This window comes from Lytechinus variegatus, chromosome 18, assembly GCF_018143015.1.
Source record: "Lytechinus variegatus isolate NC3 chromosome 18, Lvar_3.0, whole genome shotgun sequence".
Classification (NCBI taxonomy): Eukaryota; Metazoa; Echinodermata; class Echinoidea; order Temnopleuroida; family Toxopneustidae; genus Lytechinus; species Lytechinus variegatus.
The window spans coordinates 11416327-11528119 of record NC_054757.1 but is presented as its reverse complement, the minus strand read 5'-3'; the positions used below and the strand labels follow the sequence as shown (position 1 = coordinate 11528119).

The 111793-nt window shown below is 37.0% G+C and overlaps 5 protein-coding genes across 5 annotated transcripts in view; 3 read left to right on the top strand and 2 right to left on the bottom strand.

The window, feature by feature from the left end:
* The window catches only part of LOC121431958 (long-chain-fatty-acid--CoA ligase 5-like), a 26436-nt gene extending 667 nt beyond the window's left edge, over positions 1 to 25769 (top strand). The window contains exons 2-19 of the mRNA XM_041629753.1: positions 1112 to 1244; positions 3911 to 3978; positions 4479 to 4580; positions 8804 to 8903; positions 9457 to 9665; positions 9938 to 9989; positions 10218 to 10291; positions 12998 to 13075; positions 13664 to 13798; positions 17370 to 17452; positions 18423 to 18477; positions 19507 to 19602; positions 20227 to 20388; positions 21623 to 21739; positions 22551 to 22694; positions 23361 to 23462; positions 24791 to 24862; positions 25388 to 25769. Of these exons, the coding sequence (XP_041485687.1) occupies positions 1112 to 1244; positions 3911 to 3978; positions 4479 to 4580; positions 8804 to 8903; positions 9457 to 9665; positions 9938 to 9989; positions 10218 to 10291; positions 12998 to 13075; positions 13664 to 13798; positions 17370 to 17452; positions 18423 to 18477; positions 19507 to 19602; positions 20227 to 20388; positions 21623 to 21739; positions 22551 to 22694; positions 23361 to 23462; positions 24791 to 24862; positions 25388 to 25522 (1917 nt within the window). The 3' untranslated portion in view covers positions 25523 to 25769. The remainder of the gene's footprint in view (positions 1 to 1111; positions 1245 to 3910; positions 3979 to 4478; positions 4581 to 8803; positions 8904 to 9456; positions 9666 to 9937; positions 9990 to 10217; positions 10292 to 12997; positions 13076 to 13663; positions 13799 to 17369; positions 17453 to 18422; positions 18478 to 19506; positions 19603 to 20226; positions 20389 to 21622; positions 21740 to 22550; positions 22695 to 23360; positions 23463 to 24790; positions 24863 to 25387) is intronic.
* Positions 25770 to 37564: 11795 nt separating this feature from the next.
* On the bottom strand, positions 37565 to 41567 carry LOC121432119. Its single transcript, XM_041629976.1, has 2 exons — positions 40797 to 41567; positions 37565 to 38970 (listed from the first exon to the last, which is right to left on the bottom strand). The coding sequence occupies exons 1-2, from the start codon at positions 41442 to 41444 to the stop codon at positions 37693 to 37695; spliced, it is 1926 nt and encodes a 641-aa protein (XP_041485910.1). The 5' UTR covers positions 41445 to 41567; the 3' UTR covers positions 37565 to 37692.
* Positions 41568 to 48747: 7180 nt separating this feature from the next.
* Positions 48748 to 70812, top strand: LOC121431796 (inorganic pyrophosphatase-like). The gene is made up of 13 exons (XM_041629500.1): positions 48748 to 49066; positions 53854 to 53915; positions 55680 to 55736; positions 60107 to 60226; positions 61196 to 61282; positions 62650 to 62713; positions 63985 to 64047; positions 64438 to 64478; positions 65365 to 65451; positions 66342 to 66427; positions 67987 to 68056; positions 69374 to 69413; positions 70461 to 70812. The coding sequence occupies exons 1-13, from the start codon at positions 48868 to 48870 to the stop codon at positions 70496 to 70498; spliced, it is 1014 nt and encodes a 337-aa protein (XP_041485434.1). The 5' UTR covers positions 48748 to 48867; the 3' UTR covers positions 70499 to 70812.
* A 9921-nt stretch (positions 70813 to 80733) lies between these two features.
* Positions 80734 to 94151, top strand: LOC121431599 (RNA-binding protein 45-like). The gene is made up of 9 exons (XM_041629159.1): positions 80734 to 81093; positions 88189 to 88315; positions 88748 to 88873; positions 89839 to 90165; positions 91224 to 91367; positions 91856 to 91994; positions 92882 to 92980; positions 93507 to 93646; positions 94021 to 94151. Exons 1-9 carry the CDS (start codon positions 80791 to 80793, stop codon positions 94140 to 94142), a joined length of 1527 nt encoding a protein of 508 aa, XP_041485093.1. The 5' UTR covers positions 80734 to 80790; the 3' UTR covers positions 94143 to 94151.
* Positions 94152 to 105815: 11664 nt separating this feature from the next.
* Positions 105816 to 110099, bottom strand: LOC121432186. Its single transcript, XM_041630041.1, has one exon. The coding sequence runs from the start codon at positions 110097 to 110099 to the stop codon at positions 105816 to 105818; it is 4284 nt and encodes a 1427-aa protein (XP_041485975.1).
* Between the last annotated feature and the right edge of the window lie 1694 nt (positions 110100 to 111793).

The window sequence follows — 111793 nt, the reverse complement described above, 5'->3', positions numbered from 1 at the left end:
TTTTTTTTGCGGTACGCCACTGGTCATGACCCATCTATTCATGCTCATAACACTCTGTGTAGTACTGAAATCATCGCATAATACCGCATTGAATCCTCTATTGTTAATTCCATTGGAGATCATAATTATATCAGTTTTGTGCAGGAGCGTAAAATAATGGAGAGGGCAAGTGCGAGTATGTTCCATCTCTTTTTTCTTTCTGTGTATAAATGCATATATGAATAAGTCGATTATATTTTCTTCATTTCCAAGGGGGATCCACACTTTACAAGTTCTGCTTTTTATTGGACCCCCTCATTTCCATTTATGCTCAATATTATACTGTTTTTTTTTTTGTTTTACGAAGAATGCTCGTCTGTAAAAAAAAAAATGCCCGTCTGTAGATTTGTATTTGATTTGTATTACTCTATATTACTTTGTATTATGTTTTGAATGGAAATGGAATAAAGAATTGAATGATATATTCCATTTGAAAGAGAGAGAGAACATTTACTGTTTGAATATCCTTCATTAAACAAATAAAACATTATGAGAGAGTGGGTTAATCGGAGGAATGTGTAGAAGTTCGAAATCTCACAAAGAATCAAATATTGGTTACTTCACATTTGAAGATCGCAATGAGATAATAACATTTGATAATTCATGATAAATGTATTGCTTTAATGTATTCCAATACATTGTGTATAAAAAGTCTAGTCAAGTAAATATTATTACGAAATATCTGATAGAGTTTATAAGTGATACAATCTCAACAAAATATTGAAAATAATAAAAGTCACAATGGAAGTGCTAATTTCCTCCTTAGTTTTAATCATTATCAACACTGGCCTACGGATACAGAGGAGGGCGGGAAGAGGGATGGACCCTAAACATTTTCACGACTAAGAAATGTGGGAGAAAAAGACAGAAATGGAAAGGAAAAGAGGGGGAATATGATGTTACTTTCTGAATATCATGTCAAAATATATAGCACAAAAGTAGATTTTGTATTGAAAGGTCGAAATTCTGGTGGGTTTCTTTAAAAAAAAATCCCGTTAAATCGTGTTTGGCTCATTACGCTAATTATTAATATCGATAGCATTGAATAATCCTCATGATTTCTTATTGAAAGGGAAAAGGGGGCATTCGTGTATCCCCCAAGATCAGCTGCACGTCAGAGAAGGACTTCAACTGTGACGAACTTACACTAGATGGTCATGCGAAAACGGTATACGAAGGATTCTTACGGGGAGAAAGAGTTTCAAGCAAGTATAATTTTCCTAAATTATTGACGGTGATCATAAAAATGATGATGAAAATCACGATTATACAACCACCACTACTACTTTTACTACTACTACGACGACGACTACGATTACTACTACTACTACTACTACTACTACTACTACTACTACTACTACTACTACTACTACTACTACTACTACTACTACTACTACTACTACTACTACTATACTACTTCTACTACCACTGCTACCACTGTTACTACTACTACGGCTACTACTACTACTACTACTACTACTACTACTACTACTACTACTACTACTACTTCTACTACTACTACTACTACTACTACTACTACTACTACTACTACTACTACTTCTACTACTACTACTACTACTACTTCTACTACTACTACTACTTCTACTACTACTCCTACTACTAATGCTTTGGGGAAAGTTTATTGTAATCCCAGTGATATATATTAACATAGCAGTATTGATACTGAATCATTTCATGCGTTAGTATTCTAAAATTCTAATCTATTGTGATTATAATTGAACTTTAGCTGATGGAAAATAAGCGAGGAGAAGAATGATTATTCCAAAATGGATATTATTCAAGCGTATAACCACAGTGAGAACAGTTGTATGAAACACCGCCAAGGTGTACAAGGTCAGACTACTTCTGTAACTTTGAGCAGTTGTACACTGATACCAGTACATACCAAAGCTGACTATAAGTCATGTGAACCCGCATGTGAATCAACAAAACTACTTTACATTTTAGCAAAAGTTCGCTGATGTAAATGGACAAAACTATTAAAAGTTACTGGAAAAGTTGCTTTTCCTCTAACCATGGAAGTACTATACTGGCAAACTGAAACCTTCCAATGTTTTACTGAAAATGTGGTCCGTAGGGGAAGGCGGGGTAAGTTGAGCATAGGGGCAAGTTGAGCCACCACCCCCAGGTCAATAATGAATGAGTCAGACATTGTGGTGGTGTCATGTATTGATGACCCATTACACAACCCTTAACCCCACTACATTGTTTTCAACTTTGAAACAAAAAGTAATTTTTTAAAGGGAAAAATAAAAATTTCAGCCAAAAAATGTAAAAAGGGTGTATAGATAAGTGTTCATACTCTCGCTACCCGCACATGTCTTTAAATATAATAGAGAAATAAGAACAATATTGTTAATCCAGGGTTCCGTCTTATAAAGAGTTATGATTGATCCAATCAATCGTAACATTATGGAAATCCATTAGTGTCATAGTTTTTTCTTTAGGAAATTTGCAAAATGTCCATTGTAAACAAAGGAGAATACACCAAATTGTCAAGAAATTGATGAATGTATGGATATACATTCATATGTAGAGAAAAATATTGAGCGAACATGCATTTTATAAATTATGTTGACTTTGCTGGCTTTCCATAGTTGCGATTGATCGGATCAATCGCACCTCTTTGTAATACGGGCCCCAGGTATGGATTCTCATTCTTATCATAGTCTTTAAATGATGGATGCATAAGAATTGTGTGGATGTGAAAATATTGCATGAAGTTCGGACTGGGGTAATTTGAGCCAGCCAACATGGGGCAAGTTGAGCCATAGTAATTGTTATGATAATGTATAATAAAAAAAACCTTAAAAAGCCATTGATATGCAGGCAGAAAGGTGCAAATTCACATGACAATTTTATTTGTTTACTTTCAGAGGATGTTAGTATTTAAATTGAATTAGCAAGTGAAAAGACTTTAAATAAATAAAATAACAGGCTGGTTCTTCCCGCATACATTTTGTACATAGTTTTTGTGGCTCAACTTACCCCAGAAGATGGCACAATTTACCCCACAGATGGGACAAATTGAGCCATTTGACATCGTTTTTTTATTAACGTTCACAATGACTTTCAGTGTGCTATGGGGGAAGAAAGTTATAGACAGGTGAAAAATATTTCCCAAGAATCAAATCTAAATGCTACGTACTTATTTCTACAATATTTTTAGTCATATCAATTCTAACATGCAAAATGCAAAAAGTGTTACAACTTACCCCGCCTTCCCCTACCAACTTATCATTTGTCTTCTTCCAGGCTAATTCAGTCATGCGTGACGTATGATAGGTAGTTGATGCTGTATATATACACCAACGAAACGACTCAAAACTGGCCGATTGTATGTCATTTACAAGTCGGTCTGGTCAGTACCATGATATAGTAACGAGTCGGGTATCGCTAGGAATTCCCTTTTATTCCAAAATATATTCAAAATCACCTTTTTTATACACTTCTGTATCATGAATGAAATTGGGTTCTTTGCACCTCAAAATAGAGCGACGTACTTGTTGCTAATTAACACTGTACACCTAACAATGATTACGTAATATGTATGTAACACTGGTAGAAAGTTTTAATTTTATTTCTAGCTTCCATTACGTGTCCTTTTTTATTTTTGTGTGATGTTTCGGGTTCTTCTTTCTTCTAACTTCTCTCTTTCACATGCACTTCCACCTCCATCCTGTCTTACTCACACCCCCCCCCCCCCCTCTCTCTATGCATGCCCCTCTATTCTCTCTCATTCTCCCTCCTTTCTCCACCCCATCCCCTCTCTTGTTTTCCTTCTTTTCGGTCTCGGTCCCCTTCCCTCTCCTCTATCGGTAACTCATCCTTTCTTCGTTCCATTCTTCAGATGATGGTCCTTGTTTAGGATGGAGGGCCAGCGGATCTCAACCATACCAGTGGATGTCATACAGTGAGGTACATTAAAAAAACAGTATGGACTTGTACTATTGGTTACATGACCTTTGCTCCGGCGACAATTGCTCTGCCCTATTTTTTTTTAAACAAGTGCACACCTAGTTACCAATAATGCATATATCATTTCCATTTATTTGAAAGCAAGATAAGAGAGCTTTGTAGATTAAATGCTTTGCTCACGGTCATAGGTGCCGCGGCCGGGGATCGAACCCCGGACTTTCCATGTATAGCCAGGCGCCTTAGACCACTCGGCCACGGCACCTCTACTAAATTCCACACACTAATCGAATAACCAACATTCAACCCTGGGTTTAACATTAAACACTATATCCCAAACCTCACATAAAACCCTATTGCAACCCTAACCACTACCCAACATCTTAGACGAAATTCATTTTAGACTGTTGTAACAATTTGACACAAATGGCTAGAATTTTTTTAACATATTGAATATCTGATGTAATTTTTCCAAATGAATTTATATCCATATCTATCATCAGGTTCGAAGGAAGGCGCAATATTTTGGGTCTGCGCTAGTTGAGAAGGGGTTAGATCCATCCAACGAAACTAAAGTCGCCATTTACAGCCAAAATAGACCTGAGGTAAGATGACATCTTCAACAATGATTTTTTTTTCAATATGTTTTTATTAAGGTTTTCATTCAAATGAATAACATAAACTCCAGATAAATACAAAAAAATCAAAATGTTCATTTTATATCAACAAGGATATGCAAAAAAATACATATATATTTACCAAAAACTGAAGCAAATAAGGACGGAAAGAAATTCCTTAAAATTATACTTTTATATCTAAAAAACAAACTTACTTAACTGAGCCCCAACCCTCTATGTATTTTAATAATTGATATTAAATGACTATTAAATGACTAAATGATTTGCAGAAAAACAGAAATCAACCTACATGTATTATCATTGCCTCCCATTTTAAATCAAACTTCAACATAACTTTACATAATTATACACACATATTTCTTTTTTTAATAATATTTTATTTTCTTCCTCTTTCAAAACAATAAGTTGACAATCACAATTCATATAAATAAAGATTCTTTGCATGTATACAATCAATTACCAATCACACAAATAAATACACATATTTTTTTTTTTTTTTGAATAATGTTTTTATTCTGATTTCATGAACATAACATTTCAATTTAACATTTCAAATCATATATAATACTTTACACTTCATATTTTCACTTTTTTAACAAAATCATGAGTCATATATATCTTTAAAAAAAAATCAACAATGAAATCAGTTATTATAAAAATGCTTAAAGACCAAACTTCCCCCCCCCCACCACAAAACACACCCAAACACACACACACACACACACCCAACACAACACTGCCCAGAAGATCTGCTCACACTCATTATAAATAAATCATGTTTAAAAGTACAAAACAATTCGATGAAAAATTTTGAATATAACAAGCTCACGGGAGAAGCATTACATATATTGAAAGTAAATAAAGACTTACAACTTAACCTTGTCACAATTTTACTGTTTCCCATTTTTGCAAGTGCCGCCCTAATTTCCCCATTTTAATAGCTATTTTCTTTTCTTGATCCTTATATTCTAAAATAAGTTTATGTATATCGTCAATGGTTGGTAAAACCCCCTCCTTTCTAAATATAAATATTATATATTTTACCATAAAGATAATAGTATTACAACTTTTTATTCTATTTGTATTGCCTGACAAACCAACAAATATATCCCGCCAATTCAAGTCCTTTATTTCATCTAATTCAAATCGCTGTATCAAAGTTTCCCATATCAGTTTGACCTTTAAGCAAGACAAAAATATATGTGAATATGTTTCCGTTTCCAGTTTACAGTACGAACAGAGATTATCTTCAACAAATCCAAATCTAAACAAATTAACTTTAGTGTAAATTGCCCCATGCAGAAGCTTAAATTGAAATTCCCTCTGTCTTCCAATTAATAATGTTATTCTTGGTCTAAAAAAACATTCACTAATTTCTTTCTCTGTATAATTATAATTATTTTGTCCATCTCTTATCTGTAAATCATATGACTTTTGCAATTCTTTAATAAAATATTCATATATTTTTCTTGATAATACCTCCTTAAAGCTAATTTCCCTCCCCAACAGAAGCAAGTTTATATTATAATTAATTAAGTCTATGTCACAAAATTGTATCGAACCTAAATCATTTCTCCAATCACTTGGAATTGCATGATATATTTCACCTATTATAAACAAAAGATCACTTCCCATACCAAGGTTCAAAAAATATGCGACTGGTTTAACATGTCCATTGTCAATGATATGTTCAACCTTAATTAACCCTCGTTCTAATAAATCTTTATCAAATATCATTTTATTTTTTATACAAATATTCTTATTATTGAAAATGATTGGATTTTTAGAACCATTGAAATGTCTTAAATTATCAATCTTTTGCCAAGCATCTAGCATTTCCAAATAATAAGATTGAATATTCAACTTACTTTTTATCTTTTTTATTTCATAATCACATAGAAAAATTAACCTTCCTCCAACTGACCTTAGGGAATAATCAAAAAATAACTTCCACCCCAGATTTCTTTCTCCATACAAAAGTCTTTTTACCCACATTATACGCTGCGTTCTAACAAATATTTCAAAATTTATCATTTTAACCCCACCACAATTATAATTCTGATACAAAATTTTTCGTGTAATACGATCTTTCCCTCCCCATATAAAATCAAATGATAATTTCTCGATTTCTATATACACCCATGAGGGGACAACAAGGATGGATGAAACATAATTTAACTTTGTCAATGCATATGTTTTCAATAAATGTATTTTTCCCATAATAGTCAAGTCTCGTTGTTTCCACCAACCTAAAAGCTTTTTTATTTTACTTAATATTTCTTTATAGGTTAGATCATCTTTTAATCTAAAGTCAACTGAAAATATTACTCCTAAAATTTTAACTTCCCTAACATATTTGCCAAATACATATACAGGGTCATTTGTTTTTCCATTTTCCTTACCCATGTACATAAAATGTGTCTTGTCCATATTTACCTTTAAGCCACTGACTTTTTCAAATTCTTCAAAAATATAATGCAACCTTTTTATTGAATCCATGTCTTTCAAAAAAATTGTCATATACATATACACTCACACACACGCCCACGCACACACACACACCCCATGTGTGAAGAAAATTGAAAAGAAAAATCATGATAATACAAATGATGAAAAAAAAAATCTCCAGTGAACATGAGTGAAACCCTATTGTTGTCAAAATTGCAAAAAAATAATGCAAATAACCCTTTTCATTTTCTATTCAGATGTTATTATTTATGCTTGTTAATATTTGACCCTATCACTCATTTCATTTTTTTAAAACAATTTCTCAGTTGCCCCTTTTTATTCCATTTCGTCAACCACTGGTTTGACTATTAAAAATATGCACACTACAATTACATTTAGACCCCCCCCCCTTTTTTTAAATACATTTCAGGATATAAACAAGCCTTCTGATTATGATCGAAATTTTCATAATTGTGGATTCTTCATCATTGTTTAACTCATTGTGGTGTAGAAAATGAATTCAAATTCTTGGTACAAAACCGAGAATATACAGAACAAAGCACTGGATTCGATTTAAACGGGAAGTTCACCCTGAAGAAAACTTTGTTGTAAAAATAGCAGAAAAAAAGTAGTAAAAAATATTGGTGAAGGTTTGAGGAAAATCCGTTAAAGAGTAAGACAGTTATTAGAGTTCAAAGTTTTGGAGTTGTGACGTCATAAACGAGCAGCTGCCCCATGTGTTATGTAATATAAAATGCATGAATTTCAAATTTTGTATGGTTCCTGATGATTTATTTTTGTTTTCTATTCATGATCGGGTGTGAAGGGATTTGTCTATTGATATACAAAAGGTACAGTAAATTTTTTTTTCAATTTTTTGGGAAAATGACATTTCATTGATTTTTTACCATTCGCTATGTAGGAATGCTGCTCGCATATGACGTCACAAATCAAATAATTGAAATTCTAATAACTTTTTAATCATTTGATGAATTTTTCTTAAACCTTCGGCAATATTTTTTATTATTTCTTCTGCTATTTTTACAATAAACTTTTTGTCAGGGTGAACTTCCCCTTTAAACGGGTATAGGTTTTTCAAATATTGGGGGGGGGGGGTTATTTCCAATTCGTCTAATGCCAATTCGTCCAATTGCCAACTCGTCTACTACCATCTGGTCTATCATCAGTTCGTCTACTCACCATATGATCTACTTTCATTTAGTCTAATGTCATTCTGTCTAATAACTAGTTGGTCCAATAGCCATTTAGTCCACATACCATTTTGTCTAATTAAAGTAAAGTGTTGATTGTGCAAAATGAATGAAAAGAAAATGGGTACAATTGGTTATTAGACGAAATGGTAATAGACGAAATGGTGATTAGACGAAGTGATGATTGGACCAAGTGGTTATTGGGCCAAATGGCTGTTAGGCGAAATGTTGATGGACGGAATGGCTTTCAGACCAATGAAGGTAGACCATGTGGTGAGTGGACGAGTTGGCAATTCACCATGGGGGGGGCTACAATGAAATATGTGGTCTAAGGTAAAATGCGTATTTTCATTTGAATGATTTTTTTTCCTTCATTTTTTTACGAGATACGGTGACAATGCCATGCACCCCAATGCGTGTTTTTTGCATGAACCATATAACTCGCTCACGTTCTCCATAGTCCTGAAACCCGCAATTAAAACTACATAATTATACATGTATTTTAATAGATTCGGTATTTCTCTTTAATAGTGGGTGATCGCCGATTTGGGATGCATTACATACTCAATGGTGACTGTTCCATTGTACAGTACATTAGGACCAGAGGGTTATGAACATATTATCAATCTGAGTAAGTATCCATTAAGGTCATCAACATTTATCTTCTGTAGAAAATTGATATAATCAATAAACAGTAGCAGCGGCTGCAGTAGTCAGGTAGTAATAATAGCAATAGTAGTAGTAGTAGTAGTAGTAGTAGTAGTAGTAGTAGTAGTAGTAGTAGTATTCAATTCAATTCAATTTATTCAACCATGAAAATATGTTTATACTAATCATACAGTGTACATAATTATGCAATAAATAGTACAAAATATGGCTATAGGACCATAAAAAGGCAAACTGCTTGTAGAGAAATTGTGTAGTGTTGTAGCAATAGTAGTAGTAGTAGTAGTAGTACTAGTAGTAGAAGTAGTAGTAGTAGTTGATGTAGTTGTTGTAGTTGTAGTGAGTAATAGTAGTAGTAGTAGTAGTAGTAGCAGTAGTAGTAGTATTAGTAGCTGTTGGATTGTGCATTTCCTTTTTTTACAGTACTCCTCTTAGTGTCTTATCCTGTATGTATATACACGAAGAATTATTGTAAAATGTTTGTGATTTTTTAATATTTTTGTCGATTTCCCACTCAGCTGAAGTGAGGCTCATCGTAGTCGATACTCATGAAAAGGTTACTAGTCTACTAGATCAGTGCTCAAAACTACCAACCCTCAAGCACATGGTTGTCATGGAAACACCAATCACAGACGAGATCACAGAAAAGGCGGTAAAAATGGGCGTTGACCTAATCGCTTATGATGATTTCCTTGCATCAGGCGAGAGGAACTTGAAAGATCCCGTTGTAAGTATCATTAACAGGCATTATCGTTATCAATCTATATATATATATAAGTCCATTTTGACGTCCTGTTGGTCTTATGTGATGAATGAAAAGAGGTGGTTTCAGAGTTGTCGCCCCGATGTCAGCAGTGATTTTGAAATAAGTTCAATTGAATCTTAAATCTCTAAAGATAACAGGGATAGGAATTGTCAACCAAAAGTCTTACCTAATGTTTCATTATAACCCTTTTCTTTTGAATTAATAACATTATCATTATTGATATTTTCCTAAAGCCCTGCAATCCAGATGATGTGGCGGTAATTCGATTTACAAGCGGTACAACAGGTGAGCTTCTATATAATGATATTATCTTTATTGCTTTACACTATATAAAAACCGTACACTCAATGACGATTGTTTAATCTAAATTTTAACAATTAGCCCAATTTTACGGTAAAATACCATTAAAACACAAAAGAAATTAAGCATTTTACGGTAAATGAATAAGTTATTTCCGAAAATTCTTTCAGCAACATTTTTTTGTTTTCCTTCCCTCCCTCCCTATCCATTCAGGTATACCTAAAGGAGCCATGATGACACATGCTAATATTATGGCCAGCGCAACTAACATGTATATATCATCAAGGGTATGACAATTATACTTGCATATCAATGATAATAAGTTTTATTGTCGCCAAGTCATCGTTTCCGTATAGAATGTAAATGTTTATCTATTTTGAACATTATTTTTACCTGTTGGCTCTGGAGAATATAGTCTTCAATCCATGATATAAAATGTTTATTTCCTGTCATTGTGAGTCCGAGGATGATTTTTTTTCTTCTCGAGCCCACTGCCACCCCCCCCCCGAATAAAAAAATCCACATACAACCACAATAATAATAATAATAATAATAATAATAATAATAATAATAATAATAACGATGTGTACATCGTGAATGGTAACCCCCCTGATTGGATGACAAAAGGAAGAACGGTTCTCATCCCAAAGGATCCTACCAAAGGCAACATTCCGTCAAACTACCGTCCAATTACCTGCTTGCCGATTCTCTGGAAGTTACGGACTGGCATAATATCAGAAGAAATATATCAACACCTGGACGATCAAGACATACTACCATGAGAACAGAAGGGATGTAGAAAAGGAAGTAGAGGAACAAAAGAACAACTATACACCGACAAAGGAATTATGAAAGACAGCAAGAAAAGAAAAACGAACCTCGCAATGGCATGGATTGACTACAAGAAAGCATACGACATGGTTCCGCACTCTTGGATCATCGAGTCTATGGAAATGTTGGGGGTAGCAGACAATATCAGAAGGTTCTTCATTACAAGTATGGCGAGATGGAGAACTAATATGTTGAAAAGTAATGTTGAAGTGCTTGGAGAGGTTGGTATCAGAGAGGAATCTTTCAGGGAGATAGTCTATCTCCATTGCTGTTTGTGATAGCAATGACAAAATTACTAAGGTGCTCAGAAGATCCAGGCTAGGATATGAGTTCAAGAGCAAGACAAAAATCAACCATCTATTATACATGGACGATTTGAAGCTGTTTGGTAAGACACAAAGTGACTTGGAGTCTCTCATCAACACTGTGCGGATCTTCAGCGAAGACATCAGTATGCAGTTTGGGTTGGATAAATGTGCAATGATTACTCTCAAGAGAGGTTAGCCAGCCAATGACAACAGCTTCCAAATGCCGAACGGAGAAGAGATCAGATCAATCGAAGACGGTGGTAGCTATAAATATCTCGGAATACTAGAGGCAGATCAGTTGAAACATCAAGAAATGAAAAAGAAGATTGAGGCAGAGTATATAAGGAGAATTCGGAAGGTGCTCAAATCCAAACTAAATGCTGGAAGGCTGTTAACTATTGGGCAGTAGCCCTAGTGAGATATGCTGCTGGCATAGTTGAATGGAACAAGCTTGAACTCGAAAACTTGGACAGGAAGACAAGGAAGTTGCTAACTATGCATGGGATGTTTCACCCAAAGTCTGATGTAGATAGACTTTATGTGTCAAGAGAGAAGGGAGGACGTGGTCTGGCTGGAATAGAGGAGACTGTAAGATATGAGGAACAAAGCCTATACTGCTATATTGAAGGCCAGATGGATACTATCATGACGGCAGTCAAAGAGTCGATGAGGAAAGGAAAGGATATGACAGCGAAACAGATGAAGGCTGATCAAAGGAAAATGAGACTGGAAGGATGGAAAGAGAAGGTGATGCACGGACAGCATTTAAGACAGACAGAGGAGTTTGCTGGACCAGAGAGTTGGCAGTGGCTGAAACGAGGAAGTTTAAAGAAGGAGACGGAAGTATGCTAGTTGCTGCTCAGGACCAAGCAATTAGAACAAATTACCGAAGAGCCAAAGTTGAAAAGGAGCATACATCTCCCTCATGTAGAATGTGTCATGACAAAGACGAAACGGTGTCTCATCTGGTGAGTGAATGCAGCAAAATGACACAGACTGAGTACAAAGGAAGGCACGACAGAGTAGCAGCTGCAGTTCATTGGGGTCTGGCTAAGAAGTACCATTTACCCCATGCAGAAAAATGGTACGAACATCGGGCAGAGCCTGTAGTAGAGAACGACGATATAACAAGGTCATTAAGCAAGACGACCAGACATCGTTCTCTTAAAGAAGAAGGACAAGGAATGTCTCATCATAGATATTGCGATTCCGGGAGACTGCAGAGCTTGGCGTAAAGAGGAGGAAAAGATCCAGAAGTATAACGATCTGGCATGGGAGCTGAGAAGGATATGGAAGGTGAAGACGAAGGTGGTACCAATAGTCATCGGAGCCCTATATAGGAACAGTGACAACAAGACACAGAAGCTTTCTGGCTGTTCTAGGAGTCGAGGTGTCCTTTGAAACGATACAGAAGGCAAGCTTACTTGGAACAGCTCATATCCTACGGAAGGTCTTGAATTAGAAAGACAAGTGAACAATGAGAAGAGGACCCATTTGATAGAATAAAGAACAATAACCCTAGATTTCTGGAAGAAGTCCGGTTGCTGTTTACTATACCAACAGAACATCAAGTTGTGGACAATGGAAATAATAATAATAATGATATATTTGAAATGCGCCATATCCACTCGGCAGAGTGCCCAAGGCGCAGTGAAAGTGAGAAAGAGAAAATTACATATATGATAGTAATAGATTCAGGAACAATTAAGAGTAGGAAGCATTGAAAAGACGAGTCTTAACTGAAAACTATTGATACAGAAGGGCCAGAAAAATGAAATTTATTGTTTACCTAAATTGGTGATAATTTTGTCAAGATTCACGTTTCACTTTGCTCTATTTTTTTTTGTATTTCAGGACTGCTTCTCTTTCGACCCTGGATATCGCTATATATCTTATCTTCCTCTTGCTCATGGTCTCGAACATTCTGCACAGGTTTGTTTTTAAAAATATTATTATTGAAATTGTAATATCAAGGGCTGTGTCGGGGGGGGGGTGGTGACGCCCCCTTTTGGGGTTCAAGTGTTGAAAGGGGAGGATATTTTTTTTAAGACGGAATGGGAAGAAGATAGCGAGGAGAGGTCTTGGTTGTTGTATTTCTATGATATCCCTATTATGAAAAAAATATGACGTTATGTCACGGTCATCTCCTTATCAAAATCTCCTGGCGTCCCTCGGTAACACTTGGCCTTTGTTACACATGCCTCGAAAGTGGACTGAGGCGGCCCCGGAGGCGCGGCTCGACGTATGTGTATCACTCCCCCTTAAAAAAAAAAAGCCTGAGTGACGCCGACTCGAAGCGAGTACACGGTCCATCTTTCAATGTGGTTTGAAGCTGGCGCCTCAGTCCCAGCAATTGGTATGTGCAATGCCAAAATGGAATCGGGACGGCTCAAACGCGGAAGTGCCGAAGTGGCTAGCTTGAATTATATGCCCATAGTCCATTTTCCAAATTTTGAATAGCTCTTTTATAATCTTATTTACTTCTACTTGGCGAATTAATGATTCTTCCCCTCAAAACAGGCTTTGTTATTTCACTCCGGGTGTTCAGTTGGATTCTTCCGCGGTGATCTGAAAGAGTTGGTCAATGACATCCAAGAACTCAAACCGGAACTATTTGCTGTCGTTCCGCGGCTCGCGAACAAGCTTTACGACAAAGTGAGTATATCGGACGATCTCTAATCGTTAGGACAGGACACCTTTTAAAGGAGAATGAGACCCTTGGAACAAGTTAGCTCTTGTGGAAAAAAAAAATCTGTGAAATTTTGAGAAAAATCAAACCATAAGAACAAAGTTATGATCATCTTACTAGAGATCGATGAGCTAGACGTATATAGGAATTAAGAAATGTAATTAGTGACCAACATTATTCTGTTTTCACAGTTTGTGTGGAAAATTGGCTATAAGTCATAGGTGAAGGGGCTTATAGCTTAGGCGGTTGACTGAAAGTGTATACAAGGTATAGAGTTATTACCCTTATATAGTATATATAGAACGTGCACTCTCAGAACAAAAAAAATGTTGTTTAACATATGAACTTACCAACTGTTGGTAGAAAGAATATTGCATGTAAAACGAATTGGGAGTTTAGTAACCAACAGTTCGATGTTCAGTGATGCCACAGAGTGTGAGATACAGTGTGGTCAATTACAGCATGGATCCTACTAGAATACCTTGATGAAATATAACTTATTCAAACAAGCAAAGGCGAGTAGGTCAGGAGAGAGGGAAACCAAGTAACACCATGCATGCTTCAATCTCATACTTAGTGAATTGAACGCAACTATCTCCTTCAGGTTCAGGCCATCTAGATCATAGAGCCTGATCACTGCATTAGAATTCTTACGATCAACACTCGCTACATACACCTTATCATGCTCGTCCACGGCAGCATGCAGGTAGATATCCTTTGGAGCTTGCAGAGAATCACCAGCATTCCCATCCCTGTCATAGACCGTCACCACGCTTGGGTTGGAGTAAAAACATGAACTGGTGACGATCAAACCCGACCTACTAGTAGATACCTGCCTCGTCTGGTGCTTTGTTGGAACAGTGTGTTTGAGAGTGGATCCAGTCGGGTCATAGATGTAGACTTTGTTGGCACCGTTAGCAATGAGGATCTCATTTGATTTATTTCTGTTCAGCGCGATAAAATTTCTACCGTGTCCCACGTCGATTGATGTTGTCAAGAAGCCAGTTGGAGAATACATCTCTGCATCTGTATAACCAATCGATACGCATAGCGACCTGTCTTGTTGAAACACAAGATCGTAACACGCCAGGTCACTTGGTATATTTTTGTACTCCTGCATGCCGCCAGCTGCATCAATGATATCAATACCTCGGACATTACCCCCGTATCCAATAGCCACACTGTCATGAGAGTATTTGGTCATTCCAATCATCCATCCTCGGAGATCGACACAGTGGGTGATTTCCAACTTCGGATCTGATCCTGATATGCTCCCGAGGTCAAACCAAGTAGCATCTGCAGGCTTGAATTTCTTCTTCTTTGATTTCTTCGCGATAGTTGTGGCAGAAGTGTGATCAGTAGATTCTGAGATGTTTCCGAGGTCAAACCTTTTCTCATGAGCTTTCTTCGTGATAGCTACAGCAGATGTTTTATCAGTAGACTCCGGGATGCTTCCGAGGTTAAGACAAGTAGCATCTGCAGGATTGAATCTCTTCTGTGCTTTCTTTGTAATAACTTCCGCAGTAGTGTGATCGGTAACCTCTTTCAGCAAGGCTTCTAGCTCATTACAGAGCAAATTATGAGCTGACATACTATCTGTCTCAAGATGACCCAGTCTGTCATTATCAACGAATGTTATCGAATTACAAATGCTCTTGATCCTCTGTTGATCCTTGGACTTTAAGATGTTGAGATCATCCTCGAAACCTCGCTTCAATTCATTTATTTGCTCGATGAGATCTTGAAGATTTCCTTCAAGCTCTTTAATCTTGATGTTGTAGGCTTCACGGACATCATCCAGTAGTTTCTTCATGGCAGTGTGTACCAGATGACGTTGTACTTCTATATTCTCAATGTTCTTCTCCAGCTCTGTTTTCTTAGCTGCACATCTCTGAGCAAGGACTGTCACCTAGCAATAGAAAATAAATAATGGAAATAGAAATGCAATCCAATATGATGATACAGAAGTAAATATGGCAGCATTGGAGAATGACATATTGTTATTCATTCAAAATTGAAAACCTTGGAAACCTTGTTTTGCTATCATCTAGTTAATTGGTAATCAAAATGTGATCACAATAAATCAAATCATCTTCAGAAGTGGCAGCTCAGTCGCCAGTTTCAACTGCTTCAATATGCTTTTAATACCTATAATACCTCTCGCTCATTACGCCTATTATCTGTTGATGACCGACGGAAATTGATGACTTACCTTTCGCCGCAACTCCTGCTCGAATCCGGCCTGGTTCTTTATTACTTTGTGGTTTTGATGACCAACGACCACGCACCTGAGACAGACACGAACCTTACAGTCATCGCAAAACATATCTTTGTTCTCTTGTTTGTGGATGGAGCATTTCTCGAAGAGATGACCAATGCTGATCTTCCCTTCGATGACATCCTCCATGGAGGCAATCTCGTGACCCTCGAACACACTTAGACGTTGATGACATTGAAGGCACGTATAACACTATTATGACATGTTCTACAGAAAGAGACAGCGTCTTGCTGAAGACTGCAAGCCGTGCACTTTGGACGCATCTCAAGGACAGTATTCATCCCACCTCACTTTGTGTAGTAATCGTCTACGCATCCGTTGATTGAGACATTTAATCGGAGATCGTAGACACGGTTGGCACAACTTGGTGATTTCCTTGCAGAGAGTACAGACCATGTGGTCAATGTCCTGGTGGGTCAAATCATATTTCTTGAGATACTTTCAACAGAAAGTGTGTCCGCACGTCAGGATCTTTGGTTCATCAAAAATATCAAGACATAGCGGACATTTTGTGAAGAGCTATAGAGCTTTTCTGATTGACCCTTCTCGGCCATATTTCCCCGGTTATAACAAGAGCAATCGTTCAAACATTTTAACGAAACCTGCATGACGCGTTTGTAGTATAGCTACCACTGATTCCACACGTTGAACGTCTTATCGAAATGAGTGTCCGTCCCCCTGAAAAGTTGGGTTTTTATATATTGATATAGCACCATTCGTCTATTAAAGAGCTACTCATGGTTAAATTATCCAATATACAGAACTGGTCTTCCACATTTTTTTTTCCGGAAAGAGCTAGCGCTATTATTCCGGTTTCCGTTTGACATTATACACACGAGTGATGTAGTCTGCCATTCAATCACAGTTCATCCAATAATCATAGGAAAATAGCCCGTCCTCTAGTAATGATGTTTTATTCACTGAGAGAAATCACCATTCAAAGTTATCAAAGTGAAGTATAAAACATTGGTTATTTTTTCAACTAGACAACATATTGTTTCATCGACATGATCTATGGCTCAGTGTTTGGAAATGTCAGAAGTGAGGAAGTAAATTGGTTTTATAAATGCAAGTTTAGCAATTCCTTTTTTTTCTTTACAGTAATTCAGGCACGCAGATCAGGAATGGAAGTATCATTGCCGATTGTGATGATGTTGACCTTCCTTTTTTACTTTGTTTTGTTTTTGTTTTTTTTTGCTTGTCAAAAATGCTTGATCCGCTCATGGCCTACACCTTTCTTGTTCCACATCGTAATGCAGATTATGGCGAAAATAAACGCATCATACGTCAAGAGGGCGCTGTTCAGATGGGCTTTCAATGCTAAGAAGAGAGAGGTAGACAGGTATCTCACGACCTTATTGAATTATAAATTTTCTCGCTTACCATTCTCGCTCGCAATAAGATTTTTTTTAATGTGATTTTATGAAAATCAATACATTGTTTTACTATTTATTTATTTATCTATGATAAATATGAATGCTTACTAGAAACTAGGAATTATAGATTTGCCTACCTCGCTCGCTCGCATTTCTCTGATAATATCATACCTTCCGAAATAATAGCACATCCTCTTGTAGATCAAAGGCTTCGGTCTCTGTTCTATTGCTTGTTCCGCTGAACTCCGTTGGCTCCACTCACCAAATACAGAGAAATCAAAAAAGAATAAAAACGTTTTTTTTAACTCCTCAAAACATACGACTGAAAGCTGTCGAATCCTCTTCAAACGTCTTATGTCATAGTATAAATGAATCCTGCAGTCTGAATAAAATTTAGAATTTGGACTACTCTCTCAATTTCAAGCTAAACATCGAGTGATGTATAATCAGTCTTGATGTATCTACCTATTAGCTGATCAGAAATTACCAAGTCAATATTGGTTTAACAAAGACGACCATTCAATTTGATAAGGAAAATGTTTGGTAGTATTCTCTAATCCCGTTGTACCTGGGTAGCACATTTGAGGTATGAATGTTGATAAAATTATTTTTTAAGTTATCATTCTATTGGACCTATTTGGATTCTAGTACTGTAGTCTCTGGGACAGTTGCATGATTCTGGACTACAGAGCTGATGATGTTGTGTGTAGCATACAGTATTGCATTCAACTTGCCATGATAATTATGCTTCTGAAATTTACCAATATGTAGTCTCATTCACCAATCTCTAAGTGTATTTTCGATTTGATGTCTTTTTTTTTTGTTGTTGAAGGGGGTACTCTTATTGGGAAATACTCTTACTATTGCTAGCGTTCTTTGTATTTTTTTTATTTTTTGTAGTAAATTTGCATTCTTTCCTTTTATTTTCATTGTCAGGGGAATATTCAGTAAGAATACCTGGTATGACAAGATCGTGTTTGGGAAGATACAGGTTAGTCACAACCGAGGCAATGGGGTTTCGTTCCACAAATTACGACGGATTCGTGAACACCGTAAATGTATTGAAAATGCCCATAAAATCACAAAGTTCAGCTGGGAGGTCTATAAGTATATATATATTTTTTAAATAATGTTTGTCCAGAGTTCAGGGCCCTGTCTTACAAAGAGTTACGACTGATGCAATCAATCGTATAACTCTATGGGAATCCATCAGTGTCATATTTTTTATACAAAAAAATTGCAAAATGTCCTTCGTAAAAAAGGAAAACAAACATCAAATTGTCAAGAAAACAATTGGTGAATAAACATCATATCTAGAAAAAAAAACAACAACCCGATGATGCATTTTAGATTTGGGCGTTGCTGGCTTTCCATAGTTGAGGTTGATAAGATCAATCGTAATTCTTTGTTAGACGGGGCCCATGACGAAACTGCTGTCTTAATTCACCAATTTTCGACAAAGACTTCCGAAGTTATTTTCATGAAAGGCATTTGAAAATACATTTTCTATGTTCTTGGATCCGTCGTGCATCGTGGAGCGAAAAGTCGTTATTTTGTTCTTTCTTTTAATTTGTTTCCTAATTTATTATGTCTGGGGCAGCGCCAGGGTATTCCGACAGAGCCAGGGGGAAAGGAGGGGGGGGGGGAAGGTGATACAAGGGGAAAACCCTTTTATTCCCGTTGAATAATGGGGGTATTTTAAAGTTTATTTTAACGACCCAAACTCTTTTTATGCTTTGCTCTATTTCTTTCTACCTTTTGTTCTTCCTTCTTTCCCTTGTTTTCACATGGGGGAGGGGCTATCGCTCACTTTCCTCTTTGCGTAACCCTTTCATATTGATTATTATTCGGGGTGTTTTTTTTATTATTAATTTTTCTCATTTGAATAATAAAGATACATATTTTTTCTTTATTTCACTTACTTTCCTCCCTTTCCACCATTTCTCTATCTTTACCTTTCACTACCTGAAAAAAAAAAACAATTGGATTGACCTCAATTAATGAATGCATTGCGTCACAGGCTCTACTAGGTGGCCAACTCCAATGGATCGTCACTGGAAGTGCCCCTATTTCTGACGAGGTTCTGACTTTCTTTAGGGTTGTCTTTGGCTGCCCGGTGAGTTGTTTTGATATCTTAAACTATCTTATCTGTAATTAAGCCTATTTGGTGCTTTCCATATATCAATCATTTTTGTTGTGTATCTTAATATTAACTAATATTATTTGTCATCATTTGTTAATAACTTTATTCTTCTTAAAAGTATTGTCATTGATTTTTGTTGTTTGGAATTGTTATTATTATCATTATTATTGTCATCATTATTATTATTATTGATCTTATTGTTATTTGTATTATTATCATCATTATTGTTATATTAGTAGGATCGAAGTAATAGTAATAGTAGTATTAGTTATTGTTGTAGTGGAAGTAGTCAATTGTCAATTATTGTTGATGATAATGTTCTTATTAAAACAATCATCACTACATCTTTTGTGCGTAAGATATAACCGTATGTTCACACGGGGAATTTTATGAATAATATTTATATATATATATATATATATATTTTGTCGTGTTTTGTTATTCCTTACCCCCCCCTTTATCTCCGTCCCTGTTATATGTGTTTATGTCTGACTCTCTCTCCCTCCCTCCTCCTCTCTCTCTTCTTCCCTCTCTCTCCCTCTCTTCCTCCCCCCTCTCCCTCTGCCCCTTCCCACCCCCCATCCACACCCCTAACAGGTTTCAGAAGCATACGGCCAAACGGAAGCAACTTGTGGAGCGACCTTCACCCTCCCCAATGAGACCTCGAGTGGCCATGTCGGGTCTCCCTTACCCAACGTCATGATCAAGCTGGTCGATGTCGAAGAAATGGGGTATCTTGCATCCCAAGATAAAGGGGAGGTGAGAAGGTCAAAGGTCAAAGTTGGGGAAAGACATCTATAGAAAAAAAAAGACTTAGGGGGTGTTGCAAGAAAATATTTGCCATCAATTGCAATATATTCTGTTTCACTTTTACAACTGATAGATCAAAGTTAGCTGTAGCAAATCAGATTAAAATTCTTGTTTCAAGGAGCAGATTAGCAATCAATCACTAATTTGTAATTAACTACAAGACATATGATTGATTTAGGGACCAAAAATAGACTTGCAATTCAATATCGCAAGTTTCTTGCAATGCCCCCATTAGTCTGTTGTGCAAACCCTTCACTCGTGTTATAATGGTCTTACACGCAGCCTAGTGTACCAAAGGCACTCTCGCTCAACAGCAAGTTTGAAATTGAATGTGCTAGTCTTTTGTGAAGACCCACTTGTTGATAAAAGTTTCAATCTAATAGCAAATAACAAAAGCTACGGTTTAGCAATATTTTGTGAAAACAATGCACGCCATCATCAATATTCAATGTTTGATGGTGCATGTCCCCATGTTTCTATTTCTTGTTATTACATGATACCATAATTATTTCATATTTTCATATATGTGTGCATGATTATGTCTCCCATGTAACAAAATAGGTTTCAGCAGTGATTAGCTTAATTTATTATTATTATTATTGTCATTATTATTTATTTGGCCATAAAAAAAACAAAAAATGTACAATGTAATACATAAATACAATTTGAAATTGAATAATTAAATATAGATAAAGTAGAAATGAAAAAGAAAAGAGTAATAAAACGTTTTTTCCATGGGCCAGGGCTCGCAAAAGTAAAATTCAGTACTATTGCCCAGAGGCATGCGAGCCCTTACACGTTAGATCAGTTGACTAGAGAAAGAGAGATGGAGAGAAAGAAAGAAAAGGTAGAATAATTTTGATAAGATGACAAGTAACTTGCATAATTAGAGAGAAAATAAGTAGACCTAAATGAAAAATTAGTGGGTGAAAAGAAATGTGCATGGAAAACCCGGATGGAAAAGTTTAGTATATGATCAAAAATGGCCTAAAAAGATATACGTTTTATTGAATTAAATCCAATTACAATCTATCTCAGAATATGATCACTTTTGTAATTTCTGTAAGTGTCCATATGAAGGTCTATGTATGAAAGTATATATTCATCCCCATAAATAAGTAATGTCTATAATTTGTCTTCGGGGGAAACACTTTTGTTTTCTTGACGCCATTTTGTTTTTCAGATTTGCATGAAAGGTTCATGTGTGTTCAAGGGATACTTCAAGAATCAAGAGAAGACGGATGAAGCCATTGATTCTGAGGGATGGTTACATTCTGGTGATATAGGGGAATGGCTACCAGTAAGTAGGTTACACTCAGTCAAAATAAATCAGTCAAATTGACTAGACAAGTAGTCATCTGGGTGCAATTGAGTCTTGTCACATTTCTGACGTACATTCTAAGAAATAAGAAATAAATAAATGCGACTAAAAAATAGTTAAATACGACTAGAATAACAGTTGCACTCAGCTGACCCTAAAAACTAGTCATTTTTTACTTATTTGTTTTTAGAGTCTACACTCATCATAATTCACGGTAGATAAAGTTCGAATTGCTCCCCAGACATCAATAATATAGCTCACGATTGATGCCTGATACCTCACGAAATTGAGGCATTGATCAGATTGTGAAAAGTGCTCTTGGTCAGTTTTCATTTCATTACCACCCTTTTCATTATCATCATCATCATCATCAACTTCTTCAATTAATTAATTATCGACGTCGTCATCATCATCTTTATCATCATTGATCATGGTGATGAAGATGAAATGAGATAATGATGATGATTAATAGAGGGTCGTTGGTTCGAATCCCACATTGATCCACATTGTTCTGCACTCAACCCAGGTGAGGTAAATGGCTACCGGCATGAAGTATTCGTCAAAAAACTGTGAGCGCAGGAAATCGGTTGCCGAGTTTAGCCGGGGTAAGCACGTGCGCCATACAAGTATCCTATTTTATTATTAGTGTTATTATTATTACTATTATCATCATCATTATTATTGATATTATTTTTATTACTATTATCATTATCATTATTATTATCATCATTGTTATCATTATTATCATTATTACCTATGATCGTCTCTCTATCTCTCTCCCAAAATATAGAATGGTGCACTGAAGATCACCGACCGCAAGAAGAACATATATAAGTTATCTCAGGGTGAATACGTTGCTCCTGAGAAAATCGAAAATGTCCTCATGAGAAGTCCATTGGTCGGACAGGCTTTCGTTTACGGGGAAAGTCTCCAGGTAAAGATTCCTTTAAAAGGGGTGTTGCACCCCATCATGGGGGGCTTCTCCGGGTTCAAACCCCTCCCCTCTTGCTATTATTTTGACTGGTTTTCAATTTATTTACCAGATTGGAGTCGATTTCCAACACCGATTGAGTGCATGATGCAAATTGAAAGGTGAATAATTTTCTTGAAGTAATTTCACAATATAGTATATTGAAAGTGACAGAACAATTCAATACTCTTTCATTTCGTTTCAATTGTATGTTATAATGAACCTTTAAACTTGGTTGGTCGGCTAATTATGTCCAGATTATGCTGCTTCTAAGCCTGAAATATCATTGTTAAATTGTCAAATAAAATATTGAAATCAAACTCCAATTTCATATTTGTTTCACGTACATGGTAAAAATCCTAAATGTAACAAAATGTTTAGTTGATTTCCTTTCTGGGGAGTAAAAGCTTTAAGCCCACTAACTGGGGCTGATATTTTCATAACAGTTCGGGTATCATTAATTTTTGGTACGAAACAATTGCTTTAATCGGACGAGATTTAATTCGTCAACTTTTCCTCTGTGTAAGGTAGAGGGTTCTCAGAATTACAGGACAGCAACAAGTATACTGTATCAAGATTTTTTTCCTAAAAATTATTTTCACATTGCTTCATTTTATGATATTAATTCAGTCCTACAACATTGCCGTCATTGCTCCGGAAGAGGAAGAGCTCAAGAAATTCGCAGAGAATAACGCCATCAAAGGCAAGGTCGAAGAACTCTGCGAGAATGAGGTATGTGAATCCAAACAAATTATGACATTGAGCTTCCATCATAATTATGTACACCCACATAAAAATCGACCCGATGCCATCATACCAATTACGTAATGAATGGCGCATATTTCAAAGAGAGCACCGCAAATAAAAACAAAAACAAAGTCAACAACATCAACAACAGCCATGAATCAAACTTTGCATGGCATGTGTGAATCTGATAGAAGTGATTTTGCCGAAGTGTGATAATGCATGACAAAAATATCAGTCTTTTGTCGAGGGCTGCCAGTTTGATGTTAAACCGTCATGATATCAGTTTGATGTCAGTCTAATTGATGTTAGTCTGGTATCGGCCTGATTTTGGTCTGATATTTGTCTAAAATGCCTTTCCGAATTCTGATGCGAGTCTAAACGGGCAGTCAGATGTTCATCATATTTTGTCTGATTTCAGGGTGATCATGATGTTGGTGCCTCGATTTTTGTCTGATTTCGGTTCAATCGATGTCTGTTTCATGTCGTTGTAACTTGATCTACTGGATGTCTGTCTACTGTACTGCCTTTCTGATTCCAGCTTGATATGTAATTTTAGTCTGATGTTCATCTCAGGCTGTCCTTGTTTCCGACTCATGTTATGGTGTTGGTCTCTTTTGTACGAATAATGCCCAGTCACGCCATAGAGACAGGGTTCCCAGCCCACCAGGGGAAACTCATGGAAACCTATTTTACTTTTTTCCAGTCGGGGAAAAATCAGGGAATTCGATTTTAAAAAATACTTCAAATCAGGGGAAAATGCCTCAACTGAGGGAAAATTCCGGGAATTTTGATCAGCACGAAAGTCGATAGCACGGTAGTCAGTCAGACTCTGTTATATTTTGTTGCATATCAAAACAACGTCCATTCAATTACTAGATATGGTGGTACCAGATTTTTACATTATTGTTTTTTCTTTTACCGAGAATACATGTAATTCACTGCAACAATTTAGAAAACATGCCAAATTGGGAATTGGTTCAAATTATCATCAGGGAAATATCAGGGAATTTTGTTTTCTTGAAAAGCTGGGAACCCTGCGAAACCAACTCGAAACCGGCCGATGCATTATAGTCATTGGTAATAACGTAATATGTTTGGTCGGTATATCGGTTTCACCGGTGTCACGGTAGTTAATAATTAGTTCATTAATGTTCTAAGTGAAAGGAAAGAATAAATTTTGGTAAACCATCAAAATTTATTACAATTTCTTGAAGACGTACTTTATATATATATCAGCGACGTACATTGATCATGTTGATTGAACACTCAATATGTATAAACTTTTCTCTTCTTAAATTCTATTTTTTGTTCAGACCGTTCGGAGGGCTATCCAGGCGGAGATTGATAAACAATGCACTGCCGCAAAGCTATGTGGCTTCGAGAAGGTAGACATAAATCGTGAATGATTAAATTTAAACTCCTCTCATCAATATTCTTGCAGTCCCTGTAACATTTTGTTTATACTTCATTTTTATATACTCTGTTTTACATATATTAAGTTAATTTCCTACCTCAGTGGATTGCATCTCTTAGTTAATGGCATTTTATTCGACTTCATCTGATTTTATACCAATTGATTGCATCTAAGTTATTCAGTTACAATATGCATAGCGTAAATTTATCGAATTCAATCCAAAACTGAATTAATTCTTATATTATTATGACTATACATTAACTGATTGAACGAATATTGATCACAAACTAGTAAATTGATTGCATTTCGAATGATCACACTTTCCATAATATCATATTGATTTTATTTACGCCCATCACTGCGACTTCTCAAAGGACGCATTGTTACTGATCACTCTTGATTTTGATGGCATTTGATTTGATTTCACTACACCTCATTTGATTGCATTTCATTGAATTCAAACAGGTAATCATGTTTTGATTGATTGCATTTACAGGTGAGAAAATTCATCCTGCACCCAGAGCCATTCTCCGTCGAGAACGGACTTCTAACGCCGACATTCAAAAATAAACGAAACGTCATCAAGGCCATGTTTAAAGAGAAGATAGATCAACTTTACTCAGAAAACTAGAAAATACAATGTCATGTGTTTAAAGAGAAGATAGGCCAACTTTACTCAGAATACTATATAGAATTAGAAAACACATTATCAAGTACTCAATTCGATTTTAGACTGTCAAACTGCTAGTTCGTTGCTGTTTTAAAACCTTGGGCAAGGTATTGTCCACACAATAGTATTTGTTAACAAGTGGAGCGCCTCTGGCAGTAACACCTTGAACATGTGACCTGAAACTCGCACAGGGTGTTCAGAGATACTTGATTACTCTTATGTCCAAGTTTTATGAACTAGACCAATATACAGAGTGTAAAGGATGGTAATTCAACAAATGCCCCCAACATGGCCAAAGTTTATCTACTTTAAATGACATTTGACCTTAATAATGAGACCCGAAACTCGCACAGGATGTTCAGTGATAGTTGATTACACTTATGTCTACGTTTCATGAATAAGATCCATAAACTTTTAAAGTTATGATGGTACTTCAACAGATACCCCCAACTTGGCCAAAGTTCATTCACCCTGGATGACCTTTGACCTTAATCATGTGACTTGAAACTCAGGCAGGATGTTCAGTGATACTTGATCAACCTTATGTCTAAGTTTCATGAACTAGGTTTATATATGTTTTAAGTTATGATGATATTTCAAAAACTTAACCTTAGGTTAAGATTTTGATGTTGATTCCCCCAACATGGTCCAAGTTCATCGACCCTAAATGACCTTTGACGTTAGTCATGTGACCTGAAACTCAGGCAGGATATTTAGTAATACTTGATTAACCTTATGGCCAAGTTTCATGAACTAGGTCTATATACTTTCTAAGTTATACTGTCATTTAAAAAACTTAACCTGTTAAAATTTGGTGTTGACGCCGCCGCCGTCGGAAAAGCGGCACATATAGTCTCACTCTGGTTCGCAGGTGAGATAAAACCAAAACTTTCATCCAACTAGGGTAGTCAAGAACCAACGCCTTACGGTTTTTATCCAACGCAAAAAAACATTAGTTGGGTAGAATTTGACCAATATTTTTTTGTGGAGAGTAATAATGTTACCCAGTATTGGTTAAAAGTTTTGGCCAAGTTTTTAAGAGTGTATCCAGCAAGATGGTCTAATTCGCATATCATTTATATAACACCATCATGCCTTAAAGGGGAAGTTCACCCTGACAAAAAGTTTATTGAAGAAATAGCATTAAAAAATTGCCAAAGGTTAGAAAAAAATCCATCAAAGAATTAAAAAGTTATTAGACTTTTAATTATTGATTTGTGACGTCACATGCGAGCAGCATTCTTACAGAACGAATGGTAAAAAATCAATGAAATGTCATTTTTTTAGAAAATTGAAAATGGTTTTTACTGTACCTTTTGTATATAAATAGACGAATCATTTTACATCCGATCATGAAAGGAAAACGAAAATAAGTCAAAAGGAACCATTTAAAAATGAAATTCATGCATCTTTTTATTTATGGGGCAGCTGCTCGTTTATAACGTCACAAATCCAAAACTTAAAATTCTAATAACTTCCTTAACTTTTAACGGATTTTTATCAAACCTTCACCAATATTTTTTACTATTTTTTGTGCTATTTTTACAGCAAATTTTTCTTCAAGGTGAACTTCCACTTTAACTCATAAACCTGTCAGTATGGTCTGATTATTGTCTGGTCCAACCATTACCTGATTAATATTATTACTTGGTCTTTTGGAGATTGACGTTTGATAGATTTATATGTACTTTATCAACTCCCCACAATTTTAAATGTCTTATGTATTCATGAAATACGTTATAACTGAATTTATTATATTTTGATTGTGTTGTTGTGATGTTTCTGCTTTCTACTCAAGTTTTTTTTAATAAATTCGAATTTAAATTTTCAATTTCATCTAGTCGGGCATTCCTTGTCTAATTTCCAAGTGGTCTTAATTGCTACTTCGCCTATTCATATAGACTAAAAGACTATTCAGTGCGATTAGACCAAGTTAATCATGATAATATCAGACGAACTGGGTTAAGCCTAACTGTTTGATGGACTAATAGACTAAATGGGTAATAGACGAGCATGTTGAAGACAAAATAGGTGTCATTATTTCAGAAATAGTATTAGCAAAAATATTTTGCCGATTATACATCGCGAAGAGATTTTTTTTAAAAACAAACGAGGACATTGAATATAGTTTTAAAAACTAATCCCTTTTTCATTCTTAAGCTTCATAATTCTATTTACCAGAAGGCGGAAGAAGCTTATTTTGCTGGACTAACGGTGTTTTTCATCTACCTTGCAGTATATGCTTAGTAATGAAATTTCGAGGAAACTGTATTTTCCATCAACTTTAAGTAATTTTTTTTAAACAAACTGTACAAGAAAATGAAGAAACAACTCAAAAGTAATACCTGAGATCTTCATATAATAGGAAGCGTGGATGTGCTGTTTCGATTCTTAAAATACTTTTCAGTTATTATTTTTTTGGGGTGATTCTTGTTCCAGGGTGACGGTTTCTCAAAACATATAGCGCAGACAATACAGTAATGCAGGTACAACGGAAGGGTTTTGAAAGTGTGTGTGTGTTCGTGGGGGTGAAACCCCTACCCACCCCCTTCCATGGCCTAAGGAGGAAAATGTATATTTTTGAAATTTTTAGGTGTTCAACTGAATCAATTTCCTGACATGAAAAATACATAAAGACGCAAATAACTTTTTAATTGAGAACTCCACTTGGGGAAAATCTATATTAATTAAGTCTTCCAAAATCTGATGCATGGCATGTTCTGTTACCTGTTGTTAACGTTCTGTAACGTGAGTCATTACAAAGATTTTTCAGGAACTGTGTTCGTGTTACTTTATTCAAAAAAGGGTTTTTACGAATGAGAAGCAGCATTTATGCTTTGTGATGAAAGCAAGATTTTTAATCACCTACTAATACTCTTGAAATTTTAGCCTTCAAATGTAAAGTGACTAGCCATGGGAATGCCTTTAAATGCAATTTATGTGTAACTAATATGTGCTCAATGTCGATTTTCAAATTTAAACAACATGAATCATGATCGAAAGCTCAATTACAAAACACGAACACAAACACGGTCAGCAGTGCACTGTTCATTGTCGAAAATATAAAGCTGATTTTGTTGATCGCGTTTAAATTTCCCGCTTTCGTGAGCGCAGCTTTAGTGCGCAGTTTGACCTATTACCAGAAAGGTCAATTCTGGCACCTGCATAATTGTGTAGGCATCCACTGCGAGAGCATTAAATTTCACTCCGAATCGTGATTTGAAAGACGTTTACTTTTCCGACCGCGAATGGAGGACATTGACCACATCCTTTATTTCTTATTGCATCTGCGTTATGTAATCATGATCCATGTTGCCCTTTTATTTGGAAACCGACACACCTTGAACCTACAGATGCAATAGATTTTAATGATGTCATATTTTCATCAGATCTGTTTAATTACATAATGTTCTTTAAGTATTACATTATTTTCATGAACCCTTTCCAAGGATGCATTTTATTAAGTCTCATGTACTTATCAAAATGATTTTAATGTATAAAAAGGAAGATGTACTTTCTTTTACTTGCTAGGTATGCATTCTAATTTTCAATAAATATTATTAATATGTCCTTATGAAGTCAGTTTTTGCATTTTTAGAATGAAAAATTTGGCAAATTTAAGCACTTTGATGGCATTTAAAAATCGACAGTAGTATTATCTGATGATTAAAAAGAAAAATGTTACTGTCTTGAAAAGTGAGGGATGATTGTACATACCAAACCTCCCCCTCAGGATCCGAAAAATGGGGGAACATATCCCCCACCAAATGGCAATATTGGCTCATAAATTAGTTGTGTTGCATAAAGGGTCGTTAAACAGTGTCGCCTGGGTTTAACCGGCCACTCACCTCCGTGCATGAGTGAACATTACGCACGGCGCGCCCGCAATACCCCCCAAATATGTACCCCGATGACCAATTAAGAGTCAGTCAGTGTCAAGGTTAATCAGTGAGAGCTCTGTGTCTTGAGAGTTAAGGTCAAGTCAAGTACGTGTTCAGCAGCAACAAGCAGGACCTCTAGACCTTCGCTGGACCATGCATGTACCGGATATTAGACACCTTAGAGGTGCATTAATTCAGTAAGTGCCTCACTCTACCTAATTTATACAATAATTGTAATACATCGTGCTTATACATTCATTCTTTGACTCACTCTCAAAAATGGTAGAGAAGAATAAGTTTCTTTTAATCATGGACATTAAACCAATCATACCTATTCGCAAAGTTACCTAGCTTAGGTAAACTAGTACCTAGTTTAATAAATTGAAAATACTTAGAATATTCATACTATACCTTGCCACATCGAATAACTTCAGCTATTAAGTTGAATTGCTCAAACAAATGCTAATCAGTCCTGGAGTCAGCCTAGCTGAAAAGGTAGCCAATTTTCATCTTCATATAGGAATACAATATGTATACCCCCTATTTTTTTTTAAATCGCGTCTGGCTGATCGATAGTGGTGGGTATGTTCAGGAGGGCCATGAAAAAGGACCCCCCCCAAAAAAAAAAAAAAAATTGAATAAGAGGTAGAATTTAAATCCATCTTCTATCTATTGTGATTTTCTTTTACTATCCTTCTCTCCGCCACCCCCCCCCCCTCTCTCTCTCCCTCTTATAGCTAACACACCACGCACCATGTGCACTGCCAATTCTCATGTACACACTATGGTCCGTATTCTGAAGTCGGGTTTAACTTGGACCACGGTCTAACTCTGTGCTAAAATTATGGGGAGCCAAAAATTCTGTTTATATTGTATATTTCTTATGTTTACTATTTTGTTTCATTTTGTTTTCATAACGAAGAAAAATACTTCAGTTATCATTCCCAGACAATGACGAACAATGTGGGTGTCATATGAGTTAATAAATTGAATGTTTATTGTTAGGGATTCGTGCCCCAGTTGGCTATCCATAGGTTAACCACAACTTTAAACCAGGGTTTAATTTAAACCCGAGTTCAGAATACGGGCCTATGTCCCTTTCTCGCACTCACTCTGTTACAATTCTCTTTTCTATTTCTGTCTCACTTTTTCCTTATTTCTTAAATTCTAGTTGTGTTACTCTTCCTCTACACCACACATTCTCTCTTCACCCCCCCCCCCCTCTCTCATCCTCATCCTGTTACCATGGTCACATCATATGAAAACTAACGAAACTTTATCAAATCACGAATTAAATTAAGATGAAATCATTCGTTTCTATGATGATCTAGAAATGTGCAGATTTTATTGCTTTGTTGGATTTACAATATACATTGATTGAAGTATAAGCAAAATTATTTTTCTTTTGTTGCAGACATCTGTGCTATAACCATGATGATACGAATCCATGAATGCAGCATATATTGTGTGATTTGCCTAAATGGTTATGGTTTGTCCATTGAAGAAAGTCTACCAATCATAAACATTTTGTTGATGTACAAAAAGTAATAAACTTGACATAAGTATAACAATCGAATCTCTCAGATTACCACTTAAAAATAGATTACGATCGGGTGAACGCTGTAAATAACTTTCATCTGATTAGTTAAATAAAAAAATAAGTGTTACAACTTGAGTTAATCCTGGAATAACCTAATCTGAAACAGGGGACGATAATCGAGGGGGCTGAAGGTTTTTTTTTTCAATAAATGTCTATAACAGATGGAAATGGCAATCTTACTGATATTTTTTTTTCACGTTCACCCGGGGCCTCCCACACACTTTTCCCTCAGCCCGCTACTATACTTAAAAAACATATGGTCCCTGTAAAACTAACTAATCTTCCTTTTAATGCAAAAAGAGATTTTAAAAAAGTGTACATTCACACTATTTATACATCATACATATATTTTCCCTTTCTACACATATTTTCTATTTACATAATTTCTGTCAGAAGGAATGCATTTATAATGATTTTTTATGTTATATAAAATGCCAATACATGATGAAGTCAATATAATATATAGGCTTATAGACACAACAAAACGATTTAACTGCAATTTTAGACTACACCAAACGAAAGTATAAGAAATAGCTTATCGACAAAGAACAGCGCAAATATCGCATATACACTTCGAAAATTCGATTATTTTTTTTGGTAGATATCAGTGAAGAAGTGCATTATTTCAAATACATTTTCTACCTTGATATATATACAGCTAGAAAAGAGCGATTCAAATCATGATTCAAAATGATTGCCGTATCGATATTCAAAATATTTACGTCTCTCATTGTCAGAGTTAATTGTAAAAAGGATACATTGTAGTTTTAAAATGTAATTTATGATCACTATATCACTTCCCAAAGCTATTAATAAGATTTCTTGTACATGTTTAGGAATAAACAAAACAGAAATAATTGTTTATATCAACTACAATAAACTATAAAGCTATAATAAATAACGATTTTGATTAATAACCAAGGCATGCAGGCCGACATTTTTTTTACTCAATGTAAGTTTTTATTATAGGTCAATCTTTCCCCCTTAAGTTCTAATATCAACATGATTGTTTAGAAAAGAAACTCTCGAAGATATAGGGCGTTCTCATAATCTCGTTGGGCCCTAAGGAATGTAACATAAAAGACATGAAAGCAGTGGCGTAATTAGACACCCCCCCAAAAAAAAAAAATGAGGGGGCTCGATATGGCGTATCGCATAAAATTGATTTAAAAGTTGTAAGCGTGCAAGCAAAATTTTTTATCAAATCACAGTTTGTGATAGATTTTGACATAGTATTCATGAAATAATATCACATTTACCCTTTTCGTTTTCCTTTTCTTTCCTCTTCTCTTTTATTCTCTTGATCGTGACTTTTTTTTATTTTATTTCATTTTATTTACTTATTTATTTTCATTTTATTTTTTTATCCGTACGTCCGTGCATGAAAGCGATGCGCGTAATAATGATACATTTTTGCACATGGTTGGTTACAGGTTTCATTTACGTCTAATTGAACAATAATCTTCATTGTAATACATGCCCGTATTTTAGCAGACTGAATATACATATATGTTCACATTAACATGCAGCCACCAAATAAACACATTAAAAACAAACATTTGCTGTAATGTCTCAGTACATGAGTCTTGACATGAAGAGATTTTTAAGAAACTCACAATGGGATTATATAGAACATCTAGACCTGATATAATATTGGTACATGAAAGAATTTGAAGAGAAATTATGTTCATTCATTCAGTTGTTCATACACTCTTAAACAAATCAGTCAAATTGACTAGGCAAGTAGTCAGCTGGGAGCAACTGATATGCTAGTCACATTTTTGACATTCATTTTAATTAGAAATAACTCTGTTCTAGTAAAATACGACTACAAAATAGTCAAATATGACTAGAATAACAGTTGCACCCAGTAGACCCTATTAACTACTCATTTTTTACTGATTAGTTTTTTAGAGTGTAGCTTCGGGAGATTGCAAATGGAAAACTACCAGTTTGATGTACGAAATAACAGGCAAAGAATTCTTGAAGTGCAAATAATATTCTAGATGTCACAATTAAGTCTTGTCACAACACTCCATTTAAAAGTGTATGATAGCTTTGTTACTTTTGACTGCATAATGAAGCAGCGAAACTACCTCGGTCAGCCGTTTAAAAAAAATGTACCAACTACATAGGTGGTTTGAATAAAAATGAATAAAACGGCTGTTTTCGACTCGCCGTACGGCCACCGTAGAGCAAATGTGACCATGGTATTAATCTCAGTAGACCATGGTGATCACTGGCAGCAAAAAGACAATGTGATAGGTATTGTATAGTATTTATGCTGTTAATTACACGGAAGTCGGGTTAACTTAAAGAAAAATGGACAACGTTCCTATTATATATTGTTATTGGTGTAAGGTCAGTGATATATATTTATTTAGTTAATTCCTCTTTAAGGATATTCATAGCATATAATGATTAAGAACATTCCAGAATGTGTCATTAAAGCTTTGTTAGGCATGCTATTCAATGAGATTATTTTTTGGAATGCGCAAAGAGAGACAATAAACTGCAACACAATAGAGACTCAAAGTGGTAGTGGAAATGGACAATAGGATTAGCTATGTTTACATTGTTAATTTCACTGAGGGGTCATTCAAGAGTCTTCTAGAAGTGGACTATTCTAGAAAGAATGATAATGTTCTTTTTGAAGAACAATACTAGAAGCTTCCAGAATAGTGAAAATTTATGAATATAAACTGGCAGTTTATTCATCACATCAGTTTCACGCCAGACTTTCTGTCAGAGCATAGTTTATTTCCAACAGGAATACAACGTTTATCTTCTGTGGAATTATTTGCATGCCATCGATGAACTGTTTGCAGTTACTTTGGGAGAGGAATACTCTGTTCTCATCGAGATCATCAACCCGTTTTAATGAACGATTTTCAACCCATGGATTGCTGAAATTGACTGTTAATCATCATCAACATCGTCTTCACGGACATGTCAACTCGTTACTCTGACTCTTGTTATTCATCGTTCTTCAACGTCAATTTTATCATCGCCATCATTGTGAACTTTAATCTACGGAATCTTCGCCACCCAACTTGGATTTTATCTGGATTTAGTACAGGACTATCTTTGGAATATAATCAGAACTGACACTTCAAGACATGTAAAATGTTTGGTTTTATTTTGTTTAGTGTATGATCTATTTCCTGTAATAAAAGAAAAGGAAATCAAATTTAAAACTAAATTTTCATTGTTATTTGTTGCAGTATCGTATTAAACATGGGAACCTTGTTCAGCTTTCGCACAGAGGAACAAAGAGACAAAACAGAAGACAATCTACCACATCATTTGTGGTGCACAACAACCTTGATAATATTGGTGTTTGCGAGACATGGTGTTAGTGTTTGCGAGACTGCTGATGATGATGCTGTGATAGCAGGACTTAACCATGGTGGATGCAATCAAGCACATACCAAGAACGGGAAAAGGTGTTAGTGGTGGAGTTGCCTTTCTCTGTCAAAGTTCTCTTAATGTTAAAGTCCATTCGTCTGTCCAGAGTGTCAAGTCCTTTGAAATGATTCAAAATATGAATGTCATAGAGAACTCGAATGCTGTACACCTGGCTGTTTTCTATAGACAGTCAGCGTCATCAGTTTCTTTCAGGTGTTTCCTTGATGAGTTCTCAAACGTACTAGATGATTACCTCTTTAAGCAAGCCAGTTTAATCACCTCGGGAGACTTCAACATTCACGTTGATACAACATGGATCTTCTTAAATCATGACATTGAACAAGACATCCAGAAGCCAACTCATGAATATGGGCATACCCTGGATCTGCTGATATCACGGTCACAGAAGGAGACTTCCAAGAAAGTGCTCTCTGGCATCAAGGCCTTCGATGGTATTTCGGACCACTATGCTATCGCCTGTAATGTTCATATGGCGAGCCCGCAAACTTCCTGGAAGATTGTTGTTTCACGTAACATCCAGCCAATAGAGCCGATTGCTTCTTTGAGAATTTGAAAGAAGCTCCACTGATAGAGAAATGCAAAACGAACAGCTTGGGTATTGCTGTGAGCAATTCAAACTCAATTCTGATAGCTACTCTAGATCAACATGCTCCAGTCAAGAAGGGTGCAGTGACTGTTAGTCCAAACACTCAGTGGTATAGACCGAAAATATCAGAAGGGAGCTTCAATGTAGGCACCTTGAGAGACAGTGGCGCTCATCAGATCTTGAAGTACACAGACAAAATATGTATCGACATCAGTACTCGAAAGTCAAGTCCATGATTCGTGAAGCAAAGAAAGAGTACAATCTACAGCGATTCAAAGACTATTTCGGTGACTCAAAAAGTCATCAGCAAAGTCACACGAATTGGACCCAATTCCTACCTCTCTTCTGAAGAGGTGTATGTCTGCTTTTGTTCCCACTGTCATATTGTCAATACAAGTCTTGACAATGAAGTTGTTCCTGAGAACCTGAAGGCTGCGATTGTTCGTCCAATTTTGAAGAAATCTGGAATGGATGCTGGGTCTCTTCAGAGCCATATCCAATCTGCCATAACCACCAATCATCCCACCAGTCTTATCACAGCATGGAGACACTTCTGACCAATCTGATGATATTCTGCGTCAGACGAACAAAGGCAACATCACACCTCTTGTCCTTCTTGATATGTCGTCAGCGTTTGATACGATCGACCATGGAATACTCCTTGACCAGTTGCAATACCTTAACGTCGATGGTACTGCTTTATGTTGGTTCAGAACTACAGGTCCTCTCTGTGAATCGCTCTCAGTGTATGCAAGCTGGTGAAGCTAAGTCTGAGGCTACTCTTCTGACATACGGCATCCCTCAAGGGTCAGTATCTTTGGCTATGTCACTGGCTGCAATGCAGTTGGAGACTTGCATGAAAGGATATCAACAGATGGATGGACATGTCTGGTCTAAAGCTCAATCATAAAAAAATCAGAGTTTATTATAATACAAAATGCAACAAAATACCCACGGAGGACTTTTGTATCCATGTTGGGAAAAGTGTCATTTACCCATCCACCAAATGGTGTGATCTTTTGACACAAGCATGTCATTCGATGATCATTATCTCAAATATATCAAGATCTGTGAGATATCAACTTCGCAACCTCAGCTTTGTTCGCAAGTTCCTGATTCGAGACGCAACTGAACATGTAGTCCACGCCCTCATCTCTTCTTGTCTCGATTTCTGCAACTCCCTCTTTCCCAGCCTTTTTCAATAACAGCTCTCCAAACTTAAGTGCCTTCAGAATTCTGCAGCTAGACTGGTGACCCTCACCAAGAAAGCCTTTAATATAACCCCTCTCCTACAGTTCCTTCACTGGTCACAAATCGATAAGCACATCATCTTCAAGCTCATGTTGTTGTACCATAGAGCGTGTATACTACACAGTACATGGCTCATCACCTGGGTCAACACCATCTGCAGAACTCAAAACAAGTATACCAACCCTTTCGTGTTCTATGATCATCAGACACTTCTCTACTCAAAGTTCCTAGGTTCAAGTATCCCGCGGGTGACCATAGCTTTTCCAACGCAGCCCCTTCTCTGTGGAACAGTCTTCATCTTCCTCTCCGCCAGGCTTCCTCCAACTCTTCTTTTAAACAATTACCTAAAACACATCTTTTCACATTGTAATTTTATTTTTCACTGCATTAATTGTATTGACTTTAATAAATATAATTGGCCTAGATCATATAGATGTTAATTAATCATTCTTATTTTCATTATTTGATTCAAAAAGAAATGTTTCTGCTAAACTAGGTTATACCTGTATTAAATTTCCTCCAGAATTTAGCTCTGTATCATTTAGTTTGAAAGTTTGTACTCAATTATATGGTGTAAGACAATTTGTATTTATGTCCTTATTTTTATGATTGTAAAGAGTGCCCGGGGGGCCAATTCCATTGACGCGTGGATACCATGCGCCACCATCGGGTCTCGAAAAGCACCCTAAACACGTATTTTCCATATTCCGAAAATGCACCCCTTAACAAGTACTGGCGTGTGAAACCCTACCCTTAACAAGTATTGGAAACAAAACGATACTCTTGGCAAATATTCCCTGAAATGAACCCCTAAACAAGTACAGGAATATTTTATTGTTATGTCACGGGTCCTTCGGTCGTCGGTTTTACCTTTACACATCATTTGTTTTAGTACGACCCCACCTTCCACACCTCGCGCAAAATCAGACTCTAAACACGTAGTCTTGGGCAAAAAGGACATCCTTTATTAAACATTTTAATTTTGTTTTATCATCCCCGCAAATTTGACCCTAAACACGTACCTTTCCTAGCGAAATAGATACCCTATGTTTTCATTATTTTTGTGTTATTGACACCTTATCACGTTACGTAAGTAACGTGCCCTATCTTGAAAAAGACATCCTTTTTACGTATTTTTTGGTCGCGCATGGTATCCACTCGTCAATGTAAGTGGCCCCCGGGAAAGAGTGCCTTAAGCGTCATGCCTGACGGATTTGTGTGCTTTGAAAGGAATCCACCATTATTATCGACATCATAAGTTGAGGTTTTCATGATAATCAGCAGAAATTGGAAATCAGATCTGTGTTCATATAACTCAGACCTTATTTTTGTACTAAACACTAACCACGTAAGGTGTTTACAAAATTTATGATAGGTCCACTCTTCAAAACTGCGATATGTTGATGAAATATAACTCCTCCGAACAAGCAAAGGCGAGTAGGTCCGGAGAGAGGGAAACCAAGTAGCACCAAGGATAGTCACATATGATATCAAGTGCTTTGAACTTAACCCTTTCTTTCAGGTTCAGCCCATCAAGATCATAGAGCCTGATCACAACGTCATAGTTCTCGTGATCAACACTCGCTACATACACCCTGTCCTGCTCATCCACGGCAGCATACAGGTAGACATCCTCCGGAGCTTGCAGAGACTCACCAGCATTCCCATCCCTGTCATAGACCGTCACCACGCTGGGATTGGTGAGATTACATGAACTGGTGACGATCAAACCCGACCTGGTGGATGATACCTGCCATGTCTTGTGCTTTGTTGGAACATTGTCCTTGAGAGTGGATCCCGTTGGGTCGTAGATGGAGACTTGGTGTGCACCATTAGCAACGAGGACCTCATTTGAGCGACTTCTGTTTAATTTGAGATTACAAATCATGTTTCTCACGTGGATTGCTGCTTGCTTGGAGCCATGGGGGGAATACACGTGTACTTCTTCCCTCCCAACTGATACGTATAACTGCCTATTTTGATTAAAGAATAGATCCCAACACTTCATATCATTCGGTATGTTTCTATACGGCTGTTTTCCACCAGCTGAATCAATGATATCAATACCTTGTGCATTATCCCCATATCCGACAGCCACACTCTGGTGAGAGTGCCGGGTCATTCCGCACATCCCTCCCCGTAGATCCACATCCTTGATAATTTTCAGCTTGGGATTTGATCCTGAGATGCACCCGAGGTCAAGAGAAGGTGTATTTGCGGGCTTGAACCTCTTCTCCTGTGCTTTCTTTGTGATAGCTACCGCAGAAGTGCAATCAGTATCCTCTTTCAGCATGGCGTTTAGCTCATCACAGAGCAAGATATGAGCAGACAGACTATCTGTCTCAAGATTACCCAGTTTGTTTTTATCTATCAGTGCAAGCGAACTACAAATACTCTTGATCCTCTGCCGATCCTTGGATTTTAAGATGTTAAGATCATCATCGAAACTCTGCTTTAATGCATTTATTTCTTCAGTGAGACTCTGAAGCTCTTCTTCTAGCCCCGCTTCCAGCGCTTTGACCTTGATGCTGTAAACCTGCCTGACATCATCTAGTAGTTTCTGCATGGCAGTGTGTACCTCATGACGTTGTTCTTCTATATTCTGAATGTTCTTTTCCAGCTCAGCTTTCTTATCTGCACATTTTTTGGTATAGCCCGTTACCTAATAAAATAAAACAATAGTATCCAAATTAAAATAAATTTTCCGTAACGTAAGTAAAAAAAAAAAGTAGGAAACAAATGAAAAGTGTGGATCTTGTAGAATAACTTTCAACTGGTTTGAAAGAAAAACAATTTTCCCTTTCCATTAATCATATCTTTAATTTTGTTTCATGACATAAAATAATGAAATTAACATGATTGTGATTGCCATTCATAAGTAAAATCAAGATTAGATCAGATTTAGACTTGAGTTTAGATTTATATTTACTTATTTTCCATCAACAAAATACAAACATTATACAGAATCAAACATTTTCAAAATTTGTATTCAATCATGAAAGTACAAATATTAACATAATATTCAGTAATCAAAAATCAAATCAAGGACTAAATTGAAAACTTAGGGCATAAAGTAAGAATCGTTGCATTACAGCGCAGGCAAGGACGTTAACCTTAAATAATCACTCAAATTACTGTAGAAATCAAAACAATCTAGGCACACTACTTTGCAGAGCTCTGGGGAAAATATTTTGACCGGGGTTGCTGGTAAATTTAATCAGAATATATTTATATAATCGATTCGTTAATCACGTTGAATGGGGTGGTCACAATCATGCCCAAGCTGCAGTGTGTTGACGATGGATGGCTCCTTAATTATATATACATATTTGCTCCTGAATTCTATTTTTGGTGTTTATTTTTCCTCCCTCGATCGCTGCGCTCGCTCGTATTCATTTGTCATACTGGATACAAAATGGTGTAAGGAGGTATTTTAGTTTGGTAGGCCAGATGACACATCATTGTTAATTTCTTGGTGCCATTATAACAAAACTACACAGTTCTATCACTAATACCTCAGTCACATTTTTCCTACGACGGCCGTACGGCGAGTCGAAAACAGCCGTTTTAACATTTTCTTGTACCAGATAAATTATAGGTGGTTAGAATAAAAATGAAGAAAACGGTTGTTTACGACTCACCTTGCGGCGCGCCGTAGGATAAATGTGACTGAGGAATAAAGAAAGTGTTTACTTTTTTCTCGCCCGCTGTCCCTGCTCGTCTTAGTTTTTTTTTAAGCAACGGGTGCAGGAAGTTAGGTGAAGTTTGATGAGCGAGATGATCGACTTTATTAATTATTCTCATTAAATCGGGCTATGGCCTATTTCATGAAAATATTCTGGCATCTGTTGAGTTAAAAACTCTTAGACTGAGCCCTACGGAATAGTTCGGTTAGTAGTAGTAAACGTTTCCTGACGAAACAAGGTGGCAAATGAGAGTCGTAATTTTTATGTGGTATAAGGTGACCTTACCAAATAATGTTCGTTTGTTATTTCGATTGATTTTATAAAAGTATACAACTTTCTTTTGTTTATACTACAATAATGCGGACATATTCTGGTAGCTCGCCTCGCTCGCAGACAGAAAAAATATAATTTTTCATAAATGCAAGTGACATTAAGTAACAACAACCCACTAGAATATGTTTGAAAATAAGAGAAAACTCTTCCCAGTCCCCTACACTTATCTGGTTATTGTGGACGTCCTTGCGCCCTCATGACAAAAATGCCCCCCCCCCCCATGGGGTGACCCACGGTCGGCCACTGATGTAGACCCGTTCAATGGTATAGATTCTGACAAAGCAGCATGTATTGCTTCATTGAAAATGTATTTGTTCTTCTTTCATCCCCCCAACATTATTATCATCCTCATGTCATATCTTGATCATTAATGATTGCTTCCTAATTAGCAGGATTATTGTTATGGCCATAAAATACGTCTAACGTGTCTAATCATGCTAATGGTGATTGAACTGAATTATCCGCTTACCTTTCGCCTCAACTCCTGCTCGAAGTCGGCCAGGTTCTTAATTTCATGAACCTTATGACCAGCGACCACGCAAAGAAGACAGACACGGACCTTACAACCTTTACAAAACATATCTTTGTTCTCTTGACGGTGGATGGAGCATTTCTCAAATTGATGACCAATGCTGGCCTTCCCTTCGATGACATCCTCCATGGAGACAATCTCGTGACCTTCGAAGATTGTTAGATATTGATGACATTGCAAGCATTTATCACATATGTAGTTATTGCACATTCGGCAGAATGAGACAGCATCTTGCAAAAGCTTGCAACCGGTGCATTTTGGACGCATCTCAACATCGTCAACATGGTCAAAGAGAGCGTTCATCCCTCCAAACTTGGCGTTGTAATCGTCTACGCATCCGTTGATGGAGACACTGAGGCGGAGATCGTCGACACGGTTGGTGGAGAACTCGGTAATCTCTCTGCAAAGAGGGCAGACCATGTGATCAACGTCCTGGTGGGACAGGTCGTATGTTTTAAGACACTTCCTGCAGAAAGTGTGTCCGCACGTCAGAAGTGTTGGTTCTTCAAAAATATCAAGACATAGCGGACATATCAGGTCCTGTGAAGAGCTAGAGGCTTTCTCTATTTCAATCTTTTCAGCCATTGCTAAATAACAACGAAACTGGGTAGTACTGAGAGATAGTTTCAAGTTTCTACCACTACGTTTCCACGTTAAATGAAAATCGAAATGATTGTGTGAGAAACCTGTATTATCATGTGTACATTTATGAAGAAAGAGTGAGCTGGGTATATTAGAATAGTAGACCGTCTGTCAGATAAGTTTTTCCGAACTATAAATAGAACTGGTTTTTCCCAGCTACCTTTGAACTTGATGGAAACATTTCCCATCTAATCGATAGAGGGAGTGTTGTGTTTATCAATTGTTGGATCATTGAGAGGGGGTGTGGCAAAGGCCATCCCCCCCCCCCCACAGTGGCGGATCCAGCCTCCACCAATAGGGGAGCCCGAAATGTTTTTTTTACCCATATTTTCCCCGATCGTGTACTCAAAATTTGATTTTTGTTTGTTTCTTTAAAGAGGTTGTCCCAGTGGCGTAATGAGCCATCAATTTTGAGGGGGGCTCGATACGACGTATCGCACAAAATTAATGAGACGTTGCGAGCGAGCAAAAATTTTGACATTTTTATTTCAAAAATCCAAGTTTGTAATAGAGTTTGATATAATATTTGGAAAGCAATATTATATTTCACCCTTATCCCTTTCCTTTTCTATTTTTTTTCTTATTCGTTTTTTTTTTTGGGGGGGACAAACGCCCATGTCCTAACAGTAATTTCTTAGCTACATTTCTCATAAACGACATAAATGTGTAATAGTCTCATAAGCCCTATGCAAGCAAAAAAATTTGAATTTAAAGTATTTTTTCCTCAAAATTGAACACTGCAATGTTTGTTAACCTGAACAAGATGGGTATGTAACTAGACAATAACTGCTAGCGCGAGCAGAAAATTTTAAAATGCATTCTGGCCTGGTCGAAAAGGAAGCTGTTAAGGACGTTTTGCAGTTAGCCATTAAGGTGATAAATATTTCAACGATTAAATAATGCGAGCGCGAAGCGCCAGTTGAAATCATTGATATTCCAAACTAAAAAAATGACGTTCTAAGCACTTTTTGTAATCATGAACGGTATAGTACACTGTTGGTCATAAAGGTGGAATAAAATTTTTTTGAATAAAAGTCGACAGTTTTGTTGGTATTTGAAAGGCTACGCGTAGACAAATTGGTAATTGAGTGATTACATAATGTTTCCCCATTACACAGGTGACATTATAACAGGAGAAAATTGGATTACGTTATAAATTCTTTTGTTGTAGACTATAAAAGCCTATGCATGTGATATTCTATCCCTTTCCCTGATTTGGCACTGTGTATAAGAATGTTGCATTTTTTCGAGTTCCTTGTACCGTTTGAAATAAAAATCGGTAGAGACGTTCCCTGGACTATGCCTGGTCCAACGGCAACAGCAACACGCGAGAGAGTGGTAGCACTGCGACAGGAGGGCTACAAGCAGACTGATATCGCAGAAGTCCTAGGGATATCACAGAGTGCAGTCTCTAAGATCCTAAAACGTCAACGTGAGGAGGGGAATGTGCGGCCACGGAAATCTCCAGGACGTCCCAGATTGACCACAAGAAGAGATGATCGCCAACTGTTGAATTTCAGCCGCAGAAACCGGAAATTGGCCACGAGCCGTCTTCGTCGATTGTGGAGGAGGTATCATGGGATCAACGTTTCCCGGTCAACCGTTAATCGCAGATTGCTCCAACATGGTTACCGAGCACGACGGTTGACCAAATGTCCACGCCTGTCTGTTCGCCACAGAGTAGCTCGTCTTCTTTGGGCTAGGGAGCACAGAAGGCTTCATCCAGGACATTGGCAACATGTGGTCTTCACGGACGAGAGCCGGTTCATCCTTGACCGAAAGGATGGGAGACAACGAGTTCGTCGATTAGCCGGGGAAAACCTTCGCGATGAATGTATCCACGAGACGACTCAAGGCGGAGGCGGCTCAGTGATGATATGGGCCTGCAGGATGACAACGCTAGACCGCACAGGGCCGCTGCAGTAAGGGAATTCCTGGAGGCAGAGGGCGTCGTACAGTTGCCATGGCCAGCTTGTTCGCCGGATATGAACCCCATAGAGCATGCATGGGATGCCCTAGGCCGAGCCATCAATGACAGAGAGGTCATTCCTCAAAATCTGCAGGAGTTGGCAGATGCTCTGAGGGAAGAATGGGACGCTATATGCCTGTTGACGTCATCAACAAGCTTGTGGACAGCATGCCACGACGTCTGCATGCGCTGGTTCGTGCCAGGGGTGGACATACCCGATACTAGCGACTGAGTAAGAACAATGACTCAAGTTTGATGCAAATTTGTCCATGAAATCACAAAAAAGAAGTCATCTGGAAAACTGAGAGAGATTGAAAATAAATATTCATGATCCTTTAATTTACTGTATATTGTCGTCATTGTTGTTCTATGCTCATGACATCCATCGCTTAATAAACCTGTAAAATATCACTGTCAAACGTGTGTAAAAGGCAGAATAATAAAGTAAAGTGGTTATCATGCACCATAAATGCCATATTCAAATCATGTTGTAATAATTACGCTGTGAAAATTTGGTGAAAAAAAATATTCCACCTTTATGACCAACAGTGTATATAACCAAGCAATTATTGATGCGAGCGCGAAGCGCGAGCACAAAAAAATTTAGATTTCAACCCCCCAAATGGGATTCTCTTTTCATGTTTTGTCAATCATGAAAAAAGAATGGGTAATTTGGTATCTTCTTACATTAATAATGCGAGCGCGAAGCGCGAGCAGAATTGTTTTTATATTCTGATCTGAAACTTGATCATTTTAGCACGTTGTGAATTAGATCAAGCTGTGTATCTCAATAAACATGCGTGCGCGTGTTTTAGAGTTAGACAGAATCTGGGCATTCTGAATACATTTCATTTTTTCATGAAAATCAATAATGCAATCGTGAAGCGCAAGCTGAAAATAATTGATATTCCGATATCAAAAGGATCAATTTAAGTACTAAAGTAATGTGTAGGGAAATTGTGAAGATGATGTGGAAAGCACTTAACAAATGATGAGAGCGCGAAGCGGGAGCTGATTTTTTATTATCATTTTGACCTAGGATCAAGGGCGCCGGAAGCGGCGGGGGCAGGGGGCACTTGCCCTCCCCCCCCAAATAAAATTTTGGGGGGCAAAATCTCGTTTTTACCCCCCCCCCATGTGCCCCCCTAAAAGTAGAAATATGATAAATTATTTAAGGACAAAAGCACTTTTCTGCCTTAAAATTGTCATTTCCATTGTCAAAAATGAAAAAAAATTTGCTCATGACGTGGCAATTACATATAAGCCTCGCGTCTTTTGACGAACATGTCCCTCTGTGAAACATACCTTTGATAAGTCCCTTTTCCATCTTATCACAGTGTGATAACGTTTGACATTTTAATGAATACATTTCAGACTAAAACCGAATGGCAAATTGAAAGTGGTTCACCAATGCATGCTGGCTGTGTCGGCTAACAAACGCGCGGTCGCCCAGAAACGCTCAGACCGGACCAGATATCACTAACGCGCGTGAACGCTAGTTACTCGAGCAACATATGGAATCTATATGTCGTAGCTGTCATGCCATAACATCCCAAGGTCGTCATATATTACTCTGGGACCTACTCTCAATCTTCCGATTTCTCGCCTATCAATTTTAGTTCTTCCGAAGAAGTAAAATTGATAGGCAATTTGGAAGATTGAGAGTAGGTCCTAGACGTGAATGCCAGAAGTGGCAAAGTCCACTTTGTATTTTATGCGACAAAAGTGAACAAAAAGAGAAATGATAACGTTCGGAAGCTTCGACAATATTTTGCAGGGAATACTTCCAAATATTTTAGAGGAGCTTTTCGTTAGATGGGTAGATTTCTTTCTTAACGTCTATTAAGTGGGTATATTTTATACATGAGCCATGTCGCTCTCATTAGTGAATACACAAAGAGAAATTTCCACGATATCGAATTACGACCGTTTACAAAGGCTTACGACTATTCACAATCGGCAGCAACTGCTCGCGGAAAAGGATTCGCAAAGAAATTTTGCAACAGTAAAAACTGTTTGTTTTTTTCCTCAACCATTTACGAATCCTTTGCAACTTCAACATTTGCGTCATAGCTGGCAATACATTCTCAAAACCTCTCGTGCATCTGGGTGGGGGGGGCGGGTTCTCCAGTGTGTATCGCTCCAGCGGGTAATTTGTTTTTTATTTTTTTTGCTAACAAAAATCCTTAGACATGGGTCTTGCTTTTGCAAAAATCATTAACCATGGGTCCTATTTTAAACTGAATAATCCTTTGACATGGGTCCGTTTCTGACAACCCCCCCCCCCCTCAAATACTTATAAGAATCCACAGGTAAAGCCCCTGAAATGTCTATGTTAGTCCAGGTCGAGAGTACGAGTAGGCGGGACCCCGGGACGAGTAGATTCTACCTTAGTATTTCCACATCTTAGTACGATATCAATGGGCACCGGGGTGCATATATTAATCTGGAAAATGTGTCTTTATTCTAAAGAGAATTTTTAGGCATGGGTCTGCATTTTTAGAAATATCCTTAGACATGGGTACCTGTTCACAGTCAAATGACCCTTAGAAATGGGTAAGGGTTTCAAACCCCGAGCCATATAACTACCCCCCCCCCCCTCCCTCCGTGGGGGAGGGCGCTCGTATCAGTTAGATACCTATCCTTTACATGTTTATAGGCATGGTCACACCGCCCGAGCGTTGTTGGAGCAGTCGTGGAGCGGAAGGGAAAGAGTGCATGCCGAATTTCGCTCACAAAATTGGGGAAAAAATCGAAAACATAAATCGAAAAAAAAAATCGAAAGTGGTGAACGGTAGCGAGCGGTGATGATTTTTTTCCCTCCGCTCCACGACCGCTCCAACAACGCTCGGGCGGTGTGACCATGCCTTTAAATGGCAAGTTTTCAGGTTAAAAAAATCCAAAATGTTCAGCTTTTCTGAAGAATTAGTTTTTCTTTAGAAACATTTTTTCAATTAAAGGGGAAGTTCACCCTGAAAAAAAGTTTATTGTAAAAATAGCAGAAAAAATAATAAAAAATATTGCCGAAGGTTTGAGAAGATTTCATCAAATAATTAAAAAGTTATTAGAATTTAAATTATTTGATTTGTGACGTCATATGCGAGCAGCATTCCTACATAGCGAATGGTAAAAAATCAATGAAATGTCATTTTCTCAGAAAATTAAAAATGGTTTTCACTGTAACTTTTGTATGTCATTAGACAAACTATTTCACACCCGATCATGAAAAGAAAACAAAATTAAGTTATCAGGAACCATACAAAATTTGAAATTCATACATTTTACATTACATAACACATGGGGCATCTGCTCGTTTATGACGTCACAAATCCTAAATTTTGAACTCTAATAACTTTCTTACTCTTTAGCGGATTTTCCTCAAACCTTCACCATTATTTTTTATTATTTTTTCTGCTATTTTTACATCAAAGTTTTCTTCGGGGTGAACTTCCCCTTTAAACGAAATAATGAAAACTTGGTATGCGGTCTGAAATAATTTATGTTTGTATAATTTTTCAAAACCGGATATTCTAAGCTTCTTGAGAAAGATATATCTGATTTAACACTCGAAATACGTATGTGGAAATGGTGGATTTTTATTTCATTTATTTTCCAAGTTCTCCCTCCACTTATTTCATCTTCTTGTCTTCCTCTCCTTTCCATTTCCCTCTCCTTTTATCTTGTTTTTCTGTTTTTTCCCCCTCTCCTCTCCTTTCTATCTTTTTTTTAATACTCCCCCTCTTCATATTTTCATTCGGTATTGCGCCCTTCAATGTGTCGCCCGGGGCACGCGACCCTGCTCCTTAAAAAAAAATCCTTCGAACGCTACTGTCTTCTACCCCCCCCCCCCCTAGAAAAGGCATGGCTACAAAAAACACTGTCATTACTACTCTTGATTGACACAGGCCAGATCAAATTTCACTTTTTAGAAAGTCTAATTCTTTTGGGGGTGTATTTAAGTGCTTGCTTGCATTTTTGTCATTTTTTTTATCAAGTGGTAGGCCTACTCTCGGGATGAAAATAATGTGATTTCAACAAAATTAAATGAAAAATGGACAATGAATAACAAAGTTATGACATTTTAAGTAATTTGAAAATTTATGTGAATCAATAAATTTATGCATGTCTTCACGAATATTCAATGAGCGCTCTGATAAGTTCCCACTTGTTCTCTTGTAACATAAGATTTTAATTGCTTCGAATTATAAGAAAAGAAATGGATTGGCAATTGATTTAATGCATTATAGATATTGATTGCTGCAACTTATTTTATCATAATTTATAAGGATGGCATATCATGATAAACACACACACACCCTCACACCCACTCACACCCCAGATAGATAGATAGATAGATAGATAGATAGATAGATAGATAGATAGAGATAGATAGATAGATAGATAGAAAGATAGAAAGAAAGATAGATAGATAGATAACTGGTTTATTGATTAAACATCATTGAGGCATAGCCGAATTGCGACAAGTTTACTTAGGCATGATAGCATTTATACAAACATATAATAATACGAAAGGAAACATAATCAAATATCGTTTCGGTATTGTCTGTTCACATGCACTCAGTGTCATAAAAAGGAAATGCATTTTAATTGTTATAGGGTCTACTGCAATCGAAAAGTATATACAAACTTTTTACAAATTAAAATAAAATATTGTACCATATGAAATCACAGAAGTGGAAAGCACTGCATAAAGAATGAATTACACATGTATGGTCAATCATGATGATGAGTACTTATAAGGGTCCATTTTGAAAGTCCATTTATGAGCATGCTCAGTACTCGATCGATCGGATACCCCTGTTCAAAACTCGCATCGGCTCCTAGCAACTGATTTGAAGGAAAAATATGGTATTTCTCTTTGTATTTTTTGCGGGATGGTGATCATTTATTGGCATGATGCCACGTGTATCAATATCACTGAAAATAATCATATCCAGCTGGGGGCCGCGGACGCAGGGGGGGGGCGGGGCCCCACTTTTCCCCAAAACCGTATACAAAACGGAAAAAATAACCATATGATTGTGATTTTTTTATGGTCAGCCCCCCCCCCCTTTAAAAAACCGTTCCGTGGCCCCTGACATCATCGCAGTAGGGGGCGTGTCCCCATGATTTTTTTTTGTTATGAGCGATGGCAAGCAGATATATCGATTGAAGAAAAAAAAACACCGGTAGTACTTCTTATGAACGCAACGTTAGCCTTTGGACTTTGAACTTGGATCGCAAATCTGTACATGCTGCCAACGGATACATGTGGAAGAACTGCACAGTTGTACTTTGAACAGAAATATAATTATCACAATTAAGATTGTCAATCATCGTTTTTATCTGCAAGGATACCATTAATTAATATCAGCGCATGCGTGTAAATCTGTCCACATGTTGACCCCGATCTTCCGTCGTGTCCTCTCGGCTGCTTTTTCCCAGAGAACTTATTCCAAGATCTCTGTTACTCGCCATTATCGACCTGGAATTGGTTTGTCAAAACTTCAGTTCAGTGACTGTCGAATTTTAGCGATGGCTTATTCAGTTGAACCCAGAGGTGCACCCAATTCGCTCGACTACCGTCTGTTCTTCAGTAAGTACCGTGCCGGTACCTAACCCAGGCCCAGGGAGCTCCGGCTTCGCGGGCCGGAGCCTGGAGCTCCCTGGTCGTGGTCCTGGTGGGTTATATACGTACCCACTCACCACTCATTCAATGAACAAGGTTATAATATAACCTTGTTCTCAGTTATATCTCCATGTGTGGCAAAATAAGGGTGGCAACGTTTGGCTTATTTTCTCTTTTTCTTTGGGGCAAATGCTTGATTTTTTTACACTGACAGTTTCCATTGGCATTAGACCTGTTAATTCATACTGCTTGGCTCTCATTTAAATTTGATTCTTTATATCATTTTTTCTTAATTAAAAAATAGAGATCAAAAAATGAAAATTTTCTTGCCATATTACTTTCCACCAAGGCCAAGTAAAAAAAGATAGTAGTTGATCGTCCGGGTTTTTTGAGAGCGGTGATGAGGGAGGTCCTTGCTATTTGCTATCTTACTATTTTTTTTAAGAACACGGAGGCATTTTCTCGGTCTGAATTTTGACATCAGTGATGAGGGAGGTCCTTACTATTTACTATTTTTTTGCTATTTTTTATTCAAATGATTGTCAGGCCATGTCAAGCTCGAATTATGTGATCGATGTATGCTCAATAGTAATAATAAATGATTAGAAATATATATATACATATTATATATGTATAAATATCTACGATTGATTGGAAATCTATGGAAAATAAAATCTATTGATGTATTATTACTGATGTATACTGGTACTGTATTGTTGTCAAACAGAATGTTCATGTCAAGTGAATAATTTAAACATTTTAATTTATGTAAGGGTAAAAAAAAATGCATGGGGGGTCTTTTTTATTGTCATGGAGTCTTGTTCAATTTTCCAGAGCCAATCTCATTTTTAGCTCTGGGTATGGTTTCGCATCGCAGTTTTCGGGTGCTTGTTCGTTTACATAATGTTTAATACTACTGCTCAATTTTTATTCATTTTTAAAATTGATATTGAATATTAAATCCCTCATTGAATATTCGATGCATTGCCTCCTGACATTAGAAAACTCGCCAGAAAATTCAATGCATTTCACAAATTCACATGTCACGCCAGCACAGTCAATCACATCATCCTAGCACACATGCAGTTCTCCCAACAGAGTCACAAGCACACAATCACCGTAACACACATCTAAGTACAGGCGCTATCACTCACCAAAAAAACCCGCTGAAATACAAATTACGTCATTAGAATTGATTTATCTGCGCCATATTTCAAGAGCATGCGACGGATTAGTTCAGATTCAGTAAGCGGGGTCCCCGAAAATGCACTAAAAATGAAGAAATCCGCGATCTTTTCCGAGTTTGCAAACTTTATTTCCTCGCTAATTTATGATGGTATCTTCAAAATCCAATAAAAAAACGAATCAGAATTTTTTTCTTTCTTGCAATTACGGCGATATTGGACTTTGCAATTGTTTTTGAAGTTGCGAGAGAGATCCCACAGTAATCTTGTGAATTTTTTCGTTATTCAGCAGCCATAAAAATAGTTAATAACAAGAAAATTGATGCTGCAATTAAAAAGGGAAGATGGCGAGGACGAGAAACAACACAATTTTTTTTTTTTTTTTTTTTTTTTTTTTTTAGAAAATAGTAAATAGCAAAAATTTTCATGCGGCGGCCAAAAGTGATGCGCGCGAGGACGATCAACTACTTTCTTATTTTACTTGGCCCAATAGAGGGCATACACAAAAATATGCCCAAAATTCAAGTTTTTGAGCGCTCTGGTGAATACAAAAATTATTCCCACATTACTAATGATAAATAAATTAAAACTGTATGAAAATTAGTAATTTGGGTCACAAAAGTGATATTTTTTAGAGTGTGTGCTTTATACAGCATTGGCATACCATAGTCCTACCTGTAGATTCTCCACAGGCCAGATGGTAGCAGTGAACAAGTGCCACTCACACTGTTTCACACATGCACTGCAACCATCTAACCGCCCTGCCTGTGTGAGACTACAGGCAGAGCACACACTTAAAAAAATTATTAAATATCATTTTTGTGACAAAAATTCCTAATTTCCATATAGTTGCAATTTATTTTTCATTAGTAACTTAGGCTAGCTTGGGAATAGTTTTTGTATTCACCAGATGTCCAGGGGCCCGTTTCTCAACACCTGGACAAGTTAGTCATATCTTTATCCACCAACCACGAAGTTAGTTCCAATCTTACTAAACCCGTTTCTCGAAAGGCTTCCTAACTAAAATACCTTGATATCGAATATTATCGGTAAAAGGAGCAGACGAGACGTAGCCTTAGTCACAAAATAGCATAATTTTCAAAAAGAAAAATTATAACAAAATTGCAAATATTGTGATGAATTGGGAATTTCATCTTTTAAGAATAAAAGCACAGGTATATTATGCACCATACATACTTAGACCATGAAGACTTGAGCATTCAATTGCTGAGAAAATGGAATTATGAATAATTGATCTCGTGACTAAAAAATCACATGTGGACGTTGAGATGGGTACCCCCGGGATATCCAATTTTAATAGTTTACGAAAGTAAAACCATAATGGTTTTCGTTGTAAAATGATGATAATTATACGGTATTTTACGATTCCAAACATCATCAGAATATAGTTTAACAATTTTCTTTTAAATCTTAGATACTGAAACTTACTATTTGACAAATTCTATGCATAGATTAGAGATAGAATTTATCAAAATGTTAGTAGGGGTCTGAAAACGACAAATACGAGACCATTTATGGATGGCCTGACGTGGTAGAATCTTTATCAAATAAATTATTTTACTATTTCAAAGTGAATGGTTTTGTGGAGTATATTACCAACAGTTTTCATAGTTTCATTGTATGACAATTATCATTGCATGCATTAACCAACTTGTTTTTGTGATGTAATTTCAACCTCTATGATTGATTACGTAAGATTATAATTGCAAAATTTCTAGGCACTTTTGCATGTCATAGTCTACCCACGTGATGCCATATCTCATTAAGAAAGAAGTTATGACAGGTTCGGAGGTGTCATAAATATTTAGTGAGGTTGTTGTACCCGATCTTGGTAAAGAGGGCTTCGTGAAACGGTTAGCGGACAAGTAGCTCACTATCTCCGATTTAGTCAAGAAGTTAGACTTATGACTGTGTTGAGAAACGGGCCCCAGAGCGCTAAAAAAACCTTGAATTTTGGGCATATTTTTGTGTACTATTGGTGGAAAGTAATAAATATGGCAAGAAAATTTTCATTTTTCAATCTCTATTTTTAATTAAGAAAAAATAATTTAAAGTTCAGATATACTTAAGAGCCAAATTATACGATAAAAAGCTGTAGTGGAAACTGACAGTTTAAAAAAAAAATCAAGCATTTGTCACAACCAAAATGAGAAAATAAGCCAAACTTATTTTGCCACACATAGACTCCTGGAGATGTAACTGAGAACAAATAACCTTGTTCATTAAATGAGTGGGTTAGCTATACTTACCTCGCACAACGCATGTGATTTGAAGAGGAACTTGACGTTTTCATTCATCACATGAATGTGAGGGAATGAAACACGGCAAAACCTACATTAATTCACTAAACTACTTTCAATCTATTGATTTTCAAATATAGACCCTATTCGAAATTACGAAATGATTTTTTAACGCTTACCTCCAAATCTCAGCCAGGAATCTCTGAAGATTCAATACTGCAGTGATCATCATGCAAACATCAATCCAAATATGAATTTTTCCTATCTAATATAACAGTCTCCATTCAAGTCGTCGGCGCATAATAACTTTTTACTTGACGGTACAATCAAAATTTGGTTCATTTCAAAATTTGAACAAAATGTTTTCTGTTAAAGTATAAAACATTAACATTTCTTCGCTTATTTAAATCCGAAATATGTTGCCTTAAAGGTAAATGCTAGTTTTGGTAACGATATCAAAATGAGTTCATACAGAATCCAATGAAATGACCACTAAAGTGTCTGTTTGTATAAATAAAACGCATGTGCCAAAGGATTCTGGAACAAATTGTGTAATTGCTGAGAAATCAGCAAATAAGCATGGGATTCGGGTAGGGCGTCAGGCCCGACGCCCTAAGCAATAATTATACATTGTCCCACATGCGCTTATCTGTGTTGGGGATTTTCGGTGTGAACATTTTTCAGCGTAGATTTCAAGATTTCTCAAAGTCCAGTTAATGTAACTGTACCAGATCTAGATCCTCGATGATATACTGGCAATTAAGCCTTGTTTTACAGACATTCTCATGAAATCAGTGTTAACTGCAACTACTGGAATTTCTCTTTGAATAGTATGGAAAAATCACAATGACATAAAATGAAAAGGCTACAAAAATGGGAAAATTTAGGTATAATTACATTTTAACTACAAATAATGGTTTAAAAGTACTAATTATAGGAAAAACAAATTCTCTGCCCCTCAAAAAAACATATGATTATGAATAGACACTAAAACCAGAGACATTGACCACTAAATAAGGAAGTGGCCAAAACTGATTTTGGGGGGTTTTGGCAGCCATTTTGGATTTTGGACTGGCACACTTTTTTCGGACCCAAGACAAAAAATATTCTCATTTCATGTTGAGATACATAACAAGGAATAAAAAAACCTGATGTCATATTGAAATTACAAATAAAAGTATTTTTGACCCATGTATAGCCCACTCCTATAAAAGTATCAATCATAAATGTGGACTCTTATTTCCACCCTCTACACTTCAGTCTAGATACCTATTGAGATCTTGGGTTTTCATTTTGTCTGTATTTTCAGGGAACAGCGATGGTCAAGTGATTTCGCCATTCCATGACATTCCACTATATGCTGATAAAGATGTAAGATAATTCATTTTTTTTCTCTCATTTTTTAAAATTTGTATGATGACCTTTTTTTGTGTTCTTTGTTTAAATCATCATAAATTTATATATTTTTTGTGGTTCTCTTTCTTGCATCATGCCCATCTATTTCCCCACAATTTTTTGTAAAAAAAAATATTGATTCTGTGATATTTACAATAATTGTACTCTTGGAATTCTTCATATTTAATAAAAAACAGAAGGTTAACATCAATCAAACTTGCTGTTACAATGAAAAAAAATGTGTCTTCACAATTGTTTTAATATAAGCCTTACTATGTGTATAACTATCTTATAAGGTTGGATGGGCAATTGTAGTCAATATAGCTTTTGCTGAATATTTGCTTAATGGAATTCTAGTGAGTTCTTAGTTCTCCGATATGTTCAAGATTAAAGGACAAGTCCACCCCCAACAAAAAGTTGATTTGAATAAAAAGAGAAAAATCCAACAAGCATAACGCTGACAATTTCATCAAAATCGGATGTAAAATAAGAAAGTTACGACATTTTAAGATTTTGCTTAATTTCACAAACAGTAATATGCACATGTATCCTGGTATGTTTGCAAATGAGGGGACTGATGACATCATTCACTCACTATTTCTTTTGTATTTTTTTATATGAAATATGAATTATTCAAATTTTCCTCTCATTGTCATGTGAAAGACAGATTTATTACTCCATGAACATGAAGAATTTCTATGGTTTGAACATTGTATGGTTCAGTCAAGTTAGTCCTTATTGTAAAAGTGGTATCTTAAAATTGAAATATTGTATAATTCAAACACTAAAGAACATAAATAATGAGTGACATCATCGACTTTCATTTTGCATGTCATTGAATTTGTATATAACTATTTTGTGAAAAAATAGCAAAACTTTAAAATGTCACAACTTTCTTATTTCACATTCGATTTTCATGAAATTCTTAACATTTTGCTGGTTGAATTTTTCTCTATTGATTCAAATCAACATTCTTCTGGGATGGACTTGACCTTTGAAATTTATCAGTAGTCATTAAATTTCTAGAGTGCACATATAGGGCAGTAATTACTATTTGTTAAAGCAAAGCTCAAGTATTCATTAACACATAAATTATCAAGATTAATGTTTGTTGGAGTAATCAAATGGTATATTGATGTTATGAATGGTTCAAACATGGAAAGCTCTGCCAAAGATAGTCAAATTTTTATTACTGCTATTCATAAAGATTTATCGATACTCCAAATTTTACAATGTACAAGTACATGTATCACATTTATTAGAATAAGTGGTTTCTTTTTCTAATAATTATGTGGGATATTTAACAGCATGATCAAATCATAGACCTTAAAATTGAACCCTATTCCTCAAATCACAAGGCAAAACAGTAATTGGATCTAAAAGCAATGTCACCCCCAAAAAAAAAAAATCCCCAAGTGATGGAAAACGAAACAGAGCCACTGAATTAATTGTAAGATGCAATTATCTACTCAGAATTTGTTGGTAGACTGAAATTTTATTGACACCATGGATTTCTTTATGGGCATAGTTACAACAGAGGAAAGCATCATGAAAATAACTGATAAGCTGAATCTGGAAAAATAAAATTTGAAAAATATGCATGCCAAAATATTTTCTGAGACATTAAAAACTTAAGCACTAATTATGACGTACAAGTTAAAGTAAGTTTCTTGTTTTATTTATTCAGTATATTAACAAAAGATATCAGTGATTCCCTATTCTTCTAATTGTAATTTACAGAAGCAGATATTGAACATGGTTGTTGAGGTACCACGATGGACCAATGCCAAGATGGAGGTAAGTTGGAACAAATCTGATTAAGTCACACCTTGGCTCCGTAACACAAAGCTTAGCGATGAAAAGCAAGTATGAGAGAACACTTCTGATTGGTTCCTGGTCAGTATTTTGCATCAAATGCGTGTGTAATGTTGATCTTGATTGGTCGGTTAATATAGCAATTGATAGCTAATCTTTGTGTTACGGAGCCCTGATCAATGTCTTTAATACAAAGAGTTGTGATTGATCCGATCCACCTCAAATTGTACGTAAATCCATCAGCGTCATATTTTTTTCTGTAGGAAATTTGCACAGTGTCCTTTAAATAAAGATGGTCACATTGAATTATATAGCTAGAAGATATTTTGATTAAACATGCATTGTTGATGTTGATTTTGCTGGAATTCCTAGTCGTGGTTGATTGGATCAATCACAACTCTTTGTAAGGTGGTGCCCAGGTATTATTCATCCTTTTAGATTTCCAAGTATTCTTTATTTTGTGACAATTTCAGGCCCCAAGCTTCTACATTTCCAGGGCAATTTCTCTTTTCTGTGATAGGGCACAGAGTGACTTTGAGGTTTATGGGGGAGCATCCAAGGCCATGGATTTTCACCCCCCTCAAAAAAAATTACAGGATGGGTGATGGGTCATAACAGTGTATGCAAAGATCATGTGTTTACCGGTTTCCAGACAAGCCAACTATTAAAAAAAATGTCCTAATTTTTATGATTTTCATGCCAAATTATGCCATTATGCTTTTGACTTTATATTTTTGCTATTGAAGTAGAAGAGATATGTATGCATTTAATGAACTCATTGTAATAAATTGCGCAGTTGTACAATTTACTTGCCTGACGAGGCAAGCTAGTGCTTCACAAAAGTAATGTACATGTAGCATCCTGGATGAATATACCTGACAACCATCAGTTTTTGTCTCACCTGCGAAGCAGAGTGAGACTATAGGCGCCGCTTTTCCGACGGCGACGGCGGCGGCGGCGGCGGCGTCAACATCAAATCTTAACCTGAGGTTAAGTTTTTGAAATGACATCATAACTTAGAAAGTATATGGACCTAGTTCATGAAACTTGGCCATAAGGTTAATCAAGTATCACTGAACATCCTGCATGAGTTTCGCATCACATGACCAAGGTCAAAGGTCATTTAGGGTCAATGAACTTTGGCCGAATTGGGGATATCTGTTGAATTCCCATCATAACTTTGAAAGTTTATGGATCTGATTCATGAAACTTGAACATAATAGTAATCAAGCATCACTGAATATTTTGTGCAAGTTTCAGGTCTCATGATTAAGGTCAAAGGTCATTTAGGGTCAATGAACTTTGGCCAAATCGGGGGTATCTGTTGAATTACCATCATAACTTTGAAAGTTTATTAGTCTAGTTCATTAAACTTGGACATATGAGTAATCAAATATCACTGAACATCCTGTGCGCGTTTCAGGTCACATGACCAAGGTCAAAGGTCAATGAACTTTGGCCGAAGTGGGTGTATCAGTTGAATTACCATCAAAACTGAAAGTTTATGGATCTGATTCATGAAACTTGTACATAAGAGTAATCAAGTATCACTGAACATCCTGTGCGAGTTTCAGGTCACATGATCAAGGTCAAAGGTCATGTAAGGTCAATGAACTTTGGCCATGTTGGGGTTTTTTGTTGAATAACCATCATATCTCTGTAAGTTTATTGGTCTAGTTCATAAAAAGTGGACATAAGAGTAACCATGTATCACTGAACATCTTGTGCGAGTTAGAGTAGTATTCAAAGTCAGCACTGCTGCTATATTGAACCGCGTGATGCAGGTGAGACGGCCAGAGGCATTCCACTTGTTTACATTGTGCATCTGTTCTAGTTTCCAGGGCACTGAACATGTACATATTCCACTTTGATAGTCAAAATGCACAATATTTTACACAGGCTAGCTTCAATTATCTTTACTATTACGGTATGTCAATGATGAAGAGATTGGTTCAATCACAGAGGTGCTATAGCCCCTCACATCAGTTTGTTTCAGAATCCAAAGTCACAAAATGGCAAAGAAAAACCAATGAGAAGTGTTTAAACAAATTATTGTTCATTATGACTCAGTGGAATTTGTGCAGTGTCCTCGTAAAGTTTTATCAGATTCTTTTGGAACCCAATTTACATACTAGTATCACCTCTTCTAAGAAATTTATAGTACTACATGGCGCGTATGAAATTATGACATCTCAAAATTATGAGCTTTGAGCTGCTCGATTAATACTTTTAAAGGTTAGCAGTCCTGCTTAACACAGAGTTTGCAGGTACACAGACACAAATTAACACGTAAATCAAGAAATGAGTCCTTTACACATTTCAACTGGTGTGGAGAAGTCACGGGTACAAAACTCACATTCAGCTCTTGTAGTCTAAAAATGCAGACCACTTTATACTAGTACACATGTTTAAACAAACCAGGGATGTGTGCTTGCAAACAATTTATCTAATCAGGTATGATGTTCAACATGATTTCTCAACAAAGGGAACTATTTTGCTTACCAAATTTGATTAGCATATTTGGTCAGAAGATAAATCTCTCAACTATAAGGTTCTTTACAGTCCTATGTAAAAAGATCTGCTACACAATTTGTTAAGCAGTCTTTAAAGGGGAATGAAACCTTTGAAACAAGTAGGCTTCTGTCGAAACAGAAAAATCAAAGAATAAGAACAAAGAAAGTTTGAGAAAAATCAGACAAATAATCAGAAAGTTATGAGCATTTGAATATTGCAATCACTAATGCTATGGAGATCTTCCCATTGGCAATTCGACAAGGATGTGTGATGTCACATGTGAACAACTTTTCCTTTGATAGACTATAAAATACCAAAAAATGTCTCTCTGCTTTTTCTTTATGGTGATACAAACTCTTTATCCATGATGTATTCTTTGAAAATCTGTATTACATGCCCTCCTATAGAAAGAACACATGATCTACCGATAGATGTGATTAAAGAGGCAGTTTCAGTGAAATATATGAGGAGAGTTGTTCACAAGTGACATCACTTATATTTTTGGCATAGCCAATGTGAGGATCTCCATAGCATTACTGATTGCAATATTCAAAATTTCAAATGCTCATAACTTTCTCATTATTTGTCCAATTTTTCTCAAACTTTCTTTGTTCTTATTCTTTGATTTTTCTGTTTCGACACAAGCCGACTTGTTCCAAAGGTTTCATTCCTATTTAAGAAAATGTGAAGCACATGGCGATGCGCTACATGTACCCTTTCTTGATAAGTTCAGTTTATGGATCCCACCCACACCTTTTCCTACCTGCACAATTCCTGGACATGAGATTTGTGCTGGCTTTCAGTGGGATACGTGGATACATCATATCAAATTTCATTATTTTCAGCATGACTATGTGATTCTCCTTGCAGTGAATTTTTTTCTACATCCAAACATGAATTAACTGATTTATAGAGCTTGAATTTAAATTCCACTCTCCACTCAGATTCATGTCATTTTTTTAATGTTGCCAGCTTTGTTTTTGTTACTCCTTTCAAATTATTTTAAAAAAAGGTCATCACATGTCATCATTGACAATCATCATGACAACAATATTTTTTACATCATCGTCATAATGGTTGTCATTGCAACCATTAATTTTATCATTTCTATCATGGTCTAGTGGGCCTGACTCTCGCCTTTCAAACAGAGGGTCGTGGGTTAGAATCCTAGCCATAGCATGTTTTCCTTCAGCAAGAAATTCATCCACACTGTGCTGCACTCGACCCAGGTGAGATAAATGGGTATCGGCAAGAAGAAATTCCTCAAAAAGCTGTGCGCACCAGAAACGGTAGACTAGCTTAGCCGGGGTAATATAGGAGCGCCTTGAGCACATAGCAAGGTGGATGCGTGCGCTATACAAATCCTATTTATTATAAGCATCATTCATATCTTTAATACCTACCTTAAGTTTTGTTTGTGTTCACTATTATTAATATTATTCATTTTATGAACTTACAACCATTATCTTCACCATCATTATCGCCATCATATTTCCTTTTCCTCCTTCTCCATCACAACCACCATATTGTTAATATATTGATGCAGTGGCGTACCTAGGATTTTCCAAGGGGGGGGGGGCAAATTTTTTGGAGGAGATTTCGTCCTCAGAAAAGTTTGACAAGCAAAAAGAAGAAGGTCTTCAACACCAAAAATTAAACGAAGCAGGTATTTAGGTTCAAAAGAGGGGGCACACATATGTTTTCATTGCATTTTACATTACAAATGGATCAGTTGTGACTTGTCAGGGGGGAGCAGTCTCCCCCCCCCCCTTTGGTACGCTAGTGTATCGATTGATCTCAATATTAACATCATACTTATTATTTTTTTTTACATTAAGATCGACACTTCAGCTCCCATGAACCCCATCAAGCAGGACGTCAAGAAGGGCAAGTTACGATATGTCAGGAACTGCTTCCCTCACCACGGTTACATCTGGAACTATGGCGCCTTCCCTCAAGTAACAAACACCTTTAGCTCATTCTGAACAATTTTAGAGAGTCAAAAGGGGCCTAAGCTTTCGATCCTAGCAGAATCTTCGTCGGAGGCAAAATGACGAACATATAAAGTGGGACAACCATAATATAGACCGCAGACATGCAACAGCAGGAACAATTTTATCAGTTTTTGTTAAAAACATGAAAAACTAATATTTCATTTGTTTTTATATTTTTGTGTTATTTTCAGATTTGATGAAATATTTGTGCAATCTTAATACTTCCCTCCTTATAACACATGATACATTTATTTGAATTATTAAATAAATGAATGATTTGAAATGACATACCATACTGGCCAACATTTTCTTGTATAAATCATTCCTTTTTTTATGAAATCCTCGTATTCACAGGATTTATTTTTTTCACTGTGGCAATGATCTTAAAGAATTGAACACAAAATCACTTAAAACACTTCACCTCTACGAGGTCTTCATACACTTTGATGGAACTAAATTCATGAGAAGTGCTGAGGAAACAAACTATGGTTTGGTTATGATGGCTTGTGGATACAGAGACCAAATTCCATGACCTTTTCTCCCCAAAGGTAGGGGGACCAGGGGCTAAAAATATTTGACAAGCAAAAAAAAATAGAAAGGTTATCACCCCAAATGTAAGGTTATTTCAACCCAAATAAATGTGACAAGCAAAAAAAAACAAGGGTTATCACCCAAAAAAGTAAGATCATCTTGTCCAAAATACATGTTTTATTTTGATTGTGAATGATGTATTTCTTTCCATCATAGAATACCAAAAATAGTAGGGGGATATTTGATATTGTGTCCCCCTAATATTTCGGGTAGGGGGACGCATCCCCCCTTGGATATCCACCCTTATTGACCTTTTATGATCCCCCTTGAGCTCTCATGACCTTTCTTTACCTCATGACCTATCTTGACCCCGTTTGACCTTTCCCCTCTTTTTATTTCCAGACATGGGAGGATCCTAATCATGAAGATGCTAGTACAAATTGCAAAGGAGACAACGATCCTCTGGATGTCTGTGAAATCGGGAGGAAGGTAAGAATCAATATCTTTCTGTACTGCCACTTTTCATTGAATAGTGAATATTGTACAATGCCTACTGAGCTTGTTGTACGCGAGCAAATGAGTGGCTGAATATCAAACATTCGTACCGTTGCACACAAGACGTACCATCCAAAATGTACCGTTGCACGGCTTTATGGGGTGACGTCACAATACGACTTAATTCATTGCGCTCAGTAAAATGAAGGTGTAATACGCGTATAAGCCTGCTGGCTAAATGCGCAATGCAGCCAAGCTCAGTTTCATTTTTTTTTGCTCCCTTTTCATAGATTACTGCAGAGAAAACTTTTTTTTTTATATTTTCGCTAAATTCTGAGGCGTTGTACAACACAAATAGCGAATATTCTTATTCGTGCAATGTGCCAGATTTCGCATTCGGTGAAAGAAAGAGACGCTCTATTCAACTTGGCTAACACCTCGTTGAATAGAGCGTCTTTATTTCACCTCGTGCAAAATCTTGCACCATTGCACTCATGCCTATTCGCTATTTGTATACCATAAGTAGCGGCCTACATGTATTACCACAATTTTTCCTTGGTAAGGAAGACACGAGTCTGGGGGTGCCGTATATCCATGATGATAGGTCTGAGCCAGACTCGGCCTGAAAATGAATCAAGACCAAATCCCCTTGAACTGAATGAAGGTAAAAGGTTACTCACCGAGAAAAATGGTTTTACATGTAGTTTATATAGCTTGCATGATTTTTATGTCTGTTTACATGACCAGACTCAAGAAACTATTAATCATATCGGCTCATCTTTGCCTCTGTTCGGACCGTTACTCTACCAGTTTACATAATGTCGGGTGGCTGGACTTATAGGTCTCGGTCACATTTGCTCTACGGCGAGTCAAAAACAGCCGTTTTATTCATTTTTATTCAAACCACCTATATTTAGCTGGTACAAAAAATGTTCGAACGGCTGTTTTCGACTCATCGTAGAACAAATGTGACCAAAGTATACGCCACATGAGCCAATGTGAGTTAGAGCCGTGGGTAATGGGAAGCGACTATGACTAAATCAGGGAATGTCCAGTTAAGTTTGATTGACAAATGCACCTACCTTCATGAAAGTTAAATCGACTTTGTGTATTGTGTGACTTTATTCTTCGGACAATAATTCAATGTTGCAAAGTTCAAACAGACAGAAAACATAATGCCTTTCTCACCTCCCCCACCCCAGTAAAATCATGGTCTGAAATAGCCTAGATAATATTGGGTTAAACATTCAAACAATGTGTAATTTTGGGTAACCTCTTTGGCTGCGTAATAAATGCAACCTATATGCTGTTGGATTTGGGCGACTTATTTTTACTTTTCTATTTGTTTCCTTACCTCGCAGGTAGCGAAGAGAGGAAGTGTAATTCAGGTGAAAGTTCTCGGAACGCTTGCTATGATTGATGAAGGTAATTGATGTTTCCTGTTTCTTTCATTTTTGTTATTTCAAGTTTCATTTAAAGATAAATTCCAGTATTGGTAACGATCTCAAAATGACATTTTACAGAATCTAATATAATGACCACCCAAGTGTCCGTTTGTATGAATAAAAAATATGTGCCAAAGGATTTTCGGAAGAAATTGTGTAATTGCTGAGAAATAAGCAAAATAAGCGCGGATTCAGTCACTTCCGTCGGGTCTTTATTCCAGCAATAATAATACACTGTCCCACGTGTGCCTTTCTGTGTTGGTTATCTTCAGCGTGAACATTTTTCAGCGTAGATTTCAAGATTTCACAAAGTTCAGTTTATGTAAATGTACCAGATCAAGATCCTCGATGATATACTGACAATTAAGCCTGGTTTACAGACTTTCTCATGAAATCAGTGTTTACTGCAACTACTGGCATTTCTCTTTAAATGGTCAATTACAAATGCTTCTTCGATGTAAATGGTCAATTACAAATGCGAAAAAAAAATCACTCGCCTTGTTTCAGATTTAATAATAAAACAGTGGCGTTGATGGTTCGGAATAGCTGAGTCTTAAATTTCAAGTTTCGTGTGAAGCCTCTGTTTAGCTTGGTTAATTAATTCCCGAGAATGCAATTGTCATTATTTTGAATCATTACTTAGACATATTTATATGTATTCCATGAAGCAGTTATGATGTGGAGGATCTGAAATGAAAATGCAGGGTGCTACATAACTTCTTAGAAACGCTTGCCCAATCGGGCAAGTAGATATTTTAATAGTTGGAATATACTTGCCCAAAAATCTATTTCACTTGCCCGAAAAAATGCTCGAAAAAAAGTTTTACTTCTTCAAAAGAAAATTTTGTAAAACATTTATCTTTTTCTCTCTTTTGACATGAGCTTATCTACCTTTTTATTGCATTTATTTTTCCAAAGTGATTTTATCTTGCTTGCCATGACCAAAATTATGGTCAATATCATATCATTCCGACCCTAGTTTTGGTCATTCTACTGTGAGAATTTTGCTTTATGTGTGAATTTTGCTTGCCCAATTCGGGCAAGTAGTTTTCGTCTTTACTTCAAAACACTTGCCTGATTCTAACTTTTACTTGCCCCAGGCAAGTGCTTATGTAGCACCCTGTGAAAATGTGATTATAAGATTTGAGGATAGGATGGTTGTTTCAATGTTTTAGTAATTCGTTTTCACCCCCTCCCCCCCCAAAAAAAATAATAATAAATAAATAAATTATCACTATATTTTATTTTTAGGTGAAACTGACTGGAAGATATTTGCAATTGATGTGACTGACCCATTGGCGAACGAGATGAACGGTGAGACAATGTCTTTGGCATTTGCATGCCCGTTTCAACTTACTCTTTTAGGGATTCTATAGATTTTTAAAACATGTTTGATTTAGTGCTTTGGAAAAATAGATCTATACCTATTGCAAAAAACAAACATGCATGCATTTTTGCAAGCATGATTTTACTTGGTTGTGCTTCGAATAGAAGTCGATTCAAGGCATTTGAGAAAAGAAGAAAAAAATCAAATCGGTTGGACAGCTCAATATCACTATTCAACAATGATTTTGATACACACAGATGAGTGTATATTCTTAAGAACTTTGTCGTTGTGTGCACTTCTACTAGAAACCTTTGCTTGTTGAAATTATTTTGATTTATTAGCATTATCTCTTTTTATTGCTTATTTTTTTCTTCCAGACCTTGATGATATTCGTCGGTTGATGCCTGGATTTCTGGAGGTGCGTTAATCATGAAGGGCAAAACGTTTCAGGAAGTTTTTTTTTATTTGAAAGAAATTTGATAGGTTCCAATTTAGCCTATGTGTTGAGTCAAGGAGCAATCGTATCTCAGTCACATTTCTGGCCAAAGACCACTTTTTAATATGACTAGCAGGTTAAAGGAAACCCAAAACCCAAGGAGAGAATCTATCTTATTGGAAAAAGTTAAATAAGAGAAGCGATTCAAAACATGTTTCATCAAAATTGTTATAAAATGAGAGAGTTATGAAAGTTTGAAAAGTCTTGTTTTTCTATGGTGATCCTCAAATTGGCAAACATGCTTCAAAATGGCTGATTTTGGGTATACTCTCCATTTGTTTTGTACACAATATTTTTCGATTTCCTCCATTATCTTTCAAAGCACCTAAAACTAGAAACTTGAGTAATCTTGGAGTTTAGTATAAATAGAGTACGATATCAGATAATTTTCATCACTTGATAAAGAGTTGCAGCGGCACTCGAAAGCTCGTGAACTTGTAAGCTAGTGAACACTTTTTGCGAAAGTGATCATGAATTTTCTAGAAAGCCAGTGAACACTTTTTGCGAGAGTGATCATGAATTTCCTTGTTGACCATAGTAGATTGTAGATAGTAGATAGACAAATGAATACCCTCTAGCGATTATTTCAATCCGCAATAATGAACCTATTATTTAGTATTATTGAGTAATCTTGGCAAATCAATCTAATCTCATCCCACTCTTCTAGACTGATGTAATTAGTTAAAGATCTACAAGGTTCTAGATGTCTTGTTGGCTCATCACTTGCCTTTAATGGATTACATTAATAGATTTATAGAAATTTGAGTATTGTAGTAAATTTATCTCCTCTTGTTTTCTATTGTTTTAGGCTAGTGTGAACTGGTTCAAGATCTACAAGGTCCCAGACGGAAAGCCCCTCAACAAATTTGCTTTCAACGATGAGCCAAAGAATAGGGTGAGAAATCTAAGGTGTCTTTCATGGGGGACATAAAATGGATATTTTCGTTCATTGGGGGTCCATTTTCCAACATTTATTCTGTCTGAATTATACTACATAATCATGGGGGATCTCTCAAAAATTGCAAATTCTTTTTTATGACCCCTCCCCCCCAAAAAAAAAAATACAGTGAATTCAAATAGATAAGCATCAATAAATCGTGAATGAAAAGAAGGAAAACTTGCTGAGAAATGAGTCGAAGGGCCTCTTTCTGCTTAATTACTAGTACTAGATATGTCACATATTCTTATGCGTCCATCCTAGATATTATGGTATCACGCTCAGCGTCCGTCCGTCTGTCTGTCCGTCAATTAACTTTTCTTTGTAAATGTGATAACTTCAATTTGGCTTGACCTCGGCTCATATAATTTTGTGTGTATGGTACTAGCATGGATCCCAGGAAGCCTATTGATTTTGATGTCAAAGGTCACAGTGACATGTTTTCATCTTACACTTTTGCAGTCCTTGTGAACACGATAACTTCAATTTAACTTAACCTAGGCTCATATTATTTGGTTTGTGTGATACTAGCAAGGATCCCAGGAAGCCTATTGATTTTGAGGTCAAATGGTCAAAGGTCAAGGTCACACTGACATGTTTTCATCTTACCCTTCTGAAGTCCTTTTCAAAGCGACAACTTCAGTTTAACTTCACCTAGGCTCATAATTTGGTGTGTATGATATCAGCATAGATCTCAGAAATTCTAAAATTCGTTACAGGCACTCGTATTTTGTGCTCTCCTTAGCGACACTCTCGTTGTGTTGATATGTTTTCATGATTTTGCATTTTTTTCGTGAGTTGAGTAATGTGAGTAGCCAAAGATGCATTTATGATCACTATTTTTGCAGGAGTTTGCCATGGGTATCATTCAAGAGACGGCGAAGCAATGGGAAAGTCTCATCAATGGCCAGTCGGATGCTGGCAAATTAAGCTGGTGAGATATTTCTTTTATTTTATTTTTTATAATAGTGATCATGCACATTTATGAGTGTGTTGTGGTGATGCAGTGCATTTAAGGGTATTTCAATAATTAAAGCTTGTGCTTTTGCATAATGTTGTGAATATCTGAAATACCTGCATCATTATTAACATAACAAATTTTAGAATGTGCATAAATTTTCATATAATTGGAGGGCAGAATAATTTTTTTTTTAATGTTCAAATCCCTCCAAATTTTCAAGGCTTGCACAGATGGTGAGGTTGTATCTGCTTTCTAAAAATTCTTTGTACTTGCTTGTACTTGTGATAACTTGGAATCCATTTACTGAACAACTTTGTGCTCTTGTTCTCCATCACGAAATGGCTGGCTATTTGTAAAACCTTTCTCCTATTTTACTTATATCGAAACAAACTTGATGACAGTATGAATGTCCACTGAAAGATCTCTTTTCTGTACATTCCATGCCATTGCTATATCATCTGAAATTGATAGATTATGAATTTGTTAACTTTTTTGTTGTACCTCATGATAATGGGCATTAGTATCGAATCAGCCAAGGTCCGGATTCATATTGTCACTGAGGTGATAAAAGGTCATATCTCAAAATTTGTAAATTTTGATATCGTCCGGTACCGTCACAGCTCAAAAGAAGCTGGATTTTAGGGTTGTGACATAAGGAGCATCCTTTTCTTTTTGTATTTATGTTTTTATTGATAAATCATCAACATACAAATCATTTACATCAAATTTCACTATATAAGTTACATAAACATATGGAGCATCCTTATTTTGAATAGGAGGGGTTCTCAACGGGAATTATAGAAGACTATTTTCAGACAATATTAGATCGCCACCATTGCCCTTTTCCTAAACTATGGCTTTTTTGAGCTACCCTCAATATTTTGAGATAATGTACTGGTTCTGCAGGCACAGACCCTAGGGGATAGTGCAGAAAGGAGAGTCTGAAGTAGTGAGACTAGATTCTCTATTTATAGCCCCTTATTCTGAACTCGGGTTTAACTTAAACTTAGGTTTAAAGTTGTGTAAGTATGGACAGCCAATTGTTACATAAATCACTAACAGTAGAGATATCATGTTTCAGCTCATTTGGCTCTCAAATCATTCATAATTGTCTAGGAAGTATAGAAAGATTATTGTCTTCACCATCGATGAATCAGGAAAGAGCACAGTAATCACAAGAAACTACAACTTAATAAACATATTTGATACTTTTGGCCTCCCATACTTAAACCACAACTTTAAACCTGACTTCAGAATATTGGCCACTATGTCTGGCTCTATTTGACACAGGCAGAGAGTTTGGCATCTTTCTAGACATTGTGTAATTGGTTAAAGTGTCAAATACGAGTCTTTGCTTGCATACAAGTGGCCTGCCAGCAGCAAGATATCAACAAAATGAAATAAGTAAAATTATGGCATATGATTGACTGATAAAATTTGTTACAGAAAATTTTAAAATGAAAGTGATAACCAGTTTTATGCTACCGGATAATTGACCAACTTGCCATTTATCATCTTGATTTTATCTACAGTCAAAATGTTACAGTGGAATCTAGCAAGTACAAGGTGTCTCCCGCAGAAGCACAATCAGCTTTTGACAACGTAAGTCACCGCCTTATACCCCTTTCATATTACATTGCTAAAATTCAGTAAATCTTGTTCAACCACTTTACACTTAATTTAGCGCGCATCGGGCATGTGTATAAAAATTTCCAATGCTGATGCGTGCTTTTGTCACAGTGTGCTATATGGACACCTGTTGCCGTGGTTATCCACACTATTTTATTCATGAGTCCACTCTTCAAACAGTGGACTCATGAATAAAAGTGTATCTAACCATGGTAACTGGCATCAATGTGGCGCAATGTGACAAAAGCACGCATCAGCATTGGATATTTTTTATACACGCGCCCGATACACGCTAAATTGAGCATAATTTATACAGGAAATCTGCATAAACCATGGATTCAACCGTGGGTTTTCAAAACCACCTTTGTGAATTTGGGCCATTATGTTCCAAGTTGTCCATCAGATTATCCGTCTGTTGGTCCTGTTTTATTCTCGTGGTAACTAAAGAACCATTTGACCAATCAATTTCCAACTTGTTTGAAGTATTTATATAGGAGTGACCATCTGATTAGATTTTGAAGTTTGAGGTCAGTCATTCAAACACACTTTATGAGTTGGACGTGTGATAAATTCCTGAGTCCAGTCTTACGAGGTGTTGTGATTGAGACTATTAACCATTCTATGGAAAGCCAACAATGTCAATATCTAAAATGCATGTTCAAGATAAGATTCATACATGCATCGTATTCTGGACAATTCAGTGTTGTGGTCTTTGTTTACAAAAAAACACATACTTCAAATTTCCTGCAGAAAATGTCATGACATTGATAGTTTCCATATAGTTGAGGTTGTTCAGATCAATCGCAACTCTTTGTAAGACGAGGCCCTGATCTAAAAGTCATGAATTTTAATTGTGCTGTTGAGAATCCATCTAGTTCTCATTGAGAGATTTAATTGAAAAGTGGAAAATGAAATAATAATAGCCAATTTTCCCAGAATGGCTCAAAGCGCGTTACAGCATATTATTACCCAGGTCATTTGATTCATTTCAATCCGGCCCAAAAAGTGCACAATATCCACTCCCAGCGGAGCATTCCTTTTATTCATCGCAGCCTCATTATGGCGCTGGCAAATTCAAACATACAATATCTTTCGCATCCTACCGGGTACCCATTTAGCACCTGGGTTGAGAGTGGCAAAGTGTGGATTAACGCCTTGCCAAAGGACGCTAGACCGCGGTGGGATTCGAACACATGACCCTCTTTTTTAAGGCAAGAGGTCAGAACCACTACACCACGGCTCTTCTTATGAAAATAATGTCACTGAAATTTTTCATTGAATTATGAACAGGCGGAACCTGTCGCAGAGGCTTTACCACTGGATCCAGAAGGTAAGCATTCATACATTATTATGTGTCCTTCCATCTCAAAACTGACAATAAGTCACTGGGCAAGGTTTTATGCAAATAGCCAAATAGTATGGTCAAAATTCATCTTGGGTGACTTTGGGGGGTTTTAGGGTGGAGAATCGCATATAATAGTACATGGAGTAAAGGGTTTCTCTGGTATCGAGCTGTTTTGAAGTCTAGTTAAAACCAGTATGCCTGAGGTACTTTGACCTTCACCAGCTCAAGAAGTCAAAGACCTGTATTCTGAAGTCGGGTTTGATTTAAACTTGGGTTTAAAGTTGTGGTTTAAGTATGGGAAGCCAAAAGTATAAAAAATTTTATTAAGTTGTATGTTTCTTATGTTTACTTTGCTCTTTCCGGATTCATCGATTGGGAAAATATAATCTTTTCATACTTCTAGACGATTATGAATGATTTGAGAGCAAAATGAGCTGATATATGATATCTCTACTGTTAGTGATTTATGCAACAATTGGCTATCCATAGTTAAACCACAACTTTAAACCTTAGTTTAATCTAAACCTGTTATCAGAATACGGGCCATAGGGTTTAAGAACCTAACTGAACAATGGCACAATGTTTTGCTTTGGGAAAGCAGTGGCGGAACCAGGGAGGAGGGGGGGGGGTAAAGGGGTCAATGTGCCCCAAACTTTTTAATGCTACAAAGGGTCATGTTCTTGGTTGTCTTGCTATGCTGTGTCATTTTTCCACGTCAGACCACATCATAGAGGTGGCCATTTAATTGAAATTTTAATCATGTAAAAATATGTGATTTAAGTAGGTGATGACACATTTTGGAAAATAGAAAAAAAAATCATGCCTCAGAATTTCTAATGGACATTTGATTCAATGTTGAATCCAGGCTGTTCTGTTGCTGGAACGTAGCCCTATACTAATTTCAATTTACCATATTGGTAAATTTACTTTCAGTTAGCAATGTTTATGGTAATTGGTGTGGCAATTGGTAATGGTGATAATAAATGATAATTAACCGAGGTTTTTTTCTTCCATTTTCTCTCAAAATTCCAGTGAACGACAACAACAATTTTGTGAGCCTAACAGCTTGACTACGTGTCCCTCTTCATCCCAAGAAATGTGCCTCTTCAAACCTCTAATCACATTCTGTGTTGTCTACTAACCTTGGAAGCAAAAGTCTTCTGATATACACCATTAAAGGAATTGATACCACTACATAGCTGCAAGCAACCACCATACCATTCTAATATGGTGTCAGAGATGCCAACAGTTATGGAATATTAATCAGATAAGATTACAATGTGAATAACCAAATGTTTTCTTACGAGACAAGTCATGTTAACAAAAGTTTTTTGCTCAGTCATTCAGTCGGGAAGTAAACACTGAATTTACATTAGAACATATCTCATTAACATTCCGTAAGGGTTGGCAACTCTGTGTGGTGTTGAGAGAATTTGCAAGTCCATTTTAAATCTTGATATCAATCGTAATTTGTTCAATCCATTGTATATTTGCAAGTGATTGCTGGTCACTTTTCTTGCATCTACAGTCATATATTGGTGTGCTTTGGCTGATATTGATCTATCACTTGTAAATTTTGCAAGTGAAATTTGAAAATACTTACAATACTCCCTAAGTACACTTGTATTTGACTGTATTATGGTTATATGCTGAACACACAATCATCTCTATTGGTTTTGTAATGTCATATTTGTTTGGATTCTATTTATTTCATTCCAGAGGTGTATATCTTATAGTATATCATGTCATCTATCCTCTTTTTCTGTGTTTAGATTGGGAATAAAGTTACACCATTGTGGGCCATTCTCGGTCACCTGTGTGACAGAACTTATGACAAATCTTGACTTAAGAAGACTATAATTCTGAATTTTTTAAAAGATCTAGTAATTCGATGGCAACATTAACATGTCTTATAGCCAGCTATGATTTGAAAATATGTTTTGCTGTCTCCAATATGCGAGTTCAAGGTCATAGGTCAAAGAAAGAGGGTCACGTGTGTGACCTCACACAGGAGCATGATTTTTACATTTTAATTTTATTTTGAAATTCCTGTGATTTTAAAAATGAAATTAGGCTTTCAAAGTCACCATAATTATAATTCTCTCTAAAAAATTTATTTATAACTAATTAAAGTCAAGATTTGTCATTACGTTCACACATGTTACCAAGAATGGCCCAAGTGCATAGTATGATGATATATGATTGTGAGATAATTATATTTCAGATATGTCATGAAATTTGAAACCAGTGTACTTAACTCTTAACATGCCACGCACACTACTAAGCCAATGCCACAGTGCTAATCCGATGCTAATCCCCTGTGCCAGCCACAAAACCCCCCTGTGCCACATTGATTTTGGGATCGCGAGTCGTATTCACTCCTTCCAATAGTCATGATTACAATTGCTTGTAACTCTCTAATGATTAGTTTATCCACAAAATATTGTGTAGTAAAGTTGTAGGAAATTTCATACCCCTTATAATGATGTCCTCATTATGTGGATTGGTTATTATCTTTACCGCTAAAATATGAGTTGTATCAAGTAGTTCCATTTTGTGGAGTGTTTTGTATGGATCAAAAACCTAGGTCTCTTCTCTCTCAGAGGCGGAGCCATATCTTGTAAAAATGTAGAAATACTCGAAAAAGTCGAATGTAAACCGCATGAGTAAGTTTATCTGTCAGAAAGCAGAGTTCACACTGCACACAACAGTGCTAATTACGGCGTGCATGCGATGCGCAATACAATGCAAAATGGCGTAACAATGATTGTTATTCCGAATGTGCGCAGTCATGCACGAAGCAGGCGAGGGTAGGAAACAATGCAAGCACAAAGCAATCAATAGTAGGCGTGCGAGCACGAGTGTGGCATGTTATAGTAGGATACGTAGCGTGCACGAAGCACTCAATGAGTTAAATCCTTGAAGGCATTGGTTCGTACTGATTTTCCCCAGATTTTATGAAAAAAAGTTATTCAATATCTTTACCTATACTTGTGATTACTTATGGATGCTCCTGAATGCAAGCTTAACCTTAATAGCATAGGGGGCATGATGCCCCCCCCCCAATACTTGGTGTGATATTTACTAAAAAGATAGCAAAATTCTTTTTTAAGTCTCCCACAACTTTTGAGATCAAATTTGCAACATACGGGTATAGCATCGTGACGCCACATGACTTTTTACAAGACAATGTCATGCCGAAAATGGCTCATAATTATACTTTGTGTACAAAGTCTATGGGAGATGAAATCCATAAAAGGGTGATTATTTTTTGTTCTAATTGGTCTGCTTAATTAATTCAGGGTTTAGTTAAGTTTTTAAATGGTGTGTAGTAATTTCCATTGAAAAAACAAATAACAAAAGATGAAAATACAAAGAAATACGAACAAAATCTAAAAACTAAGAAATACATAAGGAAAAATTGACTTTCACAATTTTTCTTTATGGAAACCTTTGAATTAGATTACAAAGATGACATCTGGAAAAAAAAGGAAAATTTGAAGCAAAATTTGATGGTAAATATGCAAATAATGTTTTTCACAAATTTGCATATTTTTTCATAATTAATAATAAAAAATAACTTTGTTCAGAATTTTTTTTTCATACTTGCTTGCATGTGGTGAAGAATGTGCATGCCAAATTTTGGCATGAACGGCAGCCAAGGTCAAATGGGTGGCCATCATGCCCCTCCTTTTAGGGTTAAGCCTCTGTATTCAGATCCAAATTTTGTTTCCTCTTAACATTATAAATGTTTGCCAAATGAGATAAATGTAATAATCGGATCTTTATCAGTATCTTCAATGAACTGGATAAATACTTTGCAACAGTAACATTACAAAACTATAGAAGTATTTGTCTTTCTAATACTCACATTTTATCAATTTTGCAAATAATTTTTGGACAAAATATATTATTCAAGTACTGTAATGATTGACTATCAGTATCATTCATCCCAGTGGAAAGTTGCATCGCTGATGAATAACTTAAAGGGGAAGTTCACCCTGACAAAAAGTTTATTGTAAAAATAGCAGAAAAAATAATAAAAAATATTGCTGAAGGTTTGAGAAAAATTCATCAAATAAATAAAAAGTTATTAGAATTTCAATTATTTGATTTGTGACGTCATATGCGAGCAGCATTCCTTCATAGCGAATGGTAAAAAATCAATGAAATGTCATTTTCTCAGAAAAGTGAAAATGGTTTTCACTGTAACTTTTGTATATCAATAGACAAATCATTTCACACCCGATCATGAAAAGAAAACAAAATTAAATCATCAGGAACCATACAGAATTTGAATTTCATACATTTCATTTTACATAACACATGGGGCAGCTGCTCGTTTATGACGTCACAAATCCAAAATTTTGAACTCTAATAACTTTCTTACTCTTTAACCGATTTTCCTCAAACCTTCACCAATAATTTTTACTATTTTTTCTGCTATTTTTACAACAAAGTTTTCTTCAGGGTGAACTTCCCCTTTAAGTGCAAACTGTTTTGTTATACTTAAATTAGTATGCAAATATAGTCTATGGTGTGTTGGAACGTAATGTTTTCACTATCTTTCTTCAAATAATGTTTTGGTATGGTATATCTAAATGCACTTGTTTGTAGTATATATATATATATATGTTTATATATATATTGTGTATTCACAGTCCATTCATTCAGAATCAATCACTGGCTGTAAGCAGTGTTGCAAAGCATCAATCTGGTTTGGAGTTTGGTTCTGTTACATAAGTATCGTTGATTGAATCCTTATAGTATATTGTCCATGTAAATCTGTGTGTGGCAGAATAATTAATTGAAATATAAAGTGCTAATAGTCTTACCTTGAAAATGACTGTCCAATTGTTTTATATACATGTATTGGCCGAAGGAGGCAAAAATGAGATGAGTTGTCATTTGTGAATTGTTGGCAAAGGTTATATTGAGGAAGTGGTAATTGCAAGAAACTTGAGATCGATTGCAAGTCAATGTTAGGTCTGATTGAAAGCTGTGCATTTCGTTGAAAATTTGCAATGGATTGATGGTCTACTTCAAATATAAATACAAATATAAATTAATAAATTAATTGATCCATCACTCGTAAACTTGGATATGAAATTTTCAATTGATCGCATATATTTTCTTGCAACACCCCCTTAGTGTTTTTTCACTTGATCTTCAGTACGAAGGACAGGGTTTCAAATCTCTGCCTAGCACTCTACAGTGCTCTTAATTGGTTTGCCTTTGGGCGGGTCCTTGCACGCTGCTTGTCTGCCGAATGGGGTTCGAGCACAGACTAAGGCAATGCCCGTTTTCAGAAGTGATGACTTCAGGAGTACGAGCTGAATATGATTTATTTTCTGTAATGAAAACTGAACATTCTAAACAATTCACAATCATGAACAGGATGGGTATCTAATCAAACAGCAGTCCTTTGCCAGGACTGTTCTACTTTTCAGTTGATCAATAACACAATCCTCGACCTCTACGCCCGATATGAAAACAGCCCCACGATTTCCCACCCTGAGGGGCGTGAACAGAGGCGTCGATCCTGGGGGGGGGGGGCGATCGCCCCACCAATAAAAATATCGGGGGGGGGGCAAACAATCATTTTGCCCCCCAATAATTTCGGATATGGCAAAAAAAACCAAGATTGTTATGTTCAGCAAGCGAGAATGAGATACACAACTCGTTCTTTATTCAAAATCGTGCTCAAAATGCCCACTTTTCTGATTGGAAGATAACATTTTTCAGCTCGCGCTCCGTGCTCGCATCATTGCAAATTGCAAATTTCACCACAATATAGTTTAATGAAACCCATACTTTTCATGATTAAATAGGTGAATGCCAATGTCCCTTTTCACTTTCAAGCCTCAAAAGAACTGCTTCGATTTGCAATCATCTTTTCTTGGATATACATGTATATCTTGTTCTTTATCAAAAACGTCCATTAAACTCATTTTTTTCAGATAAAAAAAAAATCAAAATTTTCAACTCGCGCTTCGCGCTCACATCTATTCTTCTTTTAGATATCAATCTTAATCATTGGTACCAAAAATGCTTAAAATATCAAGCTTTCAGGTATATAAAATTATTGCTCACTTTCGGCACTCGCACTATCTGTGTAGTGAGATATGTATCCTCTTCAAGAGTTACTACTAATTAACAGGCACGCTTTTCCTGTCAGTATACTATAAAAAAAATCAGCTCGCGCTTCGCGTTAATTATATATATATATATTTATATATGTGTGTGTGTGTATTGTGTGGGTGTCTTGTACGATCCAGCGCCCTTGGAACATTAATGATTTTGCCCCCCTATCTGAAAAATGGATCGACGCCCCTGGGCGTGAAAGAGGGGATAGCGCGATCATTGGGGATGGCGCGCAGGGGAGAATGAAGCAAGGGGAGAGAAATAACAAGTACACCGACGTCTAGAATCTAGACTAATCAAACGGTAAATGCAAGCATGATTTTTTTTTCATCCTAGGGAGTTTTTTGCAACGCTAAGCAAATGCTTTCTGGAACGTAGAGAATCTATTGTCATGACAAAGCAGTCTATGTCAAAAAATACCGGTAGGTGAATCAAAAGAGCAGTGTTGTCGATGACTGGACAAACGACATATTTGTAATTTTTCATCAGCTCAGAATCTTGGATCGATCAGCTGTCCTGGGTCCCGTTGCAGAAAGAGTTGCAATCAATTGCAACTATAAAGAGTCATGCGCAACTTGATTTTCAGCCAATCAGCAGCGCGCATTTGGGACTTGCGATTGATTTTTTGACTTGCGTGTAAACGCAACTCTTTCTGCAACGGACCCCAGATTCACTAATTTTTGACAAAGACCTCCCTGGTTTTCGTTGTGATTTGGCTTGCATTTTCCAAGCATTTGCTGTGTGCTAGGATTGATTCCGCGTTTTTGAGCGGACACACAATATTCGATCTGAAACATAGAGATGTATATACATCTCTATGATCTGAAAAGAGACATAAGACGGACCGTTTGCAGTCACTCATAGAGGGGATGATGTGAAGCGCGACCTAAATTTAATGAAGATTTTAGACCTAAAAAGGGAACATTCTATGCACTTTTTGTAATCATGAAAAGGAAGGGTATCGTCCGCGATAATTTTTTTATATTCCGTCTTGAAAGCTTTTAACACGTTTTTAACTTTATCGAACAACAATGCAAGCGCTGTAGTTTTCGATATGCTGACCCGAAAAAGAATGTTATATGCACTGTCCAACATGGAAATTTTTAAAAAGGATCTTGATCTCATGCGACTAGCTAAAAAAATTGCTATTTTATTAGACCCAAAAGCGGTATATTTTGGCAAATTAGACTCAAAACCCAGACATAGTTGTCACTCTCGGTACTAGAGAGCGACTAACATTCGTATTGGGAAAAATCGTGAGAATTATGATAAAAGTGTATATAATTTGACAATTTTTTACCGACGACAACGATGGTGGAACGCGAACATTGTGAGGACAAGATGGTTAATATGAAACTTAGAACAGCCCGGCGTCATCCGACAGCTCATCATTTTTTGCACTGACAAATTCAAAGGTTTACCTCAGAACCTCGATCGCCTATACCCAGTCTCCTTCACTGCGCCCTCCTTATCTCCTTTCTTTTGTTTTCCTTTTATTTTTATATTTCCTCTTTCTCTTTGCCCCTCATTTCTCCCGGCCATTTGATTTTTTGTTCTCTCTCTCCTTTCCATTCTTTCCTTTTTCGCTTCTACCCCCCCCCCCCCTCTCACGTACCCATAATTTTCATCATTTTTCCCGACGAGAATGTAGATTTACCGACGAGATCGTTATCAAGAGTATTGAGGGCGTCGCAACCCCCCCCCCCCCCTGCTTAATGACATAGCATACCAACAATATTTCTATGGGTGCTACCCCTAAAAATATTAGCCATTATAGTTTCATTTTGTTTTCATGATTTTTTTTTCACCCTTCCCTTGTGGGGGTGGGGTACGTTTTAAATGGGTCTTTTCTCCCACGACTCACTGGCATTCTGCCTCTCATTTCTTGTCCCTCTTTCCTTCCTTCTACTCTTATTCCATTTTCCTGACCGTTTTTAAGTTCCATGGGGGTGTAGGGACTAGCAATTAATTAATTAGGGCACACGGCGCACGTCACCTGATATCTATTTCTATACGTAATCTCAGTTTCTGCTTTCTCAGATTTCTTTCAGTCTGGGCGGATCCAGCTTTTTTCGCCAGTAGGGGGTCGGGGGTTTGATTTTTTTCAGCCACATTTTCCCTGATCGGCTGCTCGAAGTTGATTTTTGTTTGTTTCTTTGAAGGGGTAATCCTAATAAGCTTTATTCTTATAAATCAAACATAAATATACAATAATCTCATAAGCATTATCTAAATAGTGCTAGCAAAGCGTGAGCTATTTTTTTTTATTTCATATATTTTGTCCTAAAATTAACATTCTGGGCAATGTTTGTGATCCTAAACGAGGTGTGTATCCAACTAGATAATTATTGCGAGCGCGAAGCGCAAGCAGTAATTTTTAATGTATGGTTTGATTTGATCAAAATGGATCTGTTAACGGCTGCATTACATTGTTTCAACAATCAAATAATTCGAGCGTGAAGCACAAGCTGAAATTTTCGACATTTTTCTACCAGTGAAATCGTGAAAAGGATAAGTATATAACTAAACGTTTGATGCGAGTGCAAAAAATCGAGAATTACCCCTAAAAATGGGACACTCTATTCATGTTTTGTAAACCATGAAAAGAATAAGTAATTGGAAATCTTCCTACATTAATAATGCGAAATTATTGATATTGTGATCTAAAACTGGATAATGATTTAAATAGAGAACAAGCTGCCGCGTATCTGAATTAACATGCGCTCGCGTGTTTCAGATTTCTACCTGGAATCTGGGCATTCTAAATACTTTTTTGTCATGAGAATCACCGAAAAGCAAGCGCGAAGCGCGATCTTAAATATTTGATATTCCAATAAAAAAAAGGGTTAATTCAAGCTCTGTATTTCAAGCACGGGAAAATTGTGAGGTGGATAATTATGGATCACAGTTTTAAAAAAAGAGCAGTTTTATTATTTTCTTTGAGTTTTTACATTAGGACCGGGTCATAGAAACATTATTTTTCAAGTTCCTATATGCGCGAGATGAAACTTTTCAATATTCCATTCTGAAAAAGGAACAATCGATAATTAGATTAATACCTTATTTATTAATCTAATAAGCCAAATGAAAGCGCGAAATCATGGTCTGACAACTAGACATTCAAAGCACTTTTGTATCATAAGATGCATGAGTTAATATATTTCAAACAATCAATGCGAGTTGGTATTGGTATTGGTATTTATTTTCCATATCACAATGTTAAAAAACAATACAATGTAAATGTATGTACAAAAAAAATCAAAAGTGAGATGGCTGGATATACCCACTCAGCTTTGTTAATGTAACAAAACTGTTCTTCCCTGGGGTCCAGAAAATATGTAACAACAGTTACTGTACATAACATATAATAGAATTAAACATAAGAAATAATTGGGCTAAACAATAATGAAAAACAACAAAAAGAATACAAGAGAATACATCTATACCTAAACCCGACCCCCCCCCCCATCCCCACTCACCCACTTGTCGCTACTATTTCTTTTAAAGGTCAGGGCAAGACTGAATTAACTTCGCCAGCCGAAATTTGTGATAAACTGGCATGAAATGGGGATTTTAAGTATATATATTATTGAGATACATAACTCACCCATCAAAATGCAAGCGTGCAGCGATAGCTGATACGTTTTGACAAAATTTGGATATTTTGAAAAATTTATGTAATGCAGGAAAATAATATGTACCTATCAATATCACATTTTGCGAGAAAATGTTAATATTTAGACCATAAAACAGAAATTTTTACAGAACACTTTTTAAAATCAATTTGTAAAGTTCAAACAATAATGAAAGTTCGATTTCCGAGCTGAAATATGTTTTGAAAATGACCTCAAAAAATTTTAAGCTCCATATATTGAGCAAGATATATGTCAAAGCCAGCGCGAAGCGCGAGCGAACACTTTATATAGTGACATATAGATTTTTTTTGTTCTTTTTGTCTTTTATTCACGCGTCTCCCTCCTCTTATGTGTCCCTTTCTTTTATTTCTCCTCTCTTTTCCCTTATTTTCTTTATTTTTTCTTTCGCCATTTTTTATTTTGCTTCGTCCGACGGACAAAAATGGTCTATGGTCTGTCTGTCTGTCTCTCTCTCTATACCCCCTTACCTTCCTTTATTCGCTCACATTTTCTTGGATTTATTCTACACTCATTTTCCGGAAGAGAGATTACCAGCTGTATAGGAGTAAGTTCCTTTACCCCCCCCCCCCCCCCCACCCCCTGTCTCAAATGTTATATGCCTCCAGCCCCCCAGTCATGCAAGGCCTAATTCCCCGTACCTTTTCATTTGTCATTCTTCATTTCTCTATATTCTAATGTCGAAATTTTACTTGACTGCAGGAACAACTGTATTTTTCCAGTAGATGCGGTATAAAGTATAAAGAAATATTAGTTCATTCCCCGGGGGGGCCACTTACATTGACGAGTGGATACCATGCGCGACCAAAAAAACACGTAAAAAGGATGTCCTTTTCACGATAGGGCACGTTACGTACGTAACGTGAAAAGGGTGTCAAAAACACAAAAATAATGAAAAAAAGGGTATCTATTTCGCTAGGAAAATTACGTGTTTAGGGTCGAATTTGCGGGGATGATAAAACAAAATCAAAATGTTTTATAAAGGATGTCCTTTTTGCCCCAACACTACGTGTTTAGAGTCCTATTTGCGCGAGGTGTAGAAGGTGGGGTCGTACTAAACCAAATAAGGTAAAGCCGACAACCAAAGGACCCGTAACAATAAAACATTCCTGTACTTGTTTAGGGGTTCATTTCAGGGAATATTTGCCAAGAGTATCGTTTTGTTTCCAATACTTGTTAAGGGTAGGGTTTCACACGCCAATACTTGTTAAGGGATGCATTTTCAAAATATGGAAATTACGTGTTTAGGGTGCTTTTCGAGATCCCATGGTCGCGCATGGTATCCACTCGTGAATGGAAGTGGCCCACGTGTATATACCTACTAAAAAAATTGATCTAGGCTACCTTTTTCCCAGCAGCTCTCCCCCTCATCTTCGTTATCACCCGAAGCTTTTTTTTCCTCCTTCAGAGTTGTACCGTAACAAAATTGAGGAGAACAAAGCGTTTGATCTACGAGTCATGTTATCCGCGTGCCTTCATGAATTCGTATTTTCACTTCCGGATCTGTGCATGCATTTTAAACCGCGCGCGACGAATTAGGATATCGAAAGAAAAGGTTCTCCAAAATGTCTTCATCAGATCGGGATAGAAATCGCTCTGGAAGAGGCCAACAGGGCCCGCAAAGCAGTGCCGACAAACCACCTAATAGTCGTCTATTCATAATTTGCTCGAAACATCAAACAGAGTCCGACTTGAAGGAATATTTTGGGCAGTTTGGGGAAGTGGAAGATGTGTTTCTCGTCAAGGATAAGATGACGCGCGAGCCGAAGGGAGTCGCCTACGTGAAGTTCGCCAAGTTCTCGCAAGCAGCAAAGGCGATGGAGGACTCAGACGGCAAGCGAGTGATGAACATGAGCAAGCCAATTAAGGTAGGTGCTTTACTATGTAGTTAAGAGTTCCATGTGCACAAGGGTGACCAGATTTCACAAAATGAAATACGGTACTCGGTACGGGACAATTCGAAAACGCACGCTAGCTGCACGAGCGAGCGGATCTACCGAGCCAACAAAGAAGGCTAATGTTAAACTTGTAAAAAGAAAAGGTGAATGAAAGAATGAAGGATAGAAAGATGAGATGAGAGAAAAGAGATCAATTGAGAGGAAAGATAGAAAAAATGAAGGGCAAAAGGAAAAAAGTTAGAACAAAAGAAAGATGACAGAATGAAGGGAAAAGGTGTCCGTCATTCTTTGAAATGAATAAAGAAAGAAAGAAAAGGACAGGAAGGAAGGAAGGGAAGATGAATAAATGTGTGAAAGGAAAAATAAAGGAGAGAAAGGAAAAAAGGAGGAAGAAAGAAAGAATGAAGGAAACAAAAATGTTTCCTTCATTCTTTCAAAAAAAAGAAGAAAACGGGAAGGGAGGAAAAAAGGAAAGAATATAATCGAAAATATTAGAAGGAAAAAAGGAAATAAAGAATGAAAGAAAAGATGAAAGAGAGGGAGAAAAGAATGAAGAGGGAAGATAAAGAAAAAAGAACGAAAATAATGGAAGGAGAGAAAGAACGCAAAGAAAAAGGAGAGGAAGGGAGAAGGAAGGAAGGAAAGAAAGAATGAATGAAAGTAAGGCAAGCGTAGACAGTTGGCATCCACGTTCCGTCACAGATGGCTCGCGATTGTGCAGCGGCCATTACTATTAGGTTAGGAGTTAAACAGGTAATTCAAAATCCCCCTGACAGGGCTCATCGATTTTTTTGCTTTTTTCAGGAAATCTGAAAGAACTGGATCAAAATAAAGATTATTAATATTAGTCTGTTTTGGCCTGAAATGCACCAAAACTGGGGAAAATAAATTAAAAAGGACAAAAACAGGACTTACTTCGGCTGTCGCGCAACTCTCTCTTCCCTGGTTTATCTAAAATTAGGGCTAATACATTAACGTATGGCCATTGAGTCCCTGTAGTACAGATCGATGTAGAACTCTGGTCTCTGTCACCCACAAGTATTGCGAGGTAAGTATGCTATACTAACCTTGCACTACAAACGTGTTTACGCAATGGATTTTAGAGTCGTCGGTTAACATCACTTCATAATGGGAATAATGTTAGCCAAAACTCATTCCGCTACTCACAAGGGCTTTTTCTGGTGAAAAGTAATGTTGTAACCCGCAAGTGAAAACCCGAACCGTACCGTCCCGTATAATCCAATAATTTGCCAGCGGGACCCGCTGACCCGTCGGGTTTTAACCCGCAAGTCAATTTATCTTTGAAAAATGAAAAACATTATTTCTGCAATCCCCACACTATACAGGCTCAAATCATGTCTACTACTACCTAGCCTAGAGTGAATTTACTTACAATTTGCAAATTCGCCTTTTATTCCGGAGAGAAAATGTTTTTTGGGTGACTTTGTACCACGAAATGGGTCCGCTCTGATCTCGAAATTGAAAGCATTACGCAATTAACGCCTCGGATCGGAGCTAGCGAGCCGCAGCTCAGCGCACGCGCTAGCTAGCCCAGGCTGCCCAGCAAGGATCGGCAGACGGCAATGTTGTTTTTCAGTCCAGGTCGGTCGACACTGCGACTCACAACAATCATAATTACAATATTCAATTCTATGGGACCTCGTCTATAAAGTAATCAAAATTGCAATAAATACCTGGATAATGATACAGTCAATTTTTTCTTCTTGTTTATCTCTATATTATTTCCTTCTGTTTTTGTATTTCATTCGATAATATGGCCGCTAAAACTCGATGTTCAGTTTCCCGTCGCCCGCGTTATGAAATTTGGCCCGCGTTTGAAAATCAAATTCTGAAAATAAACTATTTGGATATCTACAATCTAGATTCAAAACTGATTTAAAACATTAATATAAGCTTTTCAGTAAGACAATTACTTGTATATCTTGTATATACCTGCAAATCTTTTCTTTTTTGTGAATGGAATGACGCTGCATGCTCAACCATACCTCGAGGGATGTTCGTGCAGGCTCCACTCAACAACCGTAGAAGTGGTGGAGCCTGCACGAACATCGCTCGAGGTATGGTTGAGCTACCTCAAAAAATCCCAAAGTCTAGTAACCTCGCGTTGGTGAGTTATCATACGGCCTAGTACTCATCCAAAATAACTTATCTTATTTGCTAATTATAACTTAAAAATCATTTGTTTTATTTTTCCAGGGGATGAGTTAAATATCAGACAAAAAAAAATCATCAAAGCTCAATCTGTTACAAGGCCGACGGGAGACTCACCCACGTACGCATTGGCGCTTGTGCTAGCTAGTCTGAGCTCTGTCTCTCTGCCAGAGCTCTGGGGGACAATTCGCTCTGTAAAGGCCTCAATGATGGTGATTTTCTGCTTCAGACAGAGTTTATATTTCGGGTATATTTTTCAAAACTGCCAATGAAGTTTGATGATTTCTTCATTGTCATGTATATTTAAGTTATTAATGAGTTCATTCTCACCAAATTTAGACTCCCCCATAGAGAAATACAATTTTCGTGGAGATCTGCGTTTTCAAAGAACTTCAGGAAAAGTAAGGGTATGTGGGCCTTTATTACATGGCCAAGTACTGGAATTAGATGGAGTAAGAATTAGATATTGAATTCATTTATATCAAGTTCAACTCACAGTCTCACCCACACAAACACACCCACATCCAAGATTCTAGGCATGAAAAAACTTTAAAAATCATACAATAGAACAGGTATTCCTCAAAATACAAAAACGTAGCATTTGAAAAGAGCCCCTGAAATATTGCAAAAAAAAATGAAAATGGAGCCCCCCCCAAAAAAATGATTAATTTTTCCCTGGCTTCAAGTTCCACAGAATAAAGTGCGTTAAAAGGTTACAAAAGGTCAAACTTTCATCTTCTGAAAAATAATGAATAATGAAATTGGTTCCTCATTATGAGCTGGAAAAAATGGGACGGGAAACTCAACATCGAGTTTCATTGGCCCATGCGGTTGCTTTTGACTGCGCTGCATGCACGCACTGTACTGGCGCTGGCCTTTGAAAGAGAGCAACTCGATGTATTTATCATGTTGAACTGTCTCAGACTCAGTCCTGTTCACTATTCACAAGACAAAAATACGCCGGCATTTTTAAAAGGAAATATCTACGTCTCTAAAAGAATCTGCCACGTAAGAAGCACATGATCTTAACTCAATTTTCACTGTGAATGTTTTTATTATGCGTCGTTTATTCTCCCTTTTTTTCGCATGACGGTCTGCGGGTTTGAGAATGAACTCGGCCCGGCCCGCAACCCGCGATCGGAGGCATACCGGCAGGTTAACCCGTACCGCAACGGGTGCGGGTTACAACATTAGTGTAAAGCATTCTATATTTCAATTTTCAAAATATCTTTTATACAAAAAGCACATAATAAAGAGCAAAATCGCTTACCTCGGCCTGGAAAATGGCTTCGCATGTCTCTTCCACGGAAATAAAAGGAAGGTTGTCAGTATTTTTAAAACTAGATTCTTGATTCATTGTATGCGCGATTCCCATGATTGTTTGATGAATTATAGACACCAATAAATGCAATAACTTGAAAAACATACTTATTATATTTTGCTGACGATAATTCTTTTTGGAATACATTCAAAGCAATGGCAAATTAACCCCCCAAAATGGAAAATTCTACGTACCTTGAACGAAGCCCGCAGTGCTACCGTTCATTTGTCAAACATTCCACCAAAGTCTTTACAGTAAAAAGATTGGACATTTTGCTGACTTCGCATAACGCTTTGCATCGATTTACGTGTAAAATAGTTTTTGTGCATAGTCTTTCCCTTGTGTCTTTAAATCGCGCGCCCTCTTTAGCTAATTAGACGAAAAAATTTGGAAATAGAAGCAAGCTCCGTATTTTGTCAACGAGAAGAAAAATCAACGCTTAAATGACGCTATTTGAGGGATATTTATCGTATAAAGGGGAATTGACTTCACATCGTTCGGTAAGTTTTGTAGAAGCATGTTCAGTTTTCCTGTACACAGCGGCAGTAATGCACCCATGGGTGGGTCTCTATAATTGGTGAATGGTGCCAAGTTCAACCAATATAACAGAGACCAAAACTTTTGGTCTAAGGCAAGCGCTTCTTTCCTCGCATTTTCTTGTTTCTTGTATCCCACCGCTGCCACCAGTTGTACATGTAAGGTTGAAAAAAATTATATATTTAGAGTGGTAGAAAATAATGAGTTCTTACAGGCCTGCCAACTTCTCCGGGTTTTCCGGAGTTTCTCCGTTTTTCAGAATTTATAGCGGCCCAAAAGCGGAGAACTCTGTTTTCTTTGTATTTCAGATGATTTTCTTTTTTCTTTGGGAAATGACGCACTTTCCGTCTGCCTACGGCTCTCTTTCTCTCTCTCTCTCTGAGTCCTCTCAATGTTACATGTACGTACGCACGTGTGTCGGATCGTACCTATATACCGTGCGTAACGTTAATTAAACGCATGCACTACGCGCGCGTACGTGGAGTTCAGAGTTCAATGGATAAGAACGCGTGATGGGCCTGTGCCCCGTGTGTGCATATACGAAGCGCAACAAGCCACGGCCAGCGCGCTATTTATCCGACAGCGATCGTGTGTATTGACATTGGACAGTTCGCCCGCGATCGCGAGGATTCATAGCGAATGTAACTCTATGCATACGATGCAGCGCTTGCGTGCCTCCGCTACTATACTACTGCCGTTCTGGAATACCGTGTGGGAAATGGATTGTTTCGCCAGCTGAGGGTTTAGAAACGGTAACATTTTAAACTAATATGTTTTCCTGATATTTTTATATGTGCTTTGTGCTTAGTGAGCTAAATGCTTTGGATTTTACAAGTCTGCCGTTTCAGTGCCGATTCTTGCAAACTTTTAGACCCCTGCTGTATTTTTTTTTAGTCTGTTAAAGGCACACAGTGACAGAGACACCCTCCTAATCCTATGCAAAACAATGAAAGCAGTTCTGCTAATTTTTCATAGCAACAGTGACTGTGAAAGAGTATTTTCCATCGTGGTAAAGAACAAAACTAAGCAGAGAGCAAGCCTGAGCACAAGAACATTAAGTTCTCTGATGGTACATAAATTGGCTATGGAGAGCAGAAAGAAACTATGCCATACTTGCTCAAGAGAGGTAATACATGGTGCCAAAAAAGCCACTTATGAAAGGCTCCAGAGAAAGGACAAGGCATATAAAGCTCAAGAAGGGCTCCAGAAGGCTTGTTTTCAGTTAAGGTGAAATTTCCTAAATGTCCTCCAGCTTCGAGGGGGCTCCGTCCCCTTGCACCCCCGCCGGGGCCTTGCCCCTGGACCCCCGCCGTTGGGAGTTCGGCTTTCCGCGCGATTCGTGGACTCCTTTTTTCCATTTTCAAATGTTGGCAGGTCTGTTCTTATCAGCAACACAAATCAATCATCAAACCAAAATGGAAAATAAGTGAAACTGAGAAGCAAATAAACAGAACTTGTGTGTCCAAATCCTTGAATGTGTCTATCGAGAATATTTTTATGTATTTTTAAAAATCAAAATTGAGGACAATTTTATGGAAGAAAGTTTACATGTATGTTGGATGGTGATTTTTTCATTTTCCTATTTTGTTCATTTTCTTTAATTTGTGCTTCAGCTGTTTTACATTTCTGTTCCATCTAGACTTGAGTTCATTTGCATTTCTTTTCAGCACTGCCCGTGCAGTCTGAACTTAGGTTATTTGAGTTTAATGATATTCAGTTGTCATTCATTTATTCTACTCTTTAATTCCTTTCCTCTGATTTTCTTTTGTCATCTTCATTCCTTCTCTATTCAGGTGTTCCACTCATTCCATCCCTCACCTGACTCCTTAGTTTCTACTTCCATTATTACATAATCACCAGACATCTTTGTCATCTTCATCTCATTCCTTATTGGTTTATTTTACGAATTGGGTTCTTACATTTTAGTTTGATCCTTCCATTTATTTTATTGTGATTGGTTGACTCGACTAGATTTAAATAATTATGTAAATTATTATGTGATACCAAGTTTAGCAGAGGCAAAGTACATGTAGCCCAGAGATTAAAACAGTGCACTACCAGACTCCTTTGGTTGCAGTTCTGTTTATTTGCATTTCAGTTTCACTTATTTCCCATTTTGGTTTGATGAATGATTTGAGTTGCTGATTAGAGCTTACATTATTTTCTACCACTCTAAATAGATAATTTTTTCAACCTTACAATTATATGCAGCCCGAATGTCCTTTTTTGCCAAAGAAATGTGGCACAATTATGCGTGAACACCATCCTGAAAGTTACCAAAGCAAACTTCAGCCTTTCTCTTTTTCAGGCAATTGCTGCTAGAAAAATTGCATTTCATCTAATCAATTATTTTAGATTATTTTTCAGTGTCAGATTTTTAGTGTCAAAACAAAGCCTTGATCTATTGTAGCCTTGATCTAATTAAATCGGGGGTGTGTTTATGCTTCCATTGCGAGGACAGAATCAGCGTTTTCAAACATTTCACAGAACGCCGATCGTAAACATGGTTCTGGGTAGCCAGGGCCCAGGACTGGCAGGAGGCTCCTGAGAGTAAAAATCATTTACTAACGTGTGCTTACTCTCCACGGAGCCAGGGATTGTGTTCCATTCATGTGCGTGTACCGGGATAAAAAACTGAAACTTTTGCCTGAGATTTTTACCATCCTTCTACAAGATCCAGCCCTAATTGGGATACAACTTCATTTCCAACATTTCTATATCGATTTCCCACAAGAATTTATTAAAAAACAAGAAAAATATGAGAAGATGGTGAAAAATTGTCACCGTGTTTACGTCGCCATCATGATTTCTTTGTCTTTCGCTATAGCTACAGCACGCATATCGCGATATGCGTGCTGTAGCTATAGCGAAAGTAGTGAGCAAAATATGAAATTTACTATCTGCTAAAATGCCTTGGATACATGTAGGTTATTTTGGTTATCGTCACAAGTTAACATAGATTTGCCGACCTGTATTGTGATTAATTATTAGCAATTTAATCACTCTTTTTAACATTATTTCTCTTCTTTCACCAGGTTATCATTGCCAACTCCAGAGGCTCACATAGCTCTAAAGACATTGATGAAAAGACGGAACTAACCCGGCTCTTTGTGGTTGTACCAAGTTCATATGATGATGATGAATTGTATAAGAAATTTGATGGTATGTACTATTTTGTATTCAGATGGGAAAACTTTTAAAGCACTTAGTAAAGTACATATACATGAGAGTAGGGGGATACATATAAACATTAAAAGAGTTAACCATTCAGTAATCCATATTTTGCCAATTTACATATTTTGCCAATTTGTCAGATATTTGCTCTCAAATATGATATTCTGCTGTACATATATGTTTAAAATTTCCCACAAGTAAATTTTTAATAAGAATATGAAAATTAGATTGGATCTCATTCAGTGTACCCTTCATCAAATATTTCTTCATTTTACAGTACAAAGCAAAGATCAAACAGTCCGATTTCAGAAAAGTAAATATCTTTGAGAGTCCGCATATAAGCTTCTTGAACATGCATTCCATCTCTTTAGTAGGAATTTCCTAATGTCAACATTTATGGTATACAATTTTTATTTACAGAGTACGGCGAGATCGATCATGTGACCATCATAACGGACAAAAAGACCGGAGCAAACAAGGGATTTGGTTATGTCAAGTTCAGGAGAGTTTCAGGGGCTGCCAATGCACTTGAAAATTGTGATCGAAGTAAGTACAGGGGGTGTTCTATAAAGAGACATGATCAAGAGCATACAAATAATGAATGTTTATGAGTGCAATGGACAGAATACTTCATGAGGTGAAAGGTGAAAAGATCCATTCAACGAGGCATAGCCGAGTTGAATGGATCATTCATTTCATCTTTTACCGAATGAATTATAATGTCCATATGACACTTAAACTAGATTATTTTTCATAGGAAATTTATCAATTTAGATGCAAAATATGATCGTGCAGTGCAAGCTCTGTCTGTTGATTGTTGCGTATGTCGCATACAATGCACGCGTGCAATGGATAAAATCTAATGGATCCAAAATTGCACGATGAATGGATCAGGAAATGCACGGTCGATGATGTCATTGTAAAATGATCCGAATGATCGATATCAAACAACCAATCAAATGCCAAGGATCTATTATCTAGGTGTCATAATCTCCAATAGTTTGTAATTTTTGTACATGGTGTACTTATTACATTTATTCTAAAATTTAGACAATTTTTTTATTTTTATTGTGCCCTGAAATAAGTCCTGTGAAAATAACTAATTACATTCAATTTGTGTATCCTATGTACAAGTTTTTCTTCCCCTTAACCGATTTTAGTCACCAAACTCGATGTCATACATGTGCATGTATGTGATACAATTTTTTCATAAGTTGATTAACCCTAGTACTATCCGGCTATTTCAAAGCTTGTTATTACCAAGGAGAGGCCATTATGCTTGAGATTAGGATTAAGATAAAGAAAAAAATGATGTCATATTAATTGGCATTTGAATTATCAAATACCTTTATGAGGAGTTTCATTGGAATTGACACAAATTTCTGTTATACACTGTATTGATTGCATGGTGCTCTATTTCTTTCGGCCTTTGAATAGAAGTCATAATCCTCTATATATCTATCCCAGGCAATTTTTTTTTCATCCACCACTTGTCATTTTTCATCGACCAGGCTTCAAGGCGGTCATGGCCGAGCCACGCCGATCGGAGAAGCGAAGCCGAGACGACGTCTTCGAGAGGGACTACCCCCGGTCGTCGGATCACGACCGCCTGGACTATGGCCGTCCAGACTACCTGAGATACGACCACCTCCGCAAGGACTACGGCAGGAGCTCCGACGTGGGGAGGGCTTCGGACTACGGACGGTTTGGCCACGGCAGAGTGGAGAGTGATTACCCCATGCGAGGGGAGTACACCTCACCCACCGCCCTACCAAGGCCCACCGCTCCTCAGGTCGGCAACTTTGAGGTCGATGGCATGTTTTTCCCGCAAGGTCCAGGTAAAAAAATATATTAATCATACAAAGTGTCATATATGCACTGTTCTTTATCATGAATGTTATTTTGTTATATATTTTTTCTCAAAATTATATTTGGTATTTCCCCACAAGGTCCAGAGGTAAATATAAATCATATAATGTGTCATATAAGCACTGTTAAACGTGCTCGACCTCAGTTTGTATCATGAATGTGAATATTATTGTATTAATGTGAATATCGAAAATTGTATATGGTATCATCCGAAGTACATGTACTTTACACATTATCTGTAATTTTCTTCTGTTTCTCTGTCATGCAAAGACTGATTTCCAAACATTTAGGTTTAAATATATGATTGAATAGTGTTGAAAGAGGAATGTGATTTTGAAGATTAACAAGATCCCCTGTGCAAATACAATGAAACATTGATGTGGTTTTATAATGAATTTCATTGCATTGCCTTGAAAACATTGCCTTAAGAACCACAGATTGCATGGATTTCCTTTTCATGTTTTGATGAACATTGTTTGCATAGCATTTCATTTATACCTTGTTATGCAGTGAATGGTGTATCTGTTTAATTGTATTATTGACTCTCTGTGACAACTAAGACAAATTGATTTAGATTGAATGGTATTTTTCATTCATCTCATTTTCATGTCACACTCACTATAATGATCAGTCTTCCTAGTAAGTGTATTATCACATTGAGTCTTTTAGGCAGCAAGTGCAAGGTACACTTGGATCCTTGACCCTTAACCTTTCCCATGTCAGTAGTTTATTGAACAGGGGGTTGTTTCACAAAAAGTGAAGTGTGACTTGAGAGTCGCACTTAAATTTCAGTTGTGTGCGGTACGTAATGCATCACCGCATTGGTCAGATCATGTATCTTGAACAAGCACTACAGCATACCAGTTAATTAGGTTACGCGTTAAATAACACGTGTGCAGTGGCGTTTAGACATGTTTTTAAGTCATACTTAAGTTTTTGTGAAACAACCCCCTAACGTCTTTGTCACAGCTGGAAGTGCTATTGAAAGTCATACTGTATTTTCCTTTCAATCTGTTCATCTATCTAGGAATGCCCACAAATCTCTCTCCAAGGTTGGTTGCTGACATCGTTGGTCCTGTCACAGAGACTCAGGTCAAGGGTTTGTTCAGCATCATTCCTGGCATGGAGTACTGTGATTACAGAGAAGAACAAGTCAGTTGGGGATATAAAGGTACAGTCTTCAAGCCCTGATATCTTTTTCTGAATAGAAAGTTTATTATTTTGCATCATATCTTTAATAATTTAAATTCACAAATCATAGGAATTTTTTTATTTCTATCAAAATGACAGTTTAGAATGAAAACAAAGACAATCTTACTCCGTGGATGATATTCTGATAGCCATGGTTTATGGTTTAGTTAGACCTGGGTTAACTTTGACCACATATTTTGGAGTGCCAATTGTCAACTTATTCAACAATTAAAAATAATCTTATTCTGCAATAAGTTGACAAAAAATCAATTGATTCATGAAACGGGCAGAATATAAAAATACAAAGTACAATGAATTTTAATGAATTAATTGATATACTTTCCATGAATATGGAAAAAATATGAAGTTAAACATAGGTTTAATTATTTGAATACCACCCTTTTATTTATTTTGATTCCTTGATAACCAGCTCTGATATTCCTCTTTATCCCCATGAATATTATGCAGGTACTGCTTATGTACGGTACAGCTCAGCTGCCCAGGCTGCCTATGCAAAGCAGAAACTTGATAACTTTGAGTACCCTCCGGGATGCCCCATGCAAGTCAAGTTTGTAGAAGACAACTCCTCAACCACAATCAATGCAGGGTGAGAGAAAAAAAATCTTTGCTAGTACAGTAAAATCTGCTTCAGTTAACTGTCTTGTTGAAATTCAACTTTAAACAAAGCAAATAACATCCAGGATGAGAGAGAGAGAAAGCTTCTTTGCTTGTTCAGTAAAATCTGCATTAGTTTAATCTCTTGATGAAATTTAACTTTAAATGAAGCAAATAACATGATGAGAGAAAGAGAGAGAGCAAGAGCGAGTTGAAAAAAGGCTTCTTTGATAGTACAGATAAATCTGCATTAGTGAAATCTCTACGAAACAAATAACATATGTTTTGCATATTCTTGTCTGAAAACACTTTGATTTTGGCAATTGTTTGACATATGAAAGGCCGGCTTATCCAAGCTCTGCTGATTTAGGCTGCATGCAGGTACCCTTTTATGTACCTAGACCTTGTTTTTTAATAAAGTATTTAGAAATAAAGCATAACTATTTATTATATATATTTCATGTATAATAATGAGGGAAGGGCGATTGTATTTGTATCAAGGTTTTAGTTGATGCTCAATATAGTTTGGTATCTTACTGTATTGTGCTCCTATTAGGTGAGAGAGTATTTTGAATAGCAAATGATAAGCAGAAACGTGATAACCTTAAGCACCCCCTGGCTGCCCGATGCAAGTCAAGTTTGTCAAAGACAACTCATCTACAATACTTGATACAGAGTGAGAAAAAAATATCAATCATGCAAGCATTTTTTCTGCCTAATGAGAACAAGAATACCAATATTTGTGAACAATGGGGTTGGAGCTAACCAAAAACTATTGGCCTTCATTATTGCTGTACCCTTATACTTTCCTTTCAGTATTACATTAATGGATTACTTGAATATAAGTAGATATCATAACTTATGAAATTTATTTTGCAGATCGGTTCTTGGAGCATATAACCCTCCCGCAGCAGCAAGCCAGCCACCATCTTGTACTGTGGCGCTACCCCCACTACAGCCCATGGCAGACCCAGACAGGTAAGGAGTAATGTTAGAGAGGGGTAAGGAGAGATAGAAGGGTTGATAATGGGGGGGGGGGTGATGGTAGTGGGGTTTATATTGCTAGGTATAGCCCTGCAGGAGCAAGCCAACCACCTTCCTGTACTGTGGCGCTACAGCCCATGGAAGACCCAGACAGGTAAGGAGTAATGATAAAGAGGGGTAAGGAGAGATAGAGGGTTGGACACCTAATCCCCTCTCCAGGAAGTCGGTTTCAGTCACGATTATTATCATTTTTATTTCGCAAAGAAGACATGTACATATAATGTTACAGAGAAAACAATAAAACAAAAAATGATGCGATTGATAACATTTGATAAAAAAAATAAAACACACATGAATGCCTGGAGAAAAAAATGTTCAACGTGTTAACTGTGACCCTTTGATCTTCTGTGACACAAGGAATGTGATTTTGAATTTTCATCAGATTATCTGCTTTTTGATTAGTCATTATTTTTTTTCATGTGTATAAAACTCTTGGTCTTGACATGCTTTCTCAATTCAGTCCTGTTGAGGAGAGACTGTTCGTGATCTGTACCCGTCCTCTTCCAGACCCTATCATCTGTGACGTCTTCAGGAGGTTCGGAAACTTCATCAGCTACAAGAATGTCCATGGCCGCAACTATGGCTATGCCAAGTTTGCCAGTGAGTGTCGTTACTAAACAAATTTCCCAAGCCAACAGTCTTTTGATACGATTGTTATGCAAAATATCATTTGATGAATCAAAATCTTGTTGATGTTGTTCTTGATTAGCATGTTCTAGAAAATCCTAGATTGCCTCGAGGGTCAATGGGTTGGTATGATTTTTTTTTCAATTTAATGGGCTGATTGAATTTAATACAAAATTATTTTTGTTTTCCTTTCAAGATTTGGTTGTGTTCCATCTTCAGTTTGTTGTCTAATTCCTGTTTATAAATATGCGGCAATTTCTGTACTGTGCAGTATATGAATGTTACTCTAAATTTCTGAGCACTGCCATCTTAATTTTTTTTTTTAATTCCTTTTCAAATCACCATAGGAAAGGAATCGGCTGAAATTTGTCTCACCACTCTGCATGGCCAGACCATAGCTGGTGAGAAACTCAAGGTCATCGTCGCTGACCCAGAGCCAGAAGAGAGAAAGCGCCCTCGTACGACATAGATTGGCCAGTCAAGCTCTCATCATTTCGGGTAAGTATAACAATTATGCATGGTTTGTCTTTTTTTATAGAAGCAAAATAGAATGCAAACTGGCAAGGGTTTAGTGGGTAATCTGGCGAGCACTTCATTAGAATTGAAAATAGAGATAGTTTCTTATGCACACAAGAGGGTTGAATTAGGGTTGGATCGTTGAATTATATATCTGAATGGAAGTAGGAATATCTAAAATTTCTTCTACCTATAAAATTCCTGGCAATCTAACTGGTCACTTACAGTTTTGTTATAAAGATAGCAATAGATTGATCCTGTTTCCTTGCAAATGGACTATTTTCGGATATTCCGACTTTGTATCATGTTTAGTCATCTTGTGTCAGATCATCATCTTTCACCATTGCATGTTCAAGTATTTCTTGGAAATAAGAATTTGGCTTTTTCAATATTTTCCCTTTTAATCAAGGTATAAGGGTAATTGTATGTTTGTTGACATTACTATAATACTAAACTAAAAGACATTTTGTACTGGATACTTATCAGGTACCTGCGAAGTTTGACATTTTATATGTGACATTGTTCTAACTGTTATACCTATCTTCATTGACACAGAACTCATTCCAAGACACAAGACTTTAGACTTCTGTACAGAAACCCAGCTATTCCTGCACATTATGCTACTACGAGACACTGAACTGTTGCATACGCCATGAGACTTTGACAAATATCTACATGAACCCGAACCGGACCCGTCTATCGTACTTTACTGATACGCAACACGTCAAATGACCGAGCATATTAGCTCGGGCACCCGACAAAATCATGAACAAGAACCCGTTATCGATCTCATGGTCAATTTGAGACGGTGAGCATTTACGTAAGACATCGACGGACCATCTGAAGAAGTTCCCAGACAAGCATTATCACAGGTACAGCCACTATGGTACAGTATGTCACTTGCGCCCTCAGACCGACATCAGTACTGATCTCACTTTAAGACAATGAACCTCTACATCATGAGACGACAAATGAAGCAACCAACCGCTAGAAGCATTTATCGTCCTCACTTCGACACTCCGACTCGATTTACACTTACACGATGTGACAGCTTTTTCGCACAAGACTCCTCGACCGGCATTTTAGCACCTGCAGAAACCGAAAGAGAATTAACATCATCCCTGTCATTAGCTACTACGAGACACTGAACCGTTGAGTGCGCATTGACGAAGATTGACGATGCGGAAGGACGTGCCCACCCATGAGAGGCAGGGGACTTGACGTATCTTTGAAAGGAGACACATATTTCTTATTGCTGTATGTAACAATGTCTCAATGCTGCTCACACAAAAGGACTGACAAAGTGATAGCTAACTCGAAATCCAACATATACTAATACTTTGTCTTGGTCGCTTCAAGACGATAAATCTTTAGCTAATCCTTGTTCTTAGACAAAGTATTTTGGGGAAAATTTATTTGACTTAAATAAGTTTATATGCAGATAATTAGCAAGGGTAATCGAGACGGTGTTTGTCATGAACATTGTTGACATTACCTTTTAAGGAATATCATATCAGGCACTTAATGGGAGGGAGTATTCTGAAAAAAATTGTATTACAAACTTGATAAAGAGACTTGCTTTTACTTGACTTGCATGCACTTATGTTAATATCTATATATACTAGCACAAAATCTAAACTATGCCATAATTTTGGGTGTTTGATAAAATCACTGACAAAATTGACTGTAGTTGATCATTGTGTGCTTGTTGTCCTTGATTGTGCTACTTTGAAAAAAAAATTGTTTCCTTCTCTGTCATCATCCATTTCAATCAAGCAAGTATTTTTATAACTTTATTTTAGGGTTTAACCCTATTGTGAAAAGATCGCGCTGCGACATTTTATGACTTTCATTTCAAGTCTTGCAGGAGTGCCCCCGCCCCCCGGGCTATATAGGGTTAAGGGGAATGTGAGTTATGATCAGTATTTTTTCATATCTTACATTTATGAATGTTTTGAATGTTTTGAATGTTTTTAAGTGTTGAATGTATTTTTGCATTGCATGCTCTTTGCACCTTAATCAGACTTCTTACTGGAAAATGAGATTAAAAAACTTGTATTCAAATCTGATAAAGAACTGATAGTGATGCAAATACATTTTGGTATTATCCAAATACTATGTTATAATTATGTACATTTTTCATGTAATGCACTCGAACTAGATTTTTTTACTCTTTACTTTTTGTTTATAGAATATCTTTAAGATATTTGATAATTTTAGACAAGTCGATAGTGGCAAATTCTTTGAATTTCCATGATTAAAAGTAGCCATTTTTAAAGCTGTCAGCTATGTTGCAATGTTATACAAATTGTGGTTTTGTGATAATAAAGTCTGGATGTTCACAATTCTTTCTCTTAAGCTGTATGTTTAATATGTGCATTGTCGAAATGATAGTAAAACTTTTTCTCTGTAATAATTTAATATAAAAGTGAATTTATTTCTTAATGATAATCGGCTACATGTAGAGACAGAAAAGATGAAGAATATTGTCTTTGAAATCAGATTTTACACACACAAAAGTGAACCCTCATATTATCCTTCTGAAGATAATAGTGACAAAATGTAGACAAATGAATGATAACATAATCCTCAAATTAGCACCTTTTGGAGTGATGTAAATTAATGAAATTGCACTTAACTGTATAAAATATAAATTACAAGAATAAACTGATGTTTTATTTCAGAAGAGAAAAGTAGTTGATTCAATTTATAATAAAACAAAGGCCTCTTCCTACCTCAAAAACACAAAAATATTAAAACAAAAGGTAAAGTAAAATAAAAAGAAAAGAACAAATTTGATTTATCACTGTAGCAATCTAGAAGGGGATTCTCATTAGTTAAAAAAAAATGTATGTTGAAAATGTTTGTTTACTTTGAATTGCTAGATTACATGAGATTTTGATTAATACCATTTGAGCTTTTATTGTTTGTTTATATAAATCCCTTTGGTAAGTTATCAATTTCCCTTACAATGTTTAAATATAAGGCCTATTTCTATCAACACGAAAGAAGCATATAATTTGGATTAATCTATATGTAAGGTGATATAATAAGTAAAGAAAAGGATGCATATTTTGCACTCACAGATGATTTTGTTTGGATACCAAAGTCCAAAGTCATCTTGAAGTTTTACTAATACACTACAGTTCATTACATTTGTGTGTTCTGCATTTTTATATTGATCAGAATTTAAAATCGACCAATGATCACTTTATTGACAGAAAAATTACTTTGACAAGAATGGAAGCCAAAATCCTCTTGATGTTTAAATAAGACATTACAGTACCAGTATAGTTGTGTGTGTAGTTTTATGTATTGATCAGAATTAGAATGCGATCAATATCTGTCTTCATGGACGGAAAAAAATGACTTCGAGCAGAAAGAAAATAGAATGACAAGCCAACTACGTGACTCTTCAAACACCAGTGTGACCTTTGACCCCCAGGGACTAAAGCGTACATGCCAGTATATACCTGACAATGACAGTTTACACATGACCAAGGTAAGTCGTTCTGTGGCATGATGGTAATCACATGACATTGTTCGTAGACTTACTTCAAGGACCCAGCCTCTGACAAATCATGGGGAAATTGAATCAATACGAAATTTGCAAAGGCCAATTGGCCCCCAATCCGTCCGTCGTGAGCGCCCGTCAGACTAATGCGATAAAAGTTCGGACAGCGCGAATTTGACCGAACTCGTGATGGTTATTTACTTCGGATCAGCGCAGTTCCAGTTTCCAACAATCCCAATTCCTAGACTCATAACAGGTCTCTTGATTGCTAAACCAAAGTAAATGACCTTTGTGAAGTTACATGTTTCAAAGTGAAAACACGTAGTTTACTTCTGGTTGGTTAGTCTACAAATTATTCCTCTCCTATAGACCTCCCAGACATGCCGGCGTCTATTACATAACACCCCCAGGCATGCAGCCGAGTGAAAGACATGAATCCCTTCTCTGTTCCGAGATTAGCCTTGATTTCCCCATGATTTGTCAATGAAGGGTCACTTTAATTTAAAAATCAAAGAGTCGAGTGTGAGATAGTCATATGCCAACATGCACATGACATTTAACGTACAATCTCATTGATTAATACGCAGTAGCGCATGGAGATGATCTGGGTTATATAACGCAAAGGTTAGCCATTGATCATACACTTGATTTTCATAATTATACAATGTAGTCAATGCAATCAATTGTCAAAAAAAAAATAAAGTGCACCTTTTAGTGACTCTTAAAATCATTGCTTAATTAATCGTTACTTGCGATTCTACTATTAACAAATGAGTGTACCTGTTATTTGAAAATCTAGGGGGGTGTTTCACAAAGATTTAATTCAGTCACATTAAAATTTCACTTGCATACGCTTTGTCAAAGGATAACATTAAGGCGACTGCACGCCTTTCGATTGGTCTGCTACTCAATTTTGGAATGAAACGTAGAATTTGATACTAATATTGAGACTTGGAATATCTTACTGTGTAATGTTCGAAATCATACGAATACCTATTTTCAAATCTGTGACTATACTATCACCCTTAGAATAAAAACAAATTAAATATCTAGTCATAATGATGTCATAGCAGTCGTACGATTGGCTACGATTTGAAACTGATTTGGCCTTTACTCCAAAATAAAGGCTTACAATCTTACAAAATGGTTATATTAGTGTTCTTTCAATTAATTTTAACCTCAAGTAAAATGATATGGTCCTTTCACACTTTCAGAAAATGAGCAAAATGCGATTTGTTCCAGAATCGGATCGCGAACAGTCGTAAGTGTGCAGTGGCCTTTAGTCTCATCTTCTTCGGGGCATACTCATCAATGAAATAATACATGCTTATCATGAGTGCCTTGGCCCTTGATCATTCTTCAAGTCACACTTATTTCTTAATGGGCTAGCTCCCTGTTGCATCTATAACTTTTCTCTAAAGGAAATTGATTTTATAAATGAGTTGGGTATATGCCTAAAAAAATGCAAATAGAATACAAATGAATGGGCATGTAAGCACCATTATTGCATATTTTCATTACATGCTTCCAGTAGTCTATGGATTAAGTGGCAGGTGTGTATAAGGGGGGGGGGTACAGGGGTTCAACCCCCCCCCCCCTCCAGATTTTTTTAAAACCTTTTTTTTTTTTGCTTGTCAAATTTTCATTCAACTTGAACCCCCCCTTCAAAAATCCTGCGTACGCTTATGTTAATTGGGATGTCACCACTCATGCAATCACACGTAATAATCATTACAACATACCATATGTGTAAACTATGAACTGGTCTGTTGCAAATATTCTTAATGCTTCTGCGAGTGAAGTTTTCATGAAGCAATTTAAGTGATTTCAATGAAATCCTTGCAGTAGATTGGCTAAAAGCAAATGTCTGATAATCACTGATAATCACTGATGAGAGTCGTCATGAAACCCCCTCCCATGATGTCCACTGACCTTTCTGACTGGATGTGTACATTTGTGTTATTATGATGTTGTGTTAGTATTTTTTTTCATAATGTCGAGTGTTGTACAGTACACAGATGATTCAGTATGCCAGTAAATGTCCTATGATCTTTGAAGGTTTCCATGGTGGAGAGAATATTGGAGGATTTTACGGTAAACACCATGTTTGTAGTCCTGAAAAGGACTTATTCTTTGATTGTCAATTGTAAATGTCCTGTTGCAATGATAAGGAGCTGAAATGAATCGTTAACATTTTGCAATGAGCCCTGGCTGTCGATGATGACTCTCTTCTGTCGTGGGCCTCGTCTTACAAAGAATTGTGATAAATCAGATCAACCATAACTATGGATGGCCAGCAACGTCAAGTACAAATCAGTTTAAAATATTTTCTATATAATTTGTATATTCATACATTCATCACTCTCTCGGAGATTCGGTGCGATTCTCTTTGTTTTATTAAGGAGGTTGTGCAAATTTCTAGTAGAAAAAAATACAGTTGAGATTGATTGGATCAGTCGTAACTTTTTGTAAGACGGGGCCCTGGGGAGCGTTTCATGGAAAGTTCAGTCAGTGATTTTCACTTGGATGTTATAAGCTACTGAAATGTGTAGATCGTGACTATGGGGCCAGAGATTACAATGCCACAGCTATAGACTATACCTTTGAAGATAAATTCCAGTTCTGGTAACAATTTCAAAATGACTTTTTACAGAATCTAATATAATGACCACCCAAGTGTCTGTATGAATTAAAAAATGTGTGCAAAAGGATTCTAGAAGAAATTGTGTAATTGCTGAGAAATAAGCAAAATAAGCGTGGATTCGGTCACTTCCGTTGGGTCTTTATTCCAGCAATAATAATACACTGTCCCACGTGTGCCTATCTGTGTTGGCGATCTTCAGTGTGAACGTATTTCAGCTTAGATTTTATGATTTCACCAAGTTCAGTTTATGTAACTGTACCAGATCTAGATCCATGATGATATAGTCATACTTAACCTTGGTTTTACAGACTTTCTTACGAAATTAGTGTTTTACTGCAACTACTATCATTTAGCTTAAATATACCCTATTTAAAAATGTTATTCACGTCATTGCAACAGGTGTTTAAATTTACTGTATCATCCATCATGTAGGATGATGAATTAGAGGTATATATGTCTAATATCTTCATGACCCACTGTTTATTTTCTAGAGGAATATGAGGCAAGTTGGACAGTCTGCTTGATGATCGCTTCAGGCTAGATGATCAGCGTACTTATCCACCATGAGCCTGGTAGTGGACCTGGTTACAACATGCAGATCGTTTCTTCAGTGGACCTGGTTACAACATGCAGATCAGTGGATTCTTCAGTGGACCTAGTGATTCCATCAAGTGGTTCCTTCAAGATGGCTTGGCACCTCTTCACAGGATACTTCAAACTTATTTAAAGTAAGTGTCCCATTTTTATGTAAAGTGTCCCATATGACATCCAATTTTATCAGAAAAATCACAATGGTCACTTCAGTTTTCCCAGTATTAGCAACATTTTCATGGATATGGCATAAGCATTTGCATTCTTTATGAATTATTGAAGAATTGAAGTGAAAATTGCTGAACAGAAAGATTTATTTGTTTTCATATCTTGCATAGATTGTGTTATTTAAGATCAATTCAGGTCCTCCTGAATTTGGATTTATGGGACTCCTTGCATAATAATTCCTGTTTCATTGAATTTGAAAGTGTATATCAGACTTTCAGGAGGGAATGATTACTACAGCCGCAGCGTTTAAAGGACAAGACCACCCCAACAAAAAATGTATTTGTTTAAAAAGAGAAAAATCCAACAAGCATAACACTGAAAATTTCATCAAAATCGGATGTAAAATACGAAAGTTATGACATTTTAAAGTTTTGCTTAATTTCACAAAACAGTTATATGCACATCCTGTTTGGTATGCAAATGAGGAGACTGATGACGTCACCCAATCACTATTTCTTTTGTATTTTATGATATGAAATATCCTTATTTTCTCCTTGTCAAGTGAAACAGTGATCAATTCCTTCATGAACATGTGGAGTTAAAGTAGAAATATATTGAAAATCGTAAAACTGGAGAATCATATATCACAATAAAGGAGAAAATAAGGAGAACACGATGGTGTACATCATTTATCATGGAGACGGATGAAACTCAGTTAATTGATAGTTTAAAGTTCTCTCTCTGGATGCTTCAAACACGCAGAATTACGTCCGCGAAATTGGGGATTTTTTATGACGTCACTGTCTGTACGAGAGGCGTGATTGGCTCTCCCACGTGAAGCTCCACTTGCATGCAAAACCTGTTGCAAGGGTACATTTTCTCCACATTGTCACTGAATACTTCGATCCCGAAATGATCGAAAGAAAACCCAGAATTTTATCTAGATTTGGATTTTCAAATTGATGATTTTGAGATGAAGAGAATGATGATGAAGTGAAACAACACAGTGACGTAGTGGAGGTAAATTGGGGGAATTACGCCGATGATGATGAAAATTCAACTTGCAACACAATCACAAGTAAAGTAATGTACATACCGATTCGCTACCAATTCATGCTGCTGGAAGTGCTAGCTACACCGCTCGGGCCAAATTGAATTCATGCTGAACATGAATAACCACATCCAGACAGTCTATCATAAGAAGGAAAATGATATAACTGTACTTACAAACAAGTGAATAATCCGAACCTGAAGGCAAATCAACTCAACGAATAGTACCAGACGATATGGCATATGCACTGACGATAAACTTCATCCGGCTGGATAGATTGTCACTCGTTCTGTTAGATGTAACTTTTATCTCATTAATTTGACAAAATTACGAAACTCGGGGAATTATTATTCTATATAAAAATATAGTAACATCTCTTATCATTTTTTGAATTACGATAAAACCTGTTTTGAAGGAAAACGTTGAGGTAAATTAAAATTAGATGTAAAAGATCATCCCATCATGCGTAGCATTACTAGTATGTGATCGTAAACAAACCATCACAACAACACATGCCGTATTGTTTGCTCGCCTTGCATTGGCTGAGACTGAGAGAATAGATCTATGCACGTTTTGCACAGCTCTCAATCAGCAAGGAAGGAATACGTGCATGTTTGCGATGGTTTGTTTGCAATGACATACAAGCTACGCATGTTGGGGGGGGGATTTAAAAGTAATTTTAGTTTATCTCAACGTTTTCCTTCAAAAGAGGTTTTATCGTAATACAAAAAAATAAGAGATGTTACTATATTTTTATATATATAAATAATTCCCCGAGTTTCGTAATTTTGTCAAATTAATGAGTTACAAATTACATAAACAGAACGAGTGACAATCTATCCCAGCCACATGAAGTTTATCGTCGGTGCATATCGTCTGCTGCTATTCGTTGAGTTGATTTGCTTTCAGCTAGGTTAATTCGGATTATTCACTTGTTTGTAAGTACAGTTATATCATTATTTTCCTTCTTATGATAGACTCTCTCTGGATGTGGTTATTCATTTTCATGGATTTAATTTGGCCCGCGCGGTGTACGTATAGCTACCACTTGTAGCAGCAGCTGCATGAGTTGGTAGCGAATCGGCATGTACATGACTTTACTTGTGATCGTCAGGCAAGTTGAATTTTCATCATAATCATCGGCATTGTTCCCCCATTATTTACCTCCAACTACCTCACTGTGTTGTTCACTTCATCATCATTCTCTTCATCTTTAAAATCATCAATTTGAAAATCCAAATATAGATAAAATTCTGGGTTTTCTTTCATTTCGTGATAGAAGTATTCAGTGACAGTGTGGAGAAAACGTACCCACGCAACAGGTTTTGCATGCAAGTGGAGCTTCACGTGGGAGAGCCAATCACGCCTCTCGTACAGACAGTGACGTCATCAAATTCCAGTCAATTCAGAGACCGATGCGAGGCATATTTCGGAGGGGCATTTTAGCGTTTTTCAATCGGCGATTTTCACCTTTTTGTATTATTTTCGGTATTTTTGAATGACCCACTGATGATCCCCACATCATTACCTTTCCATTGATATATAATAAGACCACATTCATAATCAATATATTTCTCCTTTAACATTGTTTAATACTATATGATTCAGTCAAATTGGTCCCTATGTTCAAATCTCTAAAAAATGAAATATTGTGTAATTCACACAATAAAAAAACAAAAGAAATAATGAGTGATGGACATCATCGACTGACTCATTTGCATGTGCATACAATATTTTACTGTGGTGGACTTGACCTTTAACTTTTCATTCTCCAGTCTGATCAACCAAATAAATTTGTTTTAACACCCCCCCCCCCTCTTTGAGCGTTCAGGGGCCCTGTTTCATTAAGAGTTACAACCAAGATAATTTTGCCATTATGATAACTACCATGGTAACTGGGCTCAACAGGCAAAAGATTTTCATGGTAGTTATCATAATGGCAAAGTTACCATGGCTGTGAGTCTTCGTGAAACAGGGCCCTGTTTATATATCGAACAAAAAAATTGTTTTTAAACTAACTCCCAAAATAATTAGCATATTCTGATATGGAGTCGAAAACGCAGCCCCACTAGCATTACCGGTTTATGCTGGCGAAAAAAGGCCAGCATAAATTGATAATAACAAGACCAGGATACAGTGAAAAGGTTAGGGGTTAGTGTTGTATAGTCTTGTGTTGTTCATGGCTTTGTGATGATGATGTTATGGTGTTGGTTACATGTGTCACTGTATCCTGGCCTTGTGCGCTCGGCTGCCTCCAACCTAGGCCTAGGTGAACCTCGCCTATATACCTGTCAAGTGTATGGGTGGTTTTGTGCACAGTTAGGAAAGGTTGACCACGTCTGGTGGAAATCATCATCAGGCTATGAATATTGATGAATTATTTGAAAGGGATGTGACCCTTGACCTGTCAATTCAGATTGGCTTATTCAAATGAATGGTGAATGGAATTCCCTGTTACTAGGTCCATGAAAAGAAAGTATTCATGAATCGGAATAGTGGCTATGGATAAAGGAGACATTTGAAAGGGATGCCACTCTTTGACCTGTCAGGCTTGCTTGATGCATCTTCTACCCAATTTGAAAGCATGTGTTGCTAATTTAATGGATTCTTGTTACTAGGCCCATAAGAAAGTATTGGAATAGTTCAGTCAATCCTTCCTTGAAGAAGTATTTTCAATGGGTGACACAACATTTGGTCTAGTCTTTATTATGTCATATCAGGGAGGGGAGCTTAAGATAACACCCTTCCTGGTACGACTATCACAACAACTACATCAACAATACAAAACAGAAAAGAGACGAAAATAGAGACAAAATTTGTAAAGTTACCTTAACACTTCTTTTTAATACGCAAAGAGCGCCCCCATGCGCTGACAAATATCGCACATGTACATGACATACCTCCCCCCTTAAAAGAAGAAAGTTATAGCAATTTAACTTTCCTTCATTTCAAGAAGCATGTTGAAATAATAACACTCAGAAGAACGAGTAATATGAAAACAAACACAATCCATCCAAGTGCATAGTCAAGACGTATCATTATAAACCTTTACAAAAAAGAGATGCAGAAAACTTCAGTCAATAACAAGCTGGTTTTACCTTTGGAATTCTAATATCACATGAAAAAAAAAAATATTCCAATACAACAAGGTGACTTAACTCTGCAAGACTTTTTTGTCTTTTTATATACATATATATATATAACCTTTCCATAGCAACATAAAAAATGAAATTAAGTCCTTCAATGCAAGAACTTTGATCCAGCTTCATGTTTACAAATGCAGAACCTGAAGAGAAAAAAAATAAATAAATGAAGAGAACAAGAGTTAGAATATGTAGACTTGTTAGAACAAAATGAATTGTTCCATGTAATTGATATATCGATTTTTTTTGTCATTAAAAGATAGTTATTAATAAACTATTATAGACATTCATCTCAAAACATTGCTTGACCACCTGGATAATGGAGTAAAAAGAAGAAAATCACTTTTCTTTTAAAATTATTGTTATTGTTAGTGTTATTTTTTTTTTATTATGTGAATACTAGTTAACGATCGGTTTGCAGCTTTCCGTTTTTTTTTTGTTGTCGTTTTTTTTTTTTATTATTGTTTTGTTTGTTGTTTCTAAGGAGGTTATCTGGCAATTGACTGTAGATTTGTCTAAACTCTAGAAAGCGCATCCGCAATAACATTGTCATTTCCTTTGATATGAGTCACGTTCAGCCCATAAGGCTGAAGAAACAGACTCCAACGGAACAGTCTCTGATTCTTGTTCCTAAACCTTTCGAGGAAGGTTAGTGGATTGTGATCCGTGAAAACGGTCACATCGGGGCAGCTACTCAAATACACATCAAAGTGTTGAACTGCCAGCACCAGACCTAGGCACTCCTTCTCTACCGTAGAGTATCTTTGCTGGTGTACATCAAGCTTCTTCGAAAAGTAGCTCACAGGTTTCATGAAACCCTCTTCATCCAACTGAAGGAGAACTGCACCAACTCCTACCTCACTTGCATCAGTGGCCAGTAGGAACGGATGCTCAAAGTTAGGAGCCTGCAACACAGGCTTTGAGATCAGAACAGCTTTCAATTTCTGAAAGGCAATCTCACAGGGTTTGGTCCAATCAAACTTAGTCCCCTTCTTGAGAAGATCTGTAAGAGGAACAACAATGTCACTGAAATTAGGAACAAACTTGCGGTAAAATCCACACATGCCCAGAAACCTCATCACCTCCTTCTTTGTGGAAGGGGCAGGGAAATCCACAATAGCTTGGACCTTTGCCTCTCGTGGGGCAACACATCCATGCCCTACTACATGACCCAAGTAAGTAACTGTCGCCTGCGCAAATTCACACTTTGACAAATTCACAACAAGTCCTGCCTTGGTCAATCTGACAAACACATCTCTCAAGCAAGTTAGATGATCTGACCAGGTATCACTAACTACTAGAATATCATCAAGATATACTACAACATTGTCAAGTCCTGCGATTACACAATTCATGAGCCGTTGAAATGTTGCTGGAGCATTCCGCATGCCAAAGGGCATAACCCGACACTGGAATAACCCCTGCGGGGTAACAAATGCAGAGATTTCCCTTGCCCTCTCTGTTAATGGCACCTGCCAATAACCTTTCATCAGATCCAGCTTTGTGATATACCTTGCATTGCCAATCTGATCAATGCAATCCTCAATACGAGGTAGCGGAAACGAGTCAGGTTTTGTTACAGCATTAACTTTCCTGTAGTCAATGCAAAAACGCTGACTCCCATCTGGTTTTGGAACAAGAACTACAGGTGAGCTCCAACAGCTCTGACTAGGCTCAATGACACCACATGCAAGCATATACTCAAGTTCCTTCCGCACCTGGCTCTTCTTTCTTGGATTCAAACGGTAGGGATGTTGTTTAATAGGCAGATGATCGCCTACATCAACATCATGAATAGCCTCTCCGGTATATCCCAACTTATCTCCACATACTTCAGGGTAATCAAGAAGTATTTGTACTACATCCTGCTGTTCAAAATCTGATAGATGACCCAATATCTTTGAGGGATTAGCCATCACATGTGAATTATTCACCTTTCCAGACATCCCTTCACCAATCTCCGCTTCCACTGGGATTTCAAGTTCTCCAGGAATATGTTCTGCTGCCTTTTCACAAACAACAGCAACTGTCGCCACCTCGCCACGATCATAATACTTCTTCAGCATATTAATGTGGCAAACCCTCTTTGTTTTTCTCCTGTCTGGAGTACTCACAAGATAGGTTTCCTTACCCAAGTTCTTCTCTACCACATAAGGCCCACTGAACTTAGCTCTGAGAGGTTCACCCTGGATGGGCAGTAACACAAGGACTTTGCTACCAGGCTCAAATGAGCGAGGTTCTGCCTTCTTATCTGCACGGGCCTTCATTACACCTTGAGACGACCTCAAATGTTCCCCCGCGAGTTCACACGCCCTCAAGAGTCTTTCACGAAATTGTGACACATAATCAAGCACATTCCCACTCTCCACCTCAGACTCTGACAACATGTGCTCCTTCACTACCTTGAGAGGACCTCTTGGCTCATGGCCAAACACAAGCTCAAATGGGGTGAATCCTGTAGATTCATTAGGAGTATCACGAGAAGCAAATAAGAGGAAAGGAATACCCTTTTCCCAGTCTCCAGTGTTCTCAGAGCAGTAAGACTTGATCATTGTCTTTAAGGTCTGATGGTATCTCTCAAGGGCACCCTGCGACTGTGGGTGGTAAGGTGATGAGTTCACCTGCTTGATTCCTAATTGATGCATCACTTCCTGGAATACACTAGATGTGAAATTAGAGCCCCTATCCGACTGGATGTCTTGAGGGAGTCCATAGCGTGTGAAAAACACCAAGAGGGCATCAATAACTGTCTTAGCCTTAATGTTCCTCAATGGAAAAGCTTCTGGAAAGCGTGTGGTTGAATCCATGACAGTAAGCAAGTACTGATAACCTGCCTTGGTTTTTGGCAATGGGCCAACACAATCTATCAATACACGGCTAAATGGTTCAGGAAAAACAGGAATTGGAATAAGTGGGGCTGGCTTGATGTGATGTTGTGGCTTGCCCACCACCTGACAGACATGACATGACTTACAATACTCAGACACACACTTCCTAAGCCCAGGCCAGTAGAAATGGGCCCTAATCCTGGCCACTGTCTTCCTCACACCTAGGTGTCCAGCAAGGGGAATATCATGAGCTAACCTTAGAATCTCTGCTCGATACTGGGGCGGGACAACAACCTGATCCACGGCCACCCAATCTTCATCAGCTGGGCGACCAGGAGGACACCATTTCCGCATCAACACACCAGACTTAATGTAATAACACTGTGAGACCTTCTCTGCCTCTCCTGCTGTCAGAGCAACATGATACAAACCTTTCAAGTCCGCAGCTGACTGTTGGGCTGCAATCAAGGCAGGCTGGCTGAAAATAGTCCTATCATCACCAGACTGACTATTCATACTCTCACTCAGATCTCTAAAAACTGTATCCCCTAAATCTATGTCACCACCATGTTCAACCTCTCTCTCATCTCGCCCTGCCATAGCCTGTGCCCTGGTAACCGCACAAGATGGAAAAATACCCGGGATAGCTGTTTTCAAAGCCTCTGTCTTGGAATCCACTACCGGCACGTCACTCAAAACAGTAGATGGCTGCACCTTACCTCCAGCCAAATCATTGCCAAGCAGCATTGTGATTCCCTTCATAGGCAATCGAGAAACAATGCCAACTGTCACTCTCCCAGAAACCAGCCCACTACAAAGTTCTACATCATACAGAGGAACAGATTTGAAACCTTCATTCACATCTTGGATCAGAGTTCTCATGCCCGTGAAACAAGATTCCAAGGATGACTCATCAGCAATTAATAACGTCTGAACAGAGCCAGTATCTCTCAAAATCACAACAGGAAATTCTTCACCATCAACAGTGAACTTCACCGTGCCATCAGAAATAAATTCCTTGTATCCTTCATCCACCCCATCATGAAACTTGTGCTTCACCCCATCAACACACACAGGGTCTCCCACACAAACCGTAGCCGGCCGAACAAAACCGCTGGCCTGGACTTTATTCTGACCAGTATTCTTGTCCTTTAGTTTCTGACAGTGAGAAATAAGGTGCCCATCCTTCTTACAGTATGCACAAAACAACCTGCCCTCAGGTCTAACACCATTAGACTGGCTACCACCACTCAACTTACTCTTTGGTGACTTTGACCTCTCCACGTCCTTATGTAACGTCTCGGACCTACTCCAACCAAAACCACTCGCTAACGGACTAGGAGGTTGAAGCTGCGACGCGCTACTTCTATGTGACAATTCATACCCATCTGCCAACATTGCTGCATTTCTGACACTAACAACAGCATGATCATTCATGTATGTTTTAACATCACGGGACATGCATCTTGTGAACTCATCAATTAAAACAACCTCACGCAGTGATTCATATGTCATCTCAATTCTCAGAGACCGGATCCATCTATCAAATGCAACCTCTTTGCGACGTGCAAACTCAACACAAGTCTCTACAGGATCCCTCTTGAGATCACGAAACATCTGACGGTATGCCTCTGGGACTAGCTCAAATGCCTGAAGGATGGCATCTTTCATTTTCCAATAATCAAAAGCATGATCATAGCTCAATGCAGACACGACAGACTGTGCCTTGCCTGAAATGACTTGCTGAATGAGCAAAGCCCAGTCACTTTCAGGCCATTCCATTTTCCTAGCCACCCTCTCAAACAAAAGAAAGAACGAGTCTAAATCAGTCTCATCATACTGTGGAATAAGCTTTACCCTGGCAGAGAACCCAGCTTCCATCGACCTTTTCTCTCTCTCACCCAACTGCCCACTCTGAGACACCATTTCACTATGACGCATCATCTCAAACTCCAGTCGCTTCCTTTCCATTTCCCTCTCATGCTCAGCAGCTACTGTTCAGCCTATCTCTTCTTTCTTCTAGTTCAATCTGAGCCAGTGCAAGCCGTACCCCATCACTGTCAAGTTTAGTTCTGTCATCACAATCATCAGAATCACCACTCACACTTTCAGGCATCAATTCCGCACGGGCCGCAATAGCAGAAAATAGCTCTGCCTTAGTCTTCAAACCCGAAAGATCTAGCAACATTTTTCGTCCAACCGCTATCAGATCATCTTTACGCAGCTGACGCAAGCGAACGAGTGTAAGGTCTTCCTCCAAAAATGTATCTGCGTTAAACTGTGCCATATTTCTCTATCAAGTAAAGTGACAGAAGGAATATAACAAAAAGAAAGAAAGAAGATCCAGCAATATTTAGGAGACCTTTTACACTGTCTAAAAAAAAAAAAATCATGAAAATGTCATGTGATGAAGTTTCTAAACCAAAACTAGCTTAGGCCAAGTATGATCCAGTCTAATAACAAGAGACAAAAAAAAGTCACACCAAAAACTCCTCTAGAATGGCATAGGACCTGATTAAAGAAGGATAGGTCTAAATCATTGAAGTAGACAACGTTACGAATTGAAGACTATTCAGTTGCCGGCCAAACTTATCCAGGCAATGAACAGACTTACAGAGCAGTATCGCAACGAAAAAATGTCCTAGAAGAAAGTGCGGAAAAAATGCACAATAAAAATATCAAATAGCACCAGCCAACGACTGCAGTACAAGCTATTTAATAAATAGACCTAAATCCTAAAATCAAGATCATAACGCCTACGCTACGTAACTACATGTACGCATGCACAGAGCTCAGACGTAGCCCATATAGAGACTGGGAGGCAAAAGCCATAGCAAAGCAGAGAAAAACCCGACATCAAATTAGATACGTGGGACAACCACAAAAAACCAACGCGAGATCGGACACAACCCGAGCAAGAAAATGGCTTGGAAAATCATATTTCGGACAAGCCCCCATATGTCATATCAGGGAGGGGAGCTTAAGATAACACCCTTCCTGGTACGACTATCACAACAACTACATCAACAATACAAAACAGAAAAGAGACGAAAATAGAGACAAAATTTGTAAAGTTACCTTAACACTTCTTTTTAATACGCAAAGAGCGCCCCCATGCGCTGACAAATATCGCACATGTACATGACAATATCTTGGAGGGCATAGGGTTCGAGACAGGATTGTAATGGAGTTTTGGGGCTGAGAATAAGTATTAAGATTAGGGACAGGGTTTATGTCTATGTTTGGCTTAACATGCAGATTTTCATTCAGAGCAAATGTCATAGAACGCTTTAAATTGTTTAATCACCCCCCCCCCCCCATCCAATGATTATCATGGCCTTGCCCCCTTCTGATTTCTTCATTACTTGTTTTGGATTTTGAGCTTCCTGTATTGTACAGTCAATATGGAATTTCAATTAGACACAACTATCATTGCACTCCACCCAGGCATCAAGGACTTTCAAGCAATAAAGATAATGCACTGTCCCACATGTGCTATCCAGTGTTGGGCAAATTTCTGCTATGTAGTTATATGAATCAGAAACAAACGGAGCAACTTTGCCCCCCATCCAATGCAATGTTAAAGTTCATCCATGTTGCAAGTTTGAAATGTAGCCCTTCAAAATATTTTTTTCTCGATATAAATGAACCAGGTTTATGCATTG

What these genes read in the sequence shown, in the direction of transcription:
- LOC121432119 (XM_041629976.1), bottom strand. Translation starts at nt 41,444, where the DNA reads ATGGCTGAAAAGATTGAAATAGAGAAAGCCTCTAGCTCTTCACAGGAC. An exon ending in AGCAGGAGTTGAGGCGAAAG is followed by an intron (nt 38,971 to 40,796) that starts GTAAGCGGATAA and finishes TTATTTTATTAG; the next exon opens with GTAACGGGCTATACCAAAAA.
- LOC121431599 (XM_041629159.1), top strand. Translation starts at nt 80,791, where the DNA reads ATGTCTTCATCAGATCGGGATAGAAATCGCTCTGGAAGAGGCCAACAG. An exon ending in TCAACCACAATCAATGCAGG is followed by an intron (nt 91,995 to 92,881) that starts GTGAGAGAAAAA and finishes TTTATTTTGCAG; the next exon opens with ATCGGTTCTTGGAGCATATA. An exon ending in TGGCTATGCCAAGTTTGCCA is followed by an intron (nt 93,647 to 94,020) that starts GTGAGTGTCGTT and finishes AAATCACCATAG; the next exon opens with GAAAGGAATCGGCTGAAATT.
- LOC121432186 (XM_041630041.1), bottom strand. Translation starts at nt 110,099, where the DNA reads ATGGAAAGGAAGCGACTGGAGTTTGAGATGATGCGTCATAGTGAAATG.
- LOC121431796 (XM_041629500.1), top strand. Translation starts at nt 48,868, where the DNA reads ATGTTGACCCCGATCTTCCGTCGTGTCCTCTCGGCTGCTTTTTCCCAG. An exon ending in CACTATATGCTGATAAAGAT is followed by an intron (nt 53,916 to 55,679) that starts GTAAGATAATTC and finishes TGTAATTTACAG; the next exon opens with AAGCAGATATTGAACATGGT. An exon ending in TTTACCACTGGATCCAGAAG is followed by an intron (nt 69,414 to 70,460) that starts GTAAGCATTCAT and finishes TCAAAATTCCAG; the next exon opens with TGAACGACAACAACAATTTT.